The following is a 144,179-nucleotide window of genomic DNA, read 5'->3' on the forward strand; positions in this document are numbered from 1 at the left end:
GTTTGCAACTTCGCAGACATGGGTTACAAATTCAACTTTGCAAAATCGCACATTGCTGAACACACAGTGTTGTTTTTGGGCTATGAGCTCAACAATGAAGGTAGAGGTTTGGCTCCTCACTTCTTAGAGAAGTGCGCACAATTGCGCGCACCAACAACTCTGAAAAAATTACAATCCTTACTGGGCTTTTTGAATTTCGGCAGAACTTATATTCCGGAATATGCCCAGCGTATCAAGCCTTTGTATGCTTTGATACAACCAACTTTCTCAAAATCATGCTGGCTGCCTGAGCATTCAGCCATTTTGCAATCCTTGCAGGCTGATCTGCTCGCTTCTAAATATTTACTGACTCGTGATAACCACACCAACCTGGTCATAAGAATAATTCCTGGGACGGTGGGTTTCACTTACCTCACTTTTAATGAAGGTGACACAGTACCTATTGCTTACAAGTCACACTTGTACACCTCGGCTGAGATGCGGTTTCCCACCATAGAAAAGGTTTTAACTGCTGTACAGATGGCTATTCTAAAGGAACGAGCTCTGTCACAGGGGAAACGCATGCTAGTGGTAACACCCTGTCCTCATTTGGAGGCAGTCACGAAAGCCAGTGTACCAAATTCAAAAGCTTTGCACCCTCGGTGGATTCAGTGGGCTGCGTCATTGTCATCCTCGGATGTCATGTTTATTTTTGACGCTTCCTTACGGTCGCAGGAGTTCTTGCAGTATGAATTCGTTCACCCTGCTCCTCTGGCGATGCGACCTTTGGAGGACTTCCATTGCATCATTTACACTGATGGGTCGGCGCAGGTTGCGCATGGCTCTAAACATGCCTACGTTTCCGCATGCGCCATTGTGGTCGGTGCTATGTTGAATGATGAGTTCATTTCCAGGGAGGTACACACGTTGCCCCTGGGCGATTGCACCGCACAATTGGCAGAGCTTCGTGCTCTCTTAATAGCTTTGGAGTACGCAGATCCAAGTGTTACTACTCTAATTGTAAGTGATTCTTACTACTGTGTCCAGTCTTACAATGAAAACTTGTTCTTTTGGACTCAAAATGATTTTCATGATTCCAAGGGTAGCACAATAAAACATAAAATGATCTGGGTTCGAGTGGCAGAGCTTAAAGCTATGTTGCCACTCGTTTATGTGATTCATACTCTCGGTCATCAGCGCGTGGGAGTTCACGCTTTTGGCAACTCGCTTGCTGATGAAGCAGCGAAATCAGCAGTATCTACATACTTAGTTGCAGCAGTTACTAGGTCCAAAACCAAGATTGATAGCGACATCTTGGCAGCGATTGCTGCCTCTGAGAAGGGAAGTAAACATCCTTCGGGATTCCCTTCGAAGTATAATTACCACTTAAGTCCCGAAAAGGTTCCTTTTGTGACAATTCCCGATGTTGGGGAACGGCTGATTCCCAACTCGGATCGCAGAACAGACTTGATTACAGCGGCTCATGAAGGTGTGGCGTCTGCGCATGCGGGCGTCTCAGCCACTGTAACGCAACTACAACAACGTTTCTGGTGGCGGGGACTGTACAAACAGACGCGTGATTATGTCCTTCTTTGTGACATATGCCAGCAGATTAAACCTTCAACTGCTACGCGTCCGCCTCAGACTCAGTTGTACATTTCTAATAAACCACTAGGCTGTGTTTATTTAGATCACTGCGGTCCATTTTCATCTGATACTGCGTATAAATACATCTTAGTAGCAGTTGACTCATGCACACGCTTTGTGTGGTTATGGCCACATCGCAGCGCTGATTCCCGGACTGTCATCAGAGATTTGCGTATCTTTATAGGGATTTTTGCCTGTGGTACCTTCCATTCGGATCAGGGTCCGGCTTTCGCCTCTAAGGCGTATAAGGATGCCATGACTTCGATGGGGGTCCAAGTCAAGTTTTCGTCACCCTACAGACCCGAGGGTAATAGTGTAGTTGAACGAATGAACCGTGATTTAAAGCAATCTTTGACAGCCCGAGTTATAGGCACTGGCAGAAATTGGCTGGCTCACCTCTATGGCGTGCAGCGTGCTCTTAATAATCTCCCTAGAAGGTCTCTGGGTGGGCGGACCCCATACGAAATGCTCTTTGGCATCAAGATGTTCGTCCCTGACCTTGACGGTCTAGACTCGGTGGTTCGCGCCACTTCCTTTGACGCAGATGAACATTGCAATGTTTTACAGAATCTACAAAAGACGAGAGACTCTCTTGCAAAGGAACATTTGCCCTCCACATCGGATGATGCGTTGCAGATCCCGGTAGTTGGCTGGCTACCCCAAGTTGGAGAACTGGTTCGAGAGAAGATCGACAACAAGAAAGAGTTTGGTCCCTCCTATCGAGCTCCGGTCCCAGTGCTTGGAGTGAAGGGCACAAGAACAGTCATTTTACCACCACTTCCAGGTCGTAAGGAAAACAGGTTTATTTCTATTGACAATGTCAAGATACACAGAGTGGCCGATTCTTCTTAGCATGACACCGGCTGTTTCCTGTCCTTCCATTGTGAGAAATTCAATTATGCCCACTGCTTCTAATAATGAACCTGAGGTGGCCATCGAATTACCTGCTGTTTCCAGTCCATTATTGAATAATTTACCAGGAACTAACCTTGATGAGACAGACTATACGTACCCCACTGATTTGTCCATGCCTGACCTGCAAGCTCGTTTAGCAACGGAATCCAGATTTTCATTTGACTCAACTTCCCTTGCCTCGAAAAAACCCTCTAAAATTGCATTATATGCTAGCCTGTTTAAAAAACATTTTTTGATACCTCCTTGGATATACATTTGGCTGATCCTTTTTTCAGTTTACCTTTTTATGTCAATTGGTTTTGTGTTTTATTTTTTTCGGATTGTGAATGGACACTATGTCGAGGAGAGAACTTGCATTACTCATTTGAATGGAACTTTGGCCCCACTTTCCTCTTCGCATTCTACACACAGATTAAAAAGAGACTTGACTTTGGTTAACATCACAGCGTGGCCTGTTCTGGATGGAATCGCGTGGGATGCTGTTCGTTTTCAGATTCATGGTCCAACGGAAGTCGTTAATGTTCCTAATGTACTGAGAGTTAATATGGGGGATGTGGTGAAACAAAACATTCGTTCTGATGATTGGGATGTTAATGCTGTGGAAAGTTTGTTTTCTGATTTGAAATACTATGCTGCCTTTGATGCTGAGGATTTATATTTAGAATCTGCTAATTATGGTGAATTGTTCTGTTACCAACATTATGGCAATCACTTCTTACACAAGACATCTTCCCGAAGGGATGCGGTTAATTTTACTCAGTGGGAACATTGCCCAGCACCTACACAAGGGAGTTCAGAAACGTTTCTTAAAAAGTATACTTATTTCACTGACTTTAATCAGTCCAATCCCGAGTCCTTTTATTTTAAATTTCAAAAACAGCCACTGTCCAAGGTTCGACTTACAAATACAAAATTGTTGTATTCGAAGGCCTTCCTAGATCAATTAGTTACTGGGGGGTATGAGTTATGGAAGGATACCATAGACCTTAAATCAGTTTGGGGCTCAAGGGCCTGGCAGGTACGAGGCACTGAGGCTTTGCACCGTGCATGTCTCATCCCAAATCATATGTGGTTTTTGAATGAAACCATTTCCCAAACCACATGCTTTGGATTGGCTACATCTAAAAGGTTAAACACCCCGTCTTTCCCGGAGTTGGAGGAATATGAGAATTGGAGTAATTTTACTAAATTGTCCATTAAAGATATTCAGGCTCTGCTTCTGAATTCCTCCTTTAACATTTCCAGTGTGAATCCCAAGGGTTGGCTGCTTTGGCACCGTGGTGCTGATTCTTGCCAAAAAAGATTTTTAAATATGACTGACGGTTTTAAGGCTGTTAGATCTGATCCCCGTTTTGATTTGAGTCATACTGTCACCTCTTACTCTGTGGGCAAGTTGTGTCAAGCATGGCTGAAACATTCAACTTTACCTGCGGTTAAGTATCACCTTTCCAAACTGAATGCAGACGTGGATTTGAATGATTTCATTAAGGGCCCAGCTAGTGGCAGGTCGAAAAGGTGGTTATATGGTGTTTACAATGAAATTTGGAAACTCTCACAGATTGAGGCTGCTTCACGCCTTAGGGCTATTGATCAGGCAAATCTTGAGAAAGTGCTTGCAGTGGTTGACTATAGCATTAACGTGCTTTCCTCTAGAATTTACACATTAGATAATATTGTGTCGTCTGTTGTTGATATTGTGCATGATGAAGTGTCTGTATTATACCATGGTCAAAATCAATTACGTTCAATCATGCAGTTTGCATGGACACTACAGACTCTAAAAATGGGTAAAGTTCCCTGGGGATACATGAACGTTTCCTCTTTATTTGCACCGTTTAATTTGACAGACAAACAACGCTTGCTTTCAATGCGTGATGCTTCCTTTTCTATGCTCCATATTGAAAGATTGGAATCTTTACCTTTTTCTGTGGCAGAGACCACTGCTGCTACGTGGCTTATCCACGGTTTAATAACACTGCCTTTTGCTTTATATAAGTTTTCAAATTGTATGAAATATGTGCCAATAGGTCGTTTTGAACCCTTAGGTAGCGGTTTTCTTCATGAGGTCTGGTCACTCCCATACACATACAGATGTTTCAAGGATGAACAAGAGGTTTATCTAACAGGGGATGAGTGTACTGAGACGCCAGATCATTCTTTAATGTGCAGACACATACAGTTACACGGTTCATGTAACAAGGACCGACCGAATATGGCTTGCGTTTTACAGGGCACGCCAGTTCCTGCTATCATCCCCACGTTTAAATTGTTAGAGAATGGTAGTTATTTAATGCTCAATAATGAAAACTGTTGTGGTTTAATTAAAGGTATAGCTTTCATAGTAACGGTTAGTGAGCGAGTTATTTGCTGCAGAAATGTTCTTTATCCTCCCACACGTGAACATAGGGAGTCTTCCATTTGGCCACAGATACCGACCTTGGGAGCAGAATTCAGCGGCATGGCTAGAATAAGAGCTCTATTGTCCCAGAAAGAGGTGGCCTTGAGCTCGGCCCGTGAAACTTTCGTGCTTCACATTGCTAACACCCGTACGGAGGTTCAGGCTCTTTTAAACACTGATTTGCCTTTGCATTTCGGAGCCATGGTCCGTTCTATCTTTAACGCATCCTCCACAACGGGCCTAGCACATTTTTTTAAAGTTGTTAGCGGTGGTCTCGTGACTTCCTTTGAGAAGATTTTTGGAGTCATCCCTGCCTTCTTCCATTCTATTTTTTCATCCTTATTTGGAGGGTTCCCGTTTTTACTTGCTTTAGCGGCTGGCGCATTGGTGGTTTTCTGCCTTTTTAAATATGGATGCCCTTCCTGTGCAAGACCACGCTCAGCTGCTACTGACGCGGTTTCGCAACCGCATGCTTGATTACTATGGCACACTGCCGTTAGCGACTCTAAGCACGGCGTTTGGATTATCTTTTCGGTTCTCCTATTTCACCTGTGTCCAGCCTGTATTTCACTGCCTGTCCTGTGATTTCCTTTGGGCCATTGATTTGTGTCTCTGCGGACCAATATCTTCTGACGTCGATTTTGATCAACTGATGAGTCCTATCATTGCTCACGAGTTGGTTTGTTCTGACGAAAGGATTATGGCCTTGGCGGTGGCACATGGACTAATGGGTCCCTGGGATGTGTTGTCGGCAGCGCAAAATTTCTTGGAACGAAGTTTTCTTGAAAACCCACCGAGCTGTCCTCTGATGGTTATAGAGGATGCGGTGCTGGAAGATCACGTATGTTCCTTTCATCTTTTAAATTGGATGGCTGAACTGTTTTCGGATGAGGACAGTGACTTCCTCCTGGAGGCTGTTGCAGCTTACTTTTCATATACAGTCTTATCATAGACACTGCCTCAAATTGACATGCTGATTGATAGCATTTCCTTGATTTTATTGACTTTTGGTCAAGACATTTTATTTTTTGCTTGCCTATTGGCTTGAGCCACATTATACTTGTGGGCTATTTTTTAGCATTAGTTTTTATAATTGAATTTTTATTCATGCTCGTTTATAAATGGATTCTGCTCTCATGTGATGGCACTTCTGTTATCTTATTTAGTCCGTTCTCGGATCATGGGGGGGTGTTGTATAGCTCCTATATATCCTTATATCGTGTTAAGTTAGCATAGGTACATTTGAGATTTAAACGCCATTTTTCCTTTCTTGCAACTTCTGCACACGACCCTTAATTGTTGACTTAGCTTTCAACCTAGTGGTTTGCCGTGGTGTATGTGAGAATAATATGTTATTGCTCTGATATCAGTTTTGTTTAATAAACCATGTCTGCACGGAGAGTGCTGAAGTTTCAGGAGCAACACGATATGGAATTGTTATGAGGTCTGATCTCCACGCCTTCATAGTCATAACACAAGTGCAGCCTTTGCCAACTTGGGCTTGAGGCGGGATTGATATTGCTTTGCACGAGAATTGTTAACACACTTGATGCGGTGCACATGCAGAGAGAGCTGGTGTATGCTGATGTGATTCCTTCATGCTAGGACACTAAGGTATGGGCCCGCCCTAAAACAACCCAAAGAGACCTTCTTAGATAATAATATAATATATGTGTTAGGGAGGGTGAGATATAAGTGTTGTTAACTCTTATTCATTACAGCATGTTAACATGCTGTCACCATTCGCTTTTTATGTCTTAGTAACTATGCTGATAATTTTGCTACTGATAATAAGTATACTTGTATTATCAAAGATACTGCGCCTGAGAAGACGGCATTAGTAAATAAACATTTCAAATGCACATGTGTCTTCTTTACTCCATGTTCTGGTTTGTAATGATAATATAACGAAAGAGTGTTCATGAGTCCCACGTACCCTGAGGTACTGTAAGTTCATGTTCTGGTTTGTCTAAACATTGGGTGTTTGATATGTCCAATGAGACACTGTAGCTAGCTCGGTAAGGGGTGAGTTGGTTGCTAAGGTAAGTTTTGGGACATCCTAATTTGCCGAGGTTCCACTCCTCTGTGCACAGTTCTGTGTGAGTACAGAAACCCTGCAACAATACCTGCCATCTCATAGTGATTTGTAACTGTGTCATGACATGTACAAACCTACCAACAAATAGAGAAAGGCAGTGGCACAATTCTAAATAAACGCTGTCAGACATTTTGCCTCCACAAACACATTACTTCACAGTGAAGCTGACTGACAGGAAGGAATAGTGGGTATGCTGGTGAAATGAGTGTAGCCTAAAGCATGATGGGGTTTGTAGTCGCAGATAATGCTTCCCCTCCCAATTGGCCCATCAAGACCTCTCTGAACCATGCTCACATCACAGGGAGTGGAAAAGAACTGACAAGATGGCTGATACTGGGTTCTGCTGTGGGGAGCACAAGGCCCTGGTAGGGGTTGGGCTCAAATCATAAGCAGGACACCACTGCCTGACATCCTGAAAGCCAATTTGCACGCCCTGCAACGGAAGCACCTTTCATGGTGGGAAGTCTGGCCGGGTGGGAAGGAGGACTGACAGCTCTGACCATACTTCCCAGCATGTTTCGTCACACACACCCCTCAACACAAACTTCACACAACTCACCTGGGATAATGCATTGCCTCACACTCTATTGAAATATCACACAAAGATCTACCACACTGGGTTCTGCTGTGTGAATAACAGGGGCTCTTTTTGGACTTGTAGCCAAACAAACACCAGGACTGAACTGTCAGCCATCTTGTCAGCACAGGCACACTCCCTCATAGGGAAGCAGAGTCAAAAGGAAGGAAGTATGGGCATGCTGGGAAGGGGGGTGTAGCCAAGAGCATGATGGAAGTTGCAATCACAGACAATACTCACCCACCTACAAGGCCCAGCAAGCTCACACTGAACCATACTCACCTCACAGGGAGTGGAAATAGGCTGACAAGATGTCTGACACTAGGCTCTGTTGTGGGGAGCACAAGGCCCTGCTGGGAACTGTGCACCACCAACAAACAACAGGACAACACTGTCAGCCCTTTTGTCAGCACAGGCACACTCCCTCACAGGGAAGCAGAGTCAAAAGGAAGGAAGTATGGGCATGCTGGGAAGGGGGTTTAGCCAAGAGCATGATAGGAGTTACAGTCACAGACAATACTCACCCATCTACATGGCCCAAAAAGCTCACACTGAACCTTGCTCACCTCACAGGGAGTGGGAATGTACTGACAAGATGTCTGACACTGGGCTCTGTTGTTGGGAGCACAAGGCCCTGCTGGGAACTGTGCACCAACAAACAGGGCAACACTGACTGACATCATGAAAGTTAACCTGCACCCACGCAATGGTGGCATTCTTCATGGTGGGATAACTTGCCTGGGGGGAGAAGGAGGTCCTGATTTAAAATGAATAGCACCAATGCCGGCCATACACACACATTCTCTGCTAAAACACATTGCACACATGGTACAAGTCACTCACAAAGTAAATGCCCTGGCAAGATGGCTGACACATGGGCCTGAGAAATGCTGTGGCTGCAAATCACATCTATGCACTAACCATCCCAAACACGTTCTCACTCACAGCCATTGCTACTGTATGTTTAAACTCATTGTCTGGGGATGCAGTGTCCAGGGGTGCCCCCTGGCCTGGCTGTGAAGGTATGTCTTGTGTGACAAGTGTGGACATATAGTACATAGCACAAAACACACAGGAACTCACATATACATCATTGACAGGGGACACCTGACAGTGAATGAAATGAACACAACAATATAGCTGACACTGTAGCATGGTCTCATTCACACTAGGTGCTGTTGTGAGCAGCATTCCACTCCTACATCGTTCTGAAACATATGCATCCTCAATGTCATAGACAGTGTAGACACAAGGACTAACCTGGACTGCATTGGAGGAGACATGCTACTCACAGCAGCAAAACCACAACAAACACAACACTGACTATCACTGCCATGAGCGTGGAAAAGCCAGAGAGCTGTCGTGCTCAATCCATATCACCATGGAGGACATTGACAAGATAAATCACTTTCGCGCATACAAAACTCAGCACCAGGATCATTAGCTACGGTAACATCGTCACTTGTATGAAATGGGATGGGAACTAGGAACACAGAAAAAAAAAAGATTCTTCCAAGAGATCTCAGGCACACCGGACTATGACCATGTTGTACCGACACACCAATGTGACGCACAAAGACTAGCAAACGACTAGCAAAAACTGCTACCACACCTGCCCAATCTTGCAATATATCCTAAGTGGAATTGCATGTGTGTCCCTGTTAAAGGTCAAATCTGGACAGGGATGACACACCTGTGTCAGCCATGTGATGGCCCTTGAGTAGCAATGGCCATGTACAGTCAAATCTATACATGAGCTGTTCATGCACACACTTCGACATGCACATTGAAATGCTTCAGGTTGGCTGGACAATGTGCTACAACAATATCAATCTCTGTCCGAGACAACTTAGGACAATGCAGTATAAAGGCACGCATCCTGACGTACAGTTGCAACTGTCATGTATGTAAACCATTGATGCCTGACAAACACAGGTGGTGCTGGGAACACAGCAGCAAACAAAGAGGAGTCCCTGTCCTAGACTCCAGTGGACCCTGAGCTCTCTGGTGTGGGTCAGTCTCTGTCCTCTTCGGATGATGAGGAACGACCTAGCACCTCCGGTGTGAGGCATCATGCAGCACCAGCAGTACAAACATCTGCACCTACTCCTCCAACACCTGGCAACAGACCGAGCATCCCCGGCAACACGGACAGGCTAAGGACACAGAATACCAACAGCACAGGGACACAGGCCACCCAGGAAGCTACGGACAACACCACCAGTAACAACATCCATGGGGGCCCAGGGTCACCTCTGCATGCCACCGCAGGTCCTGCCCTTGTGGCTAGGGTTGGTGGGAGGGGTGGTAGGCAGAGGTCACGGCTTGCAGAGGGGTCTGGACTGCATGATGACCCCCAACTGGTACGCCTCATAGATGAGCACCAGGATAGCACTGGAGGATTTGGCAAGGTAGTGGGGATCCTCAAGGACGTTCAACAGGAGCAGGCTGCCCATCATGCTCGCAAGTGGGATGAACTTACTGAGGTGCATAGGACATACTGACATGCCTCCGCCAGATAAGCACCAACATGTCCACACCTCCCTGTGTGCCCACAACATCTGTTGCCGCAAGATCTGCAAATGCCACAGGGAGGGAGGTTGACTCTGGAGGAGAGTCCTCTGCACCACAGATGCCTGCACCTGAGGATCCCCCCGGAAAAAGAAGAGGGGTCATCCGAAGAAGGACAAGTGAGACGCAGATGGCCATGCACATCCCCCAGGAACACAAACATGTTCTGGAAATTGTTCTTTGTGTGCAAACTGTTTACCTCGTTAAATATAACCCAACCCTCCAGCATGCTATGGAGGGTTTATGTTGGTCTAATGTAGCAGATTATTGTGGAATTTACTTTGGACATTTCAGCTACCAACACTTCCAACTCATCTGTGAACTTTGGATTCCAAACCCAATGTACAGCACCCACCATCCTGTGAACTATCCTTACACATGTTTGTAAATAAACTCACTATTACACTATACTTGCTTATGTTGTGATTCCAACTTGGTTTGTGTCATGGAGATGATGATCTGCTAAAGAACACAGTGCATGCTAACTACTACAGCAATGTGATCACCGTTATGTGAGTCCTGGTGATGTGACACATATGAGGGACACACACCACTAGGGCACCACAACACATACTCACCATGACCATGTAACTCATCGTCTACAATGATGTTGACCAGAAATACAGTTGAATGCACACCTTTCCACAGTCAGTGGTAACAAGCCCACAGGTGAAGTAAGCAAATGTCAGTCAGATGTGTGAAGACATACAACGCACATAACAAAGTGAAGCACAGGTTTATTACACATCAGCAACATGTTTATTCCACAACAGTTGCAAGATAATTCCATGCGACAGTGGGCACACGGTCACCAAGTGTTGAAGAATTGAGGTCCAGGGGTATGTGGTACATTACTTGATGGGAATCAACCCCTTCCACCCTGGAATTGGATTCTGGGTGCTGGGGGTCTCCGTTGACCAAACAACAGGCAAAGTACCCTGGGAATGACTGACATAAGACACAGTCAAAAGCACAGCAGAGCAGGATAGAAATGCAATACACATGCACAAAACATGTCACAAAAAACCTACATAGAAACAAGTTAGCATGTCGACACTGTTTATCATCATCATCATTACTGGCATCCTGACCTAGGCCAGGATCCTCCATAGGTGGCGGATGTTGGTCATCGTCATCCTAAATGAGAGGCAACTTCTTCTGCATTGCCATGTTGTGTAGCATGCAGCATACTATGAACATTTTGCACATCTTTGCAGGGTCATATGGGAGGGCCCCTCCGGTCTTGTCCAGGCAGCGGAAGCAGCTTTTCGGGAGACCAAATGTCCGCTCAATCACACTCCTGGTCTGTTCATGTGCCTTGTAGTAGCTCATCTCGGCTGGTGTACCAGGGTTCCTGAGCGGTGTCAGCAGCCATGGCATGTTGGGGTATCCGGAGTCACCTACATACAAAAAATTGCACATTAGCTGAGTTTTGAAAGAGGGTGGAATACAACATTGCCAAACGCACACAATGGTGAACAGTCAGTACACACCGACAAGCCAGGCACGCTGGATTGGCATCTGTGACATCATCGTCGCAATGCGACTACTCCTCATGATGTAGGCATCGTGCGCAGAACCGGGGAAATGTACACACATGTGTGATACACATGTCCGCTAGACATACCACCAGAGAATTGATGGAGTGGAAATGTTTCCTGTTCCATTATGTCTACTCATGTGCCCTTGGTGGTACCAGGGCCACATGTGTACCATCAATAGTTCTGATGACATTCAGCATCCTCCCCAGTCTATAAAAAGCAGCCTTTATGTCAATGGGTTGACCTGGGCTAGGAAACTTGATGTACAGGTCAAGGGAATGCAACATCCCCTCCAAGACATCACGAAGCAAATGACTGAACATAGTTTGCGACATCCCACCAGCAGTAGCACAGTGTACTGGAAGGTACCAGTAGCAAAGAAGTGCAGGGCTGCCATCACCTTCACCTTTGGGGTCAGTGATGTAGGGTATGTCCGGCCAGGTAGCAGATATGGCACCAACTGCTCCGCCAACTCCTCAATCAGTTGCCTGGTGAAGCGGTACCGTCGGATGCAGCCACGTTCCACCATGATTTTGAAGATTTGGGAACGGTCTATGGACAGCAGATCCCCTACAGTACAGAGATGGGCAAAGGAAGATTGTCCATTCATCACCCCATGTGGCTATGACCAAGTAAAATATCACATGATACATCATAACAATACAGAATGAACTGAGGTGTGTGCTGTTGGGTATGGACACATATGCCCATCATCTCACATCTCAACTCAACATATGTTCATAAGTTCAATGTAGTGCTATGTCAAAACATTCAGCTACGTCACAGTACCTATGTACTGCTGTCATGTTCCAAACACACACCACAGTGACAAGTGAGGACTGATGTCTCCCATGCATCACAGCTCTTTGCCAGGCAGAAACCCAGGGTCCCTGTATTGCCACATGGACACTGGCATGACATGGTGTATCATGTACACACCACAAAACAACCATGAGTCCCACAGATAGTGGCCCCTGTTGTCTCTGCAGGCCATACATGGCCGTCTCTGAGACACACACACAACATCAATGTTGATGCACAAGCCACATGGATGTGGAGACTGTCTCTCATTGGGCACATGGAATCAGAGACATCTGAGACACAACATGCACACAGACTGTGGGTGTACATCAGAATTGTGGCAAAGGGTTTCGCTGTGACGTACATACCATCCCACCCAGGACTCAGGGTGGATGTGACATGTCATACACATATCCAACCTGCAACTGTGTCCATGACTCATGCTCATAACTGAGCAGTTGGACGTCACTGTGGTAATGTGCACAACACACAAAGGATTCTGTCCCCATGAACCCGTGCACAGCTTGGGAGTGGCTGCACCAAAGTACCAACCAACAAACCAAATGTTACCCCCTCTACACACACAGGTAATGCAGCCTTACATGCCTTGGGATACAGTGTGGCACAGGCTGTGGTATTGTAGGTGTGCACCTGAGTCCCTTGCAAGTAATTGTGTGTGGAATCCGTTAACAAGTTACACCAATGTCAACCAACGCGGTTGACTTCAACAGAGAAGCATCGCACAGTTCTGGCTCGAGCCGTGTGCACGCCTTGGCCATTGACTGCAATGTTGACCAATGCGGGTGACTTTTATGCAGACGTCTCGTGCAGGCATGGACTGAGTCGGGCCCACGCCTTGGCCATTGACAGCAATGTCGACCGATGCGGGTGGCTTTTTTTTATTCAGACGCGTCATGCAGGCATGGACTGAGCCGTGCACACGCCTTGGCAATTGACTGCAATGTCGACCGATGCATGTGACTTTTATGCAGACGCGTCGTGCAGGCATGGACCGAGCCGCGTGTACGTCTTGGCCATTTAATCGTATGGAGACGGGTGCGTGTTGATTTTCAAAGTACGCGTCGTACAGTTAGTTTACCGAGCCGTGCGCACTCATTGGCTATGGACTGTCTTGGAGACGGACGCGGTTTCAAAACTTGTACGAGCCGTGCGCTGGAAATTCAGTTGCCTGACTACAACAATGTTGCAAATCCTAGGGTGTTATGAAGGTGAAAGTTTGAACGATGCGGAAGATGTGTATGAGTCGTGCAATTCCATGGATTGGCTAGATTCATAGGATGCAACCGTGTTGTACCTCTCACTTAGGACACATGGCACAGATTCTGCCTCTGCAGAACAGATATAAGGCTCAATTGCCTGCACTACAAGCTACAGGACCACGTCTCTGCTACCACTGCTGTTGTCCTTGCATCCTCTGGCTACTGCTATGGCACATACTGTGGAGAGAACCCCAGCTTTCACAGAGGAGAACCAGGCCCTGCTGGACAGCCTCCTTCCACAGTACTGCAAGCTGTATGGGAAACCAGGGGAGCAGGTGAGTGTTCAGTCCACTTTCTTCCTAATTGTGCATGTTTTCTCACTAGCAGTACTAGCAGTGTGTACACCAATGGCAAGTACAATCACTGAGTACGTTCAACCCCCAAAGTGTGTAGGTACATATGATTAACAGGTGGTCTGCAGCAATAGTGAATTTTTGCAAGCTTTTACTTCCCAAGTAATGTTACCATGTCAGAAATGCAGGACAATTGTCAATTTCCATGGGTGCACTACCTGTGTACCTCATTTGTCTTTGTGATGACTACATGTATATTCAACTGTGTGCAGCACAAATATGTGGCATGTGTGGAAATGGCCTTTTCACTATCATCCTCACAGGTTGATGCCTACCAGAAGCAGGAGATCTGGCTGACCATCGCCCGGGCAATTAGATCAGTGGGGGTCTACAAGTGCTGGATCCGCAACTGTCAGAAGAGCTGGCAGGACCTTCGGGGCTGTACCTGGAGGATCGCAAGGGTCAGCTGAAGCTATTGCGTTCTCGCAGGAGGGGCGGACACCGGACCCTGACCCCCCACATGTTCAGAATTCTAGCAGTGGTCTTACCGGACCTGGATGTGCAGCTGAGGGCCAGACAGAAGCAAGGAGGGGGTAAGTCCATGCCTAATCTGTGAACTATGTCTGACATGCTATTTGCAGTCTTTTGGCCTGGTTACTCTTCCACATTACGTTGGACTTGTAGTCCAGAACGCAGGTCCCTCAATTGTGTAATGCACCCTCCTCATCTGATCAACAGGTGTGGCCCTTACAGTCTAAGACGTCTTTCACTTAGGCACTGTGTCCTTGCAGTCAACAATGCTTAATGTTCCGGACAGCATCTGTTACCGGGACTCTGTTGTGTGCTGTGTGGGTGGGTCAATTGTTTACACAATGCCTGAGATCTGACATGTGATCTGTGTGTGCCTTTGATATGTGTTCCAAATGCTGATCTGACGCGCTCCATGTGCCTGGGGTATTTCACTAACCCTGGGCAAAGTGTGTGCAACTTTGCACTACGCGAATTGTGCGTAGCACAGTGCAAACATGCATTGTGTAGCGTTGTGCAGCGGTCATTTTTTGCTTGCTCGCAGTCCTCACTGTCAAGTTGGCGACCGCGAGCGAGCAAAGTGACATCCCGGCAAGACTTTTTCCTCGTTCGCGATCAGCAACATCAAGTTGCCGATCGCGAGCTTGGAAAATAAACCTCCCGGTGAGATTCTCAACGCGGGGAGGTCAGGTTTCTCATTGCAAGTGGTCACGTATGCTCGCGACCGCTCTCGATGAGAAACTACCAGTCTGCATTGAGAAAGCTGCTGCTCTAGTAGACATCTACTCGAGCGGCAAAAAAAGACCGCTTGCACTGTGCAAGATGCGGTTTGCACTGATTGCACAGTGCGGACAAGCATCCGGCACTGTGCAATCAGTGCAAACAGCATTTTGCACAGTGCACTACACAGTTCGCGTAGTGTGAAGGGCACTTTGCATAGCTACGCGTAGCGCTACTACACAAACTACGCCCAGGGTTATTTTTCACACACCCATGCAGCAGGTGAGACCAGTTTTTGGGCATCAGGAATATGTATATCAAGTGTGTCACACTAGCTCAGCCACCCGCCTACTGTCCAGGGCTATACACTGTTTCATGTTGACCTTGGCAGACATGCCTACTTCAGGGCATTAAAACACTCTGTACTCCCACTCCTGTGCATCAACTTACAGATTGTGCTTAGTCAAATGTGCCCTCAGGTGTCTGCCTCTGTGCCATTGTGGTGTGGCTTCCTTTTCAGGAAAACTGGGGTGTTCATAAGTTTTTTAGGTATTCCAGTATCTTCATTCTCCGTTTTTTAATTCTCAGCCCATTTGTGTTCCACTTTAAGATTTTGAGCCCTTTTTCTTTTTCTGTTCTCTTATCCATAACCAACATCTCTAATCAGGTCTCCATCTCTTGCGTCTGGGCCGTTGTAGTCCTCTTGTTTTGCTTTTAGGACTTCTTTTTTTTCTTTTTTTCCCTATTTTGCTCCCCACCGTGTGCCTTACTTTTTTCTTCTTTTTAATTTATTTGGTGAACATTTTTGTTTCGAATCTCCCCCCACCCTGGAGAAGCCTCCCTTGTCTTCTTTCTTCTGGGCATTGATCTGCCCTTTTGAGCTCCTTGCCCTTCGGTTTCATTCAAGTTTTCCTATTTTTTCCACCGGTTTCAAGACTACTTTCCTGCATGTTGAATATGCATTTCATTTCGTTTGAGAGTGATCTTCCTGTTGTGTTTTGATTTGCTCTATTAGTATTTCTGCTTCCTTTGGATCTCTTATGTTGAGTATTTTATTGTTCCACATAATTTTTAGTGAAGCAGGAAAACGCTTCTGAACATTGGCTCCAAGTGCCCTTAGCTGCGGCATATGTTGGCCCAACTCCCATTGTCTATCTTGGGTCATTTTGGATACGTCCGATCTAATTTTGCAGGACCAGTCATCCTTAGCGAAAGATACCGCTTTTAGGCCTTTGCTTAGAATATGCTCTTTCAGTGAATATGTCATGAAGTTTATCAGGACTTTCCTTGGGTTTTTCTTGTTCTTTCCCTTCCTGAAGGGGTCCCGGTGTACCCTTTGGATGTCATTGCTGAGGTTAACTGATTTGATCCAGGGGATTTTTTCCTCTAGTAGCTGGATTACGAATCCCTTTATGTCTTCTCCTTCGATTCCCTCCGGTATGTTCAGGATTTTGATGTTGTTTCTCCTGGCATTATTCTCTAGGGATTTCATCCTCTCACTGATCTCAGCTTCCCTGATTCTCAATCTGGTTATTTCCTTGTGTTTTGACTCTGTTTTCTTGTTGAGCACTTCTATTTCACCTTCTGCGTGAATGACTCTGTCAATGAGAATGTTTATTTTCTGATCGAGTGCCTCACAGGCCTCCTGTATTTTGGACTGGTTTTTTTTTCCGGAGATTGCAAATTTAGCTCTTATCTCCTTCATCATCTCCTCAAGAATCTGCACAGCATTAGAGATATTAGAGATCTTCAAACTGCTAGCAGTTGTAGAGGGAGTAGGAGGTGCGGGAAGTGTTTGAACTTGCCCATGAATGTTGTGTTCCAGTTCCCTCCTGGTAGTTTGACCCACATATTCTGTTTCTTGTGTAGAGAGGGCTCGATATTTATTGCTGGTAGTTAGGCCCAATGACCCTTCGTTCTGTTTCTCCGCCATTTTTCCCTGTTTGATTCTAAGGCCCTGCCTAGTGTAGGTAGGGCTAAATGTGATGCATGTGATGTTGGCTTTCTCTGGATTGAGGGTTTTATCCTGGATTCTGAAGTAGGACCTTAGTGAAGGGGTGATCTTAAGAGTGCTGCGCCTTGCTGTTTGAAGGCTTACCCTGCTGACTCTGGATAGGGGGGCTTGTGGTTGCCCTGAAATGTGTCTTTTATTCTTCCCTTTTACCCCCCCCAGTAGATGCACTGACTCGTGACTGGCTTTTTTCCTTAGTCATTTTGTTGGACCGTGCCTCAGAGGTTTTACTTCTTAAGCTGTATCCCTCTCTCTCATGAATTACACCTTCCTTGCCTCTACTGGGTACTTGGGGGGCCTTGGAGGTTTCCAGTTTTTGTGGCACTGTTATACCAGCTTCTAGTGTGGCAGGGGGGGTGATCTGGGATCTTCCTAGGCCTTCTAGCATGTTCTCCCCCAGACCTTAACTATCTGACCCACCCCCAATTATTTCCTAGTGGATGGACCTGGGAGGGTAGATGAGCCAGTGGCAGACCCCCTCAGACTTACCGGGTTCAGTGGTTGCTGCAGCGCTGTCTTTCTCCTTCATCTGGGCCACCAAAGGGGTCAGAATCGGATGGAAAAAGTTAAGAAGAAACAAAGCGCAGGGGGGAATTGCCAGCCCTGACCTACAGGAGTACTGTAGATCCTTCCAGTTTAAGAACACAAGGAAACTACTGGCAAAATGGGAAACCTGGCCTATTCACCTGAAAGCCCTCATAGGCCTTGAAGGAGATCATTATCTTTACAAATTTGTCACCCAAATACTTTAAAAAGATTAAATTAAAGACAATAAAATCAGCAGCAAGAACCTGGTATGAAATAAGGAGCATCCTAAAAATACCATATTACAGCAAACATGCAGCAATTTGGGAATCACCAGGCACCCCAGAAAGCCTAAAAGACGCCCTAGCAATTCCACTAAGAAAGTGTAATATAAATGGATAGGGACAGTTGATAGAGAATAACCAGGTCATACAATGGGAAACCTTACACAAAGAGTCTCAAGGGTCACTATCCAGATTCAAGCACTATCAACTAAACAGCTGGATAAAAGCATTAAAGGAAAACCTACAAGGAGATGAGGTTATCGAGTAAAAACCCCTGAACCCAGAGCTTTTTAAAAAGGAAATATCGTACTGGTACTGGGCTCTTATAAGAGCAGGTGAAGTTGAGTACAAAGCCCCGCAAGATATCTGGGAGAGAGACATGCCCGGGCTAGACATATCACACTTTTGGCAAACCTCAAATGCAATCATATGTCGAGTAGCAAAGGCCGCCCCATTGAAGAAAAACCATGTGTTCACGATCCGCAGATCCTATTGGAACCCTATAAGATTGTCAAAAATGACCAGCAGTGAAGTAAAAAAGTGTCTCAAATGTGGAGAAGAAAGAGCGGACGACCTACATATGTTCCGGAGCTGTATAATGTTAAAGGACTATTGGGACCAGATTGGTAAGATTCTCTATGACGTGATAGAACAACTCATAGAGGTAAGCACGGAACTGGTTATTTTTGGGATTCCACGTTACGCACACTCTATGTCACTGTCTAAAGACCAAGAAAGCATTCTCTTTTTTTGACCTTGTTGGCTATAAGGGAGATTTGCATTAACTGGGTTAAACAATTGCCACCAAAACACACTGATTGGCTAAACTCGGTATTAAGGGTGTATATATTAGAGATGCAAGGGAAGAGCACTAAGAAACACAAGTACTGGAACATCTACTAGTTTAACATCAGGGGGTCCAATGATTAAGGCAAAGGAAACAACGATGTCAAGCTGGTTCTTGATATGAGTAGTCATAAGGACTAGCTCCCCCACCCCCACAAATCGTGTACCTGAGGTTGGACAAAACAGGGGCCCAAAGGACAAGGTTAGACAGTGTCCTATCCAGGGCAATTTTGGACTACCCACAGTAAAGCCCTGAATGGATATTGGGGCCTCCGACTCCTCCATACCCCTAGGAAATTTACTTGATGAGGACAAAAAAAATTAAAAATAAACAATAATAAATCAAATTACACATACAAATATATCCAGAATAACACAAAAGACTGAAATATGTAAACAATAAAAACAGAAACATTAATTAGCATCCACCATAAAAGGTAATAAATTATAACTGATAAAAAATTCAAACCACAATAACACAAAACAACAAAAACAACTGTGAAGCAAACTAACCGTTAAAACAAATTAATTAAAGTTTCAACACATCACACCAAAAACACCAAAGGTGCAAGGCAATGACACTCTACCTGATTGCCAACAGAAAACCAAAGAAATAAACTAGAATCAATATACAACTACCTTCACAAGTAGGTAAAATATTTAAATTGGCATAGTGGAAAGTAACTTCTATTAAAAAAACAGCAAAGTACAAATAACTAACCAAACTCTCTATTTTTGTGTATCTGCTAAACAGATATTAGAGAAAAAATACTAACCAACCGACAATCTACAGAACCACCCATACATTTTAACAATTGAACACCTGGAGAAAGGCAAATAATGAGTAAGAAAATCAAAGTACTTCCAAACATCATTTAAACCATAAACAAAACAAAAAAACTGACTGCTCTCAATGACTAAAAACTGCCCAGAAATAAACTTTTAAAGTGTAACTAATCCAACTTTTTCCCCCAGCAGAAAACAAAACACCTGGTCCTCATTGGAACAACGTCAATGGAAAACCGAAAAAAACAATTGACATAATAATCAACATTACATGTAATTCTAAAATGCAAAATGATTGTTGCAAATGTACATTAGCAAGGCTAAAGTTAAATTGTTGCAATTTATGTAACTATAACATTAAACTATTTTCAGACAGAAAAAGCAAGATATATCACATTACAGAAAGGCATTCACTCTTGCTTATGGGCACCACCTACAAAAAGCACAAGCACCAAGCATATTCATTGAAAACGGACAAAATACAACTCTAAAGCTTGTAATGGGAGGCCTAATATGAAAACTGATGTTATTAACGCGAGGACACAACCACTCCCCTAATGTCACAGAACATTAAGTAATGCATGTACTTCACGATTTAAAAGAGGCAAGCACTAGTTCCTAAAATCCCTCTACTAAAATTCCGAAAGATATAGCCCCAAAGTACCCGACAACATCACAGAAGTGCTACCAGCTATACCCACTTTAAAACACTTATTAGCACAAACTAAGAAAGCCACCATCCGATGCCCATTAATGATATCAAGTCATCGAAATTCGTGAACACTTATCCACCACACATAATGATGAACTCTTCCTTCTACAGGACAACATTAATAATACGAGATTTTTATAATTGCTACAGAAGATAAATTATTAAGACTGAGCCAATGTCAAACGTGGTTGATGGATCAAATATTCAAAATGTGCACTCAACCGTTCTCTGAGATATACACAATATATGGTGACTATTAAAACAATAATATACCATTGCTATATGTCTTGCTTCCTGTTGGACCTGGTTCTTTTTGCAGGGTCATCCCAGAACTTTTTGATCCTGTATTTTTTCTGGCCTTTTGTTGGTGGTTTTATGACTCTGGGCACTTTATCACTGCTGATCAGTGCTAAAGTGCATGTGCTATCTCTTGTAAACTTGGTAAGTTTGGTCTACACCTGTTTGGCATATTTAATTTACCTAACATTCCCTTGTACAGTGGTATCCCATATACCCTGTGACAGTAAATTAATTGCTACTGGTCGGCTTGCTGCGCTGCTTGCCCCAACCACCTAAGTAGCCCCTCAAACCTGTCTCAGGCGTCTGCCACTGCAGGGCCAGCATGCACAGTTTACTGCCGCAGTGACATGGCATATATAGTGCTTGCCTCGGCTGCAACTCGCCTTTTACTACATACCAGTCACCCCTAAGGTAGGCCCTAGCTAGCCCTCTGGGTCAGGGTGCGGTATAGGTAAAAGGTAGGACATGTGCCATAACTGTGTAGCATGTCCTGGTATTGACAAACAGCCTATTGGGGTTCTCACTGCTGTGAGGCTGCCTTCTCATAGGTTTGCATGGGGGATTCCCTGATATGTGCTTCAGTAATAATTCCTGACATGAGAGGGATAGCGCAACCATGTTTGGTATGTTTGGAATAGTAGTGATGAATCCTGCTTATTGGTGAAAGCATATTTATTATTACTAGTTTAGAAATGCGACTCTTAGAAGTGTATTAAAGAAAGAGCACTCCTCTTGTGCTCCCACTGTCGCACTGCAAAAAGTGGGAATTAATCCCGCCAATGTATTTCATTTATCCAAGTACTCCGATGTAAATTCGTTATACATGTAACTGATTGTCCAATCTTAAATCCATACACCATTATTCTTTCATCATGACGGAGACAGTGTGATTGACTCTCAATCTTTATTGACATCTTCAAATATCAGCTGCACGCCAATCCAGGCTTTATACACAGGTACGTACGACTCAATCATGTTTTGAAGTTAATAAACTGTAGGAATACCCAATGCATTTCGAGCCTCCAGGCTCTTCATTAGGGGTTACTAGGACAAATACAATGAACAGCTTAGTCACATTTATGAACGATGTTTAAAACAACGTCAATATACGACAAACTCTTAAACCCCTATATGTCCTACCTAATCAAACATAATTCAAATAATATTGATAAATTGCTACCCCATACCTTCCTATGCCACCCAAAGCTTTGATCATCCTCAATACGATTAAACCTTAAGTGACAACATGCCACCCATACAACAAAAGACCCGTTCCCCTGCTCATAATCATGTTAGAAGTAGGCATTTCTGTGTGCTATGTGACTTTCTGCCCTGCCTGATGTATATTGACTGCCTGGTTCTGACACATGGGAGAGGGGATGGCCATTAACTCCTGCCAGTCCCTCGGATGGGGTTGAGGTGTGTCTTGCCCTGCCTGGGTTACTCAGGGCTAGGCTGAATAGACCTTGGCTGAATTTAGAGTAGCGGGAGGAGTTTTCCCTTGCACCTGAATAGGCCTGGTCTGCATTTGGAGTGGTGAGTAGCACCTGCACCTGAATAGGGCTGTGCCTGCCTTCCACAATGCTGGCTCCACCCCCCTGTGGTGGGTCTGGAGCCAAGTCTTACACTATGAATCTGGGTGTTGTGAACTTTTAATTGCATTGTAAAGTGCCCCAGAACAAAAACATTTGAACTATAAGTAAAAGGGCTGTGACCATATTAAGAAAAGAAGACACTGTGTGGACTGTAAGAGGACTGCTGTGTTCCACAAGGAACTGCCATCTGCTGATATGTGCTGGCCTGCATGGGCCCTGTTCTCTGCCCCAGTGACCTCCCAGGGCATTGTGGCTTGCCCTGTGTGATTTTGGACTCAGACCATGGTGAGCGCTGTGTTTACCCACCCTGTTGTTTCAGAGCGTGTGTATAGCTCTACACAGGGTTTGGAGACCACTGTCTCCTGCCAACTAACTGAAGCACTTTCACTTCCCTGATGGGTAGAGAGTTTGGGTGGCTATACTCCCTGATCAGTGTGTGGGGAACACTGTGCCTTGCAGCTGATTTTAAACTTAATCATGTGGTGGGGGCTGAAACTATTGCCAGAGCCCGAGATGCAGGCTCACTCTCTCAAACTGCGGCAGGAGACTCGACAGATGCAAAGTCCGGGTGGAAGCCTACCCTGCGTTCTTGTGCCTGGAGGGAGTCACGTCTCGTTGCCACAGCAACCAGAAGCTAGGCAGTGAGTACAGGCCACGTGGCTCAGCCTGGTTGTGGGCAGGGCCGATGAGGCCATGGAGGGCGGAGTCGATGGAGACTTTGTTCAATGTGAAGCCGACCACCATTTTCCTTTTCCCAATCAAGCATGGAGGCGCAACAAGTCAGTTTGTCCCGATTCTGATGCTGCACCGCATAGTTGCAGGCAGTGGCCTCCATAGGATTCTGCAGGCGGGGCTAGAGAAGGGCTCCCGTGCCAGCCTCCTGTGTTGGCTGCATTTGTTTCCAGAGACTTCAGCAGTTGCTCTGCATGATTGCAGGCAGCTGCCTTTGCTCTGGATCCCAGGTGAGAAGGGGAGGCAAAGTTTCTCTGCCACGCTGTGTGCCTCCCTCACCGTGGTGTGTGCATACTTGGGGGCACATGAGATCAGAGAGCAGGATGGGGTGGCAACCCTCAACATATTTGCTATTTGCGATCTTGAAATTTGTGATCTTTCAATTTGCTATTTCACTAATAGCGAGTCAGTAATAGGTAATCACTAATACCGATTGCGAATATTACCGATTCGCTATTTTTTTGCGTTTTTTTTGGTGCATTGCATTTTGAGATTCCATATTAGCGATTCCTTAAAAATCGCTATTAAGGAATGGCAAATTCAGACTTTGATGCATGTGCACCTAAATTCCAAATGTCTACAGCAGCACCATGGCTCATGAAGCCAAAATCTACGCAGTAGAAGGATGGAACAATGTATTCTCTGCCACAGTCAATAGAACCCAACATACACTACATATTCATTGAAGCCCTGCATGAATCAAACATCTACCAATAACTAAGAATTAAGCAATCTGTAACCCAAATTAGACCTAAAATAAGTAAACAAAGCAGAAGAATGTACAACACACAGCTTTATGAACAAAAAAGTACATTACCTACAATCAATTCCAAAATCCCTAATATGAAACATCTAGCTAACTACACATTAACCAACAAACCGTAACAAAGGTAAACACCACGATAAATTAACTATTGGTAACTAGATATTAAACAATTCATATTTAAACATCAATCAAATAAAAATATAAATAACATAGAAATGAAGACTGATAAATAAAAATAATATGTCTCATAATAAATAAATAAATCTGCACATCAATAACCATAAAGCACAACATTAGAAATAAAGACAAAATTGGAGCAAATACATCGAATACATAGAAATATGAAATAACACTTTGAAATTACAGCAAACATATATGCAAATTGATATGTAGCTCTTCACATTCACAAATAAATAACAACAATTAAATGCACAGTTCTGTAGCTGTAGATCTTTGTCAATGTCCATCTTGTCAAAATACAATCCAAAACCCCTCAAAATTGTAAAAATGAAAGAATCTAAGCTAAAACCATCACATTTATCCAAGGTCATAAAAGACCATAAAAAGCATGAAAGTTCCAGGCTCCAGGAAAGTCAAAAGATCAAAGGAAATTCAAAATATTAATATTGGTTTACTAGAAAGCAAAGTAACACACACATACAGCATACGTCCGTGAGATGACTTTCTACCTGTAAACCTGTAAACCCATAAAAATCCCACCCCTACAAAGCAGTATTTTCAAATACAATATAACCGTAACATTAAAATATAGTCAACAAAAAAAATAACATAACAATGTCTAAAATACCACAAGACTAGTACCAAACTCTAAGTAGGCCTATTGCATAGCACTACTAATCATAAACCACAATTAAGTAACCCTCAAAATATAAACTAATGCTACAGCTAGCATTAACTACATCTACCCACAACACCTTACCCTATAAAATGTAAAAAATGGTCTTACCTCATCTAACTATCCGCAGCAGGTAACTTTGACTCGCTCCCACCAAATCCAATGAAAAAGGTCATGAATAGACTAACCCTGGGCGAAGCACTACGCTACGCTCACAGAGTTTGCGAAGTTTTCGCAACTTCGCACTACGCGAGCTGCACGTGCGTAGTGCAGCGTAGCGTAGTGCAGCGGTCATTTTTTGCTTGTTCGCGGTCCTGAACGTCATGTTCGCGACCGCGAGCAAGCAAAATGACATTCCGGCGAGATTCTCAACGCGAGGAGGTCAGGTTTCTCATTGTGAGTGGTTGCGCATGCTCGCGACCGCTCTCAATGAGAAACTACCTGTTCGCGTTGAGAAAGCTGCCGCTCGAGTAATAATCTACTCGAGCAGCAGAAAACTACAGCTCGCACTATGCAAGATGCCGTTTTCAATGCTTGCACAGTGCCGGATGCTTGTCCGCACTGTGCAATCATTGAAAACGCATCTTGCACAGTGCGAACATGCTACTACGCAGCTCGCGTAGTGCTACTTGAAGTTCGCGTAGTGTGAAGTGCACTTCGCGTAGCTTCGCGTAGCGCTACTACGCGAACTATGCCCAGGGTTAGAATAGACCACAAAATTACACTTAGCGTACCAATGATAAAAAATCTATAACATGTTTTGTATTTCACAAAACGTATAAGAAATGTTATAAACAATTACAATGAAAACCTTTTTATTCATGCTATAAGAATGTATGTCTACAAAAAGAATACATATACATTAACAAAGTATAAAACCCAAATAAAGAACAATCAACAATCATCAAATGTGTGATTTAGTATCCTTTAAAAAAAATAGTAAATACTAATGATGTGTGGGAAAAATACAATACTTAAGGTTTTACATCGAATACTCACATTCTCATATAACTTATTAGACCACACATATTATGTATCAAAGTGGTTACATTTATGACTCCTACTTCTATTGACACCATTTTGGGGGTTATGTTGTACACTAAAGAGGTCACAATTATTGTTCCCATTCCAACCTAAACCATTTTGGGGAAGGCGTTGGACACTAAGGGCATATTATCAAGATTGGCGTTATAAAGTATCGTCGGTTTAGCGTCAGAAACCAGCAGCTAAAGTGATGATAATGGGCTTGTTTCAAAATATGTTGAGTGCAATTAAACATCTGTTTGTCCGTCTAGCTGACTCTCTTCAATCATGGGGAAGAAGAGGCTATGCTTATGCAAAAATAAGGGGGGGACAAAGGTTCTCTCTCTAACCCTCTGTTACTTCATATGACAACTGTGTTGGGGGCTATTTCCACCAACTTTAATTTGGTTGAGGACTGGATAGATGCTGAGCAAAAGTTGATAACTGACCCTTGCTATGCTAGCAAAGGTTCAATTCCCTGAGGTTATTACAGGGTCACAGGGGATCCCAGAAGAAAATGCTCTGCTCACCAAACCTATCAATCAGAGTTGAAAAGGTCCCAACCAAAAAACCCTTGTACTGTGCATGATGACCCAGCCGACTTCTTATCTGTCTCCCTCCCTTTCCACATCTGGACTTAGTAAACCACCACTCTCTAAAAGGAAGCGCAGGAAAGGAAAACATCAAGGGCACCCCAGATGATCATACTGTATCAGGTCCTGTCAATTCTGACAAAGAGGGCGGACCTATCTACCTTGATCCCTCACTGCCAGTGCCAAACTATTCCATCACCAAGGCCAATCTTAAAGCTGCCTTACAAAATTGCTGTATACCTTTTTTTGCAAGTGTGGAGGTCTTATTGAAGAATTTTCAACAGGGTGTGCTGGGGAAGATCAGATCCCTGCCTGCCAGAGTTCAGGTTCTGACCGAGGTGCATAACAAAATTGTAAGAGGTTATTCAGGGCACATTGGGAAGCTTTAACCCCAATTTAAGCAGTCCAACATGGTGCAACTGCTGCATTAGGGTAATACAGTACAGTACAGTACAGCACAAATAATATTGTACCAGATAAAGATACCCCAAAGTAAGTATGGGATTCTTCTGGCCCAGTCCCTCTTAAAAGACCGGATTTCCGGCAGACAGTGACATCAGTGCCAGTGCCAGGCAGTTGTTTGACTCACCTACACCTCCAGCCAAATGTGCCCCTTATGTGATTATTTTGGAGGGGGTCCCACACTTGAGTGAAGGAGCACAAGAGGACAGCCTAAGTCTTAGTCAAAATAATCCAGAGTGGTCACCAGACATTGCTAACAATGTCATCATGGCCCGTAGACTGAACTAGCTGGACCCATTGCGTAACACCTCAGAGGGAGATTGACTGGTTTTACATTTTAGAGATCCAGATCTTGCATGATCCCTGCTGTCATGTCTGAATTATTTAACAATCCAGCAGGTTAAAACACTGTGCTCCCATTAGGCCATTTTTACCTTCCATCCCCCAATAGAGCCACTTATACCCTCTAGCACAGATCAGGTCCCACAAATGTATATACGCCCATGGCTTCAATCTTCACCACCAGCAATCATTTTGATCCATGTTCTAGCCTCTCTGAAATATACTGACAGCCTATGTATCCTTCTTGCCCTGATACTAATATAGTGCCTGTAATTGTGCCCAAATCTCCACGCCATCCCAAGGTTTCATCTGACTATTATGGCACAGACAACAGTATATACACCCATGGCTTCAATCTTCACCACCAGCAATCATTTTGATCCATGTTCTGGCCTCTCTGAAATATACTGACAGCCAATGTATCCTACTTGCCCTGATACTAATATAGTGCCATCCCAAGGTTTCATCTGACTATTATGGCACAGACAACAGTCGAGATATCTTCAGGTTCCCAGTTACATTCGTGGAATATAGCTGGGATGCACCAGAAATTAAATAATGAAGCTGGTTGCACTTCATGAATAATTTTGACTTAATATATTGTCAAGAGACTTGGGCTCTTAAACACTTTTGTGTACATGGTTTCCAATCCTTTTGTGTTCAAGCCATCACTTTGGTATTAGAAGGCATAAAGGGGCCTAGGTGTATTAGTGTCCGAGCTAGATTTGGTCAATGTTTTGCTAATGATCGTTTGCTTCAATTATTTTTCAACACAATTAGTTTGTATTGTAGACGAGTTGGATACATTTATATCACATCTAGAGCATAGCGAATGTACCCATGTGTCTCCTATTTGGTCAGGAGATTTCGATATAGCTAGATGTCCTTTTAGTGGAAATTGTGTTTGTGGTATCACTACATTTTTACTAGATATGCATGGTCTAGGCCCCTCTAATACTCCTAAGTTTGTCAGTAGGAGCAGAGGCAGTCAATAGATTTATTTTACTTTCGACAGAATAGGTCTATAAACTGGTCAGTATGAAAACTCGCGCTTCCTTATTTAGCAATCAGAATCCTATTATTGTTGTATTTTCTTTTTCTTTTCAAAGAAGCCCTAAGCCAAGGAATAGGTCCTCTTTACAATAGCCTGTAAATAAGGTTAAACAAACACCATCTTCATGGACCTGATTACTGATACATATGAGGACATAATGAGTAAGCATGGGCGTAAAATCCGCTCCGCTCGCGGATTTTTCGGATTTTCGGCAAATCCGCAATCCGCGAACGCTCGCGAATTTGTCAAAAATCCGTGAATCCGCTCGCGGCGGATTTTTTGCTTGGTTGCGGCGCGCGGCGTGGTGCACGGCGTTCACTTTCCGTCATTTTAGCGTTTGCCGAGTTGTTTTTCTTTGCGAGTGACGCGCCATTTTAGATCTTGCTGCGTGTTCCTGCGGGAGTTTGTCGCCCGCGAATACGTACTCGCGGCTTGCCACCTTGCACAGCACACCTCGCGAGAGTTCGCAATTGCGAACACGTAGTTGCGGCGGAAAGGAACAATCTCGCACTTGCGAAATAGAGATTTTGCAATTTCGCACAAGAAAATCACCAGCAAACAGGATAAACCTTCAGAAAATTATGATTTTTATCAGAATCACTCCTCAGGTTGACATTTGCATGGCTTTTTTTTTTTGCAAGGAGTCCATTTTGGGGGGGGGGGAGGAAGGAAGTGCCCCACAGTCTCCAACTTCCTGTTCCTGTCCAGCAGGCTCCTCCCAGTGCTTTGTCCATCTCCTGGTCACTTTCATTTGGATCTGGAGCTGGAAGGATTACTTTTTGTGGGTGCTGCTGGATATTTGGATTTGAGGCCTTTTTGACTGTCTTTGGATCACTTTTGGATTAGAAATCAACTTTCACAAGTAAGTTTGTTTGGGGCATTACAGTTGCTGCAAGTAAAATTTTGGAACTTTTTCAGAACATTAAATAAATTATATTGTGGGTAGCCACAGTATCCAGTAGGACCAGGGTTGGTTAGGGGTGCATGATACAACTGTTTTGTTGAATTTAAACACCATTGAGGCCATGGATGGGCTGGGATTGTGCTGATTTTTGTCTTTTTTTTGGGACTGCTGGTGGGGCCCTTTGCCCAGGGGTGGTGAGTGTTGCATGGGCCTAGTCTTTCTGTGGGGTGTCTTCTTAAATTTAAACATAATTGAGGCCATGGATGGGCTGGGATTGTGCTTATTTTATTGTTTTTTGTCGTTTTTGGGGGGCTGCTGGTGTGGCCTTTTGCCCAGGGGTGGTGGGTGGTGCATGGACTGAGTGTGCCTGTGGTGTGGTCTCACTCTCTTTAATGTAAACATCATGGATGGCATTGGATTGTGGTGATTTCTGGCTGTTTTTCTGTTTTTTGGGGGTGTACTGTTGATGTGGACTGGTCATGTGGGTGGTGGTGGTGGCCATCTTGAGTGCTGGCTGCTACAGGCAATATGTGCTTGGGGTGTAAGGGGCCATTTTGAGGAGAGGCAGTGTCTGAGGCCTGCACTTATTTTGCCTACTTTTCATCCATTATGCCCAGGGGTAGTGAGTGTTGCATGGGCCTAGTGTTTCTGAGGGGTGTCTTCTTGAATTTAAACACCATTGAGGCCATGGATGGGCTGGGATTGTGCTGATTTTATTGTTTTTTGTCGTTTTTTGGGCCTGCTGGTGGGGCCCTTTGCCCAGGGGTGGTGAGTGTTGCATGGGCCTAGTCTTTCTGTGGGGTGTCTTCTTGAATTTGAACATAATAGAGGCCATGGATGGGCTGGGATTGTGCTTATTTTATTGTTTTTTGTCGTTTTTGGGGGGCTGCTGGTGTGGCCTTTTGCCCAGGGGTGGCGGTGCATGGACTGAGTGTGCCTGTGGTGTGGTCTCACTCTCTTTAATGTAAACATCATGGATGGCATTGGATTGTGGTGATTTCTGGCTGTTTTTCTGTTTTTTGGGGGTGTACTGTTGATGTGGACTGGTCATGTGGGTGGTGGTGGTGGCCATCTTGAGTGCTGGCTGGTACAGGCAACATGTGCCTGGGGTGTAAGGGGCCATTTTGAGGAGAGGCAGTGTCTGAGGCCTGCACTTATTTTGCCTACTTTTCATCCATTATGCCCAGGGGTAGTGAGTGTTGCATGGGCCTAGTGTTTCTGAGGGGTGTCTTCTTGAATTTAAACACCATTGAGGCCATGGATGGGCTGGGATTGTGCTGATTTTATTGTTTTTTGTCGTTTTTTTGGGCCTGCTGGTGGGGCCCTTTGCCCAGGGGTGGTGAGTGTTGCATGGGCCTAGTCTTTCTGTGGGGTGTCTTCTTGAATTTAAACATAATAGAGGCCATGGATGGGCTGGGATTGTGCTTATTTTATTGTTTTTTGTCGTTTTTGGGGGGCTGCTGGTGTGGCCTTTTGCCCAGGGGTGGTGGGTGGTGCATGGACTGAGTGTGCCTGTGGTGTGGTCTCACTCTCTTTAATGTAAACATCATGGATGGCGTTGGATTGTGGTGATTTCTGGCTGTTTTTCTGTTTTTTGGGGGTGTACTGTTGATGTGGACTGGTCATGTGGGTGGTGGTGGTGGCCATCTTGAGTGCTGGCTGCTACAGGCAATATGTGCTTGGGGTGTAAGGGGCCATTTTGAGGAGAGGCAGTGTCTGAGGCCTGCACTTATTTTGCCTACTTTTCATCCATTATGCCCAGGGGTAGTGAGTGTTGCATGGGCCTAGTGTTTCTGAGGGGTGTCTTCTTGAATTTAAACACCATTGAGGCCATGGATGGGCTGGGATTGTGCTGATTTTATTGTTTTTTGTCGTTTTTTGGGCCTGCTGGTGGGGCCCTTTGCCCAGGGGTGGTGAGTGTTGCATGGGCCTAGTCTTTCTGTGGGGTGTCTTCTTGAATTTAAACATAATAGAGGCCATGGATGGGCTGGGATTGTGCTTATTTTATTGTTTTTTGTCGTTTTTGGGGGGCTGCTGGTGTGGCCTTTTGCCCAGGGGTGGTGGTGCATGGACTGAGTGTGCCTGTGGTGTGGTCTCACTCTCTTTAATGTAAACATCATGGATGGCATTGGATTGTGGTGATTTCTGGCTGTTTTTCTGTTTTTTGGGGGTGTACTGTTGATGTGGACTGGTCATGTGGGTGGTGGTGGTGGCCATCTTGAGTGCTGGCTGGTATAGGCAACATGTGCCTGGGGTGTAAGGGGCCATTTTGAGGAGAGGCAGTGTCTGAGGCCTGCACTTATTTTGCCTACTTTTCATCCATTATGCCCAGGGGTAGTGAGTGTTGCATGGGCCTAGTGTTTCTGAGGGGTGTCTTCTTGAATTTAAACACCATTGAGGCCATGGATGGGCTGGGATTGTGCTGATTTTATTGTTTTTTGTCGTTTTTTGGGCCTGCTGGTGGGGCCCTTTGCCCAGGGGTGGTGAGTGTTGCATGGGCCTAGTCTTTCTGTGGGGTGTCTTCTTGAATTTAAACATAATAGAGGCCATGGATGGGCTGGGATTGTGCTTATTTTATTGTTTTTTGTCGTTTTTGGGGGGCTGCTGGTGTGGCCTTTTGCCCAGGGGTGGTGGTGCATGGACTGAGTGTGCCTGTGGTGTGGTCTCACTCTCTTTAATGTAAACATCATGGATGGCATTGGATTGTGGTGATTTCTGGCTGTTTTTCTGTTTTTTTGGGGGTGTACTGTTGATGTGGACTGGTCATGTGGGTGGTGGTGGTGGCCATCTTGAGTGCTGGCTGGTACAGGCAACATGTGCCTGGGGTGTAAGGGGCCATTTTGAGGAGAGGCAGTGTCTGAGGCCTGCACTTATTTTGCCTACTTTTCATCCATTATGCCCAGGGGTAGTGAGTGTTGCATACTTGCATGTCCGTAGTCTTTCTGTGGGGTGTCTTCAATGTAAACATCATGGATGGCATGGGATTGTGCTCATTTTTCTGTGTTTTGTCGATTTTTTGGGGTGTATAACTGAACTGATGTTCCTCTGTCTTCCATTGCTTTTAGGTGCACAAGAAGACTCAAGAGAACCACCAGTGCCAGGAAGAAGTCCTGCAGCGGTGTGTGTGTGCAGCATAACGTCACGCGACGTCACGTCTGGACACAGAACCCTCTGCAACTCGTGCAACTGCTGCCTGCTGACCTGCTCTGAAGAAGATGGCCCCCAAAAAAGTAACCCGTAGCTCCTCTAGCAAGAAAGGTGCCAGTAAGGAGCAGAAGAAGCAAGTTACCAAGGACACTGGTGTGCCGCCCGCCCCTTTTTTTGGGAGTAAAAAAAAAAGTATGCCTGCAGCAGCAGCGGGATCTGCTGGGGACCAAGCTGGCAGCAGCACCCCCGCTCCATTGGGCTCAGTGCCACCACCACCACCACGCCAACTTAAGTCCAAGCCCTTGAGTGCTGCAGAGGCAGCCAGTATAGTTCTTCAATCACCATCGACCAGTGATGTTGGCTCATCGCAAGAAAGCAGCAGCAATGTCCCTCAATCAACACAGGTTGTTGTAGCTCATCTGACGAGTGTTGAACAACCACAGCCGCAACAACAATCACATGTGCAAGTACAAGCCCAAGTACATGTGGAAGGAGAGGCAGCGCAAGGAGATGCGCAAGCAGAGGTGCATGGAGGGTCACAAGTGCCCACAATAGTTGTTCCTCCCGAAGTAGGGGCACATCAGGAAATCGACAATCAAGGCGAGGTATCATTTGAGGAAGCCACTCCTCCTGATGATCCTTCATTGTCTTCCACACCCCTAGCAAGGAAGAGATCAAGGGTGGTGTCTACATCTTCTTCAAGCACACCTCCTTCTGATGATACGGATCAAACTTGGGAACCAGCACCACAGCCGTCTGAGAGTGAGGCACACCATGATCCAACAAAGGTACTTAAGCGTAAAAGGAAGCTCGTCCAAAGTCTCAGACTTATGGAGTGTGATGAGGCTCAACAAGAAGTGGCGGATACTGCTGCTGATGAAGACTCTGCCAACGACGACCCAGTCATCATAAAGGTCACTGCAGCCCCAGCGGGCATGCAGCAAACAGACATTTTGACCCTAGCCCGAAGAGCTGCTGCGCGTGATGATGATGATGATGATGTTGTCGATGAGGAGGCAGTGGAAACACCACAATCATTGGAGTTAAGTAGTACACCAACTCGTCCCGCTTCCATATTTCTTTCTGGCAAGAAGAGACCTGCGTCAACCTCGACCTTAATTAGTGGCGGTGAAAGTGGAAAACGTACAAAAGTTGGCCAATCCAGATCCTCCACTTCATCTGGCATTAGCTTCATGACCACCACCACCAGTATCGCCGCCTCCTCCAGGTCCCACAGACACTTCAAGTCCCCAGTTTGGGACTTCTTTACTGTTTGTCCCAAAAATCCAAAGTTTGCCATTTGTACCCTTTGTAAGCTTGCAGTTAGTCGTGGTAAGCCAGGTAGCAACTATGGTACCGGCGGCCAGAGTGGTCATCTTGAGAGAAAGCACGCTGTCAAATGGTTTGCGCACCTAGCTGCGATCAAGAAAGGCCAAAATCAAGGAAACGTTGATGTTTCATCTGATGTTGACGAGCAGGAAGAAGACGTGTCAAACACTTCCCTTACACCCAGTACCCCTCTCAGCAGCACACCCAATGTGAGGCACACTAAGAGTGTTGGAGCGAGTGAGACACCAACGCACAAAAGTTCACCAGCGAGCAAAATTGGGTCAACGAAGTCATTATCAGCCCGTAAATGCTTGGTCCAGGGCAACATTAGAACAATGCTTACTTCAGAGGTGCCATATGAACGCAACCACCCACTGACGCGTCTGTATAACACTAAGCTGGCTAAAATGCTAGCTGTGGACCTTCTACCTTTTTCTTTTGTAGAAGCGGTAGGTTTTCTTGAATTAGTTGCAACGCTCTGCCCTAAATGGAAGGTTCCGAGCCGGTTCTATTTTGCCAGAGTTGCGGTTCCAGCACTACATGAAGATGTGCTGCAGGCGATTGGGGCAGCTTTGCAGAAGAGTGCTGTTCACACAATACATCTGACAACAGACATGTGGACCAGTGGCCCAGGCGATGATTACATGTGCATCACTGCACACTGGGTCTCTTTTTCAGGTGTTATAGCAAAGCTAAACGCAGGTGTTGACCCGGACCAAGTTTTCAAAGCTGCTCGGAAACATGCAACACTAGCCATGTTTGGCTTGGAGAAAAGTCACACAGCAGAAAACCTTTTGCAAGAGTTTAACAAAAAGGTCGTGACAATGCTATCCCCCCTAAAACGCAAGATTGGTTATGTTTCCACGGATAATGGCGCCAATGTAGTTAAGGCCATGTTACAGGGTGACCATGTTAGAGTGCCGTGTTTGGCGCACTGTATCAACCTGGTAGTTCAAAAATTCTTGAGTGATAAAGAGAGTCCAGCGTTCGAGGTAATGGCCACCTGCCGCAAAATGTGCAACCATTTCAGCCATTCTTTTAAGGCCCGGAAGCATCTGCGGAGACTGCTACTTCAACGTGGAATGCCAGTGAAAGCACTCATCCAGGAGGTGGCAACACGTTGGAACTCAACCTTCTACATGCTTGAGCGTCTGCATGAGCAGTATACGGTACTCGATCACTATTTCTTGACAGAGGCTACATCTCAGAAGGAGGACCTGCGGATGAGTAAGGCGCAATGGGCCATAGTTAAAAGCCTGACAGACATGCTTCGTCCTTTTGAGTTCTTCACGCGTGCAGTCAGCCAGGAGGACTGTAATTTGGGAAAAGCTATCCCATTGTTGTGCATACTGGAGCACCAACTGATGGCGGTTTCTTCTGAGTTTGAAAAAGATGAAAAAAAAAAAAAAACATTTCATTTTGTCTGAGAAATTATTACATCGCCTACGTGGTGATGAACGTCTTAAAAACATCAACTCAGATCAGCATTACATTTGTGCTACTATTCTGGATCCACGCTACAAAAAGGCGCTGGCAGACAACGCATTCTTTCCTTTCGCTGATGCAGATGTTCAAAAGTACAAACATTGGTTAGCCTGGTCAGCCAAGAGGTTTGAAAAAGAACGGCAGGTTATTGAAGGAGAAGCCAGTACATCAGCATCAGCAGGCCATCCGCAGTCACAAGAATCCACTTCTGCACCTGTGGCTGGGGCACAAGTGACCTCTCAGCCGTTAAAGACACCGGCAACTGGATCATCTGCACCACACACAATGACAACACTAACAGTGGCTGGGGAGGAGGATTGGCTAAGTTTGATGGGGTATGGTTCTCGAAAAAATGTCACAGGCACAGCAAAAAGTAAGCAAAGTGGAGGAACAGTTGATGACCTTGAGTCGATGGTGCAGGACTATCTGAATGACTCAACAGTGGTCTTTCTTAATGAGGAGCCATTGCAGTATTGGCATGGCAAAAAACAATTGTGGCCACAGCTCTACAACCTGGCTATAAACTATTTGTCTTGCCCACTCGCAAGTGTGTCTTCTGAACGTGTTTTCAGTGCTGCTGGTGGCATTGTAACTCCCAAACGGAGCCGCCTATCGCCCAAAAATGTGGAGCGGCTGACAATGATCAAGATGAATCAGCACCTCATACCACCAGATTACAAAGTGCGAGAAAGCACGCCACATGAAGACGAGGAGGACAGCAACGTAGATGAGGGGATTTTTTCTCTGTTCGGTGCCACTGACCTCATCCAGCCTGAATTCGCAGAGTATGATGACGAAATCTTGTTCTTATTCCCTGACACCGAGCCCTGAAAATGAGACAATCAATCAAGAACTTTCTTTTTCGTCCTTATTCACTTTTATTCCTGTGTGCTTTGTGTCTCTCTTTCTTTGTTTTGCACAGTTAATTTAATTCAAACTTTAATCACCTAATCCCAAAAACAAGACCATCATCAGAACTGTCTTCACTTGTTTGCTTATTGATTTGAAGGTGCCGCAGTCTACATTCCTCAGGTTCACAAGTTCTGAAGAACATGCTCCTCTATCCTCCTCCTCCAGACTGCGATTTACCTCCAAGCAGAGTGCTGGATTACGCACAATGAAGAAAGACTCAGCACTTGTGGGGGTGTTGTACTTCTTTGCGGGTGAGTTGACGGTTTTGGGCCCATTGCTGTGAAGCTCTAATAATGGACAAAAGTGTTTTGGACCAAATATGAGGTGGAAATTTCTTGCCGTTTTTGCTGACTTGCTTGCCTTTGAGGTGCTCTTTGGCGGGGTTCCGGGGGTTTGTGTGTAATTTTTGGTGTCTATCGAAGCACTGCTGCGACAGTCTAATCTTGATTGCATTTGCTTTTCAGGAAATCCGTGGTGGAAAACAGGAGTTATGATGATTGATGAAGATGACCTAGCTGAACAGCGCGGCATTTGGAACGAAGGCCGAGAGATATTGTAACTTGTAAGTATGAGATTTAGCTTTTTCGCTGTTTGGGGGTGTTGTCGGGTGTTTTTTTGCGGGTGGGTTGGCGCCGGCGGGTCTTGCCTGGGGCATTCCTGGGAAGGTCTAATACCGGATACAAGTGTTTTGGACAAAATCCATAAGGAACAGCCTTTTTTTTGCCATTTCTTCAGACATCTTGCTCAATGTAGCGTTTTGGGGGGCTTCCTGCTGTTCGTGGGTGGGTTGCGGCCGGGGTCTCTGTCGAAGCACTGCTGCGACAGTCTAATCTTGATTGCATTTGCTTTTCAGGAAATCCGTGGTGGAAAACAGGAGTTATGATGATTGATGATGATGACGACCTAGCTGCACAGCGCCGCGTTTGGACCGAAGGCCGAGAGACATTGTAAGTATGAGATTTAGCTTTTTCGCTGTTTGGTGGTGTTGTGTCGGGTGTTTTTTTGCGGGTGGGTTGGCGCCGGCGGGTCTTGCCTGGGGCATTCCTGGGAAGGTCTAATACCGGATACAAGTGTTTTGGACAAAATCCATAAGGAACAGCCTTTTTTTTGCCATTTCTTCAGACATCTTGCTCAATGTAGCGTTTTGGGGGGCTTCCTGCTGTTCGTGGGTGGGTTGCGGCCGGGGTCTCTGTCGAAGCACTGCTGCGACAGTCTAATCTTGATTGCATTTGCTTTTCAGGAAATCCGTGGTGGAAAACAGGAGTTATGATGATTGATGATGATGACGACCTAGCTGCACAGCGCCGCGTTTGGACCGAAGGCCGAGAGACATTGTAAGTATGAGATTTAGCTTTTTCGCTGTTTGGTGGTGTTGTGTCGGGTGTTTTTTTGCGGGTGGGTTGGCGGGTCTTGCCTGGGGCATTCCTGGGAAGGTCTAATACCGGCTAGAAGTTAGTTGGACAAAATCCATAAGGAAACACCAGTTTTGGCACTTTTTGTAAGTTAGGGTTCGTTAGGGTTAGCCCTAGCAGCAGGATTGCATGTGTTTAGGGGGGTTCGATTGCAACGCGGTTCTGTTGTTGTAGAGCACTGTTGGAGCGATGCTGGCTATGGATACTTTTGCTTGCAGGCAAGTGGTTTGAATACAATCCACGGTCTGTATTTGGGTCTACTGTTACTTTCAAAGTACGTTTTGTAACCATTTTTCTGCTAGGCATCGTTTTTGGAGATATGATTGGGTTCTTCTACATTTTTGCGACTGGCTTTAGTAAGGGTCTTGGTGGGAGCATTGCTGGGAAGGTCAAATTTTGTTCTAAAACACAGTAGTACACCCACCTTGAGGGGAAAGATCCGCTATAATATTTTGGCCATACTTATTGATCCTTAAAAAGGTGACTCAGACAGAGCACGCAATTTCAAAAATATTGTACTGTCTATTAGGGAAATCAAAGTGTCACTTTTTGAACCACACAGCGTACATACCTTTTATTTATTTATCAGTGGTATTGTAATAGCACTTCCTGTTTTCCGTTCAATAATTACAGGCCGGGTTTCAGTCAACATCCGCCAGGCAGGCAGTGGACAGGGTGTCTCTTCTGTCAGTGGTCACCACCACATTGATGGACGAAGCGTCAGCTGGAATGGAGGAGTGCCGCCAATAAGAGGAATTGTTTGCTGCATGCAACTTACTTACCAATTTCAACAGGACAACTCCAACAACATACGCAATACAGATACAGTATCCATTGTTGTCTTTTATTCTATGAGTGTGACTGCATGTGCTTACCTTTAGTTTGTAACCAAAGATTGTCTGTAAACTCTGTATCTTCAATTATTGTTTGTCCATGCTCTGCTTTTTTTTCTTCTCTCAACAAAACCTACCCAAAAAGAAACCCCCATTCCCATCCATTTTACAAACCCTAACCCTCTTCCCCCGGGCTGTGTTGTTTTGCTTGATGTCTGACTAAAATGACATCAATAATTCCACACACTTGCTGGGGAGGATAAGGTGATAGCAGCAACAGGCTGGTGAAGGAATACGAGGATATCTTCTAGACTTACTCAGCTTCAGTACTATATCTTCTAGTAGTAGTAGCCAATGTCAAATAAATTCAACGCAAGTACTAGTTATACTTGCAATACTTTACCATTTGTTAGGCTACATTATGGCACTGTTCTAGTGTACTGTCACCTGCTATTTTCTCGATCGTACCGTAACCGTTGTAATGCTACAGTAAGGAGTACAAACAAGGTTTCGTTTTCTTTTTTTCCATAGGCATGCAACTGCCACTGTGTCACACCACTAGTAACACCGCAATGAGGAAATGTCACCCGCCCAGGAATGACAACGTTAATCCCCATTTCACCTGGAGCCAGCCCTGGGCCTAGCCCTAATTTCTAACACAAATTACAGGTAAGATAAGCGTTTGGTGGGAGGTAGTATAATGGAGTATTATTTCGGAGTAGACAAGAGATTGACGGTTGTACTACTAAAGTTCTACGACTGTTCAGGAAAACAAAGTTACTGTTACACCCCCGCCCCCCACCCACCAGACTGAAAAGCAGTAAAAAACAGGTATGGTCAGATAAAGTTGAAAAATATATTTATTTATCCCTAACAAAATAATCTCCCTCACCCACCCTAACCCCAACGATTGTCTCTGAAACGTCCCAAAACGATCCCAACTCCCAAATCCCACCCCCCAAAAGTCTATAAAAAAAGGGCAAGGGACACTCCACTACTGGAGGGTGCTGGTGCTGGTGCATGATGCGGCATGGGCATCATACTCCTTGCGGAGGGTGGCAAGCTCGGAGCGGAGGCCCTTAACCAAGGTCTTATACCTCAGGACCTCCTGCTCCAGGTTGGACATGCGGACTCGTAGGCGGCGTTGGCGTTCCTTGCAGCTCCTGTGGGGGGCAGCTGGTATTTCGGGTGCTTGGCGGTGGCGGTCGGCTTTCTTAGCCCGGCTCGGTCCCGCTGGTTTAGTCACGGAGGAGGATGCAGTGGTCACAGTCGAAGATGTTGCCCCGCTCGACTGCGTGTCCTCCTCCTCCTCCAGGGCCACCAGCCGCCGATACTCGGCGACTGTGGCCTCCAGCCTCCGTTGCCGGGCCAATCTAGCCTGCTTCCTCCTTGTTGTTGATTTGGAAGGAGCAACTATATGAAGAAAGAAAGACATAGTCTGTAACCAATGCTCCTTATTAATAACACAAAGTGATTGAGCCGAAAGTTGGGTCACAGAGTACAAGTAGCAAATTGAAAGCACAGTACATAACTATTGAGGACAGTATCTATGTAACCTCCCACTTCTGCATCCTTGCTCTAACAGTAGTGGTAGTTTAATGAACTAATTCTACGACCACTATGGACTTCCATTACAGTCGACTATGACAGTACACCAGTCTTATTCTTCTTCTTCTCTCTTGTTTAGGGAAATGGGTACGTTATCTTATGCAAGCCGGCAGAATGACATGGACACAGCACAGTGAAGTTGCACCCGAGAAAAAAAGTTGCACACCATGATGATGGAGACAGACTTGCGTTACTGTACCGGTCCAGTACATGCAGGTGGTGAAGCTATTACTTTTCTATTACGGGTGGCACTGAGAATACTCTGTTACAAGGGCTACTGCTTAATTAATTTACCTTTCACCCTACAGTGCAAATGAGTACTAGAAAAGGAAACTGAAGAAGCTAACTAATTTGATTATCTATCACTTCACATGGGACGTATTTAATGACAGATGAGATGACTTTAGGTGCTTTGCTTAATATTGAGTGAACACAGTGATACACCCACACATGAATGACGTACTACAAGTAAACTAAAGTTATTAAGAGAGGTACGGAGTGTCCACCGTAATAACCAGATATATGCTGTGAATGCAAACGCAATACAAAGTACTGCTACTATTCATGGTAGTATTGGACACATTTACAATTTCTTTTCCTTGCCTTCCCTGCACTGGGACGGACGTGCGGGTGCGGTGGTACATGCTCTTCAAGGTAACACTTACTTCACCTGGCGACCATCTACTCTCTCTAGATACACATTTGCTATGTAAGAGTCAGAGAATACCATGCTCCAGGCATCCATTCATTCAAAGTATACGCACACATACAGTTTCTGTTTCACCCACCCAGGCTGCTGTCCTTCCACCCATCCTTGCTTCATCATTGACCCAGCCATGCACCATACCATATTCTTTCCTTCCCAGCCACCTCTGGGTCCAAGCAAACACATATCGTTCTTCTTTGCCAGCCATCATACAAGTTCGCGTCCCACTTACTTACACCCTTCTTTCGCTTTTCGTTCATCCCATCCATCACGTTCGTCTAAGAACTTATTGGGATTCTTCTCACCAAAAACTTCACAGCTAAGTCGAAGTACATTTCGAGGAGGCTACTACCTGGTTGATTTGTAATTGTAATACACCCGTGCAGAAAGCACACTATGCAGTCTTCAATCTCAATAAGTAAGGAATATATAGCTTACCTGTTTCCGCCACCACCGTTTGATCCCCCACAGGAACGGCCACCAGCTCTTCTAACGCCGCATCCTCCCCAGAGGCCTCAGAGTCCAAGTCCAACACAGCCACCTCCGCGCTGGCCCCGTCACCAGATGTTACACCTACAAAGTACATTTAAGAAAGTTAGAATACACCACTCACTACTATATAATATTTGGTCTAGGAGAAATGTTAAAAAAACAGAATACAATGTAATAATTTGTGACTGTCTACTCCATAGTAAAAATGTCCCATTTTCCAGGGAAGGCTGTTGTCTTGCTGCACTTTTATGCACAACTGATGAATGCTTGCTTTTGATTTTTAACACGCACCACTTTTTCTCCTAACAGACAGAAGCTTGACTCCTGAGTCCTAAGAACACGACCAGGATCAAGTTCAAAGTAGGTGAGAGTTCGGCTCGACCACAAGAAATGTGTCCAATTAATCGTCAGCACTAACCACTTTTCCGTTTACAGTTAAATAGTTTTATGACAAAGTAGATTTTAATAAATGTGTTTACTTTTAATAAAGCTTTTACACTTAAATAGACTCTGTGGTTTTTGTTCCTCTAGACTAGAGTGGATGAGCTAAAGGTTTTGGAATTTTTGCAAGCATGAGTGCCTCTGACACTTCTTGACTGTGCTGTGACTCCGTACTACTCTCTTGTCCTGCGTACGATAATCTAGAGATCATTGGGGATCTATAATCGGTGACTTCGGGAGCTGAATGACTCTGCCACACTATCTAGTCAGTAAGGAGACAGTGCATAGAGGTATTGCTGAATATAATGGGAGTCCAATGGAATTGCCAAATGTCCAATCTTAGTTAGCTACACAGACAGACTAATAAGAATAGTCTAGTAATACCACAGGGAGTCATATTCGAGGCAGGATAAGAATTTATATCCAGTCTACAAGAAGATCAAAGACGATTTAGAAAAAATCGAATGAGGAACGCTAGGAAAAAATAGGTACTGTTTAGTAAAATGTAAACTTACTGGGGCCAGCAAAGGAGCCCTCGCCTGCCCGATCCTGGCCTGCATCCTCAGCACCCTCCTCCTGTGTCCTCTTGCCCTTGGGGGGAGCTGATGTACAACATGAAAGAAAGAAAAACCATAAAACATGGATGAGATTTTTCAACCAAATCAAACATTTCAAAAGAACAATAACAACATATTTTGGAAAAATAGCAAATAGATAGACAACTATTCCACGGGATCTATCTCATGTGGTATACTACGTTATTCGTATTGCCTGATTTGCGGAACGTTGACTTAGAAAGTTCCTATGTAACTCAATAAACAGACTACTAAAGAGGTTTGCCTAGGCCTGGCACTGCAGGCAGTAGTGCGCAACACGTGACAGACAAAGTCCATCCTGCTTGCAGATCAGTGAATACTCAAACTATCAATCCACCCGCCACCACCGCCACTATTTCTTCTGATAGCCATGTGACTGTCTAAAGGAAGGACACTGGACTTCAGTCTGTTGGGGCTGATTTATAAGTCCCTTGCGGAAGTTGCGGCTGATTTTCCTCCATTGTTGCGTGCCTTTTCTGACGCAGCGGCAGAACAAAAGACTCGCCATGGTGTTGGTGCGGCGTATATATTAAAAAAAAAAACACATATGGGCATATGGGCGATGCATCACGTTGTAAAGCCCTGCGCCATCAGGGGGCGTTCCGGCGCAAGGGAGGGCGTACCTGCGCAGGAACGAATCCTAAAAGTGGCTGAGGGAAATCTACAAGATGTCAATCAGTCATTTTTAGGACAATGATGCATGACTCAAACCCTGCGCGCTTGAAGCCGACGTACGGCTTGATGCAGCATTGGGGAGATAGGGTACCCCAGAGCATTGCTGGAGCTGCGCCATCGTTGGCACGCAACTCCAGCAATGCGCTGCCTTTACGGCACAGATGCGTAAGGCTTCTGTGACGTTTTGGGCCAATGGGTGGTGGTGGCATGGCACACAATTACTGCCGCATCCCTGCTACTTTGCAGGGATGCGCCGGTAATTGAAAATATGACCCTTACTGTCTAGCATTACGCAGTTCTTTTCTTTACAGTACACTCATACATAATTTCTCAGGCCAATGAAATGCTTCTGAACACAACATACAAAACAAAGAAGCATAGTAGCAAGCAAGGCTACTGAGAAGGAGAGCAGTGCACCTGAAAATGAAATGCATAGAAGATTTTGAAATATAATTTACCTCAATGTAATCGGCAGCATTATTGCTCTTGGTAAAGAACAAAGATTTGCAAATAACAGAGCAGGATAAAACAGAGTAGTAAATGTACTACTACTACTACTCACCAAGCCCGGGGACCTCTACGCCGAGCGCGTCCAGCAAGTCCCGCTCCCGGTCCATGACATCGGTCCAGCGGTGGGTGGCCTGGTTATATGTGCGCCGGACCCCAGAGATCTTGTACATGGCCCGGCACACCTTCTCCCACCGCTGGCGGCGCTCCCGGATGCCATAGCCGGTCGCGATCTTGCCGCCTCCCAGGATCGTCTTGGGGAGGCGGCGCTGGACATGGAAGATCAGTGCCGCCACTTCCTCCGCGCTGAAGATCTCCCTCGGGACCACTTGCTCCCCCCTTAAACGCCCGCACGGGAGCCGGGCACGGGGTGCGGGACCCTTCCCCTTCTCAGGGTGCTTCCCGGCTCCCTTTACCATGGTCTGGGCAGAAATAAACTTAAATGATAAAGAAGAAATAGAATAGTGAAGAAGAAAAGAAAAGAGTTTAAAAAAGTAGTTTAAAAGTAAATAAAAGCTGCAGAAAACACAAAAATATAGAGCTAGAAAAATAGAGGGTTAGATAATAAGTAAAATTAGATCAAAAAAACTTCAAACAAGCAAAGGATGGCAGAGATTGAGAGAGGATACAGAAAGCATGCCCAGAACCATAGCAATGAATGAGAAACAAGATGGCCGCGCCCGTTCACGACCGCGTGGGTAAGTTCGCGCGAGATTTTCCTTGCGAGTACGCGCGAAATTGTACTCGCGAGCAGCACACTTTGCGAGATTACACATAGCGGTCGGAAACGGAATTACGTCACGCCAACAAGATGGCCGCGCCCGTGTACGACCGATAGGGTAACTTGGCAAACGAATAGCTAGAAGCGCCTCGCGAACACGCGCAAGATCACGCGAACATACACGTCGCAACAAAAACAATTTTGTATTCGCACGTATTCGCGGCTTCCGAAATCGATCTCGCACGGATTCGCGCCCCAAATAACGCGCGAAATTGCAAAAAAAACGATTTTAGCTAAAATGAAAGCAATGAGCAGGTGCAAAAGTTCAAACTTAACATTAGTAACATTCAAGGTAGTGCTTCCTGATGGGCCCCTCCAGAGTTTGCAACAATTCTATGACCCTGCTATGACCCAAACAGCAGGCTCATAGAATAGCACCATAAAGGTCCTGTAAAAAAAAAATTTCACTGCAACAAAAAGCAAATTACAGATAAGGAAGGAAGCAGGTGCCAGCCAGACTGGAACTTTCAAAATTACTGACACATTAATGAAACACAAATTAATTGATGGCAGTTGAAGAAGGGCAGGTGTGCTAGCTTTTTTCAACCACCATAATCTACAGTAATAAATAAACCTAATAGGTGCCTGTGAGGATGTACTAGAGGGTGGCATGGGTGTCCCAGAGGGTGGCAGTGGTGAAACAGAGGGTGCTGTGAACCTGTGATGATAAACCAGACGTAGAAACAACATAGTCGCGGCCGTTGCAAGCCGAAAGGTAAGTTCGCAATTGCGAACTTGTCCCAAAATCGGCGCGAACACGCGCCAACACAAAAAACGGAAAAATCCGCAAATCCGCTAGAGTTCGCGGATCTTCGCGGATTGCGAATCCGTAAATACGCAAGTTCGCGGATTGCCAATCCGCAAAATCCGCCCATGCTTAATAATGAGTTGCCTGTAAGTTGAAGCTGACCCACTTAAAGTCCTAGATAGTTTTGTAGTGGTCAGTAGCATGGTTTCACACATGCTGACCATAGAAAAGATAGGTAAGTTGGCAGATGTCACCAAGGCAATTCTGAGAGACCTAGCCTGGAAGACGCCAGGCCTCAGGAGGCCTCTACTGATTTTTCAAGCAGAACTCCACTTTTTGGTTACCCATTATAACAAATGTACTCTGTGTATAATGGGTGGACCAATCGATTCCTGGAGTGAGCCAATGATCGTGAACATTTTTAAAAAAGGAGACAGGAACCTCCTAGCCTACTACCAACCCATTGCATTACTATACTTTTGTTAAAATATTAGGATGGGTAATTGTGCCCAAGCTGGAAGACAGGGCTGATGCAAATTCCTTTTTTTTATAGGTCCAATATGGATTCCAGCCGAGCTAGGCACAGTTGATCAAGCTCTCAATCTATCCTTATTAACAAGGAAATATGTCAAAGCCGGGAGGGGTGGCTTACACATGGCCTTGTTGGAGCTGACAGGAATTGAGACTCCCTTTTTAGACCCTGTTATACTCAAAAAGGGGATTCCACTCATTCAATATGGGCTACCAGAGGAGTAAGGTAGGGCTGTATCCTTGCACCATTTTTATTTTTATTCTACATCAATGCCCTTGACTCGATATTAGTGGTAAAGACATTGGATCTTGTCCAGTTCCCAACCTTTTATATGGAGAATGTGGTCCATAACCAGCAGACCTGGTACAATACCTTACTGGTGAGAATGCAAGCCTTCCTGTGGGGCAAATAAAACTTATGAAAGCTTTCTAGTAATTGATACAATATTCAATCCACCTGCAAGAGAGGATTCTGTATGGCTGACCCAAGCATTTTCTATTGGGCTTCTGAGATCCAAGTGAGAAACAATTTGCTATTCAGGAGTCATGAAGACATCTCATTTTGCCTTTAAGTATCTCTAATGGACCATAAACGCATTGTAACATCCTAATTGGAGACCCCTCCCAGAATCTCTCCCTGCGTTCATGAGGGAACCTAGCTTATGCTTGTGGTCGGCCATCCTCTGGATCCCATGGGACTGGAAACCCATGCAGGAGGACCCTCTTTATCAAGTAGGTGGCTGATCCATTTTGCTTTGATGGTTTATCAAGCAATAATGGTTAATCCATCATAATATAACCTGCAAGCATCTAAAGCCACCATGAGCTCCCTGATTATTTACCTGCTCTGAGAAAAAAGTTGGAGTGTTAGGCGCGGCCCCTCCCCTGGATGAGCCTTATAGAATTGAAGTAAAATCCACCCTATGTAATTTTATACTGTACATCAAGTGATCCTGAATCCTCCCTTTTTAGTAACATTACAGTTTTAATTAGTATTGTTTTAATTACCCATGGGATTTTAAAGGTGTTATACTTTCTTAAAACAATTTATTCTATGAGATTGTATTTGTCTATATGTGTCTTTTCTGATTGTTTATGATTGAATAAAGACGGGAAATTGAATTGAAATTGAATTGAAGTATGTTTATTTTATTCCTTGACACCTGTACACAATGGATGCATCCCCCTTACCCTTTTGCCCTACATGCACCAGCAATGACTATGGCTTCTTTTGCATGGTATGGGACTGTCTTAGTATTGGTTGCTGTTAGTAGGATGTTTTCTATTTCCTCTCTAGAAAATTGAGAGGACCGGTTTACTGTTCTCCTCACATTACTCTGTAAGGTATTTAGGAAGACCTGGGAGGCCTTCGAAGGGAGAGTGCCCAGGTGGGCAATGGTACCAAAACAGTCAAACGAGACATTTTCTGACATTGGAAATTCTGAGAAGGCCCTGCCAAAGGCTGAGAGGAGAGCTGCAAGGGAAAGGTGCGCCTGACTGGAAGAAACGATATATAAGTTGAGGAGCTGCCCTCATAATCACGGTAAGATCTGGGAGAAGTGGTGGTTTTATTGTAACTTGGTCAATAACTAAAGTACTGTAATACTTATTTTAATGTGTCTTGATAAAGGTCCAGATGTAGGAAGCCTAATACCGGTCGGTAATGGCCGAAATTACCAAATTTCGGCCGTTATCAACCGGTAATAGGCTTTTGGGATGTAGGGGCCTAATTTAAGGATTCGGTAATTTACCGAATCGGTAATTTATGGAATTGGTAAATTACCGAATTCTTAAATACCGATTCGGTAAATTACCGAATCCTTGATGTAGGAAGCACTCAAGTGAGTGCTTTTCACTTGTAAGGATTCGTTATGTACCACCAACTACAAGTTGGTGGTAAATAACGAAAACCGTTAAAAAAGAAATGTTGTGCTTTTTTTAACAGTGCCATGTGGCAGACATACCTGCCCTTAGGGCATGTATGTGTACCACATGTACACCCATGCGCTATATAGGGGAGCAACAGGGTGTCAATGTGACACCCTGCCACCCTTGTAGGCCTACTCCCTATTACCGATTCGGTATTTACCAAATCGGTAATTCTCATTCATTCTTATGGGCCTCCAGGCCAATAGGAATGGATGGGGAATACCGATTCGGTAAATACTGAATCGGTATTTACCGAATTTTACCGATTCGGTAGAATTTACCGAATCTTTATCTACAGATCATTTACCGATTCTAAAATACCGAATCGGTAAAATTCAGTATTTTAGAATCGGTAAATGATATTTGGCCCTAAGTCTCTTGACATGATTGCACTGAGTAATTGGTTTGTTCTTCTTTGTTTTACTTCTCACAAGAAAATCAAAAAAATTGGCTCATAAAAAAAATGTAAATCAATACACATGGGCATATAAATTGGGCATATACGTTAATTAAAAAAAACTATATGGCCACATTTACTAGATGTGAAGTACATCAACCCTGATTTATTTTTTACAGTAAGAAAATCCCAACACAAAAATCATAAAACTACAAGTTTATTTTAGCAATTTGCTTACAGTTGTGTTCTGTTTGTATGAAAAGTTGCTCTTGTTCTGAAGCAAACGAGATACTGTGATGAGTGAAACGTAAATTTTTAAGTGGGTCACGGAATATATATATATATATACATATATATATATATATATATTTAAAAAAATTAAATATGAAACTTTAGACTATAATAATAGCACTTACAGTGTGATCAAAGATACGGACTTCAAAGGTTCTCTGGGGTTCTAATTCCCAACTATAAAAATAATAATATCTCTCTCTTCCAAACACAGGAGCTATTTGTAATAAACAAGTTACCAACGAGACATTTTATTGAGGTTTCACGAAGCATGAAATGCGTGTGTAATGTTTGCAAAAGTTGTGCGTTCCTCTGCAGCGATCAATCAACTTTGAGTGATTTCTGAAAGAGACGTGTATATTATATGGAAAACGCCTGAGGCACATATTCATGTGTGCTCATATTTTATGTGCTCAATACAAGACATGTATATACTATATCGATTTAATTATCAGGGACGGTTATTAAAAAAGGAAGAACTGTCGGATGTCTTCCAGTTTATAAACCAGGAATATATTGGAGGTGCAGCATTTACCAGTCGCCTGCATTGAACTTTGGACCAGAGTGCTTCTGCTATAAATACCTGAGAGTTACTATAGTGAGCAGTAGTTTCTAATAAAAACTTCCAAGCAGGTGCTCCTAGCAATTTCTGTGTATGCTTAATGGGGCTGATTTAGATGCACAAGGAAAAGACAGGAATGCATCATATTATATTGCATATGGTGCATTCCTGCCCTTTCTCTTTCGCTTGCTGCGTTGCGCGAAAGCTACATGAATATGCCCCATTATGCCAAGCAAAGAGATAAAGGCAAAAGTGTCTTAATCTTTTTGAGCTTCTGCCAACCGTCAACATTCAATTAACATATAGGTACATTTCCCCAAATTTACAACTGCAGGACAGTGCTGTAATATCAAAATTGTGCATTAGAAACAGATATCTATTAAGTGTGTGTTGGGAAGTGGATTATTAGTAGTGGCAAATGTATATCTGCCACTGGCAATTAGCCCACTAAAATACACACAATATGAAGGGGAGAGGTTAAATCCCTACTACAGCCTCCCCGTTCAATAACTGAAACACACAAAAAGAAGTAGGGAAATGTATAATAAAAATATATAAAGAAATATAACAAATAGTGGCAACCATTCACTGTGAATAAAACTGCTGGCACTCACAAAATTGTGACATGCTTCGTCACAGGGCGTGCTACATACCCCCCTGCACAGACCAACACCAGGGGTGGAGTAAGCCCAACACTTACTTCAAGGGTCTGGAAATTCCTAGATGGTCCTTGAAAATTTCGGACTTCAGCTCCCACAATCCACTTGAACAAAACCCTTACACATCCCCTGGTAGTACTCCATGCATAGGATTCTGAGTGGTGATGTTCCAGGTGAGTTCTGTTACCCTGTACCCTGCAGGGAGTCCACTCTTTAGTCCTTTTGAAGCAATTTAGGTCAACAGGCTGTAGTTCAGATTGTGCAGCAGGTGCAGTCTGCAGAGTGCAGGGCCTGGTTGGTGCAAATCAAATTTCACAGCATGGACCCTTCTTCTTCCTCTTTTTTCAATCAGCAGATCTGAGAGGCTCTGCCCCTCTCAGTTTGTTATTCCAAGTTTTCTGGGTCAAGCTGCAGGACGCACCAATCCAATGAGGTGTAGGGCAACACCCCAGGGTATGACCACATCCTCCAAAGCATGGCACTATATTCTCACAGAGAACGCCATTTCTCCAAAATTCATCATGGCTGATTTTCCAGCAGAGGGAGAAGAGCTAACTAAACCAGCCCACAGGATCGCTCATCTACATATGCTCCCTCCCATTTGCATCTGGTAATTCCTGCATTAAGCCTGACATCTGGCTGTGTTCATAGGGTAGGGCTGTAACTGAACCTGACTTACACTGTCTTTCCTCTCCTGGCTTTAAAGAAGATGTTTTATGACCCCCTCCCCCTTCCATAGTATTCCTATGCAGCAGTACCTAGCAGGGCTCCCTGCCACCCCGGGCTACTAATCACCTTTTCAAACCAGCCTGGCTTATCCACTTAACTCTGGCCAATCATATCAGAGCACTAGAGGACTGAATTTTGGCTTACAGACAAGAAAGTCTTATAAGTTCTTGTCTGTACATTTTAGGATCAATTAAACAATACCAACTTGTTGGATTTATGAATACCATTCTAGAAAGTCCTTGAATTATATTATTATCACCTCCTTGACATTAGTATTTTATAGCTGCTTGCCATGTGAACCTATGTGTCAGGGGATCTGCAAAGTGGAAAAATAACTGGGCAATTTCTCCAATACCAGGGCTTAAAAAACATCCATACTAATATTCTAAAGAGAGAGCCCAAACCTTTGAGGGGGTAATCTCAGTAACCACAGCATCAATCACAACACCCAATACAGTGTTGGAAAGGGCAGTTGCAGCAGAAGGACATAGGCTATGCAGACGGCCACCGTATACATTTTTTTAAATTGTTTTTATTAACTTTTCAAGAAACAGTGGTGTTCATCACAATCATACAGTGCAAGACATACAATTGTACCATAGGACACAATATACATTTAAAAGGTAAAAGAACCGTGCCAGCAAAGTAGTCCCTTGTGGGCTTGTCTGCGTTGTGCTGTGGGTGTGGGCTGGGGGAGTGACTAACGCTGGGGGCGTGTGGTACGGCCATCACATCGTGGGCTGTGGGCGTGTGCCGGGGGCGTGAGAAACGTTAGGGGGTGGTCCCACGCAACACCCATGGAACCAGACGTATTTCCAAATTTACGAGAAATTGTAAATCTGGAAATTTGTCTCAATACTAAGCCTCCCAAGGGTAGGCGTAGGGAGGCACAATGAGGAGAAATGTATTCATTTCTCCTTGTTTTTTCCTCTTCTATATGTGCTGCATTCTCATCTCTGGAGATTGTGTATGTACAGGAAGGTGTCCCTTCCTGCACGTAAACAATCCCCCCATGGTGCCAGGACGCCCGTACCTGCACATGGCAGCAGTTTGTGCGCCAGCGCATGGGGAAGCACAGAAATGCAACATATTGTTTCTGGTGAGCCAGCAACGTGATGCCATGGCTTCTGCCTCGACACGGGCACCTTCGGAGCTGGGGGCCGGCAAGGAACCTTTCAACAAGGCCTTTCTAGAGTCCCTATTTACGTCGCTGCGAGAAGATATCCACACCCTGAAAGCAGAATTTGCCAGTGAAATCAAAGAGGTGGGACGGGATGTGGACGGTCTCGGAGAACGGGTGGCCGAACTAGAGACCAAAAGCGATAACAAAGACTCTAAGCTCGTAGCCCTGCAGCAAGACATCATACAGCTCCACGATCAACAGGTTGACCTTCAAACCCACATGGAAGATTTGGAGAACGGCTCGAGGCGACATAATGTCCGCATCAGTTACGTGTCAATGACTGAGGCAACAAAAGATTTGTTTTGTTTTGGGACGGAACTGTTCAATCACATCCTGGGGTGCCCGCTGAAGTGAGAGCTTCGCCTGGTTAGGGCTCATCATGCGGGACCCCCGCTGGCTCAGCCGGCGCCCGCACCAGATATCCTGGTCTGTGTTCAGGATTTCGGCACACAGGAGGAGATCCTTCTGAAAGCCAGACAGATGCACCCTTTCTCGTTTCAGGGTCAATCACCGCTTCTGTTTCAGGATCTCTCGGCCCTTACGTTGCAAAAACGCAGACTTTTTAAACCTGTCACGACCCACCTGCAGCAGCGAAAAGTTTCCTATAGTTGGGGCCATCCATTCCGACTGGTCTTTAAATTGGACAACAAACTTTATCAGTTGCGATCGATCTCTGAGGCCTGTCGTCTGTTGGGCATCGACCTGCCTGCCGTAGAAAGCGATGGCCCGGGCCAGGTCGCTGACACGGGTGACTCCAGGCCACAATGGCGCAAGCAGGGCAGATGGCGTTGGGTGAAGAAAAACCCAGCGGCAGTGATTGCAGAAGGCCAGAGAGCTGCTGTGGAGGCAGTTGAATCGGATGGTAGCCCTGCCTAGACTGGCTGATTTTACATGACATTTACAGTCTGATGGCTCTATTTACATGCTGTTTGGTTGTTGGTGGGAGGGAGATAACTTGGATGTACATTGGAATACCTTGTTTCAATACCTTTCCGATCATCTGGGGATGATGGACTTTTTGGATATGGGGTTCTTGGTTGGTTTTGGGGTTCTGTTTTGCGGGGAGGGGATGGTTCATTGTCCACAGAATGCCTAGGCCTATGCTAGATTCCCACCCTTGTGCTCTTTGGGGTGAAATGCTTCGCAAGCTGATGTGTCCCTTGCTGCTAGAGCGCCTTTCCCGCTGGTTACACACTCCTTAGGTTAGATGCCAGTCACAGAGCTTAAAATACTCACACTTAACGTGCGGGGGATAAACAACCCAGTAAAGCATAGGCAGTCTTAGAGCAATCCCAGGCTGATATTTGCCTCCTGCAGGAGACGCATCTCTTACAGAGGGATTGCCATCGTCTCCGGTCCTGGAAGTTTCCCCTTCAATTTTTCACCTCTGACTCCACCAAGACGGCGGGGGTTACTGTATTGGTGGCCCAGAAGTTTAGGGGTAAAGCCCTACACAAATCAGCAGAGATCAAGGGGAGATTATTGTCTTATAGGTTTTCTCTAGGGGACACCTCATTTACAGTGGGTTCTGTATATGGCCCTAAAGAAGGCCAGGAGAGTTTTTTTCATGGGGCTGTCACGGAGGTTACAACCACAACTGACCGCCACATTGTGCTAGGTGGTGATTTGAATCTAGTGTTTGACAATGTCTTAGATAGGTCATGTCAGTGCGCTTCCTAAGCTGGTGCTCTCTCTGCGGAGGGTCTGTCCCTGCTAGGTGATCTGGGTTTCAGGGATCTCTGGCATAGCTTCCGCCCACGGGAGAGGAATTATTCTTACTACTCTAATACACATAAGACATACGCTCGCCTGGATTATCTGCTTGCATCCACACCTACACATGCGCTCGCTACTAAGGTGGAAATTGGGGTAGCCTCACTCTCTGACCATGCCCCAGTGACGGTTGTCCTCTCCCTTCCTGCGTTGCAGCGTGTGCGTCGGACTTGGCCCCTCAGGCAGACATTATTACATCGGAAAGAGGTGACTACCGGGTTACAGCGTGCCATTTCAGACTATGTCACATAATAGCAACACAGACACTACACTCGCCACACAGTGGGCTGCCTTGAAGGCTGTCCTTCGGGGTGAGTTCATTGCAATCTCGGCCGCAGAGAACGCCGAACGGCAGTGCAAAAGGGATGACCTGAGCAGACCAGGGAGCTAGAACAAATGCACTAGAGAACTGGGGCCCCTAGCATATGGAGGCAGTTGAGAGCGATTCGGCAGCAGCTTGTGGCCCTTGACCAAGATCGGGCAGAATTTGCAACTCTGCGGCTACGTCATGCATATTACACTGGACGGGACAGGTGTGGGAGCTTAGTTGCGCATAAACTGTGGGAAATGAGGCAGAGAGGCGGTTCAGGAGATCCTTCAGGGAGACGGTGAACGGGTCACGAGGATCATGAGATCGCGGGCGCCTTCAGCGACTTCTATGCTGATCTCTCTTCCACCAACCCTCCTGTGGACCAAGATGGTGCTGACTTACTGGCCTCTGTCCCTCTCCCAGCCCTTTTACTGTACCAGGCAGAACACCTGGAGCGTGACATTCGGCCAGAGGAGGTTATCTCGGCCATTTCCCGCCTTAAAATAGCAAAGTCGCCGGGTCCGGATGGTTTCCCGGCGAGCTTTTTTAAAACATTCTGTGCTCAGGTTGCCCCTCTACTCACAAGCCTTTTTAATTCCTTTTCATAGCCAGGAGTGATGCCGGGGGACTTTTTGAAGGTCTCCATTGCTGTCACACCTAAACCGGAGAAAGATCGATCGCTGTGTGGGGCATACCGCCCTATTTCTCTACTCAATGTAGATCTCAAACTATATATGGGGATCCTAGCTGCCCGATTGGCTCCTCATATGGGAAGCCTTGTTGATCCAGACCAAGCCGGGTTCATACCAGAACGCCAGACCTCCGATAATACTAAACGGGCCTTCCGCCTTATTGAAGAGGCCACCCGCACGGACGGGGAATATATGATGGTGGCCATCAACGCCAAGAAGGCATTCGATAGGGTCGACTGGCCCTTCTTGGGGAAGGTGCTGGGGAAGGTGGGAATGGGCCCGAAGTTCTGCACCCGCGTGATGAACTGCTACAAATTTCCGATGGGTACGGGTTAACGGCTATACATCCCCCCGGTTTGCTATCGAGAGAGGTACGAGGCAGGAGTGCCCATTGTCGCCCCTACTCTTCACTCTTTATATGGAGCCACTGGCGCAACTCATGAGGCGTGACCCGCCAGTAAAAGCTTATTCGCCGATGATGTTTTGATCTCTCTGTATCATCCGAGGGATTCCCTGCCTGCTGGCCTTGAGGGCCTGGAGTTGTTTGGCCAGGTATCTGGGTTCAAGGTCAACATGAGCAAGTTGGTGGCCCTCGATCTATCCCTAGAGAAGCCCACACGGGTCTTACTGCAGGCCTCGTTCCCCATCCAGTGGGTGACAGAAGCTGTTCCTTACTTGGGGATACAACTCGCTCCTTCCCTGTTGGAAACTGTTAATATCAATTATGCCCAGTTATGACAGAAAATACAGCGGAGGCTGGGGTGGTGGAGACACTACCCGTTGTCTTGGCTGGGAAAAGTTGCGGTAGTCAAGAGGACTGTTCTCCCTCAGATCTTGTACCTTTTTCCACAATTCCCCTCTGCCCTCCTCTTGGCTGGATAAAACAGATGCAGACTGAGCTAGCTCAGTTCATTTGGAATAGGAGGAAACCACTCCTGAAGTTGCGACTGGCGATGTTGCCCCCCGAAAAGGGAGGAATTGGAATGCCGGACCTGGCGGCGTATTTTCAGGCCACTCAGTTACACTTCGTGGTGGAGTGGAGTAGATGGGAATCTGAAAAACATTGGTTATTTCAAGACCAAGCCGTTGCTGGTAGACCCGCTGCAGGAGAATCCATTCTTACGCATTCAGCGTAGACCCCTTAACCTGTATGCCTCTCACATTACGAGGGTTCCTTTAGAGGTCTGTGACCAGATGAACATAAGCCATGAACTTACAACTTTCCCGTCTCCTCTTACTCCTATTGTGGACAACCCAGACTTTGCACCGGGAAGGGACCCTGTGGCCTATGTGAAGTGGAGACCTGCAGGATGCCGGTATCTTTTTCATGTGTACACGAAGGAGGGCTTTATTTCATTTACCCAGTTTCGGCAAGAATTCGGGCTGTCAGAGTCGGAAAGACTCAGATACCTGCAGGTGAGACATTGGGCGCTCAGTGAACAAGTACAGACACCCTCACGAAGATAGCGACTTATTGGTACTACACCCCAGAGCGCATCCACGAGATGGATCGCACTAAAGATGCACTGTGCTGGTGAGGTTGCGGACAGGTGGGCACGTTGGTGCACCTACTCTGGTACTGCACCCAGCACCAGATATATTGGAAGCAGATATTAGATGAGGTGGACACCCACTTTGACACAGAGATCCCACGCTTCCCATCGCATGTTCTGTTAGGACTCCCAAACCCCTTCACATGTCCACTGCGCTCTCCCAGGGGCCGATTGATAGCAATTGCACTGGGATCAGAGATTCAGAATATACTTGCACACTGGCGCACCACACATGTTCCCACATTTCATGGGTGGCTCCATCGCCTTTGGATGGTGCTTGGTATGGAAAAGCTCCCACTGTCAATGGTGGGAGAGAGTACTAAATACTCAGAGTTATGGCAGCCCTTCTTGTCCTTGTTAGCCTCAGAATTTCATGAGATCACCTACCCTAGATACCTCCGACTATTGCGTCTCACAGACACAGAGTAGTAGCAGACTGACAGGGAAGCTGGGGGTTGGTTGGGGATAGGCGGTGGACATTGACCTTGGGTGGTGGGTGGGCAAGGCGGGTGGCGGTTTTAGGGGGGAGGTTTCTGTTCTATAGTTTCTTCATTTCTATTTTCCTTGGATTGTAGGATTGCATGCATTAGCCTATGTTGGTTTAAAGATGCACTGGTACTGATGTTTTTATTTGTCTTTGCTCCCTTGCCTGTATAACGCCTATATGGGTGCTCGCGATGTCTATAACTTGTGATTATCTGCATTGCAATCCATTAATAAAAATGATTTAATACTAAAGTGTGCCCAGCCCTATGAAGGAAAATGAGCCGCATGTATAATATGATCCCCAAGTCAGCTATCACCCTATTAGCTTCATATATAACATTTTATTTTTTTATTAGTATTTCTATTTAGACCAAAAACTTTACTAAATGATCAGGTGTATAGGTTTTATCTATTCTTACAGAAACATGCTGCACTTAGAAAGGAACCATTATATGTTGTGTTTGTTGACCTGTGGCCACCTTCGATAATGTCCCTAGACATTTGCAACATAGTTTGGGAATCCCTTGGGCATCTGTTCTGGATTACTTGGCCAAACTCCATGACAAAACATTTGCCAAAGTTCATTGGTGTCCAGCAAGGGAAACTTTAAGGCCCTTCACAGTTAATAAACATATTTATCAAGGCTGCTCTTAGGCTTTTCTCCTGTACATAAATCAGGGGAAGTTAGTTCATGCATTAGATGCACCCCAAACTCTATTATTTCAACATTCTGTTTGATGATGGCATACTACTGGTTTCAGATACACCAGCTGGTCTACAGAACAATTCGATAATTTCCATACTCTAAAGTGTTTAGATATAAAAACTACTAAAAGCAAGTTGATGATGTGTACACCACACTAAGGAGTTTAAGAATAATTGTATGTTGGATAATTCTCCCCTTAAGTAGATATATGAATTTCCTTATTTGGTGATTGGGGTTGAATCTGATATAAAAAGTAAAGAACATATTTTGAGGTCAAAGTGCTCTGCAAAGTGGCATAACCACACACTTTCCAAGGGATAAGGAGTTTATGGAGCTCAGCTTTGGAATCACTCTAATCGCACTGCATTATGGAGGAAAGCTTCCTTAAAACCCTGATCTTACTACCTTCCGGCATTTCAAAGATACCTTTGTTCATTTTTTTACTGACTTTTATATAGCGCGAACTTGACCCAAATCAGGTATCAGAGCACTTTACATAGCACCAGTTGCATTACATGAGGATACATTAATTTTTTATTAGGCATGGGGAGATCAAGTGATTTGCCCAGAATTGCAGGATGTTCAGCGTCATTGCCAAGACTCAAACCAAGTTCCCCAGATTCGAGGTCGACCACCCTAGCCGTGGAGGCCAACTCCTCCACCCAATTCTTTGACTTCGGAATGATGGCCATCATCTCCCTCGCTAAGTTAAAACAAATACTGCATTGGATTATGATGACGAGCAATGGAGACGAGATCGCGTCAGGATACCGGGACGCCGTTTTTGTGATATTCAGACCAACTAAACAGGTAACTGCCGTAAGGAGATATATACTTGGTTTCCCTCAAAAAAATGAGGTGGGATTCCTGAACAACGTAGAACAAATTCGAATTGTACAAGGCTAGACTGTACTTACAATATATCTACAGAAAAATAGAGCCAAAATATGAGAACCATTTGATCATCCAGAACCCTGGACTCATTGTAAATAAAGTAAAAAGGAAAAGTGAATAGAGAAAATCGACACATATGAAAATATCGAACATATGTTAAGCTGGAATACAACACGTCTTCGAAATATCTCTTGCGCCCTGAAGAAGTTCTGGTGACAGAACGAAACACGTTGGCTGGTGTCTTGTCTCTAAGTGGACCATTAAAAGAACATTGAATTTTGTATATCACGACTCAGCGTCTATATAAGAGGAAATTTGAAAGATTCATTAATCTCCCATGATTGGAGGAGACTTATCCTTGTAGTGGTGCTTTTCCATTCAGAGCAAAAAAGACTGCATTGGATTATAGTGTGGGTGACACTGAGCAAAGCCACTACCGCAGAGGTCTGCAAACTGTTTTGCTTTACGCCCCACTAAGCAAAATGTTTTGACGTTCCCCCTCCAAAATGATATGGAAATGATTTGGCGAGTGGGAAGGGGAGAGGGAGGGATGACCACAGGGGGGGGGGGAATCATGAGATCATTTCAAGGGCACTTTTCCGAAGCTTGTAATCCACACTAAGGGGCCCATTAGGATGACGGGCGTACTTTATCTGCCCGCCATTCCATCGTAGAAAGAGACCGTCCGCCATAAGGGTGGGGGTCCCGCGGGGGAAATTAGGATGCGCCCGCCGCAGTGGCGGGTGCATCCTGTATTTTTAACATTGTGGCGGGCTGCCCGCCGCAATGGTAAAGATACATGTTGTGCATTTCAAAGCACAACGAGACAGGCACGTTGTTCTTTGAAATGCTGGGGGGTACCATAGGTACCACCCACCCCCCTGGAGTCCCGGGGGGCCCGCAACGGGCCCCCAAAGCAGACTCCGCATGCCTTTCGTTGGCGGCATTGGGAATTGATAAAAGCCCATTCTAATATGGCTGGCGGTGTCTGATAGACACCGCCACCATATGGAACCCTTTTCCGCCCGGTCGCCAGGCGACCGGTGTGGAAAAGCTGCAGAGGTGTTTCCATCTGCCGCAGACCCCCCAGCCATAATAATATGGCAGGGGTCATTGTGGCACAGATGGCGGGCGGATCGCCCCCACTAGGCCGGCGGGGGCGATCCGCCCGCCATCCTAATAATGCCCTAAATGTGGGACTTATAAAAAGCAACAGAATCAAACAAGAACTAAATTGACTTATAACACTACTGCCCATAATTGCGGTGCTGTGTGCCTGATTTTTTGCGAAAGCAAAAGAGTGTAATGCGATGTAGGTAAGTAATGTTCTATGCAAAATTGCTAATCGCAAAACTTGCAATTAGCAATTTTGTGATTAATGGGTTCTGCGAATAAATATGCGAATTCGCAAGCTGTGTCTCAATTTTAGCGAAAATCGCAAATACCGTCACACAAAAAGCGAATTCGCAATTTCCAATTTAGAAAAAAAACGCTATTAGCGAATTTTCAAAAATCGCAATTTTGCACTTCTCAATTACCACCAACTCTGGCCAGGTGGTAACTAGGGGTGGGCGTAGTCCGCGAAGTAGCGCTACGCGAAGCTACACGAAGTGCACTTCAAATTACGTGAACTTCGCGTAGCACTACGCGAGCTGTGCAAGATGCATTTTCAATGATTGCACAGTGCGAACAAGCATCCGGCACTGTGCAATCATTGAAAACGGCATCTTGCACAGTGCGAGCTGTAGTTTTCTGCCGCTCGAGTAGATTTTTACTCCAGCGGCAGCTTTCTCAACGCGAACTGGTAGTTTCTCATCGCAAGCATGCACGACCTCTCGCAATGAGAAACCTGACCTCCCCGCGTTGAGAGTCTCTCTGGGATGTCATTTTGCTTGCTCGCGGTCGCGAACATGAAGTTGAGTACCGCGAACAAGCAAAAATGACCGCTGCACTACGCTACGCTGCGCTACGCGTGTTCGCACTGTGCTACGTGCAGCTCGCGTAGTGCGAAGTTGAGCAAACTTCGCAAACTACGCGAGCGTAGCGTAGTGCTTCGCCCAGGGTTAGTGGTAACCAACTGCAACCTATTTAAAGTGGCCCATAATGCAACAGTGGCCTCTCACAAAGGCGGGGCTTTATGTTATAGCCAGGAGGCTGCATATCCGAGAGGCTGAAGAGAGAAGGAGACGGCAGGAGAGGATTTACAGGACACGCATCACCCTCTTCCAACGCACTGAGGAGGACATCCATGTGCACTACAGGCTGCATCCAGAAAGTATCCTGGAGCTGATAGAGGAGATGAAACCCATGCTGGAGCACCCCACATACAGGGCCCACACCATTCCCACACACATACATGTGTTTTGCTCACTGCACCTCCTAGCGTCAGGGAGTTTTCAGGGGGTAATTGCTGCAGTAGGAGGGGTGTTCCAGAGTGCACTTTCGCATTTCTTCCATGCTTTCCTCAATGCTATGATGCAGAGGATTCATCACCACATCAAATTTCCAAACACACAGCAGGAACTGGACCAAACCAAACAGGATTTTTACCAAATTGCCCAATTCCCCCACATGATTGGCTGTGTAGACGGAACACATTTCGCACTGTACCCCATCACACAATGAGTATGTTTTTAGAAACAGAAAATCATACCATTCATTAAACATCCAGGTAGTCTGCAATGCCAAAAATGTAAAAACCAATATAGTAGCAAAATTTTCAGGAAACACTCATGATTCCTTCATTTTTAGACACTGTGCTTTACATCGCAGACTTACAAATGGCGATTTTGGAGAGGGATACCTGTTAGGTAATATCATGGCACACACAAACAGTAGTATGAAATGTTTCAACTTGCAGTATCTTTATCAAAAGGAGGGAGGGTGATAAATAGATCAATGGACACTAATTACCACTTGTAAAAGTGGAAGGTCCAGTTGCAGCATGTGTCCGTGAATAGTCTTCACCAACAAAGCGGGGGGCTGAACTGTTCCTACAAGGAAGGTTAGAGGAAGACTAAGAAGGACTAAGCAAAAACTGGCGTGACCAGAGGTGTAAACATAACACCTGTGGGCATCCCTTTGTCGGATGTATTTGCCTCACACACCCCGAAGGATGTCATGCTTCATCATCGGCGGTTGCTCCTCGTCGGGGGGGCGGTGCAATCCCCGACGGGCACACCTCAAAGAGGGGCACTTTGGCGGAGATCTTTTGTATCCAACTGCCCTGTGGTGAAGTGTGGGTGTGTGGGCGGGAAGGCAACTGAGCCTGAGGTGCTAATTAAAATGCAGCAAGGGGTGCCGGAAACTATTTTATTCTGGTGGTCCCCCTGTTGCAGTTAAAATCGTGAAAACAAGCTCACTCAGTGTCACCTCGTTAGGTAGAGTGACCTGTGTGGAGCTCTGAAAAACAACAAGTGGTCAACATGTTTCTCGCAGAAGGAATACTATCCAGCGATTCATCAGGACCTTAAAAAGTGAAAACTATAAAGAAAATGAACTCAATAACATGCCAGTGTCATGTATATGGTGTGGTGCGGGTATATTTTACCTCAATGGAAAGTCCTATGCCTGGAACATGAGAAAGAAGGAGATACACATTAGTAGAACATTTCTCATTATAGCAGCAAGGATTGTCAGCGCCATAATGTGAACGTAATGACCACTTGTTGTTTTTCAGAGCTCACACACCCACACTTCACCACAGGGCAGTTGGATACAAAAGATCTCCGCCAAAGTGCCCCTCTTTGAGGTGTGCCCGTCGGGGATTGCACCGCCCCCCCGACGAGGAGCAACCGCCGAGGATGAAGCATGACATCCTTCGGGGTGTGTGAGGCAAATACATCCGACAAAGGGATGCCCACAGGTGTTATGTTTACACCTCTGGTCACGCCAGTTTTTGCTTAGTCCTTCTTAGTCTTCAACTTGCAGTATCTCACTAAATATATACATTCTTCTTCCATGCAGGAGACAGTGCATATGCTGTGCGTGACTATATCCTTACACCCTACCTAAATCCAACCACAGCTGCTGAGCGGAGATACAACACTGCCCACAGAGCCACAAGAGCCACCATTGAGAGAACCTTTGGAATCCTCAAAAGCCGTTTCCGCTGCCTCCACAAGAGTGGAGGTACTCTACAGTACAGCCCGGAGACGTGTTCCAGGATAGTGGTGGCCTGCGCTATGCTACACAATATTGCTATCAAGAAGGGCACCCCAGTGGATCTGACAGACTGCGACACATCCGATGAGGAGGAACCAGCCCCCCAACGCAGACATGCAGGAGGAGCCGGGGCAGCTGCTGGGCGCATGAGACGTGATGACATCACACAGAATTACTTCTAGGTAAGAGAAAAAAACACAATGACCAATGTTGATGTTAAAAAAATGTTTTACTTCCTTACATGCAGGATATGCAAAGTCACACAGTGCGACTGTAAGTTTGAAATTTGCACATGTTCATGTCCTCACAGTGCCCAAATAACTCTAACGTACGTAGTCCTCATGGCATGTGTTGCTTCACAACATGCCATTCTCCATGCCGCCCCTTTACCTATGGCGTGAACGCTCTGATGCACCTCCTTCAGCCTGTCAGTAGTTTCAGTGTTGTTGTCCACACCTCTGCCCTTACGGCCACTTCTACGCCTTTCTGCAGGAATCGGTGGAGTAGGTGTGCTTTTGCTAGATTGCCCATCAGTGTCTATGCTACCTGGCGTACCAATCCCCCCAGTGACAGCAGCCCACAGTTGGTCAAGTGCATGGGTTACCTGCACCAGGCTCTTGGCAACGTCCTGACAGCAGTGTGCCATCTCATGTTGCATGCTCACATTTCTTCTAGCAAGCATAGATATGGCTGTTGATTGATAGCTCACAGCCCTTGCAAATTGGTCCAGGCGTGTGTGTAGGTGACGTTGGTCCCTGCGCTTGGCCTGCCTAGCAATCCTTGCTTCATTCAGATTAGCCTCTGTGGCTGTTGCTATTGCTCTTATTCCAATTCTCACCTCTGACATGTGCCGATTGTGTTGAGCCAGCTGACGATGTACTGATGATTTGCCTTTGCTTTGCAGGTGCTGCACACGTAACAATTGACCCTCCAGCCTAGCAAATACAGAATCAGTACTAGTTGAGGCACTGCACATGTTGCCCCGTGCCCTCTGCCTGTCTCCACTGCCAGTCATGTTGGATGCGGATGTTTGGGATCTGCCCTGAGTTGTGCTTGGAGATACATTAGCCTGTGTGTCATCTTCTGCATCTGTGGACCCGTATGGCATTGGTATCAGTGCAGGTACAATTTTGCACTGTTTGCTTTGCGCAGAAGGTGTGTAACATGTGGCTCTTCTGCCCTGCCTGGTCCTCTGCTGTGGCTGTCTCCCCCACTGCTGCAACAGTGTCCTGTGTTGTTGGTCCATCTGCCAAAAAATAGCACACATGAGTTGTGTGTCAATACATTTTTTGTTTTAAAAAAAGTTTTTGGAAATACTATTTACATGCCTGCTTGTCTATTTTGTGTACTTTGCACATTGCTAGGGTGACTGTTCCCCATGTACCCTTTTATGTGTATCTGCCCCTATTCACATTACATAGGACTGCATTTCCCATTATGCCTCACTGGGTTATCCTCAAAACATGGACCAGATTCCTATTCATGGATGGGGTTTTTGAGGTCTAGGTTGGAATGGAATGCATTGGGAGATATTGGCATGCATCTTACCTTATGTGGTGTCTCTGATTTCAGAGCTGTCCAGGTCGGCCACGCCTGTCACTTCCTCAGGCATGAGGGTTGTCTTCACCAACTCCTCCAGGGGTTTGGTTCTGGTGTAGTGGAGCTCCCACCTCCAGTTGCCTTAGCTTCTGCCAATCTCATGGCCACCCTCTCCTTGGACCTTTGCCTCACGTCGTACCACCGCTTCCTTAGGTCCTTGGTGGTACGATGGGTTATGCCTATGACGTTTACCTTTTCTTGTATGTCTGACCATATTTTCCTTTTTCTGTCTTCAGGCACACAAAGTGAGGCTTTTCCAAACAGGAGGTCATGTTCCCTCACCACCTCCTCTGTCAACACCTTCAACTCCCTCTCAGAAAACGTCTGTTTTCTTTTCCTGCTCTGTTCATCAGCCTGCTTCTCCCCACCCTGCTTTTCATCACCCTGGGATTCCATTTTGCTAAGTTTGAAGTCAGAGGCAATTCCACACTCCCTCATCTCTATCTCTCAGCCAGCAACTGACTCTATACCAGGTGCAGGCAATCAGGTGCAGCATGGGGACTCACACTTCCTGGTTGTTATGTCATCATTCTGCACCTGAATTGCTCTTTCCCGTTTTTGCGATTCCTTATTAGCGAATTTGCTAATAAGAAATCGCTATTTGGGTAATCGCACAAATATTCTGCAATTTTTATTACCTACATCCGATTTTGCGATTCGGAAAGCGCGATTCGCCGAAAATCGCATTTTCCGAATCACAAAAATGGATTTACCTACATATGCCCCCATGTCTCTTCTTTCACTCCTTCTCCACCGTGTCTGACCCTCGCTTCAATCTTGAAACAAGTCTGGTCTCTCTCTGAAAGAAAATGAGCTACTGCATGTTGCACCCCTTTTTTGCACCAAGGACGCCATCTACCCTAATGCTAGTAAGGAAAATGTGCCTCCATGCTCACTTTTTGCTGTAAAACATTCATAATTGTGATGCAGCGAGCCCCTGGGTAAAAGGGTCACTACACTTGTTTCACTGATGTTAGGTACTGCTTTGCTGTCGCCCCTGATGTTAACAATAAGGGCTCATATCTCCCACCATCCCTCTCCCTTCAATCTCTTATCTAGGGGTGGGTGGTAGACTCTGCACTACCAGCAAGTTCACTGAGTTTTACCCACTCTGCGCTCCACTTGGAGTACAGAGTTTGGCAAAAACTTCCACGTTAAGTTGGAAAGTGCAAGAAAGAAAAAACAGGTGACAGACTGTGTCCTAGTGAGATTTCTCAACGCTGGCGGTTGAGACAGTTCACTACCGGTCACATTGATAAAGGTGTCGCTCGTTCAGAAAATATTTTTGAGTGGCAAAAAGAAGCAGCACCCTCTGGCATACCAGCTGCTGTCGTTCATGCTGATTTTGCAGCATGGATTAAGCTCCCAGCACTAAAAATCGACATGAGAAAAGCTACAGATTGGAATTCTGCTGCTCGCAGAACTCCACACCATCTCAATGAGTTTTAGGTTACTTCGCGAGTTCCACCCATCCCTACTCTCAACATCCCTCTTCCTCTCATATACAGTATCCCTCTCCCTCTCATCTTTCTGATGCCCAAATCAAGGTGTCAAAGTGGTACAAAGGGGGTGGTGATGGACGGAGCATCTGAAACCAGTCAAACACTCACACCGAGTCAACAGATCTGGGTTTAATCCATCACCGTTCTTTAGCCCACTCTACCACCCCAGTTCAGACATGGCCATAGGCAAATCAGTCTGACCCTGTGCCTCATGGGAACAGTCCAGCCCGAACTGCCAAGCCATGCCTTCCCTAGACCGGAAACAAGCTTCTGAGGACCGGTTTCTGGCATTTCAGCCGTCTTCAGCCCGGCTTGCTTGAATCCAGTGGCAAAGTGAGCAAGGGACTCACGTCTGAGCATACCCTGCCAACAAGGTTTCTCCACTGCTTAATTCATTTCCCCATCCCTAGGGCCATTGCTCCAAGGTTCAAAGAAAAACTGCCACACCAAGCGTGCCCTGGGCTTCTAATGCAGCTGCAGCACCAATAATACCTACAGCTTTGCCATTAGTTCTAGGTTAGATGCACAAAGCAGGCTTTCTGCCACTTTGTGTAAAAAACAACAAAGAAGCACTTTTAGTCCATCCCCCCCGTTGCTTGGGCCCTGTTCCATGTGCAACAATGGTGACCTGGCAATTATGCTAGCACAGCAAATCCACCCCATGTTCTTTTTCATACTAAGACTGCCATAGCTGGGTTCAGTGGCCACTCACATAGGGTGGGTGGGGTTTACTGTGCTGTGCAATGGTTATTCACAAAATTAAAAGGCTGCTTTGGAGCCGCTGTAGCCTTTAATTAATAGAATCACTCAGCTTCATGGTGAAAAATATTTATTCTTTTTGAGAGCTAATATGTGTGTCAGTTAAATGGGGTGCATCTCTTTAATGTACACATGTAAACATATTTACACTAGATATCGTCTAAATGCTTATCACTAAAATGTATATTTTAAAGCACTTGTTTTATCTTAAACAGTATTTTGCAGCAGCATGTTTTATACACTTTTATATAAGGACGTTCACAGTGCTTTCTGTCACAGACTAGGATCTCAAAGCACTATAAATTAGTCACTATTCTTCACTGCAGCAATCAAGATTTAATTCTGTGATTCTCTGCTCACACATGAAGAGATCTGCAGTGATCAATTTTGCCACCTGATGTTTTATAAGGTAAAAGAGTATTTGATTAGTTTAAGTTGCATTTATTTTTCATTTCAGGTGTGTGCATGTTTTCTTATGCAGGTGACAAAAGACAATAAAATGCTAACAGTTTTCTTCTATTTACCCATGTGTTTGACCCCAACTTCACACTCACTACCCTTGCCTCATGCCACTTAGTAGTACCACCCTCACACTTATTGTATGGGTTTCGACAGCTGCATGTAAGGAAGACAGCCTAGAAACACTCTTTTCATTCTTCCAGGCTATCTTTATTACATGTAATTGCAGACCCATTTGCGCCCCCCTGACAACACATCCACAGAACAGTTTGAGCACTATAGGGAGGCCTTGCACTATATGATTTATTTGGCTTATGCATGCCCACGCCCTGTGTGGCAGATTGACCTGCCACATTTTATTCATACCTAGATCCTATTATAGCAGGCACATCTTGTGAGGTAAAATCTGTAAAAATAAATTAGCTCCAGGAGATGCTGCTGTTAGATGATTCGTAAGGGAGCCAGATCAAGGTTTTTCAGACCCACAAATCTGTACCCAACTTGGATCCCTATATGGATAAGGTGGAACCAATGTTGGCTAAGGTTATGTATTTTAAGTTTAGAGTTGGAATCTTACCACTCAATTTACTGCAGATGGAGTAGGATCGGTTGCACGTCACACCTCCTAACTCCACCATCCAAAGCAATCCTGTATTTGGATTGCCCACTTGTCAGCTGTATCGTGCCCAGGGACTGTGGGTGTGTTTAGTGGCCATTCTTGAGGGGGAGTACAAGCCTTTAAAGTGCAGAACCATGCTTGTTGCCCTCTCCTGTGTCGTAGTAGTGTCACTATAAGATGGTGGGTGGGCTGACTTGACTCAGTGGCTGGCAGTTGGTGAGCAGCAAGTACTTGTTATGTAGTGTAGTTCCTATATTCCCAATAGGCTCTGCACATTGGAATATTATAAACAGCAATGTGAACGTAGGATTGAGGTCAACTAGGTCTCTACTGACTATATTAGACTTAATTAGTTTTGCCAGCTAGCTCAGAGGTCACTAGAAACTTTCTCGAATGTTCAGGAAAGAGTTAACTCTCCTGATTTAGACAAAAAGGATTAGCTTCTGACAACCGCATGAACATGACAACTTTGCTCCCTCAGAATAAAGACTGTATCTCTAGAGTCGTGTGAAAACAATAGACAATTATTTCACTCAGTCAATCGTGCTTACTTAGTTTCACCACAGTGCAGAGAAATAGAGAGACGGGCGTTTTCAATAAATGTTTTATTTATTGAGCAGTCTTCTTTCCCATGCAAGAGAAATGAGTTGCCACAATTGCAATACTTATCATAAAGTAAAGTGCGTACAGTAAAAGGAGTATTATGAAATAATACTGTAAAAGCATTGATATGGTTTCTTAGCCATATGATACTTTAAAACAGATAAAATATATACATACATAAAAACATTGACTAACGTACTCAACTGGTGCTTCTAAGATACGCCTACCCCGGTGTACCTGACCTAAGCCTAATACGTGGGAAGGAGTAAGTAAGTTGCAGTTTAAGTTAAGTTGTTTTTTGCCAAGGAATCTGAATGAAGAATTCTCTTAAGGGTTTAGTCAGCTCCGTACCTTCGTTCTAGAATGAAGGAGGTCTTGTATCTCGTGTCTCAGGACTCGATCTCCCAGCAACCCGCAAGGGTGACTGGAAACACTGGAGCTGGATTTTCTCAGCTGGAGAAAAAGACAGCGTCTCTCTCAGTGCGTCAAGGGAGGGTAGGCTTCCTTCGGCTTTCGCATCAGCTGGGCGTCGGGCAAGTAGATAGCCGCTCTGCTCCAAACCACCGTGTGTTTGCTTAAGGCAACGTTGGTATATTTATACCTGAAAGGTGCCGTGTTTGACGTAAGGTTGGACATAAGACGTCACTAAGAACTAACAGTTCTTTCTGGACTCCAGGAGTTCTTGTGAAAATCAAAACAAAAGCAGGGGGATTTCCCGTGCTGCTGGAGGCTTGGTTTGTTTAAAGAACGCGTTGTACTTTCTAGGAGTCTAGGGGAGTAGCCTTGCCATATTTGGACTGCATGGGCTATTACTAAATATGGATATGATTCTTATGCCTTTATAAGGATACTATTTATTATAACCACATACGGGCATAAATCTGGAATATCGAATTAAGGTCCTAGATAGGAACACAACACCCACTCCACGTATTAATGTCCATCATTACTAAAACTAAGCAATATTAAACATATAACAATGCATGTGTGTTTTACAACCCACCCCAAAATACATAGTTCACATTTGAAATGGTATATGGTAAATACACGAAAATGAGTATTGGTACTGTACGCTTTTTAAGCAGTGTTATCATTCAGTTAAATGCATTTTTTATATCAGCTTAATGAATTGCGAAAATTACACATGAAATGGCTATGTATACAGAAAAGAAGGTCGAGACCATTTCATCACATATTTATACAATACTGTACATGTGCTAGAGGCTGAGGTAAATATTGTCTCTAGTTATCCTAAAAATAGAAGCTCTGTTCTCTAAGAATATTTCTCCGTTAAGCAGAGTACCATGTGCCAGAAAAAAGGTAAATATTTTGGAAATGAAAAAAAATAATTTCGCTTTCAGGGGAAAAATAGTTCCAAATGTTTTCCAGTAACTGTGTTTATCAAAAACTGAAGGAAGAATTCAGAGTTCAGGGAACACTGTGTGCTCGTTGTTTTAAAAGTTATTCTTTTTGTTCAGGGGAGAACATCATGTCAGACAGGCTTGCAAAAAATTGGTCTACAACATCAGGTGAAAGTTCGACCAAGTTCGAAAATGCTGAAATTGTGCATATGTGAGAATGATTGCTATCATCGATGTCAGGATCAGCAATGCTCACAGAAGGTTGTACCTGTTTGGTGCTGCTTTCCTCTTGTACTTCACCGCCACCTACTCGTAGTGGTGAAGTCTCAACGAATGCCTTCATCAGAATAGGTAACCGCTGGGGACAACACGATGCATGAGCCGTTACCGGACCTAGCAAGGTATCTATATCCATTGGTACTGCTGATGGTAGTGTAAGACAGATGTCTAACACGCATTCTTCTCCGCATAGCAGACATCGAAGCACAGGTAAGATGCAATCTTGCCAGATGGGTCTGAATGAAAGAAACCATGTTGCACTCAGATCTCTTAGGTGGGCCAATCCGAGCAATTTAGTGATGCGGTCTCGGTAGCGTATTGCTCAGATCGTTTCTTCCATTGTAGCTGGAGCTCTGTCTGTGGCTTGGCTTGCCATATTGGAGCAGAAGGATCAAAAATAAAATTCCTGCTACGAGTCCCAAAAGAAGAGGCAGGCCGCCGAATACAGAATGGACAAAATTCAGAAAAATGCCCAGAACTGTTTCAAAGGGTGTTAACATTCCCGAAAAAATTGTCTTAAATACATGTGCGATGCCACTGGTATCAGACATGTTTAAGATTTGACCTAACATTTTTACTAAATGCACGGGGCAATTTGTTGATAATAGGGAATGTATCTCTGCCGCTGTCCTTGCAACTTGCAGATCATACGCCTCTTTGAACGAGGTTAAAGGCACAGTTGTCTGTAAAAGAATGGATTTCATTCTGCTTAAAGTATCAATTCGAATAGAAGATATACTCAAAGAAGGACATAGCGCAGCCTCCATGTCCGGATTGCTGTGTGGATACAATACTTGCATAAAGCAAATTACCCTGGAAGTGACGGTTACGAGATAGGCTTTTCCTGGCACCATGCCACAACAGCTGTGGTCACTTATTAGAACATAACTGCCATTGGATAGCTGTCTGAAAAATGGCTCTATCTGTTTTGCAGGAGTGCCATGCAGGTGACATGAAAGGTTATTTGAAGACCCTTCGCAGGCTCCATGCAAGTTAATACCTTGACACAGGAGTGTACCACTTAGTGATTTTTTACAATTGTTACCACTAATGAATACCTCTTTTTTCCTTCACTATAACATTTATGTGTGTAAGGTAAATCCCAGGTTAATTTGATGTATTCTTTACCCAACTTTTCATACAGGCCTGCTGGTATATACTTTTGGCAATATTTAAACTGGAAAGTTGTTATCGGAATTGTAATTGTTCCGTGTATTATCCATTCAATGACAGGTCTTTCTGACATTGTCAATGGTAATCTCTCAAGTTTTTCAATGCTCAGAATCGTATAGTGTGCTCCTTTTTGTGCCAAACTGATTTGTTTATCAGTAAGGTCAAAGATAGAAAATAATGATGTTATGTTGATTAGACGCCATGGCACTTAGCCTGAACGCAGGTTTTGCAACGTCCAGCCTAGCTGTACAATAGAACGTAATTGGGACTGACCATGTTGTAACATTAGTAAGTCCTGCTCTATTATATCAATAGCAGATGATACAATGCTGTCCAGTGAATATATTCTGGAGGACAGAGTCGTTAAAACATTGTCCACTACAGAAAGTGATTTTTCCAAATGTATACGATCAATTTCTCGTATTTTTTCCGCTGTTTCAATTTGTGTTACTTTCCAAGTTTCATTGTAAGCAGCATATATACCGGCGTATATGAAACGTTTTTGACACTGTTTGCGTGGTCCCAGTATGAAATCACACAAGTCAGCACCGTCTTTAAGTAAAGTCAAGTGTTGTTTAATTTCAGCCAATGTGGATTTCTGTAGCCATTCGAGGCAAAGTTTCCCTACACTGTATGTTGTAACTATCCCTGGATGTTGTCTCTGGGAGTATCTAGGGTCTGGCCTGGTCTGTTTAAACCCCCGTGTTTTCTTCAGGAATCTATCTTGACAGTTTTTTTGTGTCTGTGGGCCAGATCAACCATTTTTTCCAATCAGGATTTGTTCTGTTTTGGTGTAAAATATGGGATACGTCTATCTCTACATCTGTAGTGCTATTACTATCAGGTATGGGCTTCGGAATAGACAGTTTGTTTAAGTCTTTTATCTTGGCTAGACCAAGACAGGATGTCTGTTGAATTGTGTCATTCAAGAATATTATTTGTTCTGGGATCATGCAGGCTCTAAATAAGGCTTCTAGACCTTGTGCCTGCCAGGCTTTTGAACCCCAGATGGTTTTTGTTTCAATGTTGTTTTTCCAAAATTCATAACCAAATGTAGACATGTTGTCGTAAATTTTTTCAAAAGAAATCAATTTAGTATTCACCAACATTGTTTTCATTCCTGTCTTATTTAACAATTTGAAATAAAACGTTTCTGCATCACTTGTGTTAAACCCTGAGAAGTATGTGAATTTCTCATAAAATGTTTTTGAGCTGCCTTTTGGCGGTGTTGGACAATGTTCCCATTGGTTGTAAGTTAAAACATTTCTAGGTTGAGCAGATTTAATGCAAATAGTGATCACCAAAATGATTGTAACAATGTAACTCTTCATAATTTGATGAACCCTGCAAATAATGATGTTCTGTAAATTTTGCTGACATTACTAAATCTGACATCATATTATTAATATTTTCAACGTCCCAATCATCAGAGAAAGTACTTGGTGTCACAAAGTCACTTAAGGAAACTTTAAACTGGTGTGGATATTTCAAGAGCTCAATCGGGCCATAGATTTCATAATCCGTTTTGTCCCATGCTACCCCACCAGGTATTGGATTGGCTGTGATGTTCACTGGTGACAGTTCTCTTTTCTCGATGTGAGAGGATGTGTGAGGCTTTAGGACCAAGTTGATGTTCTGACTTGCTATGTCCATTGTACTATATGTTCCATCAATGAATTTTCCCAAACATAGAACCATGATGAGCCAAAGCAGGAGGAAAAGTACACCTAACACAATCCAAAATTCAATCCATGGTGAAATCAGATATGTTTCTTTTAGTTGCTGAAAAATTCAGTCATTTTTTCCTTGATAGTTTTTGTTGCTGGTATTTCTTCATGCTCGCTTGGATCTTCAGAAAAGTCATCGAAATGTATGAAGTAGTCAGATGCAGTTCTATCAATTGTTGGAATTGCTTCCGGATTTTCATTTGCTTTTGGATTTTTCTTTGTTTCATTAGCATAGTCTGAGGCTACATCGTTGTAGACAGGTGTTTCTTGATGAACTGTTGCAACTTGGGTTTCAAGAGGCACAAGTTCCATGGCTTTGTTGTATAGTCCTTTTTTATTCACTGCAGGTTTATCAAATGTGATTAGTCTTTCAGTTTGAACCTCTTGAATTGTAGCAAGATTTGGTCTTCTGCTATTTCTTGGGAGTCCACTGGGCCTACTACTTCTTATTGGCCACATGATTGTGGTTTTACCAGGTCGATGGATACAACTCGGTTCTCCTTTTTACCAGCAAGGGGCGGTAGTACAACTGATCTTGTTCTGCTGACAGCTAAGACAGGTACTGCTTTTCTGTAAGAAGGCCCAAATTCCTTCTTCACCGCAATCTTCTCTCTGACTAGATCCCCAATCTTTGGAATCCAGACAGGTCTTGCTGGGACAGGTGGTTTCTCTTCAGTGGCTGTTGGCTTTAACTTTATATTACTCAGACTTCTTCTTGTTTCATTTAAGTCCTGTAAAACAGCCAAACGGTCTTTGATATCAAAGGCTTTTTCTTCTACCACTGAAGTGTGACAATCTGGATCCTGAATGTGCGTTCTAGTGCCGAACAATAGTTCGTAGAGAGTGAGACCTTTTAGAGAATTTCTTGGCAGATTGTTAAGACTATGTTGCACACTTGTTAAATGTTTGACCCACTCATCACCCGAACCTAATACCCTCGCCATTATAGATTGCTTTATGTCCCAGTTTTTTCTTTCCACTACAGCATTTCCCTCAGGATGGAAGGGAGAAGAGTACTCGAGAGCAAAACGCAGGACCCTGGTCAGAATGTAGCCTGCCAATTGCGTATGTGCCGATAAAGACTCGCAAATCTTTTATAACAGTTCTGGCGTCAGCCGAGCGCTGGGGCCACATCCAAATGAATCTCGTGCAGGAATCCACTGCGACAATGATATATTTATAGTTGCCATCCCTTTGTAAGGGACCAAAGTGGTCCAGGTAAACGCATGCTAATGGTTTATCTGAGATTAGAAGGAGTGTCTGTGCTGGTCGTTTTCACTGTTGATACTTTCATTCTTTGGCATATTTCACATTCTAGAACATAGTTCCTAGTTTGTTTTCTCATGCGCGGCCACCAATATCTCTGTTTTAATAATGATATTGTGGCGGAAACACCAGCATGTGCAGAAGTGAGCCCTTCGTGTGCCGCTAAGATTAGTCCTAACCTGTGTTCCATGTTTAGAATTGCCCTATCCCCCACTCCAGGGATTCGAGCAAAAGGAACATTATTTGCATCAGTTATGTATGAGTACTTTACTGGAAAGCCTTTCCGGAGTGTTTTTCTATCATCTTGTACTGAAGCACTGACAGCTTGTATTATATCGCTGTCTATTTTTGTTTTTGAACGGGTGATAGCAGCTATGGAAGCCGTTTGCACAGCTGCCTTCGCGGCCTCATCAGCCAATGAATTCCCCGCAATGTGAACGCCATCACGTTGATGACTCAGTGTATGTATCACGTGAGTCTTTTGTAGTTCTTTCTGTAAAAGAACTACTTGTTCCCAAAGCGTTTTATGCTTGATTGTGCCACCTTTTGCATCTTTGAAGCCGTTTTGAACCCAGTTCTGCAAGTATTCATTATAAGACTGAACGCAGTAATTTGAATCGCACACATTTAGTGTGGGGAATTCGCGATCGGTATTTTCAAGCGCCATCTTAAATGCTAGTAGTTCAGCTCGCTGAGCTGTACAATCTCCTAGAGATTGGGTTTTAGTGACCAGTGGTCTAAATTTTCCTTCGTGCCAACGACCTTTAGCAATCGCGCACACAGCACTATAGGCTTGTTTACCCCCAACTGCGGGTTGTGCTGATCCGTCTGTATATATTATACAGCCGTAATGTTCCAGAGGCAGGATTTCGGTCGGCAGAGGACATTCATATTCATATTGGAGAAAATCTTGTGTTTTTAAATTAGGATTGAATTAGTATATTTTGTCTGTTGCAGCAAGAAAATTAACCCATTGTATCCATCTCGGATGCAGTGCTTTAGCATTTGGAATGCTTGCTTTTGTTACTGCTTCTAGGGCTGGTACTGGTGTAACGATTATTATTCGTTTAACTTGTGCTAGGGCTCTTTCTTTTGCTACAGCAGTTTGAACCGCAGGTAGAATTTTTTCGGTAGAACTGAATTTCATTTCAGCTTGTGTGTACAAATGTGATTTGTAAGCTATTGGTACCGATTCTCCCTCATTAGAGGTCAGGTACGTGAATCCGCATCTTCCTGGGATGACTCGGATTACAAGGTTACGTATGTTTTCGCGTGTTTGCAGTTTTGTTTTAGTTAACATGTCTGTTTGTAATGATCTTAACATTTCTGTGTGTTTTTGAGTCCAATTGATTGGTTTGAAATCAGGTTTTATTAATTCATAGAGAGGTTTAACCCTCTCTGCATAATTTAGAATGTATGTTCTTCCGAAATTCAGGAAACGAAGTATTGATTGTAAATTCTTCAGCGTTTTTGGTGCTTGGAGTACTGCACATTTCTCTAAGAAGTTGTCTGCTATGCTTTTGCCTTCACTTGATAATTCATATCCTAAAAACAGGACAGTTAGATGGGCAATTCTTGACTTTTTAAAGTTGAATTTGTAACCCTCAGCTGCGAACCCAAGTATTATGGTGTTCACTCTTTTCAAGTGTGTCTCCAGGTCGTCATCTGTGAGATAGATGTCATCGACTTAAGATAATGCCTCATCATCATATATTTGTAGTAAGTCTGTTACTCTTGCTGAGAATAATCCTGGGCTGTTCTTGAACCCCTGTGGGAGTCGACAGAATTGTTTTTGTGACCCCATTATTGAGAAAGCGGTCAAATACCTGCTTTCAGGTGCAATGTTTTGACAAAAGAAACCATTTGAGATATCTAATGTTGTTTTATATTTTTTGCGCACAATGTTATTCATTAGTGCTGCTCTGTGTGAGTTTTGTACTGCAAATGTTTTGCAGCAGGAGTTTAGGTGTCTGTAGTCCAAAACTAGACAATATGAATCGTCTGGCTTGGGGACAGGAAACAAAGGATTGTTCATTTGTGAGGTGCATGTTTCAATCACCCCCTGATATTCAAGTTGATCTAAAATCTCCCTGACTTGCTTTTTAGCTTCTTGCTTAACTGGATACTGCCTTTGTGCAGTGGGTTGATTTTTTAACTGGATTTCGTGAGGAGGAGAGTCCTCATCCCATCCTACATGATTTTTATATATTGCAGGAGCTTGGGCCACTGCCCATTTTCTTGCAAATGTGCATTTTTTTATGAATTGGAATATGATTTAAGAAGGCAGGCATAAAAATGTGTTCGCCATGAGGGCACTCCCTGACAAACTCTGGTGGCCAGTCTTTCTCAGCTAACAGGATGTCATAGTCTTTCGAAAGGTTATCGCAAAAGAGACCCCTTACTTTCCTAGTCTTGTCCCCCTCTATACGTAATGTTATTTCCTATAATTCATGGCGTTTGCTAACTCTGGTGTCTGCAGTTTCCACTTGAATTTATACATTCGTGTCCACTGTCTCCAGAAGATTCATCAAGATCTTGCAAGCTATGGTTACTTCGGCTGTGCTGTCTAGCATTGTCTGGGCCCACTCTCCATTTTTCAGTTGTGTCCTCAGAATCCTCGGCATGTTTTATTTGAATACTAGCTACCATCTTTCTTGGAAATTGTAATTTTTTACTTTGATGAGCAGGTTCCTTGTCTTTGGACTTGACGTGCTCTTCATTGTGTTCTGACCGTCCTCTTCTTTCCGATTTCTGTGAGGAAGTCTGAAAAGATCGAGAGGGACGTGTATCAATATCTTGATATCTGTCAGGTTTTCTCAATTTATCCCTGTCTCCAAGGTTGTATCTTTTCTCAGAGGGCTCCCTCTGGGGAGACTTTCCACCTCGTTCTGGAGATCTATCTCTCCGCTGAGGAGACCTTCCTCTGGACTGGTATCGTTTTTCTTTGGGAGTGGATTGTTTATTTCCATCCCAACTCTTTTTTGGAGTGTTTAGAATATTTTTTATAAATGTTTTTTCAGGATTTTCAAGTACTTGGGGTTTTACTGGTTTCCCACCCAAACTATCTCTACCTAGTTCTTAATAGGATTTTTCTATGATTCTGGCAAGTTCAAAAGGTTGTTCTGCTATATCTGTTTCTTTCAATTTCTGGCGGATCGCCACAGATGCTGCTTCTCCTTTTATGTTAGCTAATAATATAGCCGAGACCTGCTTGAAGTCTTTCAGTAATTTCATACCCAGAGTTAAAGCAGGTTCTGGACCGTATTCATTTTGAATCTGTCTTAGTACATCTGGTATAACCGCCATAGACGGAGCACCATGTGTTTTTGTGTATATGGAAGCAAAGACTGTGCCCCACGTGTCACAGTCCTCCACATGTGATGCGATCCCCATTGGAAGACAGATAGTCAGAATTCTATGTTTCTCATTAGGAGTAGTATCAGGAAATACCGCCTCTATTTGAGTAATTTTCTGGGCTAACCAGAATGGAATTTGTTCCCGTTTTGCAGGTATTTTGCCAATGGCTGATTGTATATTCTGTGGTGTTATTTTATTTGTGTTCCCCTAGTGAGGGGTGTTCTGTGGAATTCTTATTGCTGGTTGCACTGTTGAAGTCTGCATGACATATTGGACCAATTGTCTATGTATTTTTATTAATAGTTTTAGCTGAGCTAAGAGTTTTTGGTTTGACATTTTATCAATGTCGGGATTTGGTGTGTATCTGGCTAGAACCGGCCACGTGGCTCCTGGTCTACCTAGTGGACCTAGCCTGGTGATGTGATTTTGATGTTTTAGGGCGCCATTAAACCAGAGTAGGTGCTCTTGGTAAGTTAGTGGGATTTCAACGTCCTCCAAAGGAGCGTATTCATCCAGAGGTTCCTCTATTTTGTATTAGTGGAAATCTTGTGTCACAGCGTGTGCTGCAGAAAATGTATCCATGAATAGAATACCTCTGTCTGCCGATATTCATGGGCCTCTACCACGAATATGACTGTACCTCCTCTTGGTGTTAGTCCATTTTCTATAAGTTTAAGAGTTATAGTTCTTCTTACATTTACCGGAATGATTATAGCATTTGGGTCTTCTTCTCAGGGACTTGTGTCATCCGCTAGGAGTTGAGCTGCTAAAGCATCTCTTTCTTCGTCACCTTCCGGCATTTTACTGACAGAAAGTTATTTTTGCTTTGCAGAGCAAGTTTCAAGGAAACAAAGATTAGGTGCACAATATTTTGGAACACTGTATCCTTCAACGTTGACTAAACCAAAAACTATACATAGTAATCTCTTCCTACTAAGTTCCGGCGGATATTAACCTTTTACCCACTCCAGACGTCTATTGGAGTTTTTACGGGAAAAAAGGGTCTGTGTGAAAAAGCACGACTGAGTTACTCTAATGTCTTGCGTTAGATTATCGCCTTGCCCCATGTGGGCACCATGTAGTGTAGTTCCTATATTCCCAATAGGCTCTGAGCATTGGAATAATATAAACAGCAGTGTAGACGTAGGACTGAGGTCAACTAGGTCTCCACTGACTATATTAGACTTAATTAGTTTTGCCAGCTAGCTCAGAGGTCACTAGAAACTTTCTCAAATGTTCAGGAAAGAGTTAACTCTCCTGATTTAGACAAGAAGGGATTAGGTTCTGACAACCGCATAAACATGACAACTTTCCTCTCTCAGAATAAAGAGTGTATCTCTAGAGTCGTGTGAAAACATTAGACAATTATTTCACTCAGCCAATCGTGCATACTTAGTTTCACCAGAGTGCAGAGAAATAGAGAGACGGGTGTTTTCAATAAAAGTTGTTATTCATTGAGCAGTCTTCTTTCTCATGCAAGAGAAATGAGTTGCCACAATTTCAATACTTATCATAAAGTAAAGAGCGTACAGTAAAAGGAGTATTATAAAATAATACTGTAAAAGCATCGATATTGTTTCTTAGCCATATGATACTTTAAAACGGATAAAATATATATATACATAAAAACATTGACTAACGTACTCAACTGGTGCTTCTAAGATACGCCTACCCCGGTGTACCTGACCTAAGCCTAATACGTGAGAAGGAGTAAGTAAGTTGCAGTTTAAGTTAAGTTGGTTTTTGCCAAGGAATCTGAATCAAGAATTCTCTTAAGGGTTTAGTCAGCTCTGTACCTTGGTTCTAGAATGAAGGAGGTCTTGTAACTCGTGCCTCAGCACACAATCTCCCAGCAACCTGCAAGGGTGACTGGAAACACTGGAGCTGGATTTTCTCAGCTGGAGAAAAAGCCAGTGTCTCTCTAAGTGCGTCAAGGGAGGGTCGGCTTCCTTCGGCTCTCGCATCAGCTGGGCATCGGGCAAGTAGATAGCCGCTCTGCTCCAAACCACCGTGTGTTTGCTTAAGGCAACGTTGGTATATTTATACCTGAAAGGTGCCGTGTTTGACGTAAGGTTGGACATAAGACGTCACTAAGAACTAACAGTTCTTTCTGGACTCCAGGAGTTCTTGTGCAAATCAAAACAAAAGCAGGGGGATTTCCCGGGCTGCTGGAGGCTTGGTTTGTTTAAAGAACGCGTTGTACTTTCTAGGAGTCTAAGGGAGTAGCCTTGCCGTATTTGGACTGCATGGGCTATTACTAAATATGGATATGATTCTTATGCCTTTATAAGCATACTATTTATTATAACCACATAAGGGCATAAATCGGGAATATCGAATTAGGGTCCTAGATAGAAACACAACAGTTAAAAATGCAGTGCGATGCGTCAAGTGAAGATGGAGATTAATAAAGAGGCAATTGCAGCCAACTAAAGGTTGGCAGCGTAGCGGGCCCCAAGATGGCGGATGGTCAGGCTTGACCATGACTTCAGATGGATCGTTAGAAAGTGTGGTCTCGCAATGATGCTGAACCCAGCTGTGGTTTAACCTAATGTGAGGCACACTGAAACTCTTTTGTTGGCTGTGGTTTGTGTCTTGGCTGAGTTCTATACAAGTAGGAGATTGACATCAAATTAAAGCAAATAATTAGGGAGGAGATCTGAGCCTGACTGTTCAATGATATTATGGAAAATAATTCCTAATCCAGAAATATAATTCAAAAAGAAAAACAGCAGACACGTGTTTCGCCTGGTGGCTCACAGGCCGAGGGTTTTTTCAAGGCAGGGAATCTTGTGTGTTCATATGATTAAGAGGTCTCGTCTTCCTGTTGTCTCTGCAGTCCTAACATAATTATTATCTCAGGACCTCAGAGATGACAGTAAGAGGGGGGAGCCAGGGTGGTGATACAAGATCACCCTGCAGCTACATTGGACATCATCCTGCAGGCTATTGCTGCTTCACGCTAAGCATTTGAATAAAAAATGATGCATTGGTGGCAGAGCAGGGGCAGATAAGGGGGGATCACCATTGTCTGGTGGACAGAGTTGTGACCACAGAATGCACATTGGGTGAAATTACATCTGAAGTATCAGCTATGCAGAAACAGCAAAACCTCCTGACGAAAATAGTTAAAATACTGGACTCAAGGCCTGAGTATGCAGATAATATGAGGTAAAGGAATAACATGCACATAATAGGCATGCCAAAATGGATAGAGGGGGTCAACAGAAAAATTACAGAATTTATGGGGGAGGTGGTGGCCCCCAAGAGGCTTTTGAAGCACTATTGTTAGAATTGGGGGGTCTCTAGTTGGCACAAACCATTTCCTCTAGTCAGGTTAAGGGGATTACACTCCTAAAATAACCCCTGCTCACACCCTTGTAGCTTGGCACGAGCAGCAAGGCTTTATCTCAGAGGTGTTGTAAGTTAAGCATTTGTGACCATACACAGTAACCCAGTGACAACACTACAAATGGACATCACACAAGGTTGTATATCAAAAATATGTATATTTTAAATAGAGTTACCACAAGACCAATAAACGATAAAAATAATCAACAGTACTATTAGATTTCAAGAGTTCTGGTTAAAAAGGCTTAGATCAAGGTTCTGTGCGAGTCGGTAGCCCTGTCTGGCTACAGCGTTGTGGAAATAACACATAGTCTAGCAAATCCAGTGGACCGCGTCGGTCCGGGCCCACTCAAATGTCGACAGACTCAGTCACAGTACCTTTTCCTTGAGGCGACCTGCACAGATGTGCAAGCCGGTTCCGGTCTTCGCCGCGGTGCAGAAAGGAAGCGTTGCAGGACGCATTGTCCCTCGATGCGGTGCAGGCAGCGGCCCATTGACAGAGTCGGTGGATCCAAAGCATGCGTTGCAGGGCGGGGGGTGCTTCGTTGCGATGCTCCCATCTTGCGGTGCGGCGATAGAGCCGGAGTTCGGGAGTTGGCGTCGATCAGCCCAGACAGCGGTGCGAGTCGGGCGTTGCGTCGTGAAGGGTGCGAGGCAGCGCCCAACTCTGGTGCGTTCACAGGACTCGAAGTCAGCAGCAGTGACCGCGTCGGTCAGACCAGTACGAGTTGGTGTAGCAAGGCGCTGCACGTACCAGTGTCCACCAGTCGCGGTGCAGGCAACAGCTCGGTGATGGCGTCAGGACGGAGTCGGTGAGCTCAGAGCTTGCGTTGTTCGAGGCGGACATTGCTTAATGTGGTGCCTACAGGACACCGAGCCGGTCGTGAGACTCGGTCACAGCTCCCTGCTTCTGTAGCCACTGAAACAGCGTATCCAGCAGCAATCCACAAAGGCTGGTGAAGTCTACTGGTCCTGAGACTTCGGTCAGGGGGCAAGCTCTCTTCCAAGCCCTTGGAGATCTTTTCACAAGTTGAAAGTAAAGTACACAAAGTTCTTTCTCCTCTCTTTGGCAGTCAGGCAACCACTGCAGGCCAATCCCCCAAGCAGCACTTCAGCTTGGGAATAGTCTCTCCTCAGTTTCCTCTCCCCAGCAGAGGTAAGTCCAGAAGTGATCTAATTCTATGGGATCAAAGAGGCCTGTGCCTAGTCCAAACCAGTTCTGAAGCACTCTGTTTACCAGACTTCTCCTTTCCTTTCACAGCACAGGGCAGGCACATCAGACGCCCCACAGGAGGTGGAACCAGCATTGTAGAAGGCAAGTACAGTCCTGGAGCACTTTGTTGACAGTCTTCCTTCTCTTCTTTCAGTGTGCAGGGCAGAGACATCAGACGCACCACAGGGGGTGGAGCTGGCATTGTAGAGGGAAGGCCCAGCCCTATTCAGGTCCAAGGTGTAACTCCTCCCTCCCATCTAGATGCAGATCTCCCTATTCACCACCGGGCAACCCCAGCCTGTCTTTTGGAATCCCCCAGCTCTGTCACCCACAAAACCAGATAAAGGAATACACAACCTCGCAGAGGCAGGCTTAAATTGTTAGGCAAGCAAATACCTACTTTCTAAAAGTGGTATTTGCAAACACAGAATATTAAAATAACCTTCACTAAAAGATGTATTTTTTTTATTCTGAGTCCAGGCATACTAAACTCAAATTTCTACCATGTACTCTGAGTCGGTTAGGATTATAAACATGTAATAATCTAACAGCCCATTCTGGCCTATGTAGAACAGGTAGCCTTGCAATAGTGGAAGACGAAAATGGTTGTAATTCACTATTAGGGCATGCCACACACATGGGCCTACCATAGGGGTGATTAATATGAAGAAAAGGGAACGTTTAGGAATGGCAAGTGGGTGCACTTGTCCAGTCAGCATGACAGTACCAGACTGCACACAGGTTCTGCAATGGCAGGCCTTAGACATGTTTTACAAGGCCGCTTCTGAGGGTGGCACAACCAGTGTTGCAAGCCCACTAGCGGCATTTGGAATTACACGCCCTGGGCACACACAGTGCACTGTACTAGGGTCTGACAAGTAAACCAAACATCCAATCATGGAACCACCAAAAAATACATCAATTTACAGTAGGGAGCACTCGCACTGTGGCACTGGACAGCAGTGGCACAGTGCCCAAAGCATCTAACAACAGAAAAAAACACATGAGGCAACAGCAAAAGTAGAAGGGAGACCCACGCCAATGGTGCCAAGTCTAACAACTATGCTCTGGAAAGAACCCATCAGGGGAACCTAGGTGGGCTCCCCTGCCAGGAGCACCGCCAATGCCAGTGATTGTTAGATTGTTGTATTTTGAGGATGAGGACCACTTCTGGCTCAAGCCTGAGTGAAAGGTGTTCAGAATCAGAGAGTTATTGTGTTTCCTGATTTCACCAGTGAGGTTCTAAAACAAAGTGCTTCTTTTACAGAGTTCAAGAGGCATGTTTGAGATAGGGGATTACCTATGTAATGTTGTTCCCAGCTAGGTTGCATGTTGCTTATGGTTGAGAGGCCCTGTTTTTAGCTCACCACAACTGCTTTCTAAATGTATTGATTAACCCCCACAGGGGGAGGGAGCTAATCCTAAGAATATGTGGCAGCTGGATAGTTGGCCTAAAAGCAGGGGGAAAAAGGGTGGAGATGCTAACCCCTCTAGACTACTGGCTCACCAATGGCAGAAAATACTGATCAAAGACGTGGCGGGATCACGCACCTGTTCCCTAACTACTCATTGTGATGAGAGAGAAAACAGAATCAGATGTGTCTTCCGCTTTTCTATTCATGACTCAAAGGTGGTCCCATTACATGTCACGCCACATACATCCAATGATATCTTCGGAGAGATGGAGATGGTCCTCCCACATGGGTGCATCTAGTAATGTCTTTTGAAACATTGAAGTTGACCCCTCACATGTCTCGCCAGGCTAATCTAATGATACCATTTGATATACTGAAGTAGAGTAATGCAAATGTGTGTACATATTGTGTGATTTATTCATGCAGAACTAGAGCAAGTATTATATGATTAATTTGTGGGCTGCACTTTTCTGAACAAGGGGTCGGTGGTGTTAAGTGGGGCCGGAAGTCAAGTGGATGGGCGCAAACCTTATATATAGTATGGAAGTGCCTTATTCAGTTTTGATGGAGAGTGTGTTTCTACTTGCCCTGGGGTTGGTGATTTGAGATGTTAGTTTTTGGTTTCATAGGTTCAGATGTCCAAAGGTCCCTATTGCACTGTATATGTGTTGATGTGTGAAACACCATGGGTGATGTGGGTCAGATTCCTCACTGCAGCTAGTTCTGGGGGACTGGAAAAAGATATGGCGACCACCTTGACATACAATTTCAATGGTTGGATTGTGTGGGGACCCAATCGTATGACTAAACGCTATTGCACTTCTGCAGGAGACGTATCTTACAGCTACTGAAAGAGAGGCTTTACAGAAGAGATGCCGGAGACATTTATATGCCACCTCATAGTCTGCTTTTGTAGGGGGGAGTCTTGATTTGAATCTGCCCAGGGGTACCGTCCCAGAACATAAATGAATTGTTTGACCCAGGTGGAAGGTATGTGGTGGTGTTGGGGAACCTGACTGGCCAAAACCTCAATATAGTGGGGATTTACGCACCAAACATGGGTCAGGGTGGGTTTGTCACAGAATTGTCAAGGTAATTGGGATAATATATATACTTGTGGAAGGTGAACTGATTGTATTGCAGACCCAGATCATGATAGATCACACCCACCCATGACCGACTCTTCTGTATATTGAGTTGCTAGGCAATAAAAAATTGGCAGAGGTAGGGTCTAGTGGATTTGTCGAGATGTTTGCACCCTTACACTAGGGACTTCTCATACCTTCCAGGGATGCATGAGCTTCATGTACGACTGGATACACTTCTGTGTCCCTCGGGTGTACAAAATGCAGAGTATTTATGTACAGTGTCAGACCATATCCTTGTTTTGCTTTTGTTGGAGTGGAATAGAGAGCGAACCTGAATTCCAGAGTGGTGCTTGGGGGTAGAAACCTTGGAGGATCCAGCCTTTTTCAATCCAGATGGAGAAGCAGTGGGAAATTATTTACTGGACGATGAGGCTTCATCAGCATCACCATGGATTGGGATGTGTTCAAGGCTTTCATTCAGGAGTGTTGTGTAGCAGAAATATTGAGGGTGAGGCCTACCTTGCTGAGAGACATTGGAAAGCATGAGAAGGTGATACAGGAGCCAGCAAAGCCGAGGAATAAAGTCTAAAACAGCAGCTTTTAGATGCCAGGGAAAAAGTAGGAGTAGATATAGAAAAATTACACAGTTTTGTTTACAGAGAGTACATGGCCAAAGCACATGCAGAATGTGATAAGGCAAGTACTCTGTTGGACTGGCTTACAAATACAAAGAATAGAAGTGCACAGATCATGGATGTAGATTCTGAGGATGGCATACATCTCTATACACAGGAAGCCGTCAATAGCAGATTTATGGATTATTATACAATGCTATATGCTCCTCCTCTGGAGTTGCTGCTTCAGTTTATCGCTGAGTTTCTAGACATGGTGGAATTGCTGAGGGTCTCCGAGGAAGAAGCAAGAGACCTGGGTGGAGCTGCTATCATTCAGGAAGTGAAGACGATTATCAAAGATATGGTGAAAGGGAAGGTTCCCAGGTCGGATGGATTTCCTGTGGAATTCTATGCAACTCATGTGGAGGAGTTGGTGCCGAGTTGGCACAGAGATTGGTCACCCTATATTCAGCTGCCCTTGAGGCAGAGGATTCAATAATCCTGTCATTAAAGCCTCAAAAGTCTTCTGCAGATGTATGGGCATACTGCTGTGCTAAATTTGGATTATAGAATCCTTTGTAGAATCATGGCAACATGCCCAAAACAATACGTACAGACCAGTCTGAGCTCATACAGGGCGAAATACACCACATAACATCAGGAGGGTGCTGGCGAATATGGAAGCAGAATTTGAAAACTGTGATTAGGTGGTTCTGACCATCTCAGCCACCCGGATTATTTGCTTTTGCTTTTCGATCACCTGATCTTGATCTTTTACTGTGGGAGAGCCTCATAACCTGGGACTCACCCCTGGTAAAGTCATGGTAAAATGGACAGCATGTGTTTTCCACCGATAACTGCCTTGTGACATAGGCTGGCTGTGAGGCAGCCAGGGTAAGGGGCACCGGACTGGTTACATGTACGGACTGTTCGGGGAGATTTCTGTTGTGTGCACTCCTGGAGCTGGGTACGGATACAAGGGTGTAGAAGGGACTATGCAGAATTGGATGATGGCATGGAATAGGCCTTATAATGTGGGGGACACATGTAATGGATAGTCAGTGTGCTTTACTGTTTCAGTGTAGGAACACTACATTATACTCATATGGGAAAGGAGACCACACGGAGTAGTTTCAGTACCCTTGGACCAACATACTTCAGACATGCATGAAAGTACACTGTAAGTTGTGTGAAAAGAACAATTATGCTATGTTCAAAGGCATATCTGTAGTGCTAGTGCTTATTGGTCATCCAGAAGTGTCATATTCCTCTGACTCAGCTCATAACCAGACCCCAGTCTTGCGTGACCCTGCCAGGCTGGATTAATTGCATTCCTCCCCAGGTTGTAGCATCAGAGGCCTAGCCCTGCACTGCAAGCATTCCCCAGAGCAGAGGTCTTCTCTCCAGGAGGGAGAGATGGGGTGAAGCTGCAGGACATCAATCAGCAGCTGTCACCTAGTGCCAGGCACCAGGCCTGTTCCAGGTCCTTGCTGTGATGTCAGCAAGAGGAAGAAGTGGGATTTTCAGAGGCCACATGGTAAGGATGCCCTGGACGATGCTATCTTGAAGTATCCCAGAGTCTTGTGCAGGAAGGAGGGATCAGGGGCAGAGAGGTGATGCAGGATAGGGCAGAGGCGCAGTCCTGCCAGCACCACTCTGCCCCTCCTTAAAAGGTTTTGCACAGAAAGATGAGCTCTCTCTGGTATGTGTTCTTGCTTAGGAAGATTGGTGCCAAAGGCTGTCCCCATGGCCAGTTGGAAGAAGGTACACCCTGATTGCCCCCATGACTCTGGACTGTGCCTCTGAGGGAGTCCAGGAATTGTGAGGAAAACCTTGGGCTTCTGTCCAAAGAAAGAAGCCCAGAAGAAGAAACCAGTTGAAAGGCGGGTGCAGGGAGCTAGAGGTATCTGCCCCCCCCCCCCTGCTAGGGCTAGCCATTGGAGTTAAAAGAGGCCAAGATAAGTGAAAGAAGCCAAACGAAGGCTGAGATATGCCCCCCTGAAGGTAGGCAACCTTTGAACTTTACTAGACAAAGCACATGGAGCTTCACCGCTGGTCTCTGCTGTGCCTCCGGGGTGGGTCAGGTCCTGGGGGCTGCCCCCAGAAGAAGAAAAAGCTCCATAGAAGTGGTAGAATTCAGGGAGCGCCGTCATGCTCCCAGCAAAACTGGCAAGGGACCCAGGATCCCATCCCAGGCCCCCCCAGATGTGAGTTAAAGGCAGGGAGTGCCATCACGTCCCCGGGAAGGTGTGTCAGGTGCCCAGGATGCCATCCCTGGGCCCCAACAAAGATGAAGATGGGGAGCGCCGCAGTGCCCCAGTGACGGTGCCTTAGGTGCCCAGAGTTCCATCCCCAGGCCCGACGAAGATGAAGGCGGGTAGCACCATCGCGCCCCCTGTGGAGGTGGCTTATGATCCCTGGATCCCATCCCTGGGCCCCGACAAAGATGAAGGTGAGGAGTGCCATCACGGCCCAGTGAATGCGCATTAGGGGCCCAGGATCCCATCCTGATCTCCAATGAAGATGAAGGCAGTGAGTGCTGTTGTGTCCCCTGTCAAGGTGGCTTAGGGGCCCAGGATCCCATCTCTTGGCCCTGATGAAGATGAAGGAGGGGAGCACCGTCACACCGCAGTGAAGGTACTTTAGAGGACAGGATCCCATCACTGGGCAGTGACAAAGATGAAGGTGGGGAGCACTGTCACGCCCCAGTGAAGCTGCCTTAGGGGCCTAGGATCTCATCACTGGACCCGACGAAAATGAAGGCAGAGTACGCTGTCGCACTCCCCGTTAAGGTGCAATAGGGGCCCAGAATCGCATCTCTGGGCCCTGACAAAAAGGAAGTTGGGGAGTGCCTTTGCGCTCCCTGTGAAGCTGGATGGGCCCCAGGACCCAATCTCTCAGCCCTGATGGCTGGGGAGAGGAGGGGAGTGCCATCACACTCCCCACGATGGGAGAGTGAGGGGAGTGCAACTCCCCCACGTCCCACAAGGCCAGACACAGTGCCCACGTTGGGCATACCAGAATAAAAGTCTGACTCCTGCTGCAGCATGCAAGGGTGCTGGGCATGCGGGGAGCCGGTGAGTAGTGGCTGGGGTAGTCTCCCCGAGCTGCTCTCCAATGATGTGAAAGGCCACGGTGTGCCCAGAATGGACCGAGCACCCCGCAAGCATGGCTCTCCCAGGAGCAGTGGGGGAGCCACTGCTCTGATATTCCTGATCACTCATAATGCTGTGCAGGGCAGCCCACAGTCACTGGGGAAAAAGGTTTGTTTTCAGCTTTTGTGACCCCAGGATGATGGGGTCACCACTATTGGGAAGCAAATGTGTGGGGGAAGCTGAAGGAGCAGCGCAGACTCCCACATCACAGAATTAGAAAGTGCCCTCCCCAAGTCTATGGGGACAGTAAGGAAATGGTGTACAGTCAAAATATCGAATTTTTAATATCGAGTAGCAATAATATTGAGTAAAAAATATAGAATAGACATAATATCGACTAGACAGGATATAGACTACCAAAATATCGAATATAATAGTATTAATATCGAATAGAAAAGCATTAATATTGATTCAAAAATATAGAATGGACAAAATATCGAATGGACAGAATATAGACAACAAAAATTTCGAATTTTAGGTAAGTAAGTTAATATTATTTTTAATTTTTGTGTAATATAATTCTGTAGCGGGTTGTGGGTTTATAGGGGAATAGGGTGGGAAGTAATTTAATTACAATTAATTAAATATGTTATTTTATTTATTGGTATTTGTTTTGAGTTAATTGGTAATTAATTATTAATTGGTAATTAATTAAAATATAATTGGTAATTATTTTTAATTGATTAATTGTTAAATATGTTAATGTCAGTAATTTATTTTCTGTAGTGGGTTGTGGGTTTATAGGAGAATAGGGTGGGAAGTAATTACATTATAATTAAATAAATATGTTAATTTATTTATTGGTATATATTTTAAATTAATTGTTAATTAATTGGTAATTAATTAAACTATAATTGGTAATTATTTTTAATTGATTAATTGTTAAATATGTTAATGTTAGTAATTTATTTTCTGTAGCGGGTTGTGGGTTAAGAGGGGAATAGGGTGGGAAATAATTTAATTATAATTAGTTAAATATGTTAATTTATTTAGTAGTATGTATTTTGAATTAATTGTTAATTAATTATTAATTGGTATTTAATTAAAATATAATTGTTAATTAATGTTAAATAATTGATTAATAGATAATTATGTTTATTTAATTAATTTATTTTCTGTAGTGGGTTGTGGGTTTATAGGGGAATAGAGTGGGAAGTAATTTAATTGTAATTAATGACATTTTTCACATTTTTATTTTTGATTATTTTAATTTTTTTAATTAATGTATTGTTAATTGGTAAATTTGTATTAGTAGGTAATTATTAATAAAAATGATTTTTTTTATTTATAATTGATTAATTAATATAATATGTAAAAATGTTAATTATTTAAATTAATTTGTAATTGGTATTAATATTTATGTTATTTTTATTTATATATGAAGTATTTACTTTCCCTACTGCAATTGTTTACACCGAGCAACTCAAAGTCCACAAATTGGTTTTGCAATCGTAGTGGTATTTATTTTCTGTTCTTGAAGTGTTTCAATTCACATCTTCATGGAAAACATTCTTGAATAATTTCTTCAATTCACATGCAGCCAGAGTGGGAATAGTAATTTTTACCCCTACGCTATCCAACGCTTTCCCTACTGTTGCACTCACTGGAGTCGGAATAGTAATGTAAACCCCTACGCAATCCAACGCTTTCCCTACTATAGCACTCACTGGAGTGGAAATAGTAATTTTTACCCCTACGCTATTCAATGCTTTCCCTACTGTTGTACTCTCTGGAGTGGGAATAGTAATTTTTACCACTACGCTATCCAACACTTTCCCTACTGTTGCACTCACTGAAGTGGGAATAGTAATTTTTACCCCTACGCTATCCAACGCTTTCCCTACTGTTGCACTCTCTGGAGTAGGAATAGTAATTTTTACCCCTATGCTATCCAATGCTTTCCCTAGTGTTGCACTCACTGGAGTGGGAATAGTAATTTAAACCCCTACGCTATCCAAAGTTTTCCCTACTGTTGCACTCACTGGAGTGGGAATAGTAATTTTTACCTTCCCACTATCCAACGCATTCCCTACTGTTGCACTCTCTGGAGTGGGAATATTAATTTGTACCCCTACGCTATCCAACGCTTTCCCTACTGTTGCACTCACTGTAGTCGGAATAGTAATTTAAACCCCTACGCTATCCAACGCTTTCCCTACTATTGCACTCACTGGAGTGGAAATAGTAATTTTTACCCCTACGCTATCCAACGCTTTCCCTACTGTTGCACTCTCTGGAGTGGGAATAGTAATTTTTACCCCTACGCTATCCAACGCTTTCCCTACTGTTGCCCTCACTGGAGTGGGAATAGTAATCTTTACCCCTACGCTATCCAACGCTTTCCCTACTGTTGCACTCTCTGGAGTGGGAATAGTAATTTTTAACCCTACGCTATCCAATGCTTTCCCTACTGTTGCACTCTCTGGAGTGTGAATAGTAATTTTTACCCCTACGCTATCCAACGCTTTCCCTACTGTTGCACTCACTGGAGTGGGAATAGTAATTTAAACCCCTACGATATCCAACATTTTCCCTACTGTTGCACTCACTGGAGTGGAAATATTAATTTTTACCCCTACGCTTTCCCTACTGTTGCATTCTCTGGAGTGGAAATAGTAATGTTTACCCCTACGCTATCCAACGCTTTCCCTAGTGTTGCACTCTCAGGAGTGGGAATAGTAATTTTTACCCCTACGCTATCCAACGCTTTCTCTACTGTTGCACTCTCTGGAGTGGGGATAGTAATGTTTAGCCCTACGCCATCTTTTATTGTCTAGGTGCTCGAGGATCATCTTTTTCAGAGTAATTCTGGACACAGCCTCCATGCTTGCAGGGTTCAGAAAGTATTCTGGATGCCCAATGTCTTTCAGCGTATCTCTTACGTACTTAAACCATTTAATGTTGTCAGCGCCATCTAACCTGAGACAGTCTTTAATGATATCTCTATTCAGGCTTGTCTCAGGTTTTACCCAGACATTGTGCCACAGTAGTATGGGAGAAGATTTAATGGTGTCCGCGATATAAGGGAGGCCAATTCATTATGAACAACGTATGTAGCTGTGCTTTTGGGGGCTGCTAATAGATAACAAATGAAATTGTTCTCACGTAGTTGAATGTGTTCTACGTGCTCAATCCCCCAAAGGCCAGCTCCATAGGTACCGGTAGATAGACATTTAGATTTGTAGATCTGTAAAATTTCTCCAACCGGTCTCCCTCCCAATTTTTGGGCAAAGTTGGTCAGTGCACCAGTGGCCCTTGAAAATGCTAAGTGTCTTGCTGTTGCCGCTGCCTGCCATGTGCCCCTTCTGTCAAAGTTGATGCCTAGGTAGGAGAACCTATCTGTATTCTCGACTTTTCTCCTGTCCAGAAAGATTTGGCATGGTATCCTTCTGGTCCCGGTTTCGCAGGACATGGTATATGTTTTAGAGACATTAAAGCTTAGGCCTCTATTTCTCATAAAATCAGTAAATTTCCCTACTGCCCTTTGCAGTCCAACCCTTGTCCGGGACATTATTGCGGCGTCGTCCGCATACAAAAGTATAGGTATTGGGGACCCGTTTATTGTTGATTAGTCATGGTATGATTCACTAAGGTATTGGCCAACCGCATTGATGTATAGAATGAAAAGTAGAGGTGCTAAGATGCACCCCTGTCTTACCCCTCTGCGTATCTCGAACTTCTCGGAGCACTCGCCCCTCCGCCCGTATCGGACACGGGCGCCTGCCCCCTGTAGAGTTCTTTGATAAACAGGAGGATTTGCTTGTCTAAGCCAATCTCAGTGAGTATCAGCCAGAGCGTTTCATGGTCCACACAGTCGAATGAGGAACTTAGGTCCACAAACGTGACAAAAAGGTTTCCTTTTTTGGCCTGAGTGTATTTTGCTATTATTAATGCCAAGTTAAGGCCCTGTTCTATGGTGCCTTTGCCTGCCCGGAAACCATATTGTAGGTTTGAAATAACGTCATGTTCATCAGTCCAATCCTGGATCCTGTTTAGAATAATCCTCCCGGCAACTTTCATCAAGGCATCGAGTAGCCTCTGGCCAGGTTGGAATGAATCCGGAGATATTTGAGGAGTTAAGCACGTTGGTGAGCAAGGGCGCCCATAGATCAATCTCAGATTTGTAGACATCTATGGGAACACAATCCGCCCCGGGTGCCTTCCCGAGGGACTTTCTTTCAGTGCCCTGATGACTTCCTCACAGTCAAACATAATGCCCAAAGGGAAAGCACTGGGGGGATCATGCCCCACAGATGGGTCAAGGTCATTTCCATGTAGGAAACTAGATTCCACAGCCTCTACTTTGTCATATAGACCTTTAAAGTGTGTAACCCAGGTTTCGCCCGGAATTGCAAGATCTATTTGGGCCGCCTGCTTACTTTCCAGAAAAGGGGCATTTACTGCCTTCCAAAAAGCTATGTTGTCCTTCCTTTCGGATGCTTCATGGAGTGCCAGCCATGCCTCTTTCTTTAGTTGTTTTTTCCTGATGGTTATGGTGACACAATAGGATTGTCTGGCTCTCTGAATTATTTCACTGCATCTCAGGGTGGCATGTAAGGCTTTCTTTAAGGTAGTAAGTGCCTTGGTGCAGCTCTCATCGAACCAGCCTTGGATATTTTTCGGGCCGTGGCGAGATACTCTAGTTAGGAGTCTTTTTGATTCCGCTAAGATATTATTGAAGGAATCAATGATTGTATGAGGCTCATCCTTGTTAGAGAGACAGATTTGAATATCCTCATAAGTGTTTTTGACTAAGCTTTGAAGTAGGCCACAGGCTCCACCTTATCCCATTTGATGCAGTACCCATTGGTGCTGGCTAGCCTTATTGATGGGTTGTATGAAGGGTTATCCAATAAGTTTTGCTCGGTACCCTTATGTTTTATAGTGATCGAGATTGAATAGTGATCACTGAGAATGGTGTTGACAGTATCCCAGTTTAGTACTGACCATGAGTATCTTGTGGATAGTAGGGTGAAATTGATGGTTGAGTTACATCCTCTCCCGTTAAAGGTGGGCCGGAAGGGTTTAATGGGAGAACATAGTTCATTAATATATGACAAGGTGAAATAAGAAGTCAAGTTATTCAAAAGATCCCCCAACTTGGAATGATTAAAATGAGTAGGAGCATCTTCCTTATTGTCGCCCAGGCCACAGATACCCACGGCGCCACAGGGGCATAGGGTGCAGTTGAAATCGCCTACCCATAACAGGGCCATATCTCCGTCCATCTGTTCCTCTAGTTTTTATAAATTGGACATTAAGTTTTTTACAACAGTCTCCATTAATTGTGTTGGAATATTATTGTAGAAATTGACCAATGTCATGTTTTTTAGATCTCCCCAAGGGGTTACTATAATTTGATAATACTCTGTAGATAAGTGTGGAAGACCGGTGGTCCCTACCTCGTCGGAAGGGCGTTGTAGACGGGGGGGCCACACCCCCACACCGGGAGGAACAGCATCCCTTGGTCACCGGACATCCTCTCTTCGCCCACAGGATCCGCTAACCCCCAAAGACCCGGAAACAGAACAACAGGAAACCGGAAGCGGAACTCCTGCCGACGACCCGGAACCCGACCCATCCGGAACCGGAAGCACGTCCAGTGTGGTCCGCCGGGAACACAGAAAAGACGGCAGGAACGGGGAAACAGCGTTCAGCCCAGCGGACTCGTGGCAGGAGACAGCGAACGGCGCGGAACCCCCGTTGGAGAGCAGCAGGAAGGAGGAGAGCGGAGAGGAGACGGAGATCGGAGAAGAGGACGAGGAAGAAGACCTGTGGACGGAGGATTGGTGGCGACCTCCGGAGGTGGCTGGAGAGCGGCCGTAACTCGGATGAGAGTTATGGCGGGGCACGTGAGTACACTCTATCCTTCTCCGTGTCCCCTAGTGTAAATATTGTAATTGCCTGTAACATACTGTATATAGAGCCTCACGAGCACCCTGCACTCGCCTTAGTCATTAAGAGACGTATCACGAGCACTGTAAGTAACTGCCTCGCACTTATCCCAGACACCTCCCATCACACTACCCTCCTGCTTGCTGATTGGTCTTGTCCCTACCTACCCTTCCCACCTTCCCCACTTTCATGACCTGGCCCTTCACTTCCCGGTGACGGTGGAAGTACTCAGTAGTCCTTACTGGACGGGACTAACCCCTGTACTCTCTCTCTTACATATCTCCGAGGAGACCCATCAACCGGCCGAACCCTGAAGACAACAGCCCCCGCAGAGGACCACAACCCGGAGATCCACACAACATCCACACCCTCCCGGCTGGGAGCTTCTCGGAGGCACTTCTTCCCTGAAAACTCTTTTGCTCCAGACTTTGTGTGCACTGTCAATGAATAAATCCTTGAACATAGCTCACTATATTCGGCCTCCCCGCCTGTTATTCCGGTCCGCCCAGCCCAAGGTCTCACAATAAGAACTTAACTACTTTGTGTCCCCCTATAATTAAGATGTATGCACATAGCCCCCCCTTATGTCTGCCGTGTAAGCTGGGAGTAGCTGGAGTGTGAAAAGTTTGGTAGCCCATAATGTGTAGCTCATTTGTGGTCCACGTTTCCTGTCGGCAGATAATACTATACTTGGTTACAGTTTCCAGCCATAAAGGGCTGGTAATTTTTTCAGTCAAGCCCGCAACATTCCAGCATAAGATTTAGTTGGTGGGTTTTATCTCTGTGGTGGAGGCACTGTTGTCAACCACTCGATATGGGCCCTCTATAGTGCTCGCAGTTGACAATAAACTTATATGCATTATGGTTTCTATGTCGTGGGTGTATTGACTAAGGGCGGTATGGTTAAATCAGTGGACTCAATAGTTTCAGGTAAGGCGTTAACCACCATATTTGTTTGCAAAGTGCTGACAGAGCCTTTTAACTCTTGCTCATGTAATTCTGTCAGGGGCAGACTGGACAGCTTATGGTAATGCTCCCCCGTTCTGATCTTCTCATGTCAATCCTGATCGTCCATGCCCAACAAGGCCTCATAAGGATTGTGTAAAGGAATACTCCACCTTGGTATACCAGTAACCTGGGGTATTCTTCCTATATGATATTTGAGAGTCCTGCCCGTATGTTGATGGGGAGGGTAGACGGCCCCCAGTGAGTTGATGCTTATGGAATTATGGTATAAGGAAGAATATCTAGTATGAAGTAGAATTTCATGGACTAATCTACGATTACTAAACGTCAGGGCGATACAATCGCCGGGGGAGATCTTGTTTTGCCTTCTCACCCACGCCACCCTTCTTGCCATTTTAAAACAGCTTAACAATTCGCTGCTTAGCCCGGTTTGTTCGCCCAACCAGAATAGGGATTTATTTCTAAGTTCTTGCCGACTTTCATGCTTTCCCTGGGCCAAAGTGGGCACGTTGGCCAGAACCACCACATATGGGGTGGCTGCAGGGGGTAGATCTAAACGGTCCCTCGTGTTAATAGCATTCTGGTTGGTTTGACCACCTGGACCGAGTTCACCTCTAACAGGCTTATAATGCTGGACCAATCCCATACTTGGACGAGTTGTTAAGTCAGTGTGCAGTAGGGGTATGTCTCTATTACCCTTTAAAGTAAGATGTATTTGTACAGGGTCAGGTAAGGGTCGTATGCAATTTCCCAAGGGTGGCTCGGTGGTTGGATGTAAATCGGATACCTTAGTCCTATGTACGCCTACCTGGGACTGTTTGACTGTGTCTATGTATGTTGTATGTTTACTTGCGTTGACCATTTCCTCCAAACTAGCTACTCTGTTAGTCAGTGCTTGTAATGCCTCAACGAGTGTGCTGCGTAAGCAGCTTAATTCCTTCGTGAAATTTTCAATCGCTAAGGTGCCTCGCTCTATTTGTGTAACATGACTGATTTTAGCAGAGCCTTTGTTGATCCTACAAGGGGCCATTTGTGCAGCAATTTTTTTGGCTTTTGGTCTTTTGTTGTTGGGAAGCATCTTATGGGGGCTTATATGGATGGTACTAGTTTTACTGGTCTGATTATTAGGGTCCCCCGCCATGTTTAATGGGTTCTTAAGGCGTTTGTTCGGGGGGTTGTATCTCTGCTTCTTCCTCAGAGGTGCTTACTTCAATCTCCAAAGGCAGATGTTGTATACATCCATTTTGTGATTTATCCTGGGCGCTACTATCACTCAAGGGTATTGGCTGGAGTGCGATGTATGTTGTAGCTTCTGCGCTACGATTTACTGGCTCTTTCCCTAATGTCTCTTCCACATTAGTGATCTGTTTTTCCAACACCCCCATGACTCCCACCAAATATGAGAGGAGTGTGGATTGGCCCCCCGGTTTGTAAATCATGTAGGTTTTTGCCTTCAGTGTGGCACATCTTTCTTTTACTCATAAATTTAACTGCGACCCATACAGCAAAAGCCCAGTATAATCAATGGTCGTGGCCAGAGGCCAACACTCCAAAACACCCAAAGTTATCAGTAAAAGTTTAAAACAGTACAGTACCACGTCTGATGGTAGGTGTTAAGGTATAAGCCCGGCCCAGCCTCCTTCGGGCTCCGACGGGGGTGGACTGGCACGCCCTTGGCCCGCACGCGTCCCGGACAATCATTTATTGAGGGTTATTTCTGTTTATCTGTTAATGGTGATTACTAGCCCACACCACCTCCCTTGAATAAGCCTTGGACTGCTCTGTAACGCTACCCACTGAGAGTCAAGTGTTACAATGGGGTGTTTGGTTCCCAGTGATGGACAAATGTAGACCCATTACTTGTGCAGGCCTCGTTTTCCAATCAAGAGAAAGAAAAGGCAATGAGTGCTGCAATAGATATTGAAAAAGCCTTCAATAGTATAAGCTGGAATTACTGTTAAAGGGTGTTCAATTTAGGTAATGGATTTGTCCAATGTTCAAAACTCCTGTATACGGCACCTACTGCCTGTGTCTGAACTGGAAGATATATTTTGAAAAAGTATGTGAAGGGAGGCGGCATGGCAAGGCTTTTCCCTTTTACCATTATTATTTGCAATTGCCATCAAACCACTCGCAGTTATGTGAGGACCGGAGGAGTCTACACAGGGGACTGGATGTACAGGGTGTCCTGCTCAACTCAGTGTTCTATGCTGATGATAAGTTATTATTCCTGAGAGGCGCTAATGTAGAATTAGTTCATGCGATAAACCTCCTAGAGAGTTTCGGCCAAGCACCTGCCCTATGCATAAATTGGAGTAAATCTTAAATTTTACTGAAAGATGTGCCACAACCAGAGAATCTTAGGGGGTTTACTTAGGAGAAAGCTAGCGTAAGTACCTGGGAGTTCAGTTATACAATACACCCTCTGATTTATTGGAGGGTAACATTGGGGGGGCAATGGGAGATCTACGCGCTTGTGTAGAGATTTGGAAGACTGTCGCTTATGATGGCAGGACAAATAGTGGTACCAAAATTGTGGTGCTGCCCCAAATGCTTTACTTTTTCAGAGCACTACCTATAGTGATACCCTATAGTGATAGGATCTTCCAAGAACTTGATTAGTCTTATATGGGGAACAGACAGATGCAGAGTTGCCTTATCTAAATTACAATGCCTAACTAATAAGGGAGGGTTAGCGGCTCCAGATTTAGAGGCCTATTATTCAGCCGCACAGCTGCAGTAGTGTCCAGAGGAGGCACATTTGGAGTTCTTAGCAAATTTAAATGTTCCGTATAGAATCCTCTTAGCTCCTAGTAGACCTGTGTATCAGAAGCCACTGTGTTGTGGGTTGTGCAATACTGTTGCCATTGTGTACTCCAGCGAACCCATAATCGGGTGCGCTTATCCCCGCACATTCCACTGAGAAGTTTGGAGCAAATTAATCAGAGCGGAGTACGGAGGGGTCTAGCAGACTGGGCTTTATAGAGATGGAAACCTTTTATCATTCGAGGAGTTTTCAACCTCCTTAGGGGCATTTCTTTTACATCGGGCAGTAGTAGCCAGGGTGTGTCTCCATGGGGATATGGGTGAAGAAGAACCTCAACAGCACAGTGCTTGTCAGGTGCTGTGCACTTCGTTGGGCCATATCAAGGCAGTGGTGTGTCTTTACCAGGCACTACGAATAATATAGAAACACCCCATATAAGGTGTTCGAGAGAAGTGGGAATAGACACCCCATTCCAATGGCAGACTGGGCTAAAATGCCTCTGTGCTCGGATTCTGTATTTAGGAATGCTAGATTTAAGTTGGTAACTTCTTTTACCATATATGGCATATCTGACTCTGGGGAGAATATCTCGGGTTTTTCATAATACCGTTGTGGTGTGCACTAGATGCGGTGAACAAGGAGTGGGGATGCTTCACATGGTGTGGTCAGGTCCACCATTGGTGGTGATGTTTGAGGGAGATAGTGTCCTCCATTAATGATTTAACGCAGAGAATGACTGAATGTGCACCTTTGGTCTGTCTCCTTGAAGATGTCCTAGAAACTTGCTAGGCGAAAAACACTACAGGGTTAATTGACTTGACATTGGTGCTTGCTAGTAGGGAGATACATATGAATTGGAAGCTGGCTAGGGTCCCAAGGTTTGAGAAATGGAAGGAGGACCTGATTCGATGGATGGGCTATGAGAGCTCGGAGTTGCATTGGGAAATGAGAAAAGGGAGAAGATCAATTGACATGGTACGAGCAAGGGATTATTTATTAGATTGCATAAAAGATCCTGATATGGTGGTTGAATCTAGGAAAGAAACTGTGTAAAACAACATAAGTGACTTCTAAAATTGTATGCCATAAATGGAGTAGGCGCAGTCGCAGATATGAAAAGCACTTTTTGATCCTTGAAATGGGAGTGGAGCTACGGCAGTAAAGCAGTGATATATGATGTGATGGGTACAGGACTTTCGGATGGGAGGGTTTAAGGGTAAATCACTGTAATATTTGTTTAACTTATTTTAAATGGCAATACAATTCTATTTAAACAAAAGTGTATTAATTACAAATGGGATAGCTGGCATGGATGGGTCAAACATAATTATATTTGTATGAAATGGAATGTAGAGGAGACATTACTTTGCCTAAAGTTTACCGGTGTAAGGAAAGAATGGCTCAAGCAAATGTGGAGATATATGGCGATTCAAAATACAAGGTTGGGGCCCGAACTGATGAAGACAGATACGGCAAGAGGTGGGTCCTAATTACAAGTGCAGTACTAAAGTCCAAACCCTGTGCAAGCGTCTTTGCAAAGGAATCGAATTAGAAGTTGCGTGATATTTATCACAAACTCGTAGTGTTGCACTTCTAAATTCCATTATGTCTGAGGTTCTGTGAATTCTGAACCCGTGGGTTCCATTTTGTGAATGGCAGCCATTTTGTGGTTGCCCTCACATAGGCCGATGACTGTGGCTGAACTAGTCTTTTAAGGACATGTACACCTTAGCTCGAGTTCGTGCTGACTCCTGTTTGACCTGAGTGAACTGACCCTGTTGCCTGAAGCTGACCTTGTTAAACCAGTTCCTGCCCTTTAGCTTATCAAGATTAAGGATCAGAGCACAGGACATCATAAAGTTTTACTGCACACAAACATGCCTTATCCTACTTCTATCTGTTTCTGTTTCTTCTTTTATGGTCTATTTACGATATGGGTTGTGGTCCTTTTTATTATGGGTTTGTCTGGCTTGTCTAAAGAAGAATGTTGGGTTTGTTCAATGATTGATTATGGGCCGGACAACTGTAAAATGGGTTTGTCGTCATGCAACACTTTCATTGTGGAAACATGTGATTGGTTAAACTGTAAACAAAGAATGTTTGCCTGAAGCATAATGTTTGCTTTTGTGAAGCATAATGTTTGGCATAAAAAGGGATGACTTGCTTTGTAAAGTTGAGCAGTCTCCTGAGAACTCATACCGTGATGATTTCTAGGACTTCTGTTACTGGCTGCAGCCAATAAATTTGATCTTTGACGCCACTCAGAAGTAACCCGTGTCTCTGTATTCTAAGACAGGTGAACCCGAAGACGTTGGGCGTGCCCCTGGCGCCGCTGGGTTCTAAAACCCGGTTCTTCATGTCAAGCCAGATGAAATTCATCAGAGGCCAGTAAAAAAAGGCAAAACTTATGGAATTCTGAGTGATAAATACAGATAATTCGGAGTGCTAAATACAGATTCTGCTTGTTATGCCTCATTTGCAAGTTAAGAAGTCAGAATAGAAGGTATTTGCCACGCATGATAAATACCTTCCTCCAGGGAAATGGTATTTACCCTGTGTGGTAAATACTTTACCCATTTCGCCTCACCATCCCAAAGGCTACAAGAAAATTAAGATGGAGGTAGTGCCAGGCCAAATTAACACTGTATGTATTGCCAACAGGATTGTGAAGGGTATCTGCAAACATCGGTTTGATCTAAGGACCTTGAAGTGAGTGCAAACAGAGAGAAAATGAAGGAGCAATAGGCAGGGAACTCAGAACCAGGAATTGATAGAGTCAAGCATGCCAGCCAGAGGGAGTTTATTTTTTTTATTTTTTTTTATTGATGAGTTTTATATAGTGCTGGCTAAACCCGGAGGTATCAGAGTGCTTAAAATGAGGTTCCACAATGTTACAAAATTACATCCGTTTCAAGTTACATCAGTTACTAGTAACACATTTAAGGGCATAGAAGACAAGATAAATAGAGCGTATACGGTTAAGGGGGTAGGGTAAAGAGGAAGAAGGGAGATACGACGGATGGACGAAGGAAAGTCTGCCCAAAGTCTGGCTCGGTAGGTGACGCCGGGGGGGAAAACCACAGCCCAACTCCTCTATAGCTATCAGGTAGCTCCACCAGGCATTAGCGAAATAGGTAGGTCTCAACTGAAAAACATTCAAAGAGTATAGAAGGTGAGATAGATGGAGCGTAGAAGGGTAGGGGGTAGGGTAAGGGGTTGGGTGGAGGGACAATGGGGAGACGAAGGAAAGTCCGTCCAAAGTCCGGCTGGGTAGGTGACGGCCGAGGGGGAAGTCCACAACCCATCTCCTCTTTAGCTAACAGGTAGCTCCACCGGGCAACTGCCAAATAGCTAGGTCTCTACGGTCGAAGGTAATTTCACATATTCAATGTCCGTATGGGTACGCCGGGTGGGGGATAGGTTTGAGTTCTGGTTGATGTCCGGTTTTTGACCCAGAGTAGTAGTTCGACGTGCTAGCGACCACTGTGGCAGCCATCTTGGTTTTATAAGTATCTTCCATCAATACAGCACCTTTAAGACAACCTATACCTAGTCTATTTACATTTTAATGTGTAATGCAAACAAGGCATTAATGTATATCGATTATAAGTTGTGCAAACTAAAACAAACTTTAGTTGAACATTCCATGTCTGATTCAATGTATATCACAGAGAGTGCATGGTCCGTTATGTCTTTGTTGAATGAGGCTTCCCATCAATACAGCTTTAAACATAAAACATCGTTGAAATAGGGGCAAAATAAAGCTGATGTTTTTATTATGAAAAAATAACACAATATAATTTTTAATGTCAACTTATGATGTTTTACTTATATCGTTTCAATTCCATAAATAGTAATTTGTCTGAAAACATAATATATCTTAATATTTGATAATATAATATATATTATTATGTTAAAATAAATGACAACAAAAACCACTTGAGCAAAAAGAAATTAGCCCAGCGGTTAGACGTACCCCTGAAAATAGTGCTACACAACGGGAGGCGTAGCTGATTTTCGACTACATCAGCCATTGAAGTCGTCGTTTCGGGTAACTACCAAATAAGCAACCTCTGTTACGCATTCACCTGCAACTCATTCAAAACCACAAATGTATTCACTCAGGGAAAGACATCTGAAAAAAAAAGGCAGACAGGACAGACCCCCTAGGCAAAGGTTAAGTCAAGTGTAAGCAAAAGAACCGATTAGCACTTCACCTGACTCACGGTTTCTTTATTAGAGCAATCTACACAAGTGATTCAATCAACGCAAGTAGGATAGGGCCACTTGCGAGCTTAGGAAGAGGGTGGAGGCGGTTCGGAAAACAATGCCTGAAGCTAATTCTATAATTAGATCTGTGTGGAAAGCCTGGCATCTACCACGACAACCCTGTGCAGACGCATAGCCAATACGCACGTTGAGATCTTTTGGAAGAGTGGTGACGTAGCTAGAAGCTCTAATGAGATGCAAAGTGGGCGTCACTGGGCAGTACAACCTGTGGCCCACGCATTTTAGGAGACATTCGATTTGAGCGCAAACCGCTGTTTTCGTCAATAACTAATGTCTGCTAAAATCATGACTAACCCATACCTAACATGAGGGGTGGATTCTTGTGTTACGACTACATGGTCGTATCAACAAGCATATCGCCATTTTTCTGGGAACAACGCTGGAAAACCAGTGGTGGTCCATGCAAAACGATGATTACCCGGCTATCGCTGGAATTTATATCGCCATTGTGCTATGCAAGTAAATAGAGCGCAAGCATGGCGATAAATTCCAGCAATAGACGGCGATAAATATAAAAGCGCGCTTTGCCATATTTATTTCCGTCTGTTGTAAATATGCCCCAAGTATTAGTAGGGCAAGATCTAAACAGCATCTGATATGTGTCATTTTAAAGTTTTTTTTTTTTTAAATGGAAAAAAAATTGATATAATAAAAAAAAATAGCTGTTGGAAAAAATATCACTCAAATGTTATTTTACTTCTTATAAAATATTTAAAACTATATAAAAATTGTATGAATTTCAAAATAAAATATATATCTAAATGTCTGTTTCAGTTCTCATGATGTTTAAAGTTGCTGTTGTTTCTGAACAAGGGGCAGAAACATGAGCGGGTTTTGCTCAGTGTCTGTTAGGCCCAACATCCTATGCAAGGTTTTACCTTAAACTTGTTTCCTTCACTCCTCCTGTTTTGGTGAATACGTTTTTGTTGGCTCCAGGTCTCTGTGCACTTTACCACTGTTAATTAGTGCTAAAGTGAATAAGTTCATTCTTATAACCATGGTAAAACTGGTGTACACACAGCTTGCAAATTTAGTATACTTGTAAGTCCCTTATGAAGTGGTAGGCCATATACTCAGGCATGCCATTGGAGCCTGTGTGTGCAGATTTAAACTGCGTTTTCTACATGGTAAAATACACCTTTTGGCAGGGCTAAGCCTTCCCTATTAATACACATAAGCCATCCCTTGTGTAGGCCCTAAACAGCCCATATAGCAGGGTGCATTGCAACTCTTAAATTACTTTTTACCTGCTAAAAGGTCTACCTCTGCCATAATATAACATTGGGGTGCCTTATTTCTTTTAATAAATAGTAACTTTCAAAGGGGAACAAGGAAGACAGTCATGTTTTGTTTCTTGGGAAGTGTTTATTAAAACTCTGTTTAATGATAAATTGTGATTTAAAGTCATGATTCTGAAAATGCCACTTTTATAATGTTGATATTTCTTGTCTTAACCATTTAGGGTCCTGCAAAATGTTTCCTCAGTCACTTGAGTAGGTGTAGTTGTAAGATGGCATTTGTGTATTCCTCTAAGAGAGCCACGCACCAGAGGGTCTGGATGTTGGCAGGATGGACCACCTGACTTGGTGGGAGGGGCAGAGCTGTGACCCTTCACTCTTTAAAAACACAGCCTAAGCTCTTAAACAAAGGAGTTGACTAGCCTATTGTGCCTGCAGACAGACTGGGACTAGGACTGGGAAGGAAGAAATTGCAGACACATCTCTAGGGGGAAGACTTCAGACATTTCTTACACTTCAAAGGGGGTGTCAGGTTTAAAAAGGGAACCCTCAAACCTGCTCTTCGGTGCACCCCTGCACTTGTGGATTCTACAGAAGAAGGACTGCCCTGCTGACAGAAGGACTACCCTGCTGCCTGAGGTCTGCCCTGCTTGCTGAGAAGGAGGACTAGACCTGCTGCCTTCATCCCGGGCTGAGTGACTCCAAGGGTCAGTTGACCGACCTCCTGTTCTGAGCTACAGGAACGCAACAGGTTTCAGAGGCCTCCCTTCATCTGCCCAGATGACGTGCTGCCCGGACCTGCAACTGCACTTGTGTGAGGCCTGCTGGCCTCTGCAAGACTGAGTCCCGGATCCCCAAGAGGTGCCTCCGCAGATCTGAAACCATTGCCAGGTATTAGAATGCCCCCCTCTGAACCTACAAGGACAAATCCTGGTTTTGGGCTCTTTACGACCTTAAATTGTCCAATTTGCGCCAAGTTGATGCCACCCATGCAGATTGCTAAAGCAAAGCTCTGGTGGTTCCAACTCTCTGGGCTACAGCGGCCACCACCGACAACCGGTTACTCAAGATCTGTAATTTGCACAACAGCATTGACAACCTGCGGTGACCATCAGCGTGAAGCATCAGCAACAACAATCCATGACAGCTTTTTCATGCTACAGCATCGACCGTCTGTGATGCCTGACCTTCTCTTCGTGCTACACTGACAACAATCCCCAAAGCTCTCCCTTCTAGCATGAACTGGACTCTTCACGCCACACTTAGAGAAGGTAATTTATCCAGCTGGACTACCCTAATCCTAGTATTCCCTTGTGGTTGGTCTGAACTTGTGACTTTCACACTTCTTGCAGGACTAGATAACCGCAAGTCAGGCACTGTCCATTTAGGCACTATACATACCTTAAATACTTGATTACATTTCACACTATTTTTCTAAATTAGTGTAGTATTTTACTTGTGCTCTGTTTTCATTTTATTTCTACGTGCTGCTTAAATAATTTACATGTTGCCTTTAACTCCTTTGGTGTGGAGGATGGCTCCATGCCATCCTCTTCACCATTCCTCATGTCTTGAGGAAGGCTCCAGGTATATTTCATTTAATATTTACTATACTAACAAGAAGTTACAGGAAAAATGTTGGCACACTTGGCTGTTTTAATCTACTCATTTTCAATTTTTTTTATTTCAACTGTTAGTTTCCATATAAAAACCTTGAAGGATCTACACAAATGAACCATTGATGAATTCAGAATGTTGTCTACTTTTCAGAAATAAATAGCTTTCCAGGACCCATTAAGGCTTTCACACCGATTTCTAACACTAACTGGATGGAGGTTGAAAGCACAAAAATAGGAAAAATAGGCTGTTTCCCAGTAAAGTGCCGAAACTGTGTAGGACATTTTAGTTTTCTGACAACAGTCTGCCTGTGCCTGTTGATTTTAACACCACAAACCCTTTGTTGATCCAATTGCAGGGAAAGAAACAGACACTTTCTTTTGCAGCACTTTTTCCCATTCCCCCCACCAAAAATAATGTAGCTGTATTTTGGCTAATTTCCCAGTCCCCTCCATGAGAATCCACAAACCCTGGGTACCTTTAGAAGTCTAAGGATGTTGGAAGAAAGGGATGCACATTTGGCATGAATGCCAAATGTGGACAAAAATGTATGGGTGTCTAAGCACAAACTACCCAGGTGTGCTTGTGAGGACATAACCTCCACATAGAAATGGGCACTACATAAGATGTACTCTCGCACAGGAACGCTTGAGTGTGGTTATTAAGGCTCGTGCTTAATGGATGGAGCCCACAAACTAGCACACTCACACCTCTTTACCAGTCTCGTAACTATGTCACCATATTCACAATGATGTCCAGCAGACATTTGTTTTCCCATGCCACACCGTCTGCCAATGACCTTTACTTCTGTCACTGCTCATGCAAGTTGTCTGCTCGGGTCAAACTTGTCACCCCTTCTGTAGTAACGCACAACTCACACGGGGTGTAACAAGTGTATATTTCTTTATTTTTACCACACATGGGAGTAACAAGGAACGCCACACGTCTTCCTGTTGTCAGACCTCCAACTGCCCCTTCTTTCACATCTGGACTTGAGTGCGAGTCCAGAATCAAATGTCATAACATCCACTAAAGTGTACGTTTACCTCTGTGCATCAGGCCCGTAGTGTTTATGTTTTCTGACCCCTAGCCTACTAATGCGCTGTCTGCCACCTGCACAGACACTTTCAGGTGTCTAGGACGGTTATCTTATCCTCTCTCTCCGTTACCTCTCTTTCACCCATGTGCCTCACAATGCTTGTTTTAACTCAGCTGCCTAATTCGCTTCCCATCACCTAAAATTACCTTGAATTGTTCTCAGTCTGTCATTTGCTATATTTCTTCATGCAGACTTCGAGGTCAGGGATCATCAATCCGGAGGTCTGGCTAAAAGACAGCTCTGCGTTCAGCACGGCTTCCCATTCACACAGGCATTAATGAATTCGTGTACCCCTGCACCCATTCATGTGCATAGTTACTCATTCATATACCCCCAACACACACATACATACACACACTCGCCCATGAATATTTAAACATGCTCACAAAAAAAACTAGACCTATTGGTTTTGCCAACGCTTGTTTTAAAAGCCTAATACATATAATTAAATTCAAACTCACTACTATTTCATACTAAACAATTCAAAAATAATTTACTTTAAATAGCGTCCTGTGAATTTGATCTTTTGGAAGAGCCATCATCTTTGGTGTAATGCAGTGTGTTTAGTGGCCACAATATTGAAATGACATGGAGAGCACTAAAGAGAAAGGTCTGTGTTGCAGATCACTTTTAAGGAGTCCAGTACCATGTCCCTTAATCTCTGATTGTGCAGCCGACAGGGGTTGATCCTAATGTTCAGAGACATGCATTGCGGTTTCAGCCCATACTGTATGATACTTACAGAAATGCGGTGTGCAGCCACTATAAGAGTCATCTCACAGCCCACTGCTTCTCTTATCAGACTCACCTCACATGATACAATGGGCATTAACTTCACATTGATTGGTTCGAGAATTACATTTCAAATGTTGGTTTTTGCTTGATTTGTGATTTAAACCAGCTGCTCAATAAGCAGTCAGATATTTACTTAAGAAGCAGGTCTAAAAGTAATGAAAAGACTTCGGTAGTTTCAATAGGCACTGACATATTAATCAATGAAACTTTAATACTACCGAACAGCTCCATAGTTCATGTGACATTTCCTAGCTCTGGTGTCTGGCAGCTTTTCAGCATTTGTAGTAATACTAGACATTTCCAATCAATGAGTTCTACCGCTATTCTGCGCTCTGCAATTCTGCGCTCAAACTACTGCCCATTGGCTCGCAAGGTTCAATTTGAGGCTACTGTAGAGAGAGAGTTTGTGTGTGTGTGTGTATTTAAAATAATAGAAGCTAGCAATAGATAATGCCTTCCATGCATGTAAATGTAAATGTAAATGTAGTATACTTGTAAAGCGCACAGCTGCCCCAGCAACGGGGCGTCCCGGCGCTGTATAACTCTGGGGAACCCGTCCTGGCTTTCCCTGTGGGATAGTCCTTTTGCTGGGAGTCTCCAAGGTGGAGCCAGGCATCCCCGGAATTGGTGGGGCCGTTGTGGAAATTAGGCAAGCTAATGCCCAGAGTTGCCGAGTGGAACCCCTGATTAGAGTAGGCACCGAAGCGAGAATTATCGAGTCCGCTGACCAAGGTCCACGACCCTGCCGCGTCGGGAATTGAACCCTGGTCCCAGACTGACTTCTGCTCTCAGGCCTGCCGCCTCTAACCAGTGAGCCACACTATTCCACATGTAAGTATGCAGCACACATAGAAAGAGGAAATAACGAGGAAAAATAAAGATATTTCTCCTGGCCACACCACATTTAGGTAGGCACACCCTTTTGGTGCAAACACAGGTCTACAAGTCTTTGTAAACCTGGGTTTGCATAAAAAATACATGGGTGTAACCATGGAAATACCAATGCTCCTCCCATGTCATGCCGACAGATGCACAGTAACGCAAGGCAATGCTCTGCACTGCATTGTATTTGTTTACCACGCAAAGCCAAGTAAAGTGTCTTTTAATAAAATACAAAAAGGATTTTGTATTAGCGATGCATCACAACAGTGACGCAAACCTGAAGCTAAATTATAGTGAATCTGGCCCCAAGTGCAGAGGTATGTGTTGGGAATTACAATATTAAGTGTTTTGCAGCTTCTCAGGTAGCCTTGCCTACGTCCAGAGGAGAACTCGGGGGTAGCCTACGGAAGCACTTGCCCATTGATTGAGGTATAAACTTTTGAACTTATATGCCTGATTGTTACATGTGGTCTTACGACAGGCCCTCATAACAAATTTTGGTCCAACTCCTGCAAAGTATCTCCCGAAGTTCGGAGATAGCCAGAAGCAGGCACACAAGTCATGGATTGACTTTGTAGACACCTCTAGCAAGACAATGGACGATTGTGTGAAGGGTAGTAAAAGATAGTGATGGAAAACATCGTGAATAATTACTTTACAGAGTTATGCTAGCACCTTATGGATTCCAAACTCACTTTGCCCAGAGGGCTTGAGAAGAAATCAGACCTCTGAGTCAGCACCAGTGTCCAAGAGGGTACCTGTGAGGATCACAGAGAAAGGTGGTTTGTCTCATCCTCTGCAGAAGTAAGGGGAGGCAAAGCTAAAACAAGGGATGTATCTAAAGCCCCCCCAAAAAGTTACCAGGGGAGTCCAATTCCTATAGAGAGCATATGAGATGAGGTTTTAATGGGAAGAAGTACTTGGGTTCCTACCAGACTATATGCTATGACTGTATTCAGTCAGGGCACAGGAGGGAGGACATTATATGTCCCAAACAAAAACCCTCCACTGGTGGGTCCGCACAGGGGATTGCCAATATAGTGTTGAGGGAGGAAGTTGCTCCAGTTAGCATTAGGAAGTGGGCAGATATATCCCTAGTCTCCCTTGGTGAGAAAGTGATGGTACCCAAGGCCCACATGTCTAATTCTACTAAAGAACAGGCTGGTCATTGGGAGAAGCTGGAGGCTCTGAGAGACACTAGAACCAGTACTACAACTGCCAGATGTCATCAGGTGTCTTCAGAGCAAATTATCCTCAAGCAGTTCACCAAGTACTGACAGCTGACAGTCAGGCAAGCCACTACCCCATGACAATTAATTCCCTGGAGTGTAGTGAGGTCTCTGTCTCTCTGAAGGTAGCTGTGTCTGTTGATTGTCTGCTAGGGTATGACCTGGAACAGTTTATCTGGAATGAGGTAGAAATCAGCCCAAATGCTGAGATTTTGGGATTGCCTGAGCGGGTGCTCATGACCACGCCATGCTTGGCAGCCTATCATAGGAATCAACAGGACCTAGAGCCTAAAACAGTGGCCTATGTTCCCATCAATAGGACCAGGACAGGGGACATGGGAAATCAGCCCCTAGAATTTCCACTATTATGCAGGAGTCCAACCCGGAGTCCAACCCTGAGAGGAAGGACCCAGTACCTATAGGGGGAGACATATCTGCCATGGAAGACCTGTTTGAGCTGACCAGCTCGCAGCCTGCAGGAGGACCCCCCAAGCAGAGTTCTGCAGAGTACAGAGGGACGGTCTTTGGCAACAGGCAGAGGCCCAGAAAGACAGATGAACCTCTACTGATCACCAAATTTCCTGAGAGAATGGTCTACTACACAGAGAACCTAAGGTACCTGCGCCGGACTCAACCAGAGTATTAGGGGTCTTCCAGTGCTGTCACAACTACCTATAGGAGTTCACTCATAACATTTCATTAGCAATACACTGGAGCATGCCAAACATTAGACCACCTGGTCATTCACTTTTATTGTTTCCAGATGAGGACCAAGCAAAATGTGTTTTGCTAGTCTTGTAGGATTTTTCAGGGCAGTAGCAGTCAAGAGGGAAGTATAGGGACCCTCCTCCAGACCTTTTCTTAGTTAGAGATACCCTCTGACAGGGTAGGAGTAGACATTGTTGATCCTCTTGATCCCAAGACAGCTACAGGGAACACGTTTTTTTTTGGTGCTGATAAGGTCCAGGAGGTCTCTCAGAACAAGTACAGTTTTTCCTCTGCATCAATAGATTCTTTAGGGACATCCACTACACTGATCACTGACATGGGCACATGACCTGAAGCACGGTCAATCTTTGACTACTGTCAACAGTTGTGGTTTACATGCAGTTAGTGTAGCTTGCAAAGTGGTCTCAGGATTAATTATTGGCACAGAGTTATAATTATCCAACGTTCAGCATTGACAACAGACTGCAAACCACATTTTGTCCATGACACAACAGGTTGCTCATGTGAAAAATGTGACAACCAGCTGATCACAGACTTGCATACCCTGACCTAGGTTATGTGCAAAGGCCCGGTTTCCCAGATTCAGAGCTAGCAGAGGTACAAGAGGTATGTGCAAGCCATGCGTTAAAGCTATGTTGTGCAAAACACAACCGGCTAATATGATCTTGCACACGAATTCAAGGGAGTTCAGCAGCACATCTCCTGTCTGGTCAAGACATCTGAATCTCGACTTCAACAGGCCAAAAGTGCGCTCTATGATAGCTCGACTCTGTATGTGTGTCCTATTGTACCTACACTGAGGTATAGTGTTTGCACATATGTATGGGGTGAGGCGTTGTGGGAAGAGTGCATACTCAGCGCCATCTGAGGAGGGAAGAAAGGGAAATTAGTTAAATTTGATTGTACAGGACATGATCTAGACTTTGGTACATGCAGTGTCTGTTGAGACTGTGTATGTTGCTTTACTGTACAATAGTTGTTTATGTAAGGTGGCATTCAGACAGATTTTTAGTGCTTGGTACTTACCCAGTAGCCACATGTTGCCAAATTCTCCCGCAGCCATGCGCCGGGCAAGAGGTGACATGGGAATACGAAGCTGTCATGGGTACTGCCTGGGAACACTGCATGCACATCAATGAATCTCCCACTGGCATCACAGTCAGCTTGCACACTGATGGAATGCCATTGGTATCTGTTGCAGAAGATGTGTGCAATGCGGTGGGGTGGCTGAAAGGCCACATGGGTATAATCAATTGCACCCAGCACACGTGGGAAGTGAGCAATGAGATAAAAATCTCTAGCTGCCCTTAGTCTTATGGCCAGTGTATGGGGCATTCGTATGTGGTGGTGGGCTCTTACAGTGATACATGTCAGTACCTGATGCAAGCACTGCGATTGGCTTGCCTGGGAAATGCCCACATGGTCACTGGAGACTCTTTGGAATGACCCAGTTACAAAGAAATGGAGACCCAAAAGGATCTTGAGATAGGCTGGAATGGCATGGGAGCTTCAGGTCACAGAGTCAAGTTCCTGCTCCCACTCTCATACCATCTCCAGGATAACTTCTGGAGGGAAACGGTAACAGGCCCTGACATCTTGGCTGGACATCCCACATAGGTTGATCCTTTGTCTAAATATCCTCTCTATTCTCCTCCTTCTCCACCGCCTCCTCAAGTCTTTTGCCATAATGCAAGGGCAGAGAACAAACACATTCAGTGACATGTTGAAAGGGTTTGTGTGTGTCTGCTGTGCATTCATACATGCTGCAGGGCTGGGATTCACTGCAGTGTGTCTGCTGATGCATGGTGGGGGATGGTAGGCACCTGGACAGGTGTTTACCGTTGAGGAAAATGATCAACAGCCATAGTGCAGGTATTCATGCCCGAAATCGGAAATTCCAGCCCGGAATCAGAAATTCCGGCCCAGGAGTGGGAATCTAGGCACAAATGTGGGATTCCCACTCCGGGTGGGGAAATTCCTGCCCGTGTGCGGGAATTCAGCCCAATTGTGGGCGTAAAGTTAGTAGTAGTAAGTGCATTCTGTAAATACCAAAAATCGTAAGTGCCTTCTGTGAATACCAAAAGTAGTACGTTTGGAATTTTGTCTCAGATTAGTTCTGTGAATCGGCCCCTAAAAGACATCTGACATTACCATTCTCATTGTGACAGATGGTGATGAGCAGGAGGAAGGGGAGCCCTTCCCAGACCTGTCATACAAATAGCGCAATGGTTCAGTTGAGAGTTTAGTCCACTCCCCCACTCTTACTGAAGGTCAACAGAAGGAATGTCACTAGCTGCTGGGGCAGTTCACCTATTTGTTCTCACTATACTCATGGCTCACCAGATGGTGTTGCCATGGGGGACAATATGCTAGCCAAAAACAAGAATTGCATGGTATCTGATAAGGTGAGGACTAGCATCAAGTTGTCCCAAGATTCTGGAGCTAAGGGTGATTGAGCACTCCTGTAGTTCCTGGTCCAGCCCAGTGATGATGGTACCAAAAGATTCCCCATGGGTAGCACTCTAGAACTGTAGTTCTTTGTGGACTGCAGGGGAGTGATACAACCCACCAAGGCTGATGCACACCCTATATCTAGAGCTGATGAGCTCATTGACAGATTGGAATGATCCTCAGTACTTTTTTCACAAAGTGTTTATTGTGTTTTAGAATAAAAGGTGGTACAGTAGAGTAAAAAGTCTGCAGTAAATGTGTCACATAAATGACCAGAGTAACAGAATAAGCAATTCTGGCACACAGGCCGAGAGCAACCACCATCATAAGAACAAGAAAGTAAACAAAGAAACAAAAATAAATGACAACCACAAAGCATCCACATTCAGCACAATTCCTGAGAGTAGAGAGAGCACAAGAAAAGAACAAAAGTCACGCAGTACTTTTTATTTGGCATCAGGGTATTGCCAGATTCCCCTATCTGAGGGTGCAAAGTAAAGTGAAACATTCTCCACATCTGAGAGAAATTTTCAGTTCTACATAATGTCCTTTTAATGAATAAATGCCCCAGCCACTTTCCAATGGTTTTCCAGCTAGGTCCTGGCTGTTCGGAGGAAATCAGTGCCGCCTACTTGGAGCACATTGCAGCCTTCAGGTCCAGCTGGGAAAAGCACCTGAAACACTTAAGTGAATTGTTTCAGGCCTTATACAAGGCTGTGTCCAGGTGAGGACACCAGAATGATCTGACCAGCAACAGCACTTCCCTGGACATACAAATCTAATTTCTCTCATTCAGAGCTTTTCCCACCAAAACCAATGGCCTTACAGAGACTGCATACAGTGGCTATCTTACCTAATGAAGCATTCTTTGGCTACAACATGCTGTCTTGCCCCCCTGAAGATTAGCCCCATCCTCCTTCCTGCAAACAGCCAGAAACTGAAGTTAAGTGCCAGTGATGTATTACCGTAACATTAATGAGTGATGCCTGCCTTAGTGGACATGGGCCAAGAACTTTGATTGTTTTTTGCCAGGTTCTAAATTAATTGTGTTTTATGAGTATTTGTTGTAAATGACAATCTTTTGTGTAGTATTCCACCAGAGTTTTATCTTAAGTGTTTTTTTTGCCTTAGAACTCTGTGCACTATAACTCTGTTATCCAATGGTAAAGTGCTTGTTCTCCCTATCAAAAATGGCAAAATTGGTATACCCCAATATATTTATTTAAGTTGCCCATCAGTCCCTAATAAATGGTATCAAGTGTTCTCAGGGTCTGTAATTTAAATACTGCATTGGACATGTATATCTATGTGTGAGTAGCTTTTTGAGTGGCTCTATGTGTATGTGAGTGGTTGTATGGCTGTGTGAGTGGCTGCATGGGTACGCGAGCTACTGTGTTTGTGGCTATGTGGGTGAGTGAGTAGGTGTGTCAGTGATATATGGGTGAGTGGTTATGTGAGAGGCTGTGTAGGTGAGTTGTATGTGAGTGGCTCTATGAGTGAGTGATTGGATGCATAAGTGGTGTATATATGAGTGTGTGGGTGTGTAAGTGACTGTATGGGTGAGCGAGTGAATGTGAGAGTGGCTGTATGGGTAATTGTGGGCTTGTTTCTTTGATTGTGACATGAAATGAAATGAAATGAAAAGTGATCTTATAAAGCGTGAACTGCAACTCCAGGCGGAGTCTCCTGGCGCTATAGGCAACAACAGATCAACTGAAAAACAAAAGCCTAACTTTGCTTTTGACAGCAAGCATCTGATAGTCCATAAATCCACGTCTTTAACAGTTTTCTAAACTGCCCCTCCTTTTCAATAGCTCTGAGCTCCTTGGGCATACTGTTCCAGGCTATAGCTCCCGAGACAGTTGCTGATCTTCCGCCTCTCGTGGCTAATCTAAATGCTGGAATACTAAGCAGGTTAGCAGTGGTGGACCTTAATGTTCTTACAGTTGTATGCGGCCTGAATCTTATTGAGAGATATCCAGGGCCTAGATGACGATGAGCTCTAAAAGTTGTCAATAAGAGTTTGAACAAGACCCTTTTATGTACCGGGAGCCAATGAAGGGTCATTAGTGCAGCGGAGGCCGACATCCTACGCGGTAGTCCAAAGACCAGTCTGGCCGCTGCGTTCTGGACTACTTACAGTCTCCACTGGATAGTTTTGTTAATTGCAACAAGAAGACTATTACAGTAGTCCAGTCTCGATAATATAAGGGCCACAGCTACTGTCTTTCTTGCCGCTAGAGGGATCAAATAAAAAAATGTTTTCAACGTTTTTGTGAGCCCAAAGCAGGTCCCGGTCAATTTCCGAACATGAGGCTTGAAAGAAAGGGCAGAATTAAATCACACGCCCACGTTTTTAGCCACTTCCACCATTGATGGGGGCGCAGTGGTATCATCTGGCCACCAATCCTTTGGATGGAAAGGGTTGTCTTTACCAATGGGTAAGATTTCTGTCTTGTTGGCGTTGCAGCAGAGGTGATTTTTCCTCATCCATTGTAACACAGCTGTAAGACAGATTTAAAAAATTTCTCTCTGCGTTGTTGGTGATCTTATCCAGGGAAAGGATCAATTGGGTATCGTCAGCGTACGACGTAATTTCGATACCATAGTTAGAGATCAATGAAACCAGAGGGGCCATATATATATTATAAAGCAGAGGACTTAAAGAAGCCCCCTGCGGCACCCATGTAGTAATATCTTGTACTGGTGACATAAACGGTCCCAACGAGATCGATTGTGTCCTATTAGTCAAGAAAGATGTAATCCATGTCAGAGCATGATATGATACTCCGCACGATCTTAATCTGGTGAGCAGGATTTTGTGAGAGATGGAATCAAACGCTGCTGACAAGTCTAAGAGGATCAAGACTGCCCTCTTGCCCTCGTCCAGAATGAATTTGAGAGTATCTGATATCTCGAGTAACGCCGACTCAGTTGAGTATTTTGGTCAGAAACCAGATTGACGGGGATGAAGAGCCTGTATTGTCTCTATTTAATTAGAAAGCTCCTTATAAACAATTTTCTCTGTAATTTTGCCCAACATGGGTAACAGGGATATGGGCCTATAATTAGCAAGATTTAAGGGGTCGCCATTTAGCTTCTTCTTCAAGGGTTTTACAATGGCGAATTTCCATTCATCTGGGACCGTCCCCGTAGCCAGTGAAGAATTCACAATGTTATTAATCACCGGGTTAACGATGTCAATTATATGATGTAAAATCATCGGAGGACAAGCATCCAGACGAGAACCTGATTTACAAGCCAAGATCGCTTCTTAAGTCTGAGAGAGAGTGGCTGGTTCAAAGGCTTGGAGGGTTGGACTACCATCACTTTTTGAGATCCCCTGTGCCTCAAAAGGCTCCAAAGGATCTTGGGTCACGAAGTTCTTTTAAATGACCTTGATCTTTTCAGCGAAGTATAATGCGATCACATAACCTTTGGGAGGGAGGAATATCTATGTGTACCCCCTTGGGGTCAGTGAATGATTTTACAATTGTAAAGATTTCTTTTTGATTGTGTTTTGCCATGTTAATTTGATTATAAAAGTAAGATTCTTTTGCTAATTCGATGGCTGCATGATATCTTTTCCTAAATTTTTGGAAAATCAGTCGATTAGATTCTTCATAGCCCTTTCTCCATCTGCGTTCCAGCTGTTTGTATTGCAGGTGAATATCTTCTAATTCTTTCGAGAAAAAGGGGTCCCCGTGAGGTTTCTTTTTACTTAGTCCAACTGGGCGACTAGATGGCAGCAATTCCTCCCCTATCGATGACATACAATACTGGAACCTGCTAGTGTCCTCACCAGGAGCCCCTGTAAGAATAGGAACCTTGTCTTGTGCCACTATTTGCAACAAGTTTTTTGTGAGCAGGCGCTGCCACTCATTCCTGGGGTGCCACTCATTCCTGGGGTGCCCTACCACTGACGCTAAGACCCGGAAGTAAAAAGATTTTCCAAGGCAGGGCCTTCCTATGTAGGATAGCTATCCCTCCCCCTCTCCCACTTATTCTATGCACCCTGCATATTGTAATGTCTGGTGGCAAAGCAACTGCAATATCCGGATTTGAATCCTCTTTTAACCAGGATTCAATCACACCTAAGAAATCTTGGTCGTTGTCCATGAACAGCTCCCTGACCTTTAGTGCATGTAGATCCAGTGCGTTTATCAAACCTCCCTTGATAAACCTCTGATGACCATCTCCCTTAACTTCAACAGTTCTCTTCTGCTTAGCACAGAAAGATATCTGGGTCTTACATCTGGGTCTTACATTTATAGTATAATAATAATACAGAAATTTCTAAAGCGCGAACAGCTACCTCACAAGGAGGTGTCCCGGCGCTATGTGAGCAGCTCAAAGTAGACAATAAGTAAAGCCGGTGGATCAGATCTTTTGAGTAACAAGCCAAGTTTTTAAATGTTTCCTGAAACCAATCTCTGATGTTGCCGACTGAATGGCAGGCGGTAGGGCGTTCCACAGCTTCACCGTGTTTGCTGAAAAGGTCCTGCCTCCCAAACGCGCCTTTCTAACTCGTGGGACGTGTAACTGGAGTAGAGAGTTTGACGGTAAGAGTCTCGCATGTTCATACCTAGGGAGTCTTGCTTTAAGATAGCTAGGACAGGTGCCACGGAAAGCTCTAAAAGCCAGTGTTAGCGCCTTAAATTTAATTCTGCTTGCTACCGGAAGCCAGTGCAGCTCGCGCAAATGCGGAGAGACATGCTGTTTAAAAGGAATGTGTTTTATCAGCCTCGCAGCCACATTCTGCACGGTCTGCAGACGTTGAATCAAATATTTGGGTAGGCCCAAAAATATAAACCATTTGCATAGTTCAGCTTCGAGGTGACCGTCGCATGGACTACCATTTTTCGGCAGTCTTCTGGAAGCAACACGAGGAACTTGCGCAAATTCCTCAGCTTGCTTAAGCACCCTGTTGTCACCTGCTGAATGTGGGCAGAGAAGGCCAAGCTCTCATCCCACCTTACCCCCAAGTTTTTAGGCTTTGTGCTGGGGGAAGGCGCAGGGCCCATCTCAAATGGCCACCACAGATCCGGGGAAGGGCGTAGGCAATGGTCCCATGATTTTGTCCGCATCCAGGTGATGTTCACACTCATTTTTGAAGTTTAAGTCTAATAAGAGCCTAGCTGAAAACCTCCTACCTGGTTCTAAGCGGGCATGGTGGCTGGCGCTGGTCGCATGTTGAACGGGGACGGGCGCAGACGGGCTTGCCTTTGGCGCGCCCGCTGTGCGCGTCCTCTGTGCTTTCGTGTCCATTCCTCCATTTATACTTAGTGGAACTAGCGACTAGACCGTCTGCTGCTCCAAAATAGCGGCTGAGACTATCCCACCAGAAGTGGGAGAAATATAGCGTCACACTCCCTCCACTCAATCAGGAAACGCTGTGGTGGACCGGGGAGCATACGCTGGAGGCCCTAAAACATTCACTGAAGACCCGATGGTGCTGGTCTCTTATACCAACCCCTTTGTGCCCGACAAAGAAGGCACGTACGGCACAGTGTACAATAGTAATTTCCAAGCCCCCCAAAACAGCCCCAAACAGCTTTAAGATACAGGCGCAGTGCAGGAAAATTAGGTAGGATAAACAAGTGCGTTAAAAAAGCTTAAAAGAAGGGGTTAGCATGTGCTGGTGGCTAACCTTGTTGCTAAACGCTCGTCAGGGCAGGCTCTGCCTTGTATATCTGAGACTAGACCGTCTGTTGCTCCAAAATGGCGGCCGAGACTATCCCACAGGAAATGGGAGAAATATAGCGTTGGGCTCCCTCCACTTAATCAGCAAACGCTGTGGTGGACCGGGGAGCATATGCTGGAGGGCCTAAAACAATCACTGAAGACCGATGGTGCTGGTCTCTAATACCAACCCCTTTGTGCCCGACAAAGAAGGCAAGTACGGCACAGTGTACAATCGTAATTTCCAAGCCCCCCAAAACAGCCCCAAACAGCTTTAAGATAAAGGAGCAGTGCAGCAAAATGAGGGAAGTAAACACGTGCGTTAAAAAGCTTAAAAGAAGTGGTTAGCATATGCTGGTGGCTAACCTTGTTGCTGGTATAGGTAAGATTGTATAGGTAAGTGAGTACATGTGTTACTACCTGTATGAGAAGGTGAGTGGGTATGTGTATGAGTAACTGTATGGGTGAGTGAGTGGCTGAATGAGACTGTATGGGTGAGTGAGTGGTGGGTGAGTAGCTGTATGGCTGACTTACTATGTGTGTGAGTGACTGTATTGTGATGTATTCCTATAGGTTCTGTATCGATCCCCCTATTCCTGACCCTATTCTGGTTAACAAGTTAACTAGCAGCCATCCCATGAGGCAGAAAACCCCCATGATGCAGGAACCGTTATCTGATAAAGCCACACTACGGCACAGGAACGTGTTATCTGATTAGGTCATAACGCTTGCCATCTAATTAGACAAGCGATATTCCTCCAGCCCCTGATAAGGCATACGGAGTTCTCAAAACAAATCAAACCTATGACAGACCTGGGAAAAACCCTGCGGCCATTGTTTTGATTTCACCGAGAACTTCAGCAAAAGAATGTGCTAACGACCAGGTCGTATGACATCCTTATTGACGTATCTATGTCCATCCTTACGTAAATCTCGGCACCTTAAAGGTATAAATATTACCGATATTGCCCTATGCAAACACACGCGGTGGTGACGAGATCGGAGCAGCCAGACTTGCCGAAGCCCAGAGCAGAGCAGACCCCGCTGGCGCAGCCCCGCCTTCCTGACGCGCTGAGAACGAGATGCTGCCTTTCTCCTGCCGAGAAATCCAGCTCCGGCGCTTCCGGGTAGCCCTCGCAGGCAGCCTGGGATATCGAGACCAGAGACGAGAGATACCATCCCTCATTCATCCTAGATTCCAGGTACAGAACTGAATAACCCCTTGCAGAGAATTCTTTAATCAGTCACTTGGCAAAACAAACTTAACTTAAACTGTAACTTTCTACTCCCGCCCACGTATTAGGCTTAGGTCAGGTACACGGGGTAGGCGTAGTTAGAAACACCAGTTGAGTACGATTAGTCAAATGTAAATGTGTATGTATTCATTTTATTCATTTTAAACCTTCATATGGCTTAGAAACCATATCAATGTTTTTACAGTATTATTTTATACTTCTGCTTTTATTGTATGCACTTTACTTAACCATAAGTATTGCAATAATATCGATCCATTTCTCTTGTATGAGAAAAGAGACTGATCAATAAATAACATCTTTTATTGAACACGCCCGTCTCTTCCTTTTCTCTACAATCTGGTGAGACTAAGAATGCACGTACTGACTGAGTAAAATAAGTCGTCTTTTGTTTTCACACGACTCTAGAGATACACTCTTGATTAGGGGAGAGCAAAGTTGTCATGTTCTATGGTTGTCAGAAACTAAATCCCATCTTGTCTATCCAGGGAGGTTCAACTCCTCCTTGCCTACTCGAGAAAGTTTCTAGTGAACTCTGAGCTAGCTGGCAAACCCAAAACTTTAAGTCTAATATCGACAGTAGTAGACCTAGTTAACGTCTGGTCCAGGCCTATACTATTGAAGGTATTATTCCAATGCGCAGAGCCTATTGGGATAATAGGAACTACACTACATGGCGCCCAACGCGTTTGGAAGGGCGATAAAACTAACGTAAGACATTTAGAGTAACTCAGTCGTGCTTTTTCACTCAGACCCCTTTTTTCCCATAATACTCCAAAGACGTCTGGAGTGGGTAAAAGGTAATATCCGCCAGACCTCGCAGGAGGAAACTCCTATGTATGGTTCTTGGTTTAGTCAACGTTGAAGGATACACTGTTCCAAAATATTGTGCATCTAATCTTTGTTTCCATAAGAACCTGATCTGCAAACAAACTAAATAACCTTCCTGTCGGTAAAATGGTAGACAGTGATGAAGAAAGAGAGACAGTTAGGATAGCAACTGAACTCGCAGCAGCTGATAATGCACTGCAAGACACAGACCCGGATATAATACTCATCCCGGTCATCAAAAGGAAATCTATAACCTTAAAACTTATAGAAAATGGACTGACACCTAGAGGTGGCACAGTCATATTCGTGATTGAGGCACACGAATATCGGCAGACAGAGGTATACTATTCATGGATACATTTTCCAGCAGCAAATGCTGTAACAAAGTACTTCCACTATTACAAAACAGAGGAACCTCCTAATGAGTACACTCCTTTCGAGGAGGTGGAAGTACCACTTAAATTTCAAGAGCACCTGCTCTTATTTAATGGTGCCCTAAAACACAATAATCACATCACCAGGCTCGGTCCCTTAGGTAGACCAGGAGCAACGTGGCCGGTACTAGCCGGATACACACCACATCCAGACTTCGAAAGAATGTCTGCAGTAGATCTTTTAGTACAACTAAAACAATTAATAAAAATACATAGACAATTAGTCCAATATGTAATGCGGACTTCAACAATTCAAACAGCAATTAAAATTCCACAGCTGACCCCTCACCAGGGGAACACAAATAAAATTACACCACAGAACATACAATCCTGCCTAGGTAAAGTGCCGGCTAAACGGGAACAAATACCATTCTGGTTAGCACAAAAAATCACCCAAATAGAGGCGGTGTTTCCAGACACCACCCCGTTAGAAAAACACAGGATTCTGACTATCTGTCTTCCAATGGGAATCGCACCACACGCGGAGGACTGTGACACTTGGGGTACAGTCTTTGCTTCCATCTACACAAAAACGCACGGTGTTCCATCCATTTCGGTAATACCAGATGTGCTAAAACAAATTCAAGACGAATACGGTCCAGAACCCGCTTTAACTCTTGGTATGAAATTACTAAAAGACTTCAAGCAGGTCTCGGCTATATTATTAGCCAACATAAAGGGAGAAGCAGCAAACGTGGCGATCCGCCAGAGGTTAAAGGAGACAGATATAGCAGACCAACCAGCTGAAATTGCCAGAATTATAGAAAAATCCTATGAGGAACTAGGTAGAGATAGTTTAGGTGGAATACCAGTAAAACCACAACTGATTGAAAGTCCCGAATTTTTTTTTTTTAATAATAATTCAACATCACAAAAAAAGAGCTGGGATGGAAACAAACAATCCAATCCTAAAGAAAAGAAATTCCAGTCCAGAGGAAGGTCTCCTAGGCGGAGAGAAAAATCTCCGAACCAAAGACACAGGTCACCCCAAAGTGACCCCTCTGGGAAAAGATATAACCTTAGAAATAGGGATAATATAAAGAAGCCTGATAGATATCAAGATTTTGATACACGTCCCTCTCAATCTTTTCAGAATTCCTCGCAGAAATCGGAAAGAAGAGGACGATCAGAACAAAGAGAAGAGCACGCCAAGTCCAAAGACAAGGAACCTGCTCATCTAAAAAAGAAATTACAATTTCCAAAAAAGAAGGTAGCCAGTATCAAGGTAGTTAACAATGCCGAGAATACTGAGGACACAACTGAAAAACGGAGAATGGGCTCAGACAATGCTAGACAGCGCAGCAGAAGTGAGCATAGCTCGCAAAGTCCTTATGAATCTTCTGGAGACAGTGGACACGAATGAATATCTTCAAGGGGAAACTGCAGACACCAGATTTAGCAAACCTCACAAAATATATGAAATAACTTTACGTATAGAAGGGGATAAGACTAGAAAAATAAGGGGACTCTTTTGGGATAATCTCTCCAAGGGCTATGACATCCTTCTAGCTGAAAAAAACTGGCCACCAGAGTTTGTCAGGGAGTGCCCTCATGGCGAAGAAATAATTATGCCTGCCTTCTCAAATCATATCCCAATTCATAAAAAATATACACTTGCCAGAAAGTGGGCAGTAGCTCTAGCTCCTGCTTTATATAAAAATCATGTAGGATGGGATGAGGACTCTCCTCCTCACAAAATCCAGTTAAAATCACAACCTACTGCACAAAGACAGTACCCAATTAAGCAAGAAGCTAAAAAACAGGTAGAAGAAATCCTAGATCAACTAGAATACCAGGGGTTGATTGAAACTTGCACCTCACAAATGAACAACCCTTTGTTTCCGGTCTCCAAACCAGACAATTCATATCGTCTAGTTTTGGATTACCGACACCTTAACTCATGTTGCAAAACTTTTGCAGTACAAAACTCGCATAGTGCTGCACTAATGAATAACATAGTGCGCAAAAAATACAAAACAACATTAGACATCTCTAATGGATTCTTTTGTCAAAACATAGCACCAGAGAGCAGATATTTGTCTGCATTCTCAATAAATGGCACTCAAAAACAATTATGTCGTTTAGCCCAGGGGTACAAGAATAGCCCTGGGGTATTCTCAGCGAGAGTAACAGAATTACTACAAACATATGATGACGAAGCATTATCTTATGTCGACGACATATACTTAACAGATGATGACTTGGATACTCACTTGAAGAGAGTGAACACCATAATACTTGGGTTCGCAGCAGAGGGTTACAAATTCAACTTTAAAAAATCTAGAATTGCCCATCTAACAGTCCTGTTCTTAGGATACGAATTATCAAGTGAAGGCAAAAGCCTGACTGACAATTTCCTAGAGAAATGTGCCGTACTCCAAGCACCTAGAACACTAAAAAACCTACAGTCAATTCTAGGCTTCCTAAATTTCGGAAGAACATACATTGCAAATTACGCAGAAAGGGTCAACCCCCTTTATGATCTAATAAAACCAGATTTTAAAAGAACCAATTGGACTCAAAAACACACAGAAATTTTGAGATCCTTACAAACAGACATGTTAATTAAAACAAAATTAGAAACACGTGATAACACACACAATCTTGTGATTTGAGTCATCCCAGGAAGATGCGGATTCACATACCTGACCTCTAATGAGGGAGAAAAGGTACCAATTGCATTCAAATCACACTGGTACACTAAGGCTGAAATGAAATTTAGCCCAACGGAAAAAATTCTTACTGCAACACAGACAGCTATAGCAAAAGAACGAGCCCTGGCACAAGGTAAACGAATAATAATCGTGACACCAATACCAGCCCTAGAGGCTGTAACAAAAGCAAGCATTCCAAATGCTAAAGCGCTCCATCCGAGATGGATACAATGGGCTAATTCTCTTGCTGCAACAGACGTGGCATACGAATTTGATCCTAACTTAAAAACACAAGAATTTCTCCAATATGAATTTGAATGTCCTCCGCCGACCGAAATTCTGCCTCTAGAACATTACGGCTGTATAATATATACAGACGGATCAGCGCAACCCGCAGTAGGGGGTAAACAAGCTTACAGTGCTGCGTGCGCGATTGTTAAAGGTCGCTGGCACGAAGGAAAATTCAAACCAGCTATCACTAAGACACAATCTCTAGGAGATTGTACAGCTCAGTGAGCTGAACTACTGGCGTTTAAGATGGCGCTTGAAAATACCGATCGAGAATTCACCACACTCATAGTGTGCGATTCGTATTACTGCGTTCAGTCTTACAATGAATACTTGCAGATCTGGCTTCAGAATGGCTTTAAGGATGCAAAAGGAGGCACAATCAAGCATAAGATGCTCTGGGAACAAGTAGTTCTATTACAAAAAGAACTACCAAAGACTCACGTGATACATACGCTGAGTCATCAACGTGATGGCGTTCACGTTGCAGGGAATTCATTGGCTGATGAGGCCGCGAAGGCAGCTGTGCAAACGGCTTCCGTAGCTGCCATCACACGGTCAAAAACAAAAATAGACAGCGAAATATTACAGGCTGTCAGCGCAACAGAAAAGGATTCGATAGAAACACTCCCGAAAGGCTTTCCAGTAAAATACTCATACATAACTGATGCAAACAATGTTCCTTTTGCTCGAATCCCTGGAGTGGGGGATAGGGCAATTCCAAACATGGAACATAGGTTAGGACTGATAATAGCGGCACACAAAGGGCTTGCTTTTATACATGCTGGCGTCTCAGCCACAGTATCATTATTAAAACAGAGATACTGGTGGCCACAAATGAGAAGACAAACAAGGAACTATGTTTTAGAATGTGAAATATGTCAAAGAATGAAAGTATCAACGGTGAGACGTCCAGCGCAGACGCCCCTTCTAATCTCGGATAAACCATTAGCCTGTGTTTACCTAGACCACTGTGGTCCCTTACAAAGGGATGGTAACTATAAATATATCTTGGTTGCAGTGGACTCATGTACGAGATTCATATGGATGTGGCCCCAGCGAACGGCTGACGCCAGAACTGTTATAAAAGATTTGCGAGTCTTTATCGGCACATACGCAATTGGAATGCTGCATTCGGACCATGGTCCTGCTTTTAGCTCTAGAGCTTATAAGGAGGCCATGGTCAGCATGGGCGTTACATTGCGGTACTCTTGTCCATTTCACCCTGAGGGGAACGGGATTGTTGAAAGAAAAAACCGTGACATAAAGCAATCTATAACGGCAAAGGTATTAGGTTCGGGAGCTGAGTGGGTCAAACATCTAATAAGTGTCCAACGTAGTCTAAATAACTTGCCAAGAAATTCTCTGAAGGGATTCAGTCCGTACGAATTATTGTTTGGAACTAGGATGTTAGTCTTAGACCTCGACAATCAGACTTCAGTGGTGAAGGAAAAAAGCTTTGATATCAAAGATCGTGTGGCTGTTTTGCAGGACTTAAACGAAACAAGAAAAGACCTGAGCAACATAAAGTTGAAACAGCAGCCAACAACCACTGAAGAACCACCACCTGTCCCAGCAAGACCTGTCTGGATTCCAAAAGTCGGGGATCTAGTCAGAGAAAAGATCGCGGTAAAGAAGGAATTTGGGCCTTCTTATAGAAAAGCAGTTCCTGTCTTGTCTGTTAACGGGACAAGATCAGTTGTACTACCGCTGCTTGCTGGTAAAAAGGAGAACCGAGTTGTATCCATCGACCTGGTAAAACCACAATCATGTGGCCGATAACAAATAGTAGACCAAGTGGACTCCCGATAAGTAGTAGAACACCAAGATTTGCTACAAACACAGAGGTTCAATCTAAAAGGCTGATCACATTTGAAACGCCTACAGAACTACAACAAGGACTATGCAACAATGCAATGGAACTTAAACCTCTGAAAGCCCAAATAAAAACATTTAGCAGAGACACACCAATCTATAATGAAGTAACAAACGACTATGCAAGAAACAGCAATCCTGAAGCAATTGGAACTATTGACAGAACTGCATCCGGCTACTTCATAAACTTCGATGATTCCTCTGAAGGCTTCACTGAATCAAAAACACAGCCATCAACAAAAACCTTTAAAGATAAAGTTAAAGTACTTTTGAAACAACTGAAAGAAACATATCTGATTTCTCCATGGATTGAATTTTGGGTGGGTTTTGGTGCATTTATCCTCATACTTTGGCTCATCATGGTACTAACTTTGGGACGCTTCATTGAGGGAAAATATGCTAAAATGGACACAGCAAGTCAGAAAATCAACTTGATCCTCAAACCACACACATCTTCACACGTCGAGAAAAGAGAACTTTCTTCAGTCAACTTCACAGCCAATCCTATACCGGGTGGGGTAGCATGGGACAACACTGACTACGAAATTTATGGTCCGGTTGAAATCCTGAAATATCCACACCAAATTAAGATCTCGTTGAGTGACTTTGTAAAACCAAGCTCATTTGCTGATGATTGGGACTTTGAAAGTATAAATAATATGATGTCTGACTTAGTAATGTCTGCTAAATTTACCAAACATGATTATTTGCAGGGTTCGACAAATTATGATAGTATGTACTGTTATAACCACTATGGTAACCATTTTCTACATAGATCTGCACAACCTAGAAATGTTTTAAATTATAATCAATGGGAACATTGTGCAACCCCTCCAAAAGGAAGCTCAAGAACCGTTTATGACAAATATTCATACTTTTCAGGTTTTAACACAAGTAATGCCAAAACATTTTATTTCAAATTGTCAAATAAGACAGGGACAAAGATCATGATAACAAACACGAAATTGATATATTCAGACTCATTCTTTGAACAAATGAATACTTTTGGTTTTGATTATTGGGACAAAAATGTTGAAGTAAAAAGTGTTTGGGGTACAAAAGAATGGCAAGTACAGGGTATAGAATCTTTGTTTAGAGCCTGCATGATCCCAGAACAAATTATATTTTTAAATGACACTGTTCAACAAACTACCTGTCTTGGCTTAGCCAAAATCAAAGACTTAAATAAACCGTCTATTCCAAAACCAACAATGAACAGCAATAGCTCTACAGATGAAGAGATAGACGTAAATTATGTATTAAACCAAAACAGAACACATCCTAATTGGAAACAGTGGTTGATCTGGCCCACAGATACTAATAACTGTCAAAACAGATTCCTGAACAAAACACAGGGGTTCAAAATGACCAGGCCAGACCCTAGATATTCCCAAAGACAACACCCAGGGATAATAACCACCTACAGTGTGGGCAAATTATGCCTTCAGTGGCTACAGACTTCCACACTGGCAGAAATTAAGCAACACCTAACTTTACTTACTGATGGTGCTGACTTGCGTGATTTCATTATGGGACCGCGCAAACAGCGTCAGAAACGTTTCATAGCAGCCTCTGTATATGCAGCATACAACGAGGCCTGGAAGGTGACTCAAATTGAGACAGCAGAAAGTATACGGGAAATTGACCGTATTAATTTGGAAAAATCACTTTCTGTAGTGGACAATGGGTTAATGACTCTGTCCTCCAGAATTTTTTCTCTGGACAGCATTGTGTCTTCAGCAATCGACATATTATCGCAAGACTTACTGTTGTTACAACACGGTCAGTCTCAATTGCGTTCTATTGTACAGCTTGGCTGGACGTTACAAAATCTGCGTTTAGGCTATGTGCCTTGGCGTTTAATCAACACAACGTCACTATTCAATATCTTTAACCTTACTGATAAACAAATCAGTATGGCACAAAAGGGTGCTGATTATACAATACTGAGCATTGAGAAACTCGAGAGATTACCAGTGACAATGTCAGAACGACCTGTCAGTGAATGGATAATACATGGGATAATTAATATTCCAATATCAACCTTCAGGTTTCAATACTGCCAAAAATATATACAGGCTGGCATGTACGAAAAATTGGGAAAGGGGTACATTAAAGCAACATGGAACCTGCCCTATTCAAATGCATGTGTCAGTAATAAAGGACAGAAAGTGTTTCTTAGTGGCAATAATTGTGCAATGTCACTGAGCGGTACACTTCTGTGTAATGGAATTAGTTTGCATGGAGCCTGTGAAGGGAACTCAAAAACCCTTTCATGTCACCAGCTAGGCGCACCTGCAACAGAGATAGAACCATTCTTTCAGAGACTCTATAATGGGAGTTACATTCTAATTGTAGATCGCAGATGCTGTAGTCTTATGCCCGGGACTCCTTATCTCGTAACTACGACTGCGAAGGTCAAGTGCTGTGGACGCTTATTGTTCCCCAGCTCCCTTCCAGACAGGGAGGCAAGGGCATGGCCCAACTTGAAAATTACTTCTATTCGAATAGATACTTTAAGCAGAATGAAAACAGTGCTTCTTCAGACGCCGACCAGACTCACGTCATCAAAAGAAACGTATGATCTCCTAGTCGCAAGGACGACTGCAGAGATTCACTCCTTATTATCAACTAATTCCCCCATACATTTCGCAGAAATCCTGAATGAAATCTTAAATATTTCTGATACCAGTGGAGTCTCAAAAGTATTTAAGACAGTATTTTCGATGGCATTAACACCATTCAAAGCCATACTGGGTATTTTTCCAGATTTCGTCCATTCGATTTTTGGCGGACTTCCCCTCATTTTAGGACTAATTGCAGGAATCCTATTCTTAGTCCTTATATTGCGTTATGGCAAACCATGTCACAGACAAAACACCTGCGACAAGGGAAGAAACAATCCTAGCCATTGGATACCGGGACCGGATATCAAAAATCCTGGGACTACCCCGGCTTAGAGACCTGAAGATGACTTGGTTTCTTTCATTTCGACCAATGTCGCATCGATGTGTTTTACCTGTATTAAGGTGCTTGCTATGCGGAGAAGAATGCGTGTTAGACACCTGTCTGACTCTACAATCAGATGCGCCAATGGATGCAGAAACATTGTTGAGTCCAATAAAGGCTCATGCTTTGTGCTGCCCTCAACGGCTACCAATCCTGATGACGGCATTCGTGGAAACTTCACCACTACGATTAAGGGGTAGTGACGTTCAAGATGAAAGCAGCATTGATCAGGTACGACCTTCTGTCAGCAATACTAATCAAAATGTCAATGGAGACAATCATGCGCACGAATGCATGGTTACACTTTTTTCCGAGTTAGTGGAACTCTCCCAGGAAGCTGTTGACAACTTTTTCGAGAGTCTAAATGATATGATGTTCTCACCAGAGCAGAAATAGAAACTTTTGAGCAAGCTCGTACACGGCGTTCCCTGAATTTGGCCTTCAACTAGAAAAGCAAAATACCATGAACAATTTTCCCTCCAGTTCACGGACAGCAATTTTTTTCAGCAGCCCCAAAATATTTTTACATATTTTTCGGGACACTTATCTTCTGCTTAAATCAAGAACTATTCTTAGAGAACAAAAATTTCTAATTTTAGATAGTTTATAGACATTAGCTGCCCGCTGGTATGTTCATAATTATTTTATTCTGTGATGGAATGGTCTCGAACCTCTTTTCTGTATTAAGAGCCATTTCATGTGTAAATTCTCATATACAAATTAGTGATAATGTATAGATATGCGTGATTACTTTAGCATTATTCTACAGCTTGAGTGCATATATTACATGTGACTGTTTTTTCCGTATATTTGATAATTTCAAAATGCATTTATGTATTTTGGGGTGGTAAGGTATACACGATACTCTACAGTATGTTTTACTATGCATAGATTCGTAAATATGTCCATAGTTAGCGTGGAGTGGGTGTGATGTATTCCTATAGGTTCTGTATCGATCCCCCTATTCCTGACCCTATTCTGGTTAACAAGTTAACTAGCAGCCATCCCATGAGGCAGAAAACCCCCATGATGCAGGAACCGTTATCTGATAAAGCCACACTACGGCACAGGAACGTGTTATCTGATTAGGTCATAACGCTTGCCATCTAATTAGACAAGCGATATTCCTCCAGCCCCTGATAAGGCATACGGAGTTCTCAAAACAAATCAAACCTATGACAGACCTGGGAAAAACCCTGCGGCCATTGTTTTGATTTCACCGAGAACTTCAGCAAAAGAATGTGCTAACGACCAGGTCGTATGACATCCTTATTGACGTATCTATGTCCATCCTTACGTCAATCTCGGCACCTTAAAGGTATAAATATTACCGATATTGCCCTATGCAAACACACGCGGTGGTGACGAGATCGGAGCAGCCAGACTTGCCGAAGCCCAGAGCAGAGCAGACCCCGCTGGCGCAGCCCCGCCTTCCTGACGCGCTGAGAACGAGACGCTGCCTTTCTCCTGCCGAGAAATCCAGCTCCGGCGCTTCCGGGTAGCCCTCGCAGGCAGCCTGGGATATCGAGACCAGAGACGAGAGATACCATCCCTCATTCATCCTAGATTCCAGGTACAGAACTGAATAACCCCTTGCAGAGAATTCTTTAGTCAGTCACTTGGCAAAACAAACTTAACTTAAACTGTAACTTTCTACTCCCGCCCACGTATTAGGCTTAGGTCAGGTACACGGGGTAGGCGTAGTTAGAAACACCAGTTGAGTACGATTAGTCAAATGTAAATGTGTATGTATTCATTTTATTCATTTTAAACCTTCATATGGCTTAGAAACCATATCAATGTTTTACAGTATTATTTTATACTTCTGCTTTTATTGTATGCACTTTACTTAACCATAAGTATTGCAATAATATCGATCCATTTCTCTTGTATGAGAAAAGAGACTGATCAATAAATAACATCTTTATTGAACACGCCCGTCTCTTCCTTTTCTCTACAATCTGGTGAGACTAAGAATGCACGTACTGACTGAGTAAAATAAGTCGTCTTTTGTTTTCACACGACTCTAGAGATACACTCTTGATTAGGGGAGAGCAAAGTTGTCATGTTCTATGGTTGTCAGAAACTAAATCCCTTCTTGTCTATCCAGGGAGGTTCAACTCCTCCTTGCCTATTCGAGAAAGTTTCTAGTGAACTCTGAGCTAGCTGGCAAACCCAAAACTTTAAGTCTAATATCGACAGTAGTAGACCTAGTTAACGTCTGGTCTAGGCCTATACTATTGAAGGTATTATTCCAATCCGCAGAGCCTATTGGGATAATAGGAACTACACTACAGTATGGCTGATTGAGTGGTATGTGAACAGCTGTATGGCTGACTGACTGAGAGGGTGTGTTAGTGTCTGTATGTCTGTATGACTGAATGTGTGTGCCTGTATGAGTAAGTGGATGTGTGAGTGGCTCTATGGACCAGCGAGTGGGTGTGTGAGTACTTACATGGGTCTGTGAATGAGAATGTGAGTGGTTGTGTGGAAGTGGGTGTAATAAAGGTTATATAGGGGAGTTCATTGGTGTGTGAGTTTCTCTAGATGATAACATCAGTGATGTCATTAAATGTAATCAGTGATGTCCCTGACTATTTCATGAGTGATATAATATGTGAAGCAGTTTATTACACCTGCGTACGTTATTTGTAGGTCAGGTAACTATAACTGCTAAATTTCTATAGTTGTGTATGAGTGAAATCTGAGCATAACTATTAAGTCTCTGTAATCTATGTTTTTTCAGGGAATTTCTAAGGTGTTGTAATGTTGTTTCCTAACTATAATATCCCTGTAACCTTTATTTTTTGAAGTAAATTTCAAAGGTATTTACATTTTATTTCCTAACTCTAACCTGTTTCCTTTGAGAGTGAGGTGTGAGTAAGTACACACGTTTCTAAGTGGGTGTGTGAAGGAGTGCATCAGTGTCTTAATGGTTGTGTGAGTGGGTGTGTGAGTGTTGGTGTGGGTCTGGGACTGACTGCATAATGTCTCACTGGGTGTGTGAGTGGGTGCATGAGTGTATATGTAAGTGGATGTGTGAGCATCTGAGTGAGTGTCTGACAGGGTGCATGAGTGTATGAGTGAGTATTTTATTGGGTCTGTGAGTGGGTATGAGAGTGCCTGAGTGGGTTTGCGAGTGCTCCCATGAGTTTGTGAGTCAGTCTGTGAGTGAGTGCATGAGTGCCTGAGTGGATTTGCTAGTGGGTGTATTTGTCTCTCAGTGAGTCTGTGAGTGAGTGTATGAGTCTTTGAGTGGGACTGTGAGTGGCTTTGTGAGCAGATGTATGGGTCTGTGAGTAGGTGTATGAGTATCTAAGTGGGTCTGTGAGTGGGTGCATGAGGGTCTGAATGGGTCTCTGAGTGGCTGTGTGGATGGCTGTATGAGTCTGTCAGTAGGTGTGTGAGTGTCTGAGTGAGTCTGTCAGTACATGTGGGAGGTACTGAGTATCTAAATGGGTGTCTAAGTGTTTGTGTGTGAATGCCAGTAGCTGTTTGAGTAACTCAGTCACAAAGAAACAGTGCCTGCCCTTTTATCCAACAAGCGTCCACCGTTTTGCACTAAAGTTCTACCTAAGTGGAGATCTCTCTACTGCATAATTACTAAGTGATACAACAATGTTCAGTATGTATTCTACAATACAGATGCGTAATAGAGCTTGAGTATATGTCACCAGTGTGTTTTGGCAATGTGATTGTTGCTTGTGTGTATTTATCCAGAATATATGAAGTGAGTGCTTCTTTTCTCTGTGGAGATGTCCTCATATTCCTTGGCATCAAGAAATCCTCACCAAATTCTGCAGTAAATGCGCTGAGGGGGGCTCTTCTTAAACCGGACATCTTCCTGGCAAAAGGAAGGAAGACCTTTTCATGCAACTAAGATGGGTGGGGCCAGACCTGGAAGCATCCAAGTAATTTCTAAATTTACATACTATTAGCAGTTAAAAGAGAGAACCATGGACTCTGCTCTCATGTAGAGAGGACAAGAAAGAGCCCACTTATCACTATCACATACAGATTGCACTCCAATGGATCAATGATGCAGTCACCTCCACAAAGGATTTCAGATTGTTTTTCAATATGAAATTGCCGAGAAAACACACTTGCTTTGCCTTCTTCAAGTCCAGAAGTTAAGATTATATGACTTTACAGCAGTGGAGCTTCAACGGGTCCCCTACTATGTTTATATGTGTAAGTGCTTACTGTTGAGGTTTACCATTTGTGTTGTGAAATGTTTGTCATGGCCAGAATGGTGGTGGGGACCCCATCTCCCTGGGCTGGTAATGATCTAATGGAGAGGGTGGCTGTGCGGCCCCCTCCCTCGGCCACTGTCAGCCCTGAGACCCCATCTACTGGGGACTAGCCCTCTCTAGGCCAATTGTTGCTCCTCGGACCCCTTGCTAAGGGACCAAGCATTAATTCAGTGGGGGGGTCTGCAGGACCTGTCTGGGCCAATTTCTATCCTGGGGACTCATCACTGGGACCCGAACTTGAAATGCCATTGCCCTGAAGCCCACCCAGGGTACTCAGTCAGCACTGTTGGGGACCAAAAGTGGAGAATGATTGCCCCTGTTGTCCCTGCCAGCTACCCACCTCCTGTAGAAGCTGTCATTTCTCTTATACACAGGGATCTGGTAAACATGTTCTCCCTGTGTGTGATGGGGTGGGCACCCTGGGACATAGCAGGAGTCGTGCTCGGGGGTGGCCGTCCTCAGGGCCATATATGGCTCGGTGAGGGGGGCTTTTTCTGCCTGGATTTTGCTGATTCTGTTATGGGGCCTCCAGGCTCTGTACACTTTCACACTGTAAATACATGCGAAAGCATGTGTGCCCTACCTATCCGTGTTGGGAAATGGCGCTGATTCAATATTCTGAAACACGGCCCATCTGTCAATGCAGATGGGTCGGTGCGCACTGCCATCTATCATGAGTAAACTCATGAGCAGCTTGGCATTGTATGCCACTGCGAGTGCACACCCGCACATATGGTGCTTGTGATTTCATGTGCCACCTGCCAACACAGGCTTGCACTTGAGTACAGACACACGTATTAGTTAAACCTGTGTCCAGTCTGCTTTGAAGACTCAGGCAGGTGCACTTGCACCACTGGTACTAGGAACTATGAGTCCCTCCTGCCATCACAAGTCGGTGTGCTCAATATTGCATGTACACCCAGGTAGTGAGGCATACCTACTTGTGTTCTCACTAACTATGAGGCCTGCTCTTCCCATAGGTTACCATGGGGGAGTGGTTGACATTACGTTAGACTGGAATAGGGGATTGCAGTGGAGCAGCCGCATGATGTTTCATATCAATGGATTTGCAGTGCCAGACCCTTTCTATTGTGGTTCTGCCATAACTTGCTTAGAAATGCCACTTAAAGACTATTAGCTTTTCTATTTTCCAAGAGTCTCGGAGATCATGGTGTCTGGCTCCAGTGGACACCAGGGTATGGTGGGAGCCCATTTGTGCATTCCCCAATTGAGAACCATAAACTTAGGGCATTGAACAGGAATGGCAGACCTCTGCCATTTAAGTGCCAAATGGGAAAGACTGAAGATAGAGGTTGTGACACATAGGGGTGTAGTCACAAGCTTCTATTGCCACCAGAGCATTGCTTTTTTTAACATGGCTTAAAGCTATCTTGTAAATATTCCCCTTTCTGCCACAGTCCTGTAAGACAAATTGGCGTGTAATGGATGTTTCTGTGGCCGTTGCACCACAACACCCATTGCTTTTTGACACTGCCCCAAATTTACAAGGACATGTAAATCTGTGGCTGCACCAAAAACGAATGCCATGCAAAAGCAAGCGTTAGAATGGTGCACTAGGAGAAATGCTTTTATTTCTCCTTGTTTCTGAAAAAAAACATTCTGTGTCCCTTCCTGCACATAAACAATCATTAACTAATGACTATTTGCTGAATGCAGAACACATAAAAGTAACAAATAGCCATTATGGACAACTTCCTGCACATAAAAAATCCTCCCCTGCAACACAGGCAAGCTTGCCATGTGGAGCAAGGGTGCCTGCATTTGTGCTCAGCAGCTAATTTTAGCAACAGCGCTAGGGAAATTACAGAGGTGAGCCATATTGTAGTAAATATGATGCATCCCTGCATTTTGAAAATGTTGGAGCACGATGCTGCCAAATCTAGTAAATATCCCCTAGCCTCTAGGGTCGGATCATGGCCCCACCAAAGATTAAGGTATGCATTCCACAGCCCTATGGCAGACCAGCCTACAATTTAGGGGATATATCTGTGGTTCAAAGGGAAAACCACAAAACCTTCACAAATGTCAAAGACAGTATAACTCTGGGTACCATCCTTCAGCAAGGGGTGAGAGTCGGTTGTTGTGACATGGGACCAGGGTACCCAGACTGTGTAGTGCACATTGATAAATGACTCTGTTGTGCACATGGAGGATAACTGTCTGGATAGAGGCTGGCCTGGGCAAAGGACCTGCTGAAGTTTGGCGCCCTGAATTGTCCTCCCCAAGGGCCTGACCGTGGGCCTCCTGTTTTCTTGGAGATCTCAGGGACATTAAAGATCTACTACGAGGGACCTACATCATCTACCTGTGAGATCTGGAGAATGGTGACGTTTCAAGTGCCCACCTCAGCTACTGAATCCTAACTGGTAGCGTGGTACAGGAACTAAGACTTGCTGTGTTGGGAGACCGATTGTCTAATGCAGAGCACCAGAAATCTTGCCCACATTCAAGACATGTGGTTCTTGCACTGCAGGGACCCTGACACTCATAAGTGTCTAATTGGTGATGAGCAGATTCACCAGTTGCAGAACCCCACGTGGCGTGCGTTGTCAACCATAACACATTTCTCTTGTGCAACACACTCAATGTACATGCTCATTGCATATGGTTTCTGATTCGCAGGGTGCAACCCTCAGCGGTGGTGGTGTACCTGGAGTAGGGCCTCCTTCAACCTCATTAGGCTCTGCTGAACTTGTGTCTGTGTGTGTGACCAAACTGGTCTTGTGTTACCTGTATCATTGTGCACCGAACGTGGTGCCTCCTTTCCAGGGAGGTATAGAATTCCATCTCTTTGCCTTGTCTGATCGGAATTGCCTGTTGCAATCCATCGCAATGTGCACCGGTCATATCGCCTCTTTTCCCTGGAGGGGCAGAATTTGCAACTCATCGTATTTGAAATCTGATGTGCCTGGTTCAACTCATACCAACATGCACCAGGTGCTGTCCCCGGAATGCCGGGGAACAACCTGGATCATCGTTTACCGATCAAACACCTCATCATATTAGGAGGCTTCCCTGTGTTACTCCCCATTCATCGATTGTTCCCTTGTTGAACCTCATCGCGGTGGACCAACTGCCCTTACCACACCCGGCGCCTCCTGAAGACATCGTGGTGCCAGGTAGTAATGAGAGAGAATAAATGAGTTGAAGAAATGTTTCCAAGACAGTTCGTAAGTGGGTCAAGCGACTCCATGACTCCTTTGTGTTTTTAGACCTGTAGGTGAACTTCCTGAGTGGCTGCTAACCTCTCCCTGGTTTACTTTTACCTCCTAATGAGAACTGCTATATATTCCCAGCTGCTTCCCAAGTACCCACACTAAGTGTGACTTTGGCCGCGCGTGGCCCAGTATCTGGGAAACAGGGTTGGTTATCTTCCACATAAGGGTATAGGGCAATCACTGTAAATTAGAGGGTGGAGGGAGACCTGGGCCACTTAGTCTGCAGAGGGTGAACCACTGACCTGCTGGGTACTAGTGGGTACAGGGTACGTATGTGTGTGTAAAAGCGTGCCATATGGACTGGCTGATACCTGTTGCACTGCATAGTGTTGCAGAGGAAGTGTGTGTTACTGGAAATGATCACATGTGCCTGACAGTACTGCATTATATGTTGATTGTTGCCAAAAGCACAATACCTTTTGACATTGGTTTTTCCCACATGGCTCCAGCTCATTGTACTATTTTCCTGTATGTGCATAATTTTGATATTAAATAACACAGAAATTGATCAGTTATAGTTACAATTATCACAAGTAACTATAACGGGTACCCTAAGGTAACTATAACTCCCGCCCTCACCATGCACAGTAATCTCATCAGTAATTTCTCTGCAAATGTTGCAGTGATTTTATCAATGGTGCCATTGAAGATGTCATGAGTGATGTATTATGTGGGGTAATTAGCAGTACATGGTGAGGGTGCCAGTAAGAGTTACCTTAGGGCACATGTTATTGTTACTTAAAATAACTGTAAATATAAATGGTGAATTTCTGTGGTTTTTAGAGTTTAAAACATTACATTGTTACGCCTCTCCTCAACAAAAATATTTCGTACCAGGGAATGGGCTCCCAGGGGCCGCTGGAGGCTCAGGGAGGGGAGCAATGCAGCCCCCCTTTATGAACACATCCCCAGGGGTGGGCTCCTATAGGCATCGGTATTTCGATGAGACGCAGCAGCCCTTTTGGGTTTATTAGGGGTTTGCAAGTTTGTATACCTGTAACAGCTGTAAGGCCTGCAAGTATAGCTCAATCTGCAAAAGAATCAAACTGGCAGCAGACCAACAACCGCCTAAAATTTCCAAGCATCTTACATGCAATACCAATCATGTAGTCTATGCACTCAGCTGTCCGTGTACTACATTTTACATCAGCAGCACTATTCATTAAGCCAGTAAACGTGTACTTGAACACATGAGGGCAATTAAAAAGGAAGACAAGCAATATCCCATTGCCTGACACTTTAAAGTACAACATATCATAACCACAAACTTACTCAGATTTTGTCCCCTTGACAGAGTCCCGATTGAAGTATGTCATCTTGATATCAGTCCTCCCTTAGAAAGATAATCAGTTTAGGTTGATATTTGTAATTATAAAACATGTTTCTCGTGAATCTATTTTAACTAGCTTTTCTTTGTTTGATTTGTTGCAGATTTTCTGATATTCCGGATGCAGGAGGCTAGTTATACCTTACTACTGTTGTACAACATGAGTGATATGCTAGGACTTGTTGAGGTATACAATTGAATTAATGCCGACTTGGACAGAATTGTAATGGTAGAATTATTGTATTGTATTGTATGGTATTGTAATTGCATTTATATAGCGCTTACTACCCCATACGAGGCGTTGAAGCTCTTTTTCGGCGAGTAGCACGCTACTCCGTGACCCATAGAGGATTAGTGTTTAATTAGTATAGTGAAACATGAAAGTACATTTTGAGTGGTGGATAGGTTAGTCAGTTAATTGGATTTGGAATGATAGCAGAAGGATGGAGGAGGACAAAGGTTTGTATTTATATAGCGCTTGTTGACGCACGCTATTCAGGAAGCCTACAAAGGATTAGTGGTGAATTAATATGGTGAAATATGAAGTAATTTCAGTGGTGGATATTATTCAGTTACTTGGAGTGAGAAGGATAGCGGAGGGACAAAAGGGGAAGAAATATTTGCATTCATGTAGCACTTGTTACCCCTGATGGGTATTGAAGCGCTTTTCTGGCGAGTAGCACACCACTTCGGAACCCATAAAGGATTACTGTTGAAAATGAGTATAGTAAAAAATATGACGTTATTTGAGTAGTGGATATGTTATTCAGATTTTTGGGTAGTATATTAGTATAGTTTAATATGGAATTTGAGAAGTGAACATGTTAGTCTGTTAGTTTTGATTGAAAAGGATAGAGGAGGGCTAAAAGAGTGAAGGATTTTTTTTAGACCTTAGCAGTAGGAGGAGGCTTTTGGATGAGTAAAAAGGAGTTTTGGAGGGGAGGACTCAGAGGGAAGAGTTTAGAAAGGTTTGTTTTAGGGGATCAGTATAGTAAAAGAGATGTCAGATGATGCAAGGAGGGGTAGAGTAGGAGAGAGTCTAGGAAGGGTTATTTTGGCAATCATAGCAGTGTATGGGGTTTGGGATAAATGAGAGAGTGGATTTAGAGGATATGTTGATAGATGTATAGGATGAGAGATAGGATAGTGCATTGGAAGGAGTAGTAGAAGAAGCTTGAGATGAGTCAGAAGGTTGGGCTAGAAGATGTATTGAGTGAAGTATAGGCTGAGATATGGGGTAATGCATTGGAAATGCTAAATTAGAAGAAAGTGATAAATATATAGATCCATAGTTACATTGAAAGTATATAGATACATAAAGAAGGTAAGTATATGTAGATAAAAGATATTGATAGAGGCACAGATTGAGAAACAGGGTAGTGCATTGGATATGCTTTTCCAGGAGAAAAGTAACAGGCACACAGATCCAAGTACGTGGAAGGTGCATAGATGCACAATGGAAGTATGTACATGTAGATCAAAGATGATTTTTATTTATTTATTACTAGCTTACCCGTCGCGCGTTGCTGCGATCTCCGACGAAAGGAAATTCAGGGAAACTCGTTTTGATAACATTCAATTTACATTGTGTCATTTTTATTGAAACTTATTCATTTTACTATGGAAAACATTCAAAGTGTCGTTTTAATTCTATTTATTTATTCGAGTGCTTGTGGATACACAATTTTTTGTTTTTCCGTGTGGTGCGTACATCAGTATTCAAACGATTATGAGGGCCCTGGGGGGCCGATATTTAAAAAATAATTATGCCAGAAACCTTCGCGGCTGTGTACTCAACAGCTTCCCAAAGTTTCCTGGCAATCGGATGAATGCTGTTTAAATTCTATTTATTTTTTGAGTACTTTTGGATACACGATTTGTTGTTATTCCGTCTGGTGCGTACATCAGTATTCGAAATATTATGAGAGCCCTGGGGGGCCGATATTTAAAACAAATTAATGCCAGAAACCTTTGCGGGAGTGTACTCAACAACTTCTCAAATATTCATGGCGATCGGATGAATGGTGTAGTAATGCATAAAGGACAAACAGACAGACAGACAGATATTCGTTTTTATATATATATATAGACTAGCTAACCCGTCCCGTGTTGCTGCGATCTCAGAAGAAGGACAATTTAAGGAAACTTGTTATGATAACATTCAATTTACATTGTGTCATTTTTATTGAAACTTATTAATTTTAATATGGAAAACATTTTAAAGTGTTGTTTTAATTCTGTTAATTTATTCGAGTGCTTGTGGATACACGTTATTTTTTGTTTTTCCGTCTGGTGAATACATGAATAAATCAGAAGGTTTCCCAACGCGTGAGCAGGCCACATTCAGTTGTCCTTGTGATAAGCATGGATTCTCCAAATCTAGTCCACACACTTGGAGCGGTTGTCCTTGTGCTTTGTTGATGGTCAGTGCAAAAGCGAGTCGCACCAGAAACTGCAAACGTTGCGTACACAAATAAATCAGAAGGTTTCCCGATGCGTGAGCTGGCCACATACAGTTGTCCATGTGAGAAACACGGATTCTCGAAATCTAGTTCACACACTTGCAGCGATTGTCCTTGTGCTTTGTTGATGGTCATTGCAAAAGCGAGTCGCACCATAAACTGTAAACGTTCAGTATTGGAAAGATTATGAGGGCCCTGGGTGGCCGGGGGGGGCGATATTTAACAAATTTTTCTTCTTTTTTTTTTGCCAGAAACCTTCGCTGGAGTTCACTCAACACTTTTAACAAATTCTTTTTTTTTAAAGTTTTTAATTATTTTTTTTTAGCCAGAAACCTTCACGGGAGTGTACTCAACAACTTCCCAAAGTTTCATACCGATCGGATGAACGGTGTAGTAATGCATAAAGGACAAACGGACATACTTTGGTTTTTATATATATAGATTATTATTATTTGTTTTTCTCAACAACATAATTATTTTACATGTTTATACAAAGTAATACACAAAGATAGGTAAATATCCATAGTGAAAAAAATGGTTGTATACAGAGGGATATGCTGTAAATTTTTGTTTGCGTATGGTGCTTATGTGGGGAAGAGCCAAATCTTGAGTAGTTTTCTGAAGAGGTAGAAGAGTGATCAGTATTGTGTGGGTTTGTAGCAGGTGTGTTTTTAGTGCTGGTATTAGCTGTATTAGGATAGCAATCGTGTAGCTGTTCTGTATCGTGTTTCTCATCCAGCATGCTAAGAAGGCATTTTTATGGGTCTGCATGTGTATGTGTTGGAGATGTGTTTGAGAGTGAGTTGGAGTGCTGTATTGGTGTAACATTGTTGTGAAGTAGACATGATTATTGATATTGATTAGTTAACTGACTATTTGTATGGGAGAGTGAATGTGTGTGTGGTTCGGTGGGGGATCTGTGACTGCCCAAAGATATGTGAATCGGTAATTCAGTAGGTTTATGACGGTAAGACTACATGTTATAATAGTTGTTTGGTTGAGTAAATATCTTTATGGGTAAGGTGATGAGCAAATATATTTCTAAATAGTACATGTCCAGCAAAGTCGAAAAATAAAAGGCAGTGTATGTGACAGTTGTTGTATATAAATAAGTATACATAAGACTTATTGATTGCATGAGTGACTGTATAGATAACTATATACTTGTAATAGTGATTTCATAACCCACTAAATATGAGTTACTATCTATATGAATAAATGAAGTGCTATTTGTATAAGTGTGTAGCTGAGTAAATGTAAATATGATACATTGTTTTCAAAAGTGAGTAGGATGACTGCATAACTGAATAGGATGTGTGCTGGTCTGTAATGTCAATATAGGTGTATAAGTATATTTTATAGTGTTATATTGATAATTGACAACATGTTTGTGTGGATCTATAGGTAATTGATTAGATGTGTGTGTAGATCTAGGAATCACTGAGGGGGTTTATAGATACGTGTATTGCTGTGTCAATGGATTCAAATAAGGTACTCTGTATTTTACAGTGAGTGATGAAAGGTTATACTAGTGTATGATGAGGTGTATCAAATTATCACATGGATGATGTCATCAGTGATGTAATCAGTGATGCCATTTGAGATGTCATCAGTGATGTAAACAGTGATGTCACTGACCATGTCATGAATGATGTAATATGTGACATCATCACCAGTGGAGTGCAGACGCAAGAGTTACAGTTAGTACAACTAACTATAACAGAGGAATTTCAGTGGTTTTGTGTAAGTGAAATGTCCAGCTAACTATAACACACCTGAAAACTATGTTTTTTCAGTGAATTTCTATGGATTTTTAAAAGATAATTCCTAACTATAACCTGAATGAAACCTATGGTTTTTTCAGTGAATTTCAAAGGGTTTTTAAATGGTAATTCCTAATTATAATGTTCATTAAGCATATCTGTTTTTTTCTATCTTTTTTATTTAGCATCCTGTTCTTAACGTAGTAAAAACTGCAAATATTACCACTCTTCAATTGATTCCTTCGTCCAAGAAAATCGCTACAAACCAGAACCAGAACTAACGTTAATAATATACAAACTAGGCGTTCCCGTAGGAAAAAACTTTCCCCATACTTTCAACAAAACACCAAATCTACAATGCTACCTAAAAAAAGGAGGCGATAGTTCCATTTACCACTGACAAATTAATATCAACATTTAAATAGTGTAAGGACATCGACTATGTACTGCTTGAATTACATCCAACTCACATCCTTATTTAAAGACGAATATGTGATAGAAGTATTAATTATGCCCTTCCAACACATAAATTACAACACCCAGCACCAACATCACTACAACCACCCCTCCTGACCCCTCCCTCTCTACTACCTCATAGGCAGCACAAAATAGGACAACGGACCTTCCCAAAATAGTATATCCCCTCAACAGCACACTAGCTCAATGTTCAGAGATGTGGCAACTAACTATGTATAAGGGAGGAAACACGCACATCAACAATAATTTACACAATCCCAAGACTACCGGTGAAATGCTATACACAACTCACTATACAAACCAAAAACTTTTCCATGTGTAGATATAGTATTGATACGTGTAGTGTACTGCCCAGTGGACACAACCATATTATCCCAGACACTGGGGAATATCTCGGTCATGTAGCTGTGTTGTCCCTCCCTTGTAACAGAAGCGGAGTGGGCTGGTCCAACGTATGCAATTCGAGCGTAAGAGTATAAAGAATTAGGCTACGCTTTGGGCGTGGTTCACTTGTGCAAAGACAAAAGACTCTGCCACAGCGAAGGTCCTCACCCTACCACGTAGCTGCCGCCATGAGCACGTATCCGCTCGATACAGGCCCATTGCGAACTCAGCGCCACAGCACCGCAGACTTATGTCTGTATCGACTACTGCCTTAGATGTACACTGCGGACAGCAGGTTTCACTTGAATTCAGGTTTGGATCTACACTACGGACAGCATTGAATTTAGCCTTGATTTATTTAAGGCAGAGACAATTGTACTTTAAGTCCTCAAATTTTGTTAAAGGACCTAACAAAAACCATTTGTCCATGTCTGTACCGACTACTGCCTTCGATCTACACTGCAGACAGTTGGGTTCACAACTTGAATTCAGCTTTGGATCTACACTACAGGCTGCATTGAATTTATCCTTGATTTAGTTAAGGCAGAGACAATTGTACTTTATGTCCTCAGATTTGTTAAAGGATCTAACAAAAACCATTTGTCAATGTTTGTGCCGACTACTGCCTTCGATCTACTCTGCGGACAGCAGGGTTCCCAACTTGAATTCAGCTTTGGATCTACACTATGGACAGCATGGAATGCATCCTTGATTTATTTAATACAGAGACAGTTGTACCCTAAGTCCTCAGATTTTGTTAAAGGCTGCGATAAAAAACATTCCTCAATGTCTGTACTGACTACTTCCTTCGATCTATACTGTGGACAGCAGAGTTTACAACTTGATATCAGTTTTGCATCTACACTGCAGACAGCATTGAATTCAGTCTAGATTTATTTAAGGCAGAGACAATTGTACTCTATGTCCTCAGATTTTGTTAAAGGATGTGACAAAAAGCATTCCTCGATGTTTGTGTCGACTACTGCCTAAGATCTACACTGCGGACAGCAGGGTTTACAACTTGAATTCAGCTTTGCATCTACGCTATAGACATTAGGGAATTCAGCCTTGATTTACTAAATGCAGAAAAATGTACTGTATGTATTCAGATTTTGTTAAAATAAGTGAAAAAAGCATTCTTCTATAACTGTGCTGACTACTGCCTTCGATGTACACTGCGGACTGTAGGGTTCACAACTTGAATTCAGCTTTGGATCTACACTACAGACAGCATGAAATTCAGCCTTGATTTATTCAAGGCAAAGACAATTGTACTTTATTTCCTCAGATTTTGTTAAAGGATCTGACAAAAACCATTCAATGTCTGTGCCGAATACTGCCTAAGATCTACACTGCGGACAGCAGGGTTCACAACTTGAATTCAGCTTTGGATCTACACTACGGACAGCATGAAATTCAGCCTTGATTTATTTATTCAATTCAATTAAAAAAACTTTATTTCGGCAATTTTTGCCATAAAAGCTCAATTTCAATGTTAAACACACAATAAAATATACTTTGAAGTTAAACAACAATGACAGTTAAAATTGAGTGGAATGATGTTTCCTTAGAGTCATAGGGTACAATGGGCAAAGAGACAGATAGTAATGTTGAGGAGCTGGTCGCATCTACAGGGGGAATACATGACATGGGCCATTTCATTAAAAATATAAATAGATAAACCAAAGGCACAGTAAAAAAACATGGTTAAAAGCAAACATTCATTTGTAACAGTTAAAATCTGGGAACATAGAGAACGGGAGATTCATTATCTTACACAGTCTTACCTTTTCACCAAACATCTGCGCTTACACCACATTGCCAAAAGGAACTTTGTTATAGCAACAACGAAGACAGCGTGTGTGTCATACTTAAGTAGCCTAAGAACATCTCTATAGTTCCTGAATCCAAAATTCCTACAGAGCTGAAGAACCCACTTTGATCTTGCAACCTTGTAGGCAGGACAAAAAAAGATCACGTGGGCCTCTGATTCTTCAGACTCGTTACACCCGGGACATAATAGTCTATTAAGTCCATGCCAGTTGTTAGAAAAATGCATAAAGTGGGAGTGTCCCCTGTCGAAATTGGAGGAACAGTTTCTTTGCTAGGGATGGTTGTATAAGATCTAAGGCCGGCTCCATTTTATAGAATGATTTTGCATCAAGGAACCTCAAGGTTAGACTTGAAGACTGTATCACCCTATAAATGGACATAACATGAAATTCTTTTATATCAGAGTTTAGCGACTGTTTGGAGGTGGCAGAACATGACTCCTCTGGTGAAGACCACATATCGCTCCTTCCGATTTGTCGGAAGGTCTTTCGACTCTAGGATACCCAAGGGATTTTCCCTGCCCCTAGAATACACATAACTGATTTTAATTCCTCTCTATAATTGGCCAGCTCAGGGGTGCTCCATAGCCGTCGCCAATAAAGTAGTGGACGAGAGGCAATCACTTCAGCGATAGGGAGAATGCCTAGGTCCATCCGTAGAGGGATTAGAGGGGTACTATTAGGGAGAGCCAATAGTTGTCTTGAAAAGTTATTCTCAGTTGTGCTCAATACTTTAGTATGGGAATGAGAATGGCCCCAAAGCTCCGCACCATACAGGGAGGCACCCCTTGCTTGTAGTTTAAAAATGTCTACAGGGGGGCCAATAACCTTTGCTGCACAACTACGATGTATATTTAAGATGCCCCCACTGACCTGAGTGAGTTTTAAATTCACCTTCGAGGTCTGTGGGCCCCAGTCCATGGTATCATTTAGGGTAAGCCCCAAATAATCAAAAACAGGTACTCTTTCAATGTCAGTTAAATAAGGAAAAGGGAAAAAAGTGTTGGAACGAGGACGCAACCTTGTCTTACGCCCTTCTCTACGGGGATCGGAGCCGAGAGTTCCCCTCTATTCCCAAACCTAATTTTGGCAAAGGTGTCTACATGGAGGTTTCGTAACTGATGGCACAAGTAGACCAGAGCCCCCATTTCTAGAAGGAGGGCCCACAGCTGATCTCGATCAACCAGATCGAATGCCGACTTGAGGTCAACAAATGTTAAGTAAAGTGATCCTCCCTCCAAGGCGATA

This window comes from Lissotriton helveticus, chromosome 2_1 (assembly GCF_964261635.1).
Source record: "Lissotriton helveticus chromosome 2_1, aLisHel1.1, whole genome shotgun sequence".
NCBI lineage: Eukaryota > Metazoa > Chordata > Amphibia > Caudata > Salamandridae > Lissotriton > Lissotriton helveticus.